General features: G+C 51.5%; 3 protein-coding genes across 19 annotated transcripts in view; 2 read left to right on the top strand and 1 right to left on the bottom strand.

Moving 5' to 3' along the window:
• Positions 1 to 23,964: 23,964 nt before the first annotated feature.
• On the top strand, positions 23,965 to 104,567 carry EPN2 (epsin 2). 3 transcript variants are annotated; one of them, XM_081162328.1, is made up of 10 exons: positions 23,977 to 24,124; positions 62,430 to 63,189; positions 65,070 to 65,240; positions 81,977 to 82,089; positions 83,375 to 83,467; positions 84,406 to 84,583; positions 97,045 to 97,218; positions 97,826 to 97,912; positions 99,699 to 99,914; positions 102,066 to 104,567. In XM_081162328.1, exons 2-10 carry the CDS (start codon positions 62,595 to 62,597, stop codon positions 102,362 to 102,364), a joined length of 1,926 nt encoding a protein of 641 aa, XP_081018454.1. In that variant the 5' UTR covers positions 23,977 to 24,124; positions 62,430 to 62,594; the 3' UTR covers positions 102,365 to 104,567. The 3 variants fall into 3 exon arrangements, with proteins under 3 accessions (XP_081018455.1, XP_081018454.1, XP_081018456.1); XM_081162329.1 differs by lacking the exon at positions 65,070 to 65,240 and having other exon boundaries at positions 23,965 to 24,124; XM_081162330.1 differs by lacking the exons at positions 62,430 to 63,189; positions 65,070 to 65,240.
• A 2,673-nt stretch (positions 104,568 to 107,240) lies between these two features.
• B9D1 (B9 domain containing 1) lies at positions 107,241 to 125,115 on the bottom strand. Of its 11 annotated transcripts, none has more exons than XM_081162343.1 (7): positions 124,891 to 125,097; positions 123,183 to 123,251; positions 120,555 to 120,666; positions 115,976 to 116,072; positions 114,671 to 114,733; positions 111,048 to 111,115; positions 107,241 to 107,697 (listed from the first exon to the last, which is right to left on the bottom strand). In XM_081162343.1, exons 1-7 carry the CDS (start codon positions 124,951 to 124,953, stop codon positions 107,666 to 107,668), a joined length of 504 nt encoding a protein of 167 aa, XP_081018469.1. In that variant the 5' UTR covers positions 124,954 to 125,097; the 3' UTR covers positions 107,241 to 107,665. The 11 variants fall into 11 exon arrangements, with proteins under 11 accessions (XP_081018469.1, XP_081018459.1, XP_081018461.1 ...); XM_081162335.1 differs by lacking the exon at positions 111,048 to 111,115 and adding an exon at positions 123,621 to 123,721 and having other exon boundaries at positions 107,351 to 107,697; positions 124,891 to 124,962; XM_081162338.1 differs by lacking the exon at positions 107,241 to 107,697 and adding an exon at positions 110,412 to 110,685 and having other exon boundaries at positions 124,891 to 125,115.
• Positions 125,116 to 139,140: 14,025 nt separating this feature from the next.
• MAPK7 (mitogen-activated protein kinase 7) overlaps positions 139,141 to 140,650 on the top strand; it is a 5,741-nt gene continuing 4,231 nt past the window's right edge. The window contains exons 1-2 of one of the 5 annotated variants that reach the window (XM_081162907.1): positions 139,141 to 139,782; positions 140,348 to 140,584. In XM_081162907.1, coding sequence (XP_081019033.1) covers positions 139,755 to 139,782; positions 140,348 to 140,584 — 265 coding nt within the window. In that variant the 5' untranslated portion in view covers positions 139,141 to 139,754. Of the gene's footprint in view, positions 139,783 to 139,810; positions 140,046 to 140,250; positions 140,585 to 140,650 lie in introns of those variants that run through there. The other 4 variants (XM_081162908.1, XM_081162909.1, XM_081162911.1 and 1 more) reach the window with 4 other exon arrangements.

Here is a 140,650-nt window from a genome sequence, read left to right as displayed (position 1 = left end):
ATAAATTTAAATTTTAAAAAATTAAATTTTAATTTAAAAAAAAGAAACTTGAAACACTAATCAGAAGGAATATATGCACCCCTATGTTTATAGCAGCACAGTTTACAATAGCTAAGATCTGGAAACAGCCCAAGTGCCCGTCAGTAGATGAGTGGACACAAAAGCTATGGGACATTTACGCCATGGAATACTATGCAGCTGTAAGAAAGAAGGACCTCCTACCCTTTGGGGCAGCATGCTGGGACCTGGAGAGTATTATGCTAAGCGAAATAAGCCAGGCAGAGAAAGACAAGTATCACATGATCTCAGTCATACATGGAATATAATGAACAAAATAAACTGATGAACAAAATAGATCCAGAGACACAGAAGCATGGAACAGACTGAGGAATCTCCGAGGGAAGGCGGGGGTGGGGGAAGGTTGAAAGAGATTAATCAAAGAACTTATATGTGTATAAGTGTGACCCATGGACACAGACAATAATGTGGTGAAGGCCTGGGGTGGGGTGAAGCTTGGAGGGGTCAATGGGGAAAAAAAAGAGAACATCTGTAATCCTTTCAACAATAAAGATAATTTTTTTTTTTAAATGTCACTTGTTGCCAGGGATTTGGAGGCAAGGAGGGGTGAATGGATGGAACGCAGGAGGTTTTTAGGGCAGTGACTCTGTTCTGTATGGCAATAATGGTGGTTACATGTTATACATTTGTCAAAATCCACAGAATGTACAACACAGAGTGAAACCTAATGTAAACTGTGAACTTTATTTAGTGATTACACATTATTGTGGACTCAGTTGTAACAAATGTCCCATGCTGCAAAGCAAAATTTTAATAGGAAACCACGAGTGTGTGTGTATATGAGGATTCTCTGTACTTTTTGCTAAATTTTTCTGTAAACAAAACTCCACACAAAAAGTTATTAATTTAAACACACACACAAGCAAGCCATTAAGTGTACACAGAAAAAAAAATAGCCTGGCTCGGGCCGGTTTGCTGGGTGGTTAGAGCCTCAGACTGCGCCGCAGGGCCGGGCTGGATTCCCGCCGGGCGGGCGGCCGGGGGGCAGGCTCGCCCCCAGGGCGCGCGCGAGGCCGCGGGCCGGGGCCGCTCACGCCGGTGCTCCCTCGCCCCCTCCCGCGCTCTCCAGAAAGCAACGGGCAAACATCGCCCGGGAGGATTTGGAAAAAAAGCCCTGGCTCAGTGCTTGGCCCACAACCCGCGCGCGCGGCCCGCGGCCCCGTCCGCGAAGGCGGGGGGAGCCCGCGCGGCCGAGCGGGCCAGGAGCGGGGCTGGCTCGCGCGTCCCGGGGCGGGGCGGGGGCGCTAGGAGGCGGGGCAAGGCGGGGGGAGCCCGCGCGGCCGAGGCTCCTTCGCGCCCCCGCGGCGCGCGCTCCCGGCTGCCCAGCGGACGCCCCCTCCCCGCGGCCCCCTCGGAACTGCCGGCCGCCGTCCCGCCGACACCCCGCTGCCCGGCGGGAGGGGGGACTCGGCCCCCGCAGCCGCCCCGGGAGACCCGCCCGCCCTGCGTCCCGCGGACGCGGAGCCGCGCGGGGGCTGCGGGGGGCCGCCTGTCGCCGCTTCGCTCCCCTGCCGCTCTCGGACTGTGACTACTTAACAAAACTTAGAATTGTCCTGCAGACGGGTGACACTTTTAGGGACGTCTCTTAAATGTCAGTAAATGTATTTACATGGGGACTTGCGTAAGTGGATAACGTGTGTCGCTTCCTGCGCGACCGCGGGACTCCGATGGAAACAAGACCATGCTGAGAGCGGTGGGGCGCCGCCCCCCCCCCCCCCCCCCCCCCCCCCCCGCCGCCTGCGCTCTGCGGGGGTCAGCGGCTGGGCAGCCCAGGCTTCTCCAAGCACACTTACCTTCTTATGCAGGGAACACAGAGAGGGGCGAGACAAGTTTTTCACAAAATAATACTCTCATTTTTCTAACATTTTCTATCCCATTTTATTCAATCTATTTTATTTTATTTTGTAAAATTGAACCAAAGGCAGGCAGATGTCAAGTATAAAAACTGTGGGAGCTGAAGCTGGGTGGTGGAACATGGGGACTGACACACTACTTTTATTTTTCTGCATGTTCCGAAATTGCAAATTAAAGAGAAAATTTTTAACTACTGATTTGGATTCAATACATTGATTTTATAACTCACTAAGGGGTCCCCACTCACAGCTAGAGAAACTTTGAACAGATTTATAATCGCCCTAATACCATGCAGAGATTTCTGCTGGGCAGTGAACAGGCTGAAGGACGATGAAGGAAATGCCCTCCCACTGCAGTTACTTCTCTCTCAAGCTGGCCGCCACCACCCTGTACACATCAAGGGGCGAGGCCCATGCCCCAGCCCACACAAGTCATGTTCTGGGGCTTCTGAATCAAGAGAACTGGAAGCTTCTGGCTCCTACTGTGGTAGACAGATAGACAGACGTGAGCAGAGCAAGGATGGTAGGCCAGGCACAGGTCACCAGGGTAGAAACTCCTGGGTGCCTAGCAAAGGGCAATTGTCCGGTGGGACCTCGCCCCCAGTTGTCATTAGGTTTAGACCCCACCACATTTCCTCCCTAGAGATAACATCTAGGCCTCAGTTGTCTTTCAGCTCCAGGCCCCAAAAAGCAGCAAAACTAAACAAGTAACCCCATGGCTGCCTCAGGACCAGTGGCATTGGGTAATGACCCCCGTCCTGGTGCAGACCAGTCAATCAGTGGAGACCTAGACCCTGCAAGGACACACCTGGAAAGCTGTTAAATATTCTACTGAGATCTTCCCCAGGAACTTCCCTAAAATCTCCACCCTTAAAACCCTTAGGACAGAGGAACCAGTGAGTCTTCCTCCCAGGAGCATGCCCACACCTTTCCCTTCCCCCTTTCTCTCTCCCTCCCCCTAGGTCAGTCACCTTGACCTCCCTCACTTCTAAGCTCCGAGGGCCCTTCCTTTGCCTCTATAACTTGTTTCCTCAGCCCATTTCTTCGAGGAATTCCTTCTCCTACCTCTGTGATTTTATAAATAAATGTTCTCTTATAGTTTGAGTCTTGGCTCTGAATTCTTTCCTAGTCAGAGCTCAAGTACTGAGGTTGCTGAACCCAGGTCTGGTCTGACCCACTGGTCTGACACCTGGTGCTGTCCCTGTTACCCACAACACTACCTCTTAAATGCTCCTTCTTGGAATGAATTGCCATGTTGTGAGGAAGCAACATGGAAAGGTCCATGTGGAGGAAAACCGAGGCAACCAGCTGCCAGCCTTGTATTTCCCGTACACACTCATGGCTTCCCATCTCAAAAGGTTGCCGGATAAACCACAGGACAGCCAGATCCATTTGGTTTTCAGATAAGCAATGAATCACTTTCAGATATTGCATGGGACATACTTACACAAAAAATTATTCATCATTAACCAAATTTAACTGGGAGGCCTGTATTTTTATTTTCTGTACTCAGCAACCCTATACTTGAAGCACTTGAGTGCTTTCTCTGGCTGCAGGGGAATGCTCAGCCCAGGTGAAAGGTAAGGGAGCAAACTTCAACCCGTGAGGACTAATGCCTCCTTCCCAGCCCTGGATGGAACAACTCTGAGGCGTGCTCTACTGGCCTCCTGGGACCCCCAGTGGCCCTGAGAAGCAGCTGCCTACAGCAGGGACCTGACCTTTCCTTGCTCTCCTCCTCTGCCACCTCACTCCCCAACACCCAGAGAGTCACCCCCCAAAGAAACTCCTGCACCCAAACTCTTGTCTCAGGGTCTGTTTAGGAAAACAGTGACAGTCAATGAAGGTTAACTCTAGTAACAGTTACAACTGTTTCCCACAATGGAGGAAAGTGAACCCAAATGTAACCATCACAGCAAATATTTCTTGAACGCTTGCTGGATACATTCTCCAGATGTATTTCCTCACCAACACCCCTCCGAGGTGTCGTTAAGTCAACTTACAGATGGGGAAACTGAGGCATGAGATCATCAAGTCATTTACTCAACATCTCACTGCTGGGAAGCAGCGGGAGCAGAATTCCCACCCTGGAAGTCAGGTTCAGTGCCCACTAGGCTTCAATGTCTCTCCAAGCCCCAGGAAGAAATCCAAGCCCTGTGGCCTAGTCCTAAGGTCTTTCCTGACCTGGTCCCTGCCTGGCCACATCCCTGTCACTCGTACTCTCTTCTGAAGACACCTTGAACAACCTCAGTGCCCTGTGCATTTGCACTGCTGTTCCCTCTACTGGAATATCCTTCCTCCTTGTAGTTGTCACTTTTTAAGTCTCAGGTCCATGTGCACTGCTACCTCCAGAAAGCCTCTGCTGTACCCACTCGAGGCTTGGTCAGGTTCCTCTGGGCTCCATGGCTCCCAGGTAGCCCCCCCTTGATCATGTGGGATGTTTCTGTCTCAGAGGGTTGGGATTCCCCCCGGGTACAGGCATGAGGATGGGCATGCAACAGGGACACAGCAAACATTTGGACACATTGGTGGAGGAGTGGATGGCTGAATGAGAGGCTCCATCTTGGCCAGGCTTCAGACATCTATAAACCAGCATTCAGTGGGCACCTACTGTTTGCGCAGCTCTGTTTGGATGACAGATTCCCTTCACTCACAGGGGTACATTTGTCAGGGGCAGAAATATTAGTTATAGTCTGTTAACCATGATTTTTAGCTATAGTTACAAGAAATATTAATCATGCTCTGTTGTTCTGTTCTGATTTGAGAAAGCACATTCTAACCTGGCTGAGAGTTGTAGGCCCCAGAGCATGCGAGTTAACTTTGGAATGTGGTCTCTCATCCTGGGAAGATTAACAGCCTTGTTCCCGAAGCAACAGAGTCCCAGAAACACCTGCCCTTTGGACCCCCAGCCCACATTGCTTGTAAGCTGTTGGCATTATACCTTGCCTACTTCCCCATGCCTGTAATTCCTACTTTCCCATGTGATCTTTGTCCTTCTACCCAATATAAGCAGCTGGCTCATGGGGGCAGTAAAGCAGAATTTTCAGAATGATCTAACTGCTCTCCCATACTGCCAGCATTATTGGAATAAACACTCATTTATGATTCAACCCTGTCTCTGCTTAATTGGCTCAAGTGGTGAGAGGCAGCCCGGACCTATTGTTATCTGGTTTCGCCTTCTCACAGGGCGGACAGACAACACAGTAAGTCAGATGTAGAGCTTTGCAGGTGACAGTAAGTGCCAGGGAGAAATGTAAAGCAGAGAGAGGTGATGAGGGGAAGGGAAAGGTCTAATCTTAAAAAGGGTGGTGAAAGAAGCCTCACCACAGAGGTGCCATTTGAGCAGAAACCTGAAGGAGGAAGAGCTGGGGAAGAGGGTTCTGGGCAAAGAGAACAGCAGGTGCAATAGCTCTGAGATAGGCGTGTACCTGGGGGTTTGAGGAGCAGCAGGCCGCCAGTGTGGCTGGAGCAGAGTGAGAGGAAGAGGGTGGGAGATGAAGGCAGGAGGTGGCAGGGCTGGGGGACGGGGCATATTCACTGAGAAGCATATAAAGCTGAAGCCACAGCCCCTCACCTGTGCCCAGGGCATGTGTTTTTGTAAAATGTGCAAAGGTAAGTTAAATGCCTTTTCTGAAACTCCATGTGGTTTATATGAAACCAGTAGAAAGCCAGCTTAAACATCTGTGAGAAATGTAGGTCATTTGTTGAGATGTGATGTGTTTCGTTTCTTTTGATAATATTTTGTTAATTTACTACGTTGACTCATTTTATCCCCTTAGAAGCTTTTCTAGTGAACATAATATGCGCACAAAAAGGGCACACACCATAAACGGGCAGGTGAATGAATTTTCACAGAGGGACCAGGACCAGACCAAGAAACAGAGTCTGACCCGCTCTCTGACACCCCACTGCTGCCTCCCCGGCCCCTCGCAGGGTAACCACTGGCCCTGACTGCCCACTACACCGGTTTTGGGTCTGGCGTTGGACTTCATGCCAGTGGAATCATCCTGTCCACTCATCTACTTGCTGGACGCCCCTCGTTCTTGGTGCTGTGTCGTCTGTGGCATGAAGAGGCCACCGCTCACCTGTGCTCTGCTGATGGGCAATTCAGCTGATTCCAGCGTGGGGCTGTGATGACTAGCCCTGTGAACACCCTGGAGCTTGCTCCCTGGTGCAGGCCTGCACATCCTTGCGGCCCTGGCGCCTGGAGCTGCTGGCTCCGAGGGTGGCCTGTGCTCTACTTCACTGGCCACTGCCAAGCTGTTTCCCAAAGTGGTCGGCCAGACAAGCACTCACGCTGTGCAGTAGGACTAACATTGTACTTGGTATTTATTTGTTTATTGCCTGACCCCTCTGTGTATGTTTCCTGGGGCAGTGACTTTGCTCAGCCTGGTGACTGCTGTAGTCCCAGAGCTCTGATCAGTACCCAACACACAGTAGGTACTCAGGAAATAGTTGCGGAATACATTTTGCAGAAGTGGAAAGTGAGCCTCAGAGAGGGAAGGTGACTTGGGATTATGCGGAGTAGAGAAAGCAGGATAGAAACTTGGGCAAGAACAGTGGTCCCAAGGCCGAGGCCCCTCTGATGCTCTTCCCGGGCTCAGTCCTCTAGTCTGAGCCCTCGGACCCCTGGCGGGTGGAGCCCCAGGTGGGGCTGGGTGTCAGGCAGCAGGAGACTGCTCAGAGACCTAGGAGTCTACAGAAGAGGGTGCTGGCTGCCTGCAGGGCCCCCCCCCCAGCAGGGAGGGGCGGGGCAGGCTGAACCCTGGAAGGGGGAGGAGCAGAGGTTCCCATGGGGTGGGGTGGGACCGGGATAGGGAGACTCAGGCCAGAGGGAGGACCTTTAACAGCCTCAGCCTAGGGAGGGAAGCAAAATGAGGCTTCCCAGATGATATTTGAACTGTATCCTGAAAACTCAGTGGGGGATGGAGTTTGAGAAGGGCAGAGAGTCGGGTGGGGGGTACAGCAAAGGCCCAGCAGGTCTCCAGGGCTGGTTAAGTACAACTTGGACAGAGGGCAGCAATCTGGTCAAAACGGCACCCGTGCTCCCCACCCCAAGCTGAGCAGCACCAGTCCTTGCTGGGGCTTCAGGTCGAGGAGGAGACAGAGGGTAAGGGCTGGGCAGCTCCCACAGCCCTGCCCACTCCCCACAGCACTTCCTGGGAGTGTCAGCATCTAGCCTCTCCCGAGTGCTGAGGGGGACACTGGTGCCCCCACAGGGAGCCTGCCTGCCACCCCCCACAGCACCACCACCATGTCCTAGCTCCTCCCACCCTGCTCTGAGGCCATCTGAACAGAGGGCTGGACCATGGGATCCATCCTGTGTCCCATGGAGGGACTGGTTCAGAAGCTGGAGTCCCTGCGGGTTGGAGATTAAGGCTGGCAGGGGACTGCCTGCACGTCTGGGAAGTCTGAGGCCACGGCAGTGCCAGAGAGGTGAGGGCAGCTTGTCCTGAGAGTGGAGAGATAGGGGTGGAGGGTGGCAGGGGGCCAGGCACCCTGAACTTGCCCTGGACTCAGGGTTTGCCCCTCCCCAAGCCTCAGTCTCATCACCTGTAGAATGGGTTCCAGGTCTTGGTCCAAGGTCAACAGGAAGGATTGGCTCCTAGGGTCCTCTTCCCAGCAAATTGTCCCTCCTCCTTACTACTGCAAGGTATTCCAGGGACAACGTCGTCAATGATAATAATAATAATAATAAAGAATAAGAATAGTAGTAGCAGTAATGGCTCTTTTTCTTCTTTAGTGTTTCCATATTCCAGGAACTTTCCTGAGTGATGTATAGATCAGTTAACCTCCCAACAGTACCATGAGTGATAGCAACTACTGATCCCCTTTTATAGGTGAAGAAACTGAGACCCAGAGAGGGAGGTGACTGGCCCAAAGCCAAACAGCGGGGAATGAGCAGTCCGGCTCCAGAGCCTCTGGTCTCTAAGGTCAGTTGAGTGCCCCAACCTCATACCAGAAATAAAGAAACCTCAGCCCTACTCTGAGCACAGAGATGTATGTGGCTCCAGATGTCTCCCCCACGCAGAGTGACCTGGAGGGCCCATAGGGGGCCCCCTTCAGCCTGGGGACTGCTAAGCCCTGGAGCTCAGCTGGATGTGGGCAGTCAGCCTTGGGTCAGGGGATGGTGCCCAGCTGCCTGGGCACTGGTACCAGAGTGGCAGCTATGGGTTAAAATCTCAGCTGTACCACTCTCTGCTGTGAGTCCAGGCAAGTCACCTAGCTACTCTGTACCTTGGTTTCCCCTTCAGTAGAATGGGTTAATAACAGCACCTCCCTTAGGAAATTGTGAGGATAGAATAAAACAGTGCAGGAAAAGCACTTGACTGCTGTTGTTCCATGGGCTCTCCTTGGGTACCCCAACTCTCCTAGTTCTAGAAATGCTCTCCTCATGTTGAGCAGAGTGGGCAATAAACCCGGTCTCCACAGCTGGGCGACATCATGAACTGAAGCTTCTGAAGTCTCCCACTGGTCCTCCAGGGTTGGAATTATAAATCCCACTCTGGAGGGAATGGAGGCTCCGCAGCCAGAAAAAAGAATGAAGAAGGCATCTGGACTGATAGGAAGTGATCTCCAAGTTAGACTGCTAGAAACTGTAAATGGGAGGGAAAAGGCCACGTGCAGGACAATGTGTAGTATATACTCGCATTTGAGTTGAAAAGGGGGTGGGAACATAGAAAATATAGGTAGATTTGCTTACATGTGCATAAACTATCTCTAAAGTTTTAAACAAGTGATTGATTACATTATTTACCCCTAGAGAGAGGTTCTGGATGCCTGGGGTCTATGGCTGAAAGGAAATTTTTGCTGCACATCTATGAAATACTTAAAAGGGATATTTTTGTGTGCTAGCTCTCTGAAGTAAGGGCACGAAGGAGAAAATAAATACATTAACTCAGTGGTTCGAATTCCATCACCAACAAGGGCCAAGCAAAAAATGTGAATGAGTGAAATAATCAACTGTGAGACATTAGGGAGTGGTGGAGACTGAGGTAAACAGTTTCCTACCTAAACAGGCAGCCCTACTCTGTACCAACAGAGTGTTGCCCTGTGAAGTGCAGGACCAGAACTGTGAGAGCTTCCAATTTCCAAAGAGAAATGAAAAAGGGGTGGCTATGGAGAGCATGGCCTAGGGAGTGGGGTGGCTGGCAGAGGTGGAGGGGGAAGATGTGGCAGACACCACTGGCTGGCTGACCTATCTGCCATTCCAATCCCTCTCTCCCCTGCTGCCTTCCACTTTAGAGCCTGGAAAAGAGAAATGACTCACTTTTCCCGTTTCCCTTGCAGACAGCAGTGGTCCTGTAACACAGTTCTAGCCAATTAGATCTAAGGAGCCTGGGGGTGAGGGTGGTTCTGGGAAATTATTTCTCTTATGATAAAAGGGGCAAATGCTTTCAGTTAACCCTAAACTTAACCATTCCACTTTCTTCCTGTCTTAAATGTAATGCAGATGCAATGCCAGGAGCAGTACAGCCACTTTGCAAACCACAGGAAAAGCCAAGAGAACTGCAGAGACGCCGTCCCCAACATCACTGGCCTGGTAAAACAATGGCAGCCAGAGCCGCTCTCCAAGCTCACTGTGATGGGGAGAAATAAACTCCTATTTGTCTAAGCCATTGTGATGTTTTCTATTTTTGTAACCAAACACGTTCTTAGCTTTACAGAGATGGATATTTGATGGAATTCAGAAGACGAGGGAAAAGGAGAAGCTGAGCAGAGTCAGTGGAGTGTAGAGGTCAAGGGAAGAGACATTTCTGTTTGAAGGTGGGGGAGGTCTGAGCATGCTTCTATTGTAAACCCAACATTTATTGAGCACACACACACTATGTGCCTGGGCACAGTAATTTACACAGACAAACTTATTTCTTACTGCAGTCCTCTAAGCCAGGTGCGGCGCTATCTCCATCCTACAGAGAAGGGAATTTTGGCCAGAGAAGCAAAGTAACTTGTCCAAAGGTCTTACAGCTACTGAAACCGGACACAATGAGTCCAGGCTGCATGTCGTTACTTCAGCCAATTAAGCAGAGACAAGGTTGAATCATAATTGAGCTTTTTATTTCATTATTGCTGGCAAAATGGGAGAGCAGAGGGATCCGTCCACATAAAATCTGCTCTAACCCACCCCCAATAAGCAAGTTCCTTATATTGGGTAGAAGGACAAAGGTTACATGGGAAAGTGGGCAAGAGGAATAAGAATGGGTATAATGGTTTACAGGTCACAGGAAATGCAAATGTGGGCTGGGGTTTGCAAAAGGGTGGTGCGCCTCCGGGTGGAGGGGATGTGGGCTGGGGGCTTGCAAATCAGTGGGGAGCCTCCGGGACCCCTTTGGTTCTGCAACAAGGTTGTTCATCTTTCCCTGTGACAGGCAGTTAAGGAGAATGGACCACTGGACCGCATTCCAAGGTCAACTCCCATGTCCCAGAACGTACAACTTCTAGCCAGGTTAGAAGGTGCTTTTTCACAGTCACTAGAACATGATTAATATTTCTTATAACTATAGTTAACAATCACGGGCAACAGAGCATTACTAATATTTCTGCCTCCCACACTACTAGGCAATGCAGGCAGGATTTGAACTTGGGAAGATTGAGTCCAGCCAAAGATGGGTCTGACTCCTCAATCAATGGAATGGGTAAATATGTATGTAAATAAATGAGTGCCCCTGTCCCTCTTGGGGCCTCAGTCTCCCAAGTGTGAAATGGGGCTTATGGTCTTGTTGGGGGCAGAAATATTAGTCATGTTCTGTTGACCATAAGTGTTAACTATAGTTATAAAAAATATTAATCATGTTTTGTTAACTGATTGTTCTGTTCTAATTTAAAAAAGCACTTTCTAACCTGGCTAGGAGCTGTATGCCCCAGGACATGGGAGTTGACCTTGGATGCGGTCCAGCGGTCCATTCTCCTTAACTGCCTATCACAGGGAAAGATGAACAACCTTGGTGCAGAACCAAAGGGGTCCCGGAGGCTCCCCACTGATTTGCAAGCCCCCAGCCCACATCCCCTCCACCTGGAGGCGCCCCACCCTTTTGCAAACCCCAGCCCACATTTGCATTTCCTGTGACCTGTAAACCATTATACCCATTCTTATTCCTCTTGCCCACTTTCCCATGTAACCTTTGTCCTTCTACCCAATATAAGGAACTTGCTTATTGGGGGTGGGTTAGAGCAGATTTTATGTGGACGGATCCCTCTGCTCTCCCATTTTGCCAGCAATAATGAAACAAAACGCTGAAATATGATTCAACCTTGTCTCTGCTTAATTGGCTGAAGTAGCGACAGGCAGCCTGGACCTGCTCTGCCCGATTTGTTTCACTATGTCACCAGACACAGGGAGCCTGCCTCTCTGTGGCCCCACCCTTGTGAGGGTTGAGGCCAGAGGGGATAGAATTGCAGGTGGGCCCGTGGCTGAGTTGTGCAGCAGGATGGGTTGGCATCTGCTGGCCCAGAGGCCATGGGTGGTAAGCTTCGCTCTCTGTTGCTGGGGGTCAGCCAGGTGACTGCCTCCCCTTTGGGCTCCATTTCCACATCCTTCCACCCTGCCAGGAGCATCGGCCACCCACTGGGATGGGAGGGGTTTGTGGGTGACACAGCCCTGATCAGTGACAGGGACCTGGAGGGAGCAGCCCGGCCCTGGCAGAGTACCTGCAACGCTGGAGGCAACGTGACTCCACTGGCCCGCTCAGTGTCTCAGTTTCTTCCTCCCTAAAATAGGGATTGAGAGGGTTCACACGGAGGACGATTACAAAGCCCCATCGTAGTGCGGGGGAAGCTCAGGGAGCCTGGAGACCCAGCGCCCCTGTAAACGGCTTGCTCCCTCCCAGCCCAACCCACTTCCCTATCTGCAGGAGTGCAGACCCCAAGCATATCTGGGCGGACCTTAGGGAATACTCGGTCCTCAGTCCTCTGGTTCCAGCTACTGGCCAGCATCTCCTCCACTACCACAGGCCTTTTCTCATATCTCTACCGGTGGAGAGTGCCAGTTCTCTCGGGTGATGCCTTCAAGACTTCCCCTGCCACCACCGAATCTTCCAGATGGTCTGTGCCACCTCTTTCCTTTTCTCCAACTCTATTCCCTTCCTGGAAGAGACCGATGGAGGGGACAGGGCTGGGGCCTGGGTAATTGGGCTCCTGCACTCAGGAGGGAAGGCTGTTGTGAAGCGGGAAAAGATTAGGAAGAGTCTGGAAACCCAGAATAGGAATAGGGGAAGCAATCTGGGAAGGCTGCCTGGTTAAGGTGACGTTTAAGTGTGACGTTTAAGGTGACGTTTAACTCCCTGGAAGATCAGGGAGTTAACTAAGGACAAGTGTTCCAGATAAGAATTCATTTATTCAACAAACATTTGTTGAGGACCTACTTTGCACTAGCCCCTCTGCGAGGCCATGGGGTTTGGGCAAGAGGCAACATTAAGTTTGTGCTCTGGTGCATTTTGCCATGGGGCAGGCAGGGGAGAAAGCAAAGGAATAAATATCTCACCAACTGGACTCGGCTACTGAGGGTGTATTGTAAAGGGAGATGAAAGGGGCCTAAGCTGGCTAGTCTGAGGAGGTGGTCAGCAAGGGTTTCCTTCCCTGTGAGAGGGCGTGGGGAGGACTGCTGGAGCAGACGCTGAGGCTACTTAAGCGGAGAGGAGGGAATGGAAAGGAGCTCCAGGTGGAGGGACAGCAAGTGCAAAGCCTGGAAGCTGGGAGGCTACAGGAAGGCCCTGCTGCTGCAGCTGAGACCGTCAGGGATGGGGGTGGGGGTGGAGCGACGGTGGACTAGTAGCTCCATTTGATTGATGAGCCACTGAGAATCGGGGCAGTGAAGTGATTTGCCCAAGGCCACAAGCAGTGGAGGTCCCCCTGCTGCGCGTTCCTCGGGAACAGCTGCCAGCCTGCCCTGCAGCAGCAATGCCAGGCCGCTGGACCTCCAGGGGCAGGTGCTGACAGAGGCGACAGCCAAGTATGGGCAGGGAATGCTGCCTGGGGGAGGGTGAGTGGAAATCTCTGTGGGATGGTAAAGGCTGTAGTGGCCCCGATGCGGTGTCTCCAGGGCCCCTGTGGTCACAGCCTAGGCACTGTGCCAGCTTCCTGCGACTTCTTCAGCCACAGAGCCCTAGTGGGCATGTTCTTGTTCCCAGAGCTTGGACTGGGCTGGGAGCCCAGATGGGGCTCTTCTCAGTCCCTGGAGCCCTCCGGCCACACTGACAGGAGGGCTGCAGCAAGCCCCCCGCCCTGCCCGGCAGCTATCGCCCCCTCGCCTTCCCTCTCACTTCCCCCCTTCCCCAAAGGTGACTCCTGGGGTCGCACCCAAACACACAACTTGCACCTGAGTCCTTGTTCTCAGTGGGCCTTTGGGGGCACCAAACGAAGACATTCAGTCAGTCAGCCTCCAAAGGTGACTGCGCTGCCACCCTGAGACCTGCCCGGGTGCGCAGGGCGCTCTGAGAACCTCCTGTATGCCCCCACCTAAGAGAGCTTCTTACTGGAGGCAGTGGGCCAGAGGGCAGGCTCTGGGTCAGATCCCCATCCTAACACCTACCCAGCCCGCGAGCCGTGTGTCACTTCACCTTCCCGTGCCTCAGTTTCCTCACTAGTGAAATGGGATCACGGCAGTGCCTTCCTCGCTGGGTTGGTGTGAAGGTAAAATAAGATAACAGGGAAGCACTCAGGTGAGGGGCTGCCCTGGTGGTCTCTGCGTGGGTGTCGCTGTTGTTACTGGGCACCTCCTACACGCCAGGATCCTGCACAGAAGAGTCATCCTGCGAGGCCTGACCTTGGAGCGCCTGCCAAGGCAGGTGCTTGCACAGCTCTGCTTCACATGCCAGGCAGCTTCAGAGGTTCGGCAGGGCTTGGGGGTTGCCCGGAGTCTCACAGCTGGTGAGGGGGAGTGTCAGGACTGGAACCTGACTCAGGCATCCCTGGGGGCTCCCTGCCGACAGGACAGCTTGACTCAAGTTTGCAGGAAGATGAGGAGGAGGTTGGGGTAAGCAGGCACCAAGGGGAGCCCACGGCCTCTGCTTTCTCAAATGGGAGTGTGCTTGGCAGCCAGTGACAGGGCCTGGGAGTCACTCAACACAGCCAGCTTGACAAGACTGTGGGGAAATGCGTGCCTCTGTAGCATCGGCTGGACTTCAGTCTGGACCTTGATGCCTCAGCCTGGCCACAGCTGCAACCTGGCTCAGTCCTTGGCAGTGTGGGGGATGCCCAGGCTGGCACAGGGTCCCGAGTCCTCAGGTAATGGAGGAGAGGCAAGTGGCTGGAACGAGTGAGTCCCCCAACCCACCCTGCTGGGGGTCTGTGAGCACTTCTCTGGACCATTCACCTATCCATTGTTTCCCCAAATCTTTGCTGAGCACCCCCTGGGTGCTGGGCCCTGATCTAGGTGCTGGGGCCAGACAGACCGAAAGCCCTGCCCTCTCAAAGAGGAGGGAGACAAAGAGCAGAGAAATCAATGTATAACACAACGTCAGGTGGTGATCAGTGCTGCCGTGTTCACGCAAAGCAGGAAGGGGGCAGAGAGGACGTGGGGGAGGGGACGGCAGCCCCATCTCAGGGGTCAAGAGATGGGCTGGAGGGATGGAGGGGCATCTGGATGCCCGGGGAAGGGAATCCTGGGCAGAGGGAACAGCGAGGGCCGTGAGGGGAAGGCTCAGTGTGGGAAAGGGGAGAGCCAGGGACGGTGGAGGGTTGACAGGGCCGTCTAGTCATAGGAGGGGCTGTGGATTTGATGCTAAATGTACTGCAAAGTCCTTGGAGGGTTTGGTCTTATTTGGTCTTTCCAGCGACCTCTGCCAATAAGGGACAGTGACCTAAATCACAGTGAGGAAGCCGAGGCTCTGAGAACCTCTGCCCACACTTGGGGCTTCCCATTACCGGTGTAGAACTGCAACTTGAACCTGGCTTCCACCTGAATCTGCTGTTTGTATGAGGTCCCAGTGCAGCTGCGAGCGCCTCCCTGCCTGGGGCTGACCACGTGGCTTCCACGAGGGATGCCTTGTCTTCCATTCTTTACTCAACAGGCATGCTCAGACATTACATTACACTCTGTGGCCAGAACCTTGCAGGGGTAGAGACACAGGTAAGGGCCAGCCCCCGCCCTCCCTCAAGAAGCTGCCGGATCACAGGTGACAACCTAAACTGTCTGTCACCAGCCAGGGGGCAGGTGCTAGGATGGTGAGCGGCCAGAGCAGGCCCTGAACGTGGCCCATGGCCATCAGGGAGGTTTCCAAGAGCAGGTTGCGTGCTGAGTTCTGCAAGCCTGTTAGCATTCAGCCAGGCCCACCGCGGGGAGGGGCCCGAAGGGTGGAGAGGGAGCTGCAGCAACAGGAACGGCACACAGGGAAGCTCAGGGGAGAGCATGCGCAGGCCGCCCAAGCCCCCAGGTGATTGGTGGGGGAGCAGTGCCAACAGCTGAGCCTGGAGGGGGCAGGGCCTTGCCCCCTCCGGAGCTCAGCTCCTAACCTATGCAATGAGTGATCACAAGGCAGCCGAGAGACCAGGGGCAGGAAGGGCCCAGGGAGGGCCGTGGGCCGGTCGGGCTGGTTCTGTCGCTGACTCGTGCCCCCTCCGCCTCTGTCTGAGTGTGTGGGAGGCTGGACTCCAGCAGCAGATGAAAGCAGTGGAGGTGCAATTTTGCTCTCATCGCTCTTCTCGGTGCCTCTCAGATGAGTGCATTTACACAACTAATGACAGTATTTGTTTCATGTTCTCAACTTGTATTTCCTGTGGGTTAAAGAAGGAAAGAAGTTCGAGATGGAGGGAGGCAGGAAAGGAGGGGAAGGAGGCGCATACCTAGGCTACAGGTTTGATCCCCTGTTGCAGCGTGTACAGGAAGCAACCGATTGATGTTTCTCTTTCACATCCATGTTTCTCTCCCTCTCTGAAAATAAAAAAAAAATTAAAACATCCTCGGGGGAAGATTAAAATACATAAGTAAATAAAAAGAAACATACACGACAGGTTGGAAAACTTAGGTCCTCAAAAAGGTGAAATTGCTTCATGAGTGGAGAAGCTGGGGCTTGAACTCTGGCTTTCCCACTCCCAATTTTATGCCCTTGGCATTGGAGGGGACACAAACCTAGAGAGTTGACTGTCATCTCAGTCTTGATTGGGACTTTTTGCCCAAGATGACAGCTGATGCTGACAGAAGAGTGTGACGCAGGCCGGGAGTAATCAGGGGTAGAGCATGGTCCCCATCATGGCGACAAGTCTGTTTCTGCCTCCTGGTATCAAAGACAGCAGCATTTCTGGAATACAAGGAGAAAGTGGTTTATTATTACACGTGTAATATAATCGGGAGAGCACTGGGTGAGTAAAACTAAGATTTAAGAATGACTTCAACAAATATTTATTCAGAGCTGAATCAATATCAAGAAGTAATAGAGAAACACTCAGAATGGGGAGAGGATCCCCACAGCTAAGAGTCTTGTTCTATTCCTTTATTAATGGAGGCACAGGGCAGGGACAGATGTTTATTAATCACTGCATGATTTAAAACAGGGGATGGAGAAGGTACCAGGTAGGGTTCTTTGGTTGAGAGCAACAGAAATGGATTCTGGTTAACTAAAAAAAAAACGGAAGGAAATTTAAATTTAATGCAAAGAAATGGAGTAGCTCAGAGAATCAAAGACAGGGCATGAAAAGGCCACCACCATGCAAGGCACCTCCAGGATCTCAGAAGCAAGAATTGATGGGCAAGCTTTGGAGGACAACCCTGCTGTGGGGTGGTCCACAAACGGAGACAGATGCTGAGCAGTTAATCCAACCAACAACCCCTCCAGGTGGATGGGATGTTGGCTGATAGCATCCAAATCCTCAGAGATCTCACCTGCAGCCAGCAGGTGGGACCGTACTGAACAATGAAATAATTTTGCTGAAGTAAACTTCAAATCCTATTTTTGAGTCTGAGAACCCAATATAGGTTGGGAATACCTGGCCTTGCAGTAACTTATAGACAAAAACTCTGCAGTTGCTCTTTGAGAGCCTCTATAAGGAACCTGGAGATAAATTTGCACATGTGTGCAAAGACATATGGTCAAGGACACACGTTGTATGTAGGAGAATGTAGGCCATAATGTCCACCATTCACTGGGGACTGGATAAGTACACCAACCCATTACAAATGAGGCAGTTTTCATGTGGTGGTGGAAGAATCTCCAAAAATACCCTGTTAAGTGAAAAGGAGGAGTGAGCATTTGTGTAGAACAAGCTGGAGGGATAGGTATATATCAGTCTGCAAGTACACAGAGAACCCCTGTTACACTGTAACAGGTTGTCTCTCTGGAGGGGGCTGCAGGTCTGGGGAACAGTAGGAGGGACACTTGTTTTTCACTGTATGTCCTGATATATTGTTTGAATTTTTTCTGTGCATGATTTTTTCTATTTCTATTTTTTTTACACATTCTTCCCCGTTGCTTTTCAGAGGCTAGGAGAGAGAGAGAGAGAGAAACATCAATGTGAGAGAGATGCATCGATTAGTTGCCTCCTGCTTGTGCCCTGACCAGGGCTGGGGATCGAGCTTGCAACCCAGGTACGTGCCCTTGGCTGGAATTGAATCCAGGACCTTTCAGTCCGTGGGCCAACATTCTAACCATTGAGCCAAACTGGCTAGGGCTGTGCATGTATTTTTAAAAATAACTTACATTGGAGTGATTTCAGATTTATACAAAAGTTTCAAATATAGCACAGAGAGTTCTCCTCTGCTCCACCCCTATATCGTAATTACCATACATTACCATTGTCCCTTTGTCAAAACTCAGAAATTAACATTGGTACAATACTATTAACTAAGCCACAGAATTATTCAGATTTCACCAGTTTTCCTACCAATCTCCCTTTTTGGTAATAAGATCCCACCCAGGATACCATGTTGTATTGAATTGTCTTAGTCTCCTCTAGCTGGTGGCAGTTTCTTAATCTTTCTCGTGTTTCATGACCTTGGCAGTTTGGAGCAGTACTGGTCAGGTATTTGTAAAATGTGTGCATGAATTTTTTAGAATTATTTTAAAAGACATTTACTAAATAAAAAAAATAAAGGAGAGAAGCAAAGAGAAAAAAGATATAGAAAGAAAGAAGAGTGAAAGAGGGAAGGAATATGAATAAATGAAAGAAGAGAAAAAGGAAATAAAGACTTTGAGGTTTCTCTCAAAAGAGAACTTTGCTTGAGGCAACAGTGTGTGTCCTTCCAAAACGCCAGGAGGAGGCCAGCCTACCCAGCAGCTCTGGTCGCCTTTTCTCTGGGCTGATCTGAACTGGAGTGTTAAGAATCATCTCTGCGGAGTGACAAAGACAGCTCCCGGCAGCTCTAGGCTTCCATGGTCCTTGGCACCTACGATCTCAGAAACGGAGAAGGCCTCTTTCCTGCTGGTTTTATGTAAAATCCTGAGGAAAGCTCTTGTTGGCTTGGCTTGAGCCACTTGCCCATCCCTCAACCAATCACTATCGCCATGGAGATATGCATTCTCCTTGGCCAGCCAGGGATCTGCCCACCCCTGGACTGCTAAGGAGGAGGGCTGATCTCCACAGCTGCAGAGCAAGCATAAAGAGAGGTGTCCATGCACCTTCTGGCTATTTTCCCCTAACTCACCCCCTGCTTTCTCGTCCATGCATCCTGCAGTCCAGCGAAACTGCACCACTGACCTGTGATTTCCCACCTTTTGGTCGTTGCTCAGCCTGTCCCCCTCACTGGGTGGCTGTCCCCCACTTCCTGCAAAGCTAATAATTAGACATCCTTAAAGACTCAGCGCTCATGCTGCTCTTCCGGGCGGACTTCTTTGTGTCCTTGGTTTGAGTGCTTCTCTTTCAACTCCCGACCTAAGCTGAAAGCTTTAAAAGGTGAAGTGTGTCCAACTTGTCTGTAAGCTTTTGAAGGAGCAAGCATGGTACCTTCCTGAGGCTGGAAGGTGCATCTCCTGGCCAAGCAGCAAGTCTCGAGAGAAGAACAGTGCACACATTCCCGAGGCAGGATGCTGGAGGGAGGGCACAGTGGAGTGCCCCGAGGAGATACCAGTCCCTGCCGCCCAGGGGCAGGAGTGGAAAGCTCGGCGCCTCCTCTCATCAGCTGGGCCGCCAGCTACTGCGCTCTCTGTGCCTCACTTCTCTCGTCTGTAAAATGGTGCTAACAAATGCACCTGTCTTACAGGGTGCTGCGGCCTCTTTCCTGAAGTAATGCGTGTGGGATGTTTAGTCCATGTAGGTTCAAGAAAACATTTTTAAAAATGGTCTTTCTTGCTTGGAACCTTCACTGCTGTAGGGGGAGAAGCCTGAAGATTAATGGTCGATAAGGAACAGAAATGTTGTGGTGTAAGAGTATAAACTATTTATTAAGTGGATGCTATATTTTTATGGTTACACATAATGTCCTAGGGAGGAAAGCTGATGCCGGTCATTGGAACTTGTTTTTGAGGTGTGATGAGAGCTTGGGGTGAAAGGCATTATGTAAATCCCAAGCACAATTAACAGTTTATTGATTGATTTAGTAAATATAAAGACTGGAGCTGTAAGTATGTATAAATGTAAGTATAAAGACTGGAGCTGTCAAAAAATTAAATGAAAACTCTTTGGAAATGGGGCTGGTGATCGTTTCTATCAGGAATCTGGGTACCGAGTGATGAAAACCTGTCATCTGGCTGAGGGAGAACAGGGAGTTCATTTGAGTGGTGGGCATTGCTGCACACCTCCCAGCATTTGTTTCCCTCCTGTACGTCTGCCCCCCAACTCCAGGCTGAGCCCTGATTGGCCTAAGCCAATCACCCTTCTCCTCACATCAGACATCCACAGTTGGCTCAGGGACGATCAGGAGGTCTAAGGTCTCCAGTCAGAGCAAACCTCAGGTGTTAGTTTGCTGGTTGGGAGAAAGAGACACTATCTGCTTCTGGGTGGTATGGCTACAGATGTGAAGCCTGGATCTGCTGCAGCCAATTGACAACCGGCAAAGACACCAGCCAAGGAAAATGACGGCATGCCTAGGAAGCGCATGTCAAAGACATGCAGCCTCGATCATACTGCCCTTGAATTCCCAGCTCTGGAGATTTTAGTTAAATGAGCCAATTGATTCCAATGATCATTTAAGCCAGTTTGAGTTGGGTTTTCTATCAAAGTAGTTTCAACTGATGTATGCTAAAAGGCCCAGGGTGAAAGCTTCAGGCACGGCTGGTTCAAATGGCAGCAGAAATCTGTCTTTTCTCTCATCTCCGCCCCTCTCTGTGTTGGCTCTATTCTCAGCCTGGCTCTCCCAGTGTGGAGATGCTCCAGGTTTAACTCATACTAGCTCAGCAACCTGACCGGAAGAGAAGTGTCCTGTTGTCAATGGCTTCTACAGAAGTCCTTGTTTTGAGGTTCACCGGCCTATCTTGAGTCAGGTGTCCACTCCTGAAGCAATCGCTTTGACCAGGGAGAGATGCTCTAATTGGCTCAGCCTTGGTTACACATTGACCCCTGGGCTGGAGGGGAGGGGGAATCTCTTCCCTCAGCCTATTCAAATTCTTCTAGAGTTTGGCTTTGAAATTATACAGGCCTGGGTTTTCCAGCATTGCCAGTGTTTAGCTTTGTGATCATGGGTGAATAGTTGAATCTCTCTGAACCTCATTTGAAAGTCAGACAGTGATGGTCTCAAACTCAGGGTGGTGATAAAGAGGAAATGAGATGACCTACGCAAAGCATTTACACAGTGCTCACTACTTTGTTGTAATTGTTAGTATTATTGCTATTTCCTATCTCTAGTCCTCTGCTTCCAGAAAGTCTGCCCTGATCACTCCTTCCCACAAACTAGAAGGAAACTTTCTTCTTGAGCTCTCACAGCCCTTTCTCTTACCATTTTCTATGTAAGTTCAGAGTTTCAGTTTCTGCTCCTGTTCATGACTCTTCTGCCCCTTTAGACTCCCAGCACCTACAGGGGCCAGAACAGCTGCATCTCTATCTTTTTTGTTTGTTTGTTATCATCATCTGAGAATATTTTTTCATTGCTTTTCAGAGAGAGTGGAAGGGAGGGAGGGAGTGGGAGAGAGAGAAAGAGAAGCACCGATGTGAGAGAAATCCTTTAACTGGATGCCTCCTGCAGGCGCCTAGAAGGGGCAGGGATGGGGGGGAGCAAACCCGAGACCCTTTGGTGCAAGGGGCCGATGCTCCAACTACTGAGCCTCACCGGCCAGGGATGCATCTCTGTATCTTAATAAGAATCACTGCTAGCGCCTATCTAGGGCTTCACAGTTTCCAAAGCATTGCCGCCTCTGCTTTTTCATTCTGAACTAGGTGGGCGGGATTATTATTCCTACTTCCAAGATGGAGAAACTGAGGTCTGGAAGGAGTAGTGATATGGCCAAGGTCAAGCAATGTATCAGTGAGCTAGACATTAGGCGTTTTTGGATTTCCAGTGCAGGGCTCTTTTGGCGCGATATGATTTTGACCCTAGGGTTCACCCCAGGACCTCCTTCTGCACCTTTACTCTGTGATTCTTTTTGCTTAGCACACCCTCTCTCCCTGCCAACAATTCTTCCCCCCTTGAAGTCCTCCTTCCCCGACTCCAGAGCTATCCCTGGCCTGCACAGCCATCTTTTCTGCTTCTGAAGCACAGCACTGAAGCCAGCCCCAGGCACTCTGCCTCATTGTGCATCTGGAACCAAGCTCCCAATCCTAGGAAGGGCGATGAGTGTCTGCTCTCGCCCTGTGCCCTGGGACTGCTCTGAATTTGGACAGTGTCTGCTTTATCCTGTACCCTCCTCTGCAAGACTGCTTACCTGCTGTGGACCGAGCAGAACCCGGGTTTGAATCCCAGCACTGCAGTGTGCTGCCTCTGATTTTTCATTGGTAAAATGAGAATAGAGCTGCTGACCTCAGGGGCTCCTCATGAGGATGCACTGAGAGGGGGAAGTGAGAGGGGGCGACCCGCTTCAAAGTGAGTGCAGGAAGGAGAAATTATTTCAAGGAATGAAGAAATGTTCTCTCTGATCTTACACATGGGTGGTAGTCGTCCCGTCTCTGGAGACACTCCCTCACCCCCCAGCCTGGCTCAGTCTCATGCCCTCCCACTCACTTCCTGGGCTGTAGTTAGCTCAGCATCTCTTTATCTGCATCCAGTTCTCTTTCCCAAAACTTGCATCTTATCTCTGTGACTCCACAGACTTGCTAGCTGGGTAGGGAAAGGAATAGGCTCTGTCTGCAGCAAAACCAGCCTGGTGACCAAGACCTGGCATCCTCCCAAGCCTCAATTTCTTGGTCTATAACATGTGGGCAATAAGTATGCCCACCCTGTGGTCTGTGTGAGGTTCTAGGACAGCACTGTTCACTGTGGCAGCATCTAGCCACATGTGGCTATTTAAATATATCAGGTAAAGTTAAATAAGGTCTTAAAAATTCAGATTCTTGGTCACACTTGCCAGGTTTCAGTGCTTACACAGGGACAGCATGGCTAGAGAACATTTCCATCAATGCAGGAAGATTAATCAGGCAGTGCTGATTTAGACAATCTATGTAAAGCACTCGAGCCTGCACCGGGCACCCAGTATGTGTTGGAATAGTTCACCTGAAGTTCCAAACTTTTTGAGGCTAGGGGCCATGATTTCACGTGAAGTTCTGCTCTCCCTGGAGGCCCACGAAGGCCCATCAAAGAGCTGCGGTTTACAAGGAGTACTGGACTGGTTGAAGGCCTTCTCTGCGACAGGGAGCTTGGGTTTCTGCCACAAGGCGGGCAACATCGGGCATAATCCACTGTCATAGTGGAGAAGGGACACTGAGCAGTGGGAGGGACACGGAGTACTGGGAGGGCAGCAAACTGTTGGGAGGAGTTTCTAGCATCTAGAACCAGTGTGGGACTTTTCAAAGGAAAAATGGCCATGTGGGTTTGCAAATGTGTTGGCTTCTCTCTCTCTCTTCTCCCTCCCCTCTCCTTTCTCTCCTCTCTCCTCCCTCTTATATTTCTGCCAGAGGAGGGAAGTCCTGCCCAGACCCCAGCTTGTGAGAACATAAGGGGTGCCCTGGTCCAGGGGCTCAGTCCAGAGAGGAGCTCGGAGAAGCGCAGCGACTTGCCTAAGGTCCCTTAGTGAGTGAGGGCAGAGAAAAAGTTCTGGACACAGCGTCCCTGAAACCAGAGCTTGGCTAGTGTTGCCACCCGGGCAACAGGGATGCTGCCGCCTGCCAACCTGGCCCTGCTGGGAGGCCCTGCGGCGCCCACCCCGACCGAGCCCAGAACCTCTCCCGGGTCAGCCCCTTCGCGGGCTCTGTCTTTCCTTCCGCGCTGAGCACCACGCCGGGCGAGCTGTTGCTTCTTTGGGAGTGAGGCTTGGGGGGGGGAGGCTGCGCGGGGTGCCTAGTGACCCCTCGGTCAGCGCGGTGGGGAGCCAAGGGGCCCACCACCCTCTGGCAGTCTAAGGAAGCCGAGGCTGCAGCCCCTCTCAGAACAGTTGAGCGTGTTTTATTGGAGTATAACACACCCTCGAAGTGCACACGTCTAACGTGTACATCAGTGAATTTAGCAAGTGTGCGCTTCTGCCCCCGCACCAGCCGGCGGGCGGGGCCCCGCGGAGCGGGCGCGGGTGCAGGAGACGGCGGCGCGCGGGAGGCGGCCGGTCGCGCCGGCTCCCACCAGCGAGGCCCCTTCCCTCCGAGATCGGCAAAGGTGCATCTAAACGGCGAGAAGAGCCGGGCGGGCCCGCGGCCCGGGCGCCGCCTCCCCCGCGCCGCCACCCCGTGGGCGCTGGTCGCAGGAGGCGCGAGCGGCGCCCGGCGGGGTGCGGCCGTGCGGCGGGCTGCGCGCCGCACCCGGGGCGTCTGCGCGGGTCTGAGCGCGGCGCGCACGGCCCGGGGTGTGAATTTGCCAGGGTGTGTGCGGCGGCTGGGAGAGTGGGGACGCGAGTGGGCGTTGGGGGCGTTGCTTACGTTCTGGGGGGCTGCGGGGCAGCCGGGCGGTCTGCGAGGGGCCGTGGGAAGGTGCGGGCGGAGGCTGCAGGGCCGGGGCGGGGCTACAGGGCGGGGGCGGGGCCTGGCGGCGGGCGCGGCCGGAGGGGCGGGGCCTGGCGGCGGGGGCGGGGCCGGCGGGCTCGCGCACGCAGCCGGCGCGCCCCCTCCGGGCCGCCATGTTGGCTGGTGTGTGGGTGTCAAACGGAGCTGGACGCGGTGGCGGCGCCGGCGGCGGCTCTGCGGGCTCCGGGCGCTCCCGCCTCCCCAGCGCTATTGGCGGCCGTAGCTGTGCACCCGGCCGGCCCGGAGGAGCGGAGGTGAGCCGGGTTCGGGGCCCCAGAGCGCGGGCCGTCCTCCTCCCCCAGGGGGCGGACGCCCCCAGGTCACAGGCTCCCCCGGAGTCAGCCCCCAACCGTGCACCCCCGCTGCCCCAGCTGGGGGTCCCCCTTCTTTCCCACCAGACCCCGCCCCACAGGCTCGGGCGCGGCCCCTCTTTCCGCTGCAGGGACCCCCTCGCCGCGCGCCCCTTTCCCACCTGGGAGCGCTTCCTCTCACGGCCCCGGAGCCTGCCGCTCCCCGCGCTCCCCCTGGGGCCGGGAGCCCCTCTTGGCCTCGCCCTCTACCTCTCCGCTTGAAACGACCCCAGAGCGCTTTCCGCCCCCCGGGCCAGGCGCCCCTTCTCTCCGGAGCCGAGCCTGATCTTCCTGCCGCCCGGGTGCAGAGCCCAGACCCCATCCCTCCCGGAGCCGGGGGCGGGCTTCTCCGCGTCCAGGTCCCGCCGGGGGCGGGCTTCTCCCATCCAGGATCCCGGCCGGGGGCGGGCTTCTCCCATCCAGGTCCCGGCCCGACCCCGCTCTCCTTCGCGCGGCAGCGGCGCCCCCCTTCCGCTCCCGAGGGACCAGGTTCTCCCTCCCCGCCCCCCCCGCCCCCCACAGCCCAGCGGGGACGGGGGCGGCAGGGCCGGGCTCCAGCTGCCTTTTGTTCCGCGTGGGGCGGCAGAGACCCCTCCCGGCGGTCCTGGCCCCTCGGGCGGGCGGGTGGGTGCGTGGGGCCCGACGCCTCGGGCGGTTGCGTGGAAGGAGACCCTTCCTCTCGCTCGCAGTTGGGCGGCTCCCCGGCAGCCGAGCGTGTCGGGAGAAGCTGGTCCTTCTAGCGGAGTCCTTGCCAACAGGTTTTTGTCTGAGCCCTGGAGTTGGCCAAGTGGCTTTGCGGAAGGGGCAGTTTGCTCTCCCAGAAGCCCCAGCCGGGCCTGTGGAAGGCCGTTCCTCCGCCCGGAGCTCCGAGGGGGCCCTTTCACAGTTTTGCTGCCCTGGGGATGCATCTGAAGTCAGTGCTTAAAGAGAGGATGGGGCTTAACCATCTTTGGGATCAGATGGGGAAACTGAAGCCCAGAGATGCAAAGATTTGCTCGCCACACAGTGGTTCTGTGTCAGTGCTAGAACTAGAAGCTCCCTCTCCATGACATTTTAGAATATTTTTTTAAGATTTTAGATTTGATTTTTAGAGAGGAAGAGAGAGAAACATCCATACGTCAATCAGCTGCCTCCTGCACGCCCCGTGTCAGGGATCGAGCCCGCAATCCGGGCATGTGCCCTGACCGGGTATCGGGTATCGAACCACGATCTCCTGAATCATAAAGATCGATGCTCACCGGCTGAGCCAAGCCGGTCGGGACTCCCTTCTTTTATTTGTAACATTAACACCAGAAAATGGTCAGGAAAAGATGAGAAGTATGATTTCTTTATTTCCACGTCCAGAATATGTCTTGTAAAGAAAGGATTGGAATACGGGATTAAAATTATTTTTAAAAGTGAATTTTAATATCCATGCCCTCCTCTCCCTTTGCAACTCCCCCCCTCAGTTTACAAGTGCATCTTGTAGCTCTAGATACCAGATAACAGGTGCTTCCAAAATCATATACTGAGTCCTGCACAGCACTGATAATTAAGTTTTCACTTGTATTTAAACATCAAAAAGGACTACAGTTTATTTCTGAATAGTATTTGTTCCAGTGTTTGTGTTTGAAACAAGTGATTGTGTTTCAAAAGGCTTCTCATCTTTTACTTACCTGTATTTTTATTTTTACATTTTATAAGGTTTTATTTTTGGGTTTTTAAAAAATATATCTTTTATTGATTTCAGAGAGAGGAAGGGAGAGGGAGAGTGAGAGTTGAAACATCAATGATGAGAGAGTCATTGATTGGCTGCCTCCTGCATGCCCCTGACTGGGCGTTGTGCCCTGACTGGGAATCGAACTGTGATCTCCTGGATCCCAGGTCGATGCTCAACTGCTGAGCCACCTCCCGCTGGGCTATTTTTACATTTTAAAAGCTTATTTGTTTCTTTAGTTTTAATATTAGGCTAGTTGTCCTTACCAGTCTCACTGGGCTATTCTTTTGTAAGCATTGAATAAGATACTGGCTATTAAAGAGTTTGGTAAAGTGCAAATTACTGTAAGGCATGATTCAGGACTGCATTCCACAAGCCCTTGGGCCAGGAGCAAGTTTGGATTGTCCTGTGGGATGTACTCATCTCTTCTGGTTTACACAAACTTTTTGCCTTCCTGGACCCGGAGCTTGGCAGATAGGGAGTTCTGCGGAGAACTCTCTCTCAGCAAGGTGTATTGTGTCAAAGACCTATGTGAAGTGTGACGAAATGTCAAAATTTAAAGTAGTGATACCTACCTAGCACCCTGTATGCAGTCTTGAAAAATGACCCATCCTTTGTAGACATTCTCTATAGAAATACAGTTGTCTCTTTATGTCTTCCATAATATGGTGTGGATTTCCTGAGAGTTGGGATTCAGATGAGTCCTGCAACAGCATTTGAAAAGTTTTTGGGACTCTGATTTGTTTGAATGGCTTGGCTTTTCTTGAACTTAGAGGGTAGATGGCTGCAGCTTCCTCCACTTCTGCGCCTCCTCCTCTCTTCCTCCTCTTCCCTCCTTCCTTCTGCATTTCATCAGGAGGAGTGGCAACTTTCAGTTCTTTGTGGACTAAAGTGCTAAGAGATTTTCATGTGTGGAATTGTCAGTTACACTCTTGGGAAGCACATGAAAGTTTTCAAACGTTTTTGGCAGTTGTTCTCATTGTTCCCCAGAGCCTTCCTATTGGATTGGTGGGGTGTGGATGGCCATGGCAGTTGTCATTTTATGGCATGAGTGCCTGGTGACTCTGAGCCTTAGAGAAATAGAAGGGCTTGGATTTGGGAAATTTGAGGTTAGGGAGGATACAAGGAATTTTTTAGTTCTGCTCCCTGTTTTCTGCTGGACTTCCGACTCATGTCTTCAGTTTAAACAAACTTCTGTCAAGCCTTTGCCAGCCAACTCCATCAGTGTTTGGGCCCCTCTAACTCTTCTCTCTAACCCTCACCACCCCAGTCTGTTGGAGCACTTACACACTGTGTATCTGGGGCTCTTGTGACACTGTGACATCTTTGAGACCAGGGATTGTCCTTTCTTTACTTCTCCAGCACACACAGCTCAGTCTCTGACACATACATGATAGGTGCTCAGTAAAGGTTCTGGGGGCAGGGGAACAACCTTTTATTGATCTTACTGCAGGCTCCACTGTTCTGTCTTGTTCTTACAAAAACCACTGCTGTTTGCCCAGCAGTCATATGTCAGTTGGGTGGCTGTTATCCCCCTTCTGCAGATGAGGAAGCTGAGACCCAGGGGTTAAGTCATGTGCTCAAGGTCACACACCCAGTAAGTGATTGAGCTGGGATTTGAACAGGTCTGCTGGATTTCAAAATATTATTATACCTGTTACCTCATTTGAAAACCCCAATCTCACAGGAATGAAGAGACTTGCTTAAAGCCCTACTGCAAATTGACAATAGACTGAGTACGGTTAGGTGATGTAATTAAGATTGGTAAGGGTGGGAGAAAGCACATTTTATTTTTGCAGAATACCTTTTTGAAATGACTGTTTACTTCCATCTGTTCCAGTTTTTGAAAAGTTGACAAGCTTTCTGATAAGTTCATCGGTGGAATGTTCTTTGGTCTCAATTAGCTTGTTTCGGGTGTCTAAAAATAGAAACTTAGAAGACAAAAACAGTGAAATAAGTGCGTGTAGTTTAGTGTATTCAGTGACGTCCATTTATGGACTTGTTTGACCACACCTATTTTTCATTCAGGCTGTTAAGTTTTTGATGTCTTAAAGTGCAAAGCTGCCTGGCTGGGCGTGGCTCAGTGGTTGAGCATCAACCTAGGATCCAGGAGATCAAGGTTCAATTCCCAGTCAGGTCACATGCCTGGGTTGTGGGCTCCATCCCCAGTCTGGGGCCTGCAGGAGGCAGCCGATCAATGACGACTCTCTCATCATTGATGTTTCAACTCTCTCTCCCTCTCTCCCTTCCTCTCTCTGAAATCAATAAAGATATTTTTTTAAAAAAAAGAAAAAGAAAAGCTGTTATAACAGCCTTCGTGGTTTTTCTTCACATAAATTTTATTTTGTCTTCACATTGACACACTGATTCATGAGTGGAAAACTTGAGGTCCAGAGGAGAGGTTAGGTAACTTTTTTCCCCACCATCATCAATATTGAGCATTTATGGTGTACTAGGCACAATAGAACATACAAGAAAACATTGTCCCTGCTCTAGAGGAGCTTACATTCTAAAAGAAAAAATACACCTCTTTTAAAATGGTATTTTTTTTTTGGTGTTTTTGCAAGGTACTGAGGAAACAGCCTGTAGGGTGAGCTTAGGGTATAATTTAGCTTCATTATTTAAAGAAGAGAGGAAGTCCTAGCCGATGTGGCTTGGTTGGTTGAGCTTTGTCCCATGCAACAAAAGGCTGCTGGTTCAATTCCAGGTCAGGGCACATGCCAAGTTTGGGCTCCATCCCCAGTGGGGGGCATGTGCGGGGGAGATAGCCGATGGATGTTTCTCTTTCACATTGACGTCTCTCTCTTTCCCTCTCCCTTCTCTCTAAAAATCAATAAAAACAATTAAATATTTTAAAAATAAATAAAGAGAAAGGGGAAGGATTTTCAAGGCAGACAGTGACATTCAGGATAGGTAGAGTTCACAGGGAGGTAACACAATCTCATCACTAAGGAGAGATGTGCTGCAGTAAGTAGGACAAGGGAGAGAGTTTGTGGGATGCAAGCCAAGGAAGCAGGGTATCCGTAGACATTGAGTGGAGCTAGGAAGATCCTGTGGCCTTTTTCCAAGTACAAGGCCACCAAGTAGGATGGTTGGTGACAGGACAGAGGGCTGAAAAAGGTAATCCCGTGCACCTGACAAGTAGGAAGAATAAAGGACCAAAGTTGAAGGCAGGCTCTAAGAGTATCAAGAAATTTTTAAAAGTAAAAATGATTTGGAAGCACAAAACTTAACAGTTAATGCTACCCAGTGTCATGATGGGCCAAGGACATTGTGGCTTCTGAAGTTAGAAAATGCCATATACTACATTTCTAAATGGAACACATTACTTTTTTCCAGTCAGTCCCCCCACCTCTGAAAAAAAACCAAAACCCGCCAACCTTTTTTTTTCAGGGGATTCAGGGGGAGTCCTGTAGGACATGGTTGGAAACAGTAGTAGTTATGTTAGTAGCATTTTGTTGTTATGATAAACTTTGTGTTTATTTATTCATTTAATTTATTGGGGTGACATTGGTTAATAGCATCATGTAGGATTCAGGTGGATAAACTTTGTATTTAAACTTGGTAAAAACCCACTAGCTGCCAAAGGGGAATAAGGAATACATTTCCAAAAATGTAGTTTCCTTTAGAGACGTTTCAGAACCACAGGACTAATTTACATGAAAAGCTGTAGAGAAGCAGTTGGAAAGTCCATTCATAATCTTTTACTCCCCTTACGTGAGCTTAATACACATGTTCTGAACCAGTATGCTGAGATCGCTCATGAAACTTGCATCAGACGTTAAAGCTAGCCGTCGGCTCAAGTTATTTCCCTGGTGTAACTACTTTTAGAGCACATGCATGTTAGGCAAGTATAAAAAAATAATTACTAAAGCAAAAAAATTTAAAAAGCTAAAAAAAGTTAAATACATGAGTTTTTGGTTTTTGGTTTTTGTTTTACTACTGTGCTTGACATGCATGAAGTAATGGATGTCAAGCAGTTCCTTTTACTGTATCTTCATGTGTACATTTGCTCTTAGGTTGCCTAAAACATTTAAATACAAATAAAATGAGTGTAGCAAAAATAATGAAAGCAAACAGCAGGTAACTTTACAAATAATGGGATGTGAACCGTTTCTGCCCATATCCAGGGTAGGCTGGGGCAGAACTAAAGGACCCTCTGCAGCTGTAGTCACAGGTGTGCTCATGGAGATGAGTGTTTCACAGACACCCATGTGGTTCAGTGTGCATTGTCCATGGGAAATCCACTCCTTCCACAGCCTCTGACTGCTCCAAGAGTTTAGGGAACTTTTGAGGAACTGGCACAGCCAGGAGACAAACCCAGGCCTGTGTGATTCCCAAACCTGGGTTCCTCCTATTCCACCAGCTCCTTTAGAAAGCCCTACAGTATAATGTGCTCATTTAAATTCTAGGATAAACTTGTGATCTGAAAATCACCACCAACTTTATTTAGAAGGCTGGGAGTTGTGAATGAAGAAATTTCTGTCTTTCTCCTGGTATTATATCTGTGAAAACACTGAATGCCAAGAATTTAGGGGACAGTTGAACTGATAGATGCTAGATTTATGGTTTGATTAAAAAATAAAGCAAAAAGACTTGCCTCCTTGAACCAGATCTGCAAAATTATTAAAATGCTTCCTGTCTGTGCTGTTGGATTTTTTTTTGGTGACTCGGTTCTCAGCACCCCCAGGTACTGGACCCTGCTTTGTGCCTGGGCACAGAGAAACGTCCTGTTGGTCTTGTTCCAGGCAGTGTCTAGGCTGTGCTTTCAAGCCCTCTGGAGACAGAATGGGTAATTTATTCTCCTTCTATACAAAGCAGTACTAGGAATTGGGTGCACACAGGGCTGTAAATGAAGGGACTCCCCATTTTCTTTTCAGGGCAACCCGACTGATAAATGGAGCAGGGAAAAGCACACTGATCCATCATGTGGATTTAAAAGCATTTATAATTAATCACTTCTAAGTATAGGATTTATCCTTCCTCACACTCCCACCCCTCTTAAAGTAATGTCATCATTCCACCCTGGTGGCTCAGTAGCTGAGAGCACCAAATGGTACAGACAATTTGGCTACAAAGGCCATGCGACAGATGGCTTTGGAATCTGATTGGGTACATATTGGCCTCCTGGCTGTGGGGCTTTGAACATTGTAATCACTGAGCTGCGGTTTCCTCATCTCTAAAGTGAGGCTAATAATAACCACTTGGCAGCAGAGTGGTGGTGGTGCTCAGAGAGCCCGTTAGACACATTGCTGGGCTCTGCCACCAGAGTTTCTGAGTCTGTAGGTGTGGAGTAAGCCTGAGAGTGTGCATTTTTCAACCAGTTTCCTGGTGGTACTGATGCTGCTGTCTGGGGACCAGATTTGAAAACCCTAGCCCAGAGGACTGAAGAGAAGGTGTGTAAGGGCTCAGCACCAGCAGTTCCTTTGTGCCCCAGACATGCTTCTGAGTTGCTCAGAAGATGGTAGCATGGCACTTGGCAATATGGTTTTTCAGAGATGTTTCCACCTTATTCTTACGTGGTTATAATTTGGACTGTGGTTACAGGCATTATCACTCTGTGGGCTAGTCTGGATGTTTTCCTTAATGAAAGGATTGTAAGACGTCAGTGCCCTTCTGAAGAAGCAGTAAATCTAGGATTGTTTGAAAATCCAGTTCACTCCCACACACAGAAGTTCACTGTCAAGGCTTTTTAGATAAGCAGCTGGGAAAGGGCCCCGTGTGGTGTTGGGCAGTGAGGGAACTCCCACAAGGTAATTAGGAATGGCCGCTGGCATTAATGGAAGCCACTCCTTCCCCCTCCAACAATTCAGATTCATTTAATATTCTTTGGTCTTTACAGTTTTGAGAAAATTTTTTTCCCCTCCAGTAGTGATGTTAGCTCATCCATGAAAAAAACATGGGGTGGGGGGTGAGACTCATGGTTTTAGGATGTCTCCTGTGTGTTAGTCCCTATGCTACTTTGTTTATGCACAGTATTTAACTTTCATCATGATCCTTCAAGGCCTGTCACCATTTCTCTTTTTGATATGCGAAAACTAAGGCTCAGAGGGGTTCTGCAGCCCAAGGCTACACCGTCCAGAAGTGCCCCCCTACCCCCCACTGGTATTTGCTGCCACCTGGGTGAGATTCAAAGCCACATTATTTCTTCCACCTCACTCTCTGGCCATTTCAGTGCCACTAGGGCCTCCCTGTTCCCTCTCTACAGCCCTGAGAAGAAGGCATCTCACTGATGAGCAAGCTGAGGCTCGGGTCAAGTTTGCTCATATGCAGCCATCCTGAATTCAGTCCCACACATGGCAGATTTTGGAGCCTCCTGAAGCTTTTTCTATGACAACATCTCACCTTCCTATCCAGGGCTACAGAAGTAAATTCTAAGACCTAAAGCTGCCTAGATGAGCACAACAGGGACCTGGGAGGACCCCAGTTGGGTTGGCTGGGAGGAAGTCTTTGTGGGCTTGTAAGGTTTTTTTGTTTGTAAAACTGTGTTAAAATAATTGCCCAAATTGCTCTTTGGAGAAATGGGCCATTTCTTTTTAGTCTGTAATCCTGAAGCTCTGCACATTGGTTCTGTAAACATGACACGTGGACATTAAGGACTAAAAATCCTTTGGTAATGCTATTGTTTAAATGTGATCAAATTCATACAGAAGAACTTGATAGTCGTAAACAGTTACATGTAAATAAAAATATAAAGCAGCCCCTTCCTCAGTAAGCGGTTAACGCGTGCCTTCTGATAAATGGGTCGCTTTCTGATCTTACAGTGTATGAGATGGCTGAGGTGTGATCACTTTCCCAGGGTTTGGAAATTGCCTGCAGTTCCCAAGCCAGGGTATGGTAAACAGCTATGTGTCTGTACCTGCCCTGCACTCTTGGAGGCCCTGGAGGTTTGGACTTGAATGTGTTGTTTCGTAAACTCTTTTAAGACTGCAATGAATAAATCATGAGAGCTGAGGTTACTCTTCAGTCTTCCCCCTTCTCCTCTCACCCCAATAGTCATAGCAGTACAGGAACACCCACAGGGCTGGAGAGTCATAGCAGGTCCTCCCTGAATGCCTGCTCGATACCCAGAGCTGCCCTGGGTATAATAACTATAATCTGGATCCGAAAACTTGGTAAACATGAGCAGAGAAATAATTGTTATGCTCCTTTGTGAAAAGCAGTCTGGTTGATGTAGAATTATGAGCATCACATCAGAAGGCAATGCCATGCAGTAGGACAGCATATTTAAGATCTGTCAGTTATGAAAATACGCAACACATGGCCTGTAGAGTCAAAACGATGGGTGTGAGATGTTGTGTTTCTTGGAACCAAGAACTTAGTCTATTTGAGAAGACAAAGGTAACAGGGAGAAGATAGAATTGGAGCTGGACAGGAAATAGTTTCAGAAGTAGAAAGCAGATGGGAAGGCATTTCAGATTGAGGGAACAGTGCGAGGCAGAGCTTGGGGTGGACTTGGGCTGGTGCCTGCGTGCATGTGGGCTGTGTACTCGGTGCAGGCTCCAGAAGCAGCTCTGTCTGGTGGGTGTCTGCTGGGAGCAGTGAGGACCCAGGTGGCAGAGGCCTTGGGACTTGGGGATGCTGGCAGTAGGGAGCTCAGGTGTTTGGAGAGGGGCCCTCTGGAAGGGGCCTTGCAAAGTGGCATAATTTCTGTGGGTAAGGCCCTGGCCAAGCTGGCTTCCTGAGTCTGGAGAGGTTGCAGTTCTGGAGACAGCACAGGAATGTGTGTCAGAGTGAAGGGAGGCCAGAGTCCGGGTCTGTTTGGGGAGAGGTGAGGGCTTCAGGGCCTCAGTGCTCCCTGGGAAGTGTGGATGCGACACCTTGTGAGCCTGCAGCTCTTATCTTTGGGTCTAGTTGTAAACCCCATGGCCCGGAAAGCTTTCTAAAAATGCCTGTGATGGGTCCCCACTCCGGACCATGGAGGTGTGAACCAGGAGTATTTTCTGAAGTACTCCAGATGATTCTGATGGCTTGTGTGGGCTGAGAAGCTGAACTGTGTGCTCAGAGCAGCCTCTGGGAGTGTCATGGGTTAAAAGGTAGGAAAAAATTGGAGCCAGAGAGACCAAGAAGCCTTTGCAATAATGAGGTATGTATGGCTGCTGGGGCCCTGAGGACTGTAGAGTAACTGGGTGGCTCCAGAAAAGAGGGAGGGGGTGGCAGGAGAGGTGAAATCAGATGGCTACCTGGGCTGAAGTCTGCCTTAGCAAACAAAGAGTATAAACTGTGACCCGCCTGTTTGGAAATCCTCCTTCAGCTTGATTTTGTGGAGCAGGGCACAACAGGTTCTTGTCTGTACATTTAGGCCTGCAGCCAGGTTCCTTCCTGTGCTCCTAATTGTAACCACTGCGGCAGACACTACTTGTAAAATTTAAAACTACATTTCTTTAAAGTAATTATTTTAAGATAGTTGTAATTTAGAGTTGCTAATTTAAATAGACTCACTTGATTAAAGATCAGAAGTGAGGTTTTACCTAGCGCATTTAATAAATATCACAGTATCATAATTTATAATAGTTACAGAAAAAGTTAGTTTATAGACCAATCCATCTGTCTTTATCTAATGTTTACTGAGCCCGTATACATTATGTGTTATAGTCTCGGAATATATGGTGATAAATTCCTGCCCTCAAGTAGCTTATGGTCTGCGGAGAGTGGCTCCTGATGTAGGGACAAATAATGTCAGCTCCTGGAGAGAGAAGTTTAGAAGGTGGTATCAGACACTGAGAATGAACCTGGTGTCAGAGAAGGCTTCAGAGGAAATGATCTGTAAGTAGAGTCTTGAAGGAAAAGTGAGAGTTCTGGGGGACAGAGCTGGGAAGACTGCAGGTGGAGGGGACAGAGCTGTGTCAAGGCCTGAGGGAGAGGTGCCAGGCTTGGGCTGAGCAAGGAGGAAGGGCTGGACCTGGGGCGGGGGCCCAGCCACAGGCGGACCAGGCAGGACAGGTGGAGAGCTTAGTGAGATTTGAGTTGGGCTGTGGTTTTCACACAATCTTTCGGGGGCAAGTGAGCAAGGACCTGGGTCCTTCGCTCTGCTTCTAATTAGAGCAGTTCTGCTCTGATCTGAACGTGGGGAACTAACGTGAGCTTGTTTGTAAAGTGTTCCTCTGCTGTTGGAAAGAAATCAAGGTGATCTCATTGCATTGGGTGCTGGGGATCACTGGGCAGGAGGGTGCCCTGTGGGAGGGACTGGAGGCTTCCCAGGGACCTGAAGAAGCTCCCACTTCTTACTGCTTGCATGAGATGGTGTAGCTGAAAAGGATTGTGTTCCATCATCCACTCTGGGTCAATTTCAGGTCCCAGGGTAGTGTCTAGGCAGTGTGCTGATGCTGTAGCCACTTGGGGACAGGACTTACAGGCAAGCGTTTTTTGTTTTCCAGAAACCCCTGGAGAATTTTATAACCCGTCTGTAAAGGTAAGGAACCGAGGCGTTAACTTGGAAGGCATGTCATAGAGAGTGTGACAGGCTCTGGGCTGGGTACCCAGGAGAGGACCCAGCCCTCGGATCTCCTCAGTGTGGGCTAGACAGAAGTTGCCCATGCCTCATCCAACCCACAGATGCATTTTGTTTGGGCTGTACTGTGCCTCTTTTTAAAAATTAAAATTGGTTGCTAGATTAGTTTCCTGTGGTTGCTGTCACACATTACCACAAACACATGGCTTAAAACAATGCAGTTCTATAGGTTAGAAGTTCGGCGCTGGTCTCACTGGGCTAAAATCCTGGTGTAGCCAGGGTTGCAGTCCTTGTGGGGGCTCTAGGGGAGGATCCGTTCCCTTGCCTTTTCCAGCTTCTAGAGGTCATCCATGTGTCTTGATTTGTGGCCCCTTCTCTCTTCAAGGGCAGCAGTAGCCAATCCTATCTTCCTGCCGCATCACTTTGATGCTGACTTTTCTGCCTTCACGTCCGTGTTTAAGGACCGTTGTGATTACCTCGAGCCCACTGAATGATCCAGGGTCCTTTCCCTCTTTTTTTCTTTGCTAATCCTCACCTGAGGATATTTTTTCCATTGATTTTTAGGGAGAATGGCAGGGGTTGGGGGGAGAAACATTGATGTGAAAGAAACATCGATTGGTTGCCTCCTGCACACATCTCAACTGGGGCTGGAGATCAAACCTGCAACCCAGGTATGTACCCTTGACCAGATTGAACCTGCAACCCTTCATTGTGCAGGCTGATGCTCTAATCACTGAACCATACCAGCCAGGATCTCTCCCTCTTTTAAGGCCAGCTGATTAGAATCCTTAATTCCATCAGCTACCTTAATTCCTCTTTGCCATATAACCAGGGATATGATGTGGACATCTTTGGGAGGCCGTTGTTCTGTTTACCACAGTTGCCAACATGAAAATTAGGAGATCTTACATAGCAATTCAGACGTGCAGCTTCATTGACAAATCAGAACATTTGGCAGCTGGGGGCCTGCACTGTTGCTTGGCAACACTGGGTCAGCTCCAATGTTGGCTGCTGTCTCTGGATAGGGTTGTGTTTACCAGTTCTCCAGAGCCCCCGCCCCTCCCATGGTGCCCACCCATTTTCCTTTATGGCCTGGGCCCTGCTCTGGGGACCCAGAGCCTTATACAGAGACCAGTCATGCCAGTGTCCAGCATTCAGAGTGGTTGAGCTTGCTTACCACCCTGTTCAGTTCCCTCCTCCTTGCCCTTGTGCCCCATCCCTGCCCCCAGATCCGTTTCCCACACCCTCCTCTACCTGGCATACACCTGTCCCTCTCCATGCCCTTCTTCCTGACCCAGGGCCCTACATTCTAAGCATCTCTGATACTACCTTAGGTGGTATTGTTGGTATCACTCCTTGTTTCCTGTCCCTTCCTTTGCTGGCATCCAACGCTTATGCATTCTGTTATCTTCCATGTTTTGTGTTGGCATTGTAAAAAGCAAGTCTTTATAATGTACCTTTGGCGCATGCATAGTATCCATCAAGAGTCAGGATTGCACAACAAGCGTTGAGTCGAGTGTGTACTATGTGCCATACACTTTCCTAGACAATAGGAAATTATTTAAAGATACCTGCCGCCACCCCCCCCCCCCCCCCCCCCGCAAATCTAATTCTAGAAGAGGGAGGAGGGGAAACAACAGGCAATTGCAGTATTAACCTCCTGCATCTAGGGGGAGGGGCTGGCAGCATGCTGCTTCCTGGGACCCTGGTCTGAGGGTGAGCTGGGTCTGCAGTGGTCAGGGGTTCTGGGGGCTCTGTTAAAGGCATTTTGGTGAAAGATTCCCTTGTTTCCAGACATTGGTCTAGGTCTATCGCCTAGACCCCAGGTGATAGCTGAATTTGGGGCAGGCATCTCAGAGGCCCAGATAGCAGATTGGTTTGCTGTGTGGACTAAGCTAGACACCTCAGTGTGCTGCTGTCTGGCAGTCTGAACTGGCACCTGGTGACTTACCAAGGCCCCTTTGGAGTGGCCTCTTGTGGATATGCCTGCCCTGGGTGACCCTGCACACTGAGGCTCAGGTGAAGGGCACCAGGTCGAGTCACTAGAGTTGGATAGTTTAAGTTTTTATCTAGCATGTTAAAGATCTTTGGAAGCTTGCTTGAAAACAAAGCAAAACTTTTCATTATGGAGGATTTCTAACATAAAAATAGAATAGTTCGGTGAACCCCATCACTCAGCTTCAAAAGTTTTAATCTAGGTTCCCCCTTCTCCCATTGGATTTTCAAAGCAAATCCCAGACGTCAGAGATGAATTCTTCACTGTGTATCTCTAACAGATATGGACTCTTTGGAAACTTTTTTAAAGTCGAGACTGAGCCCGAGCTGGGTTGGCTCAGTGGTTAGAGCGTCGGCCTGTAGACTGAAGGGTCCCGGGTTCAATTTTGGCCAAGAGCACATACTTCGGTTGCAGACTCCATCCCCAGCCCAGGTCAGGGTGCATGCGTGAGGCGACCAATTAAAATGTCTCAAAAAATACCCGCGGGTGAGGATTAAAAATAAATCAGTAAATAAAGTTAGCTCTGACTGCCAGCAGTCCTCCTTCTGATGGTAACATGTTCTGGGCTGAAAGCTGATTTTTTTTCAGTTATGGATTAATCCTTATAAAAAATCTTGATTTAGGTTGAATTTTATTAGCATTTATGTTAGGGCAGAACAATGAACATTGTGCTATTTTAATTTTTTTACTATAATATAAAATTTGCCATGGTAAATATTTTAAAGTGTAAAAATCTAGTGGCATTAGTACAGTTACAATGTTGTGCAATCATCACCACTGTCTAGTTCCAGAGCTTTTCATCACCCCACAAGGAAACCTGTACCCACTTAACAGTCACTCCCTACACCCCTCATCCCTCAGCCCCTGGTGAACACTAATCCACTTCTGTCCCTATGGATTTGCCTATGTTGGACATTTCATCACATGTCTGATGTCTTTCACTTAGCATAGTGTTTTCCAGGTTCATCCATGTAGTACTGGGTCAGTACTTCATTCATTTTTTTTTTTTTTTTTAAATCCTCACCTGAGGATATTTTTTCCATTCCTTTTCAGGGAGAGTGAGGGGAGAGTGAAGGAGGGAGGAGGGGATCGATGTGAGAGAGACACATCGATTGGTTGCCTCCTGCCCTTGTCCCTACCAGGTCCGGGGTCGAGCCTGCAACCGAGGTACGCATGCCCTTGGCCAGAATCTAACCTGGGACCTTCCGTCCGCAGGCCAATGCTCTAACCACTGAGCCAAACCCCCTAGGACGGTAGTCGCTACTTTAACTCATCAGTGCTTACTTTGAAATGTGGTGATGTGCATGGATCAAAAAGAAAATGTCACATGTGCGGGAGCAGGAGGGTGATATACTCTTGATTTCAACACACACATTTAAAAAGAACTTACTACAGAAATGTAGTGTGCATAACAAAAGTACGGAGTATATGCTGTCAGTATGTAAGTGGCTCAGAGGTCTCTTCTAGTTTTGTTTTTCATGGCCATTAGGCCTGCCTAATAGGCTGACTTCTCGGGGACCAACCCTGTTCTTAGACCTGAGAGACGGCAGCTGCGTGTCTGAGGGTGGTCAGTGGCCTTTTTGAGCACTGGCATCGAGGGAAATGCTTGGCAGTCTCTGGGACTTTGCTCCCTTCTGAGTTATGGGGACAGATTTGGTGTTCTTAGTGTTTTCCTGACAGTTATGACAAAAGAGCTTGTTTTCTGGAATACCGAGTCAGTGTCATTATTTACATAGTCAGTAAAATAGTCTGTGCCCTTGTGTTTTCATGACAGCTTGCAAGGGTTCAGAATGGCAGGTTAGGTACATTGTTATCAGTGCGGAAAATGAAGTACATTTGGTAACATGTTTTATTAGAAGTTTATTTCCAGCAAGGAGTTTGCAGACAGCCCTACATAGCTCACTGCAGACTTGTGGGCACCCTTCCCAAGGCTGCTATGTGGAGTGAGAAGTGGCTGTGTGCCACTTCTTAGGTGGTTATAGTCACGGTGTTGGAAAGCATACTCTCCACTGCATCATACCGTGTGTCCCCTCTTGGAGGGCGTGAGGGAGGCATTCATCTCGGGTCCCAGGACAAGGAGAATCTTCTGCTGTGACTCTGTTTATTGGTCTTGTACATCAGCAATTTTCAACCAGTGTGCTGCAAGCATTTTTATTTATTTAAATATGTTTTTATTGATTTCAGAGAGAGGAGGGGAGAGAGAGAGAGAAACATCAATGATGAGTCATTGATCGACTTCCTCCTGCATGCCCCCAGCTGGGGATCAAGCCCACAACCCTGGCATGTGCCCTGACCAGGAATCGAACCCCGATTTCCTGGATCCTAGGTTGATGCTCAACTGCTGAGCCATGCTGGCTGGGCCTTCAAGCATTTTTAAAATATCCAGTACCTAACTATTTAGTCAGGGCACTGACCTCTTTTCCCTTAGATTGTCAAATAAAAAAAACGACAGTCAACACAACAGTCACCATCCAGTGTTAATGAATCAAAATTATACCTTTTTTTTTGTCAGGTCAGCAAAAAACAATGTATTTTTTGGTGTGCCGCAGAATTTTAATAATTAGTTCATGTGTGCCACAAGGTGAAAAAGGTTGAAAATCACTGTTGTAGACAGTGACTCCTCTTTGCTTTGGCCACCAGGAAGCTCAGCTCTGAACCAATAGTTTGTCCTAGCTCTAGTGTGGCCTGCACTTTGGATTCTAACCTTGTTTTCTGGCTTTGCTTTTTTACCCCCTTATATTTCTCATTGCCTGTGTTTTTTCATTTACTTGCCTTTCATTATGTAGCGATCCAGTGGATTTCTGTAAACCAGTGATTCTCAACTTGTCTACTTTAATCAGAATTACCTAGGGAGATTCTTTTATAAAGTGCCAATGCTTGGTTCCCACCACCTTATGTTTTAATTGTTCTGGGATGGGGCTGAGCATAAGTATGTTTCCAAAGGTTCCCAGAGATTCAAACACATGCCTAGGGCTAAGAACCGATGTTTTAGGCCATTTCACATCTTTTTAGCAACAAGGAAGTTATAAATAGATGAAAAAAGGGAGCCTGGTAGGATAGCTGACCTAAAGCACAGCAGTCTGAGTTGAGAGAAACTGAGTAAAGAGGATCATGTAGCTTCCAGTGGTTTTCTGGATAGTGGAACCAGTGGGAAAGCTCTGAGGGGCTCCTCTGCTTGGCCAGAACCACTGAAGCCTCAATTCCTAGACTGGGGTGGGGAAGAGCAACTAGAAATTTTGCTCCGAAGGCCTCTGGCCTGCTTAGTGGTAGTACAGCTTTGTAACAAGGTCTTCTGAGCTATATAAGTCCCCTACTTAAGCGTAACACCATTTGCTATAAACTATAGAGAAGATCCAGTGTATAAAAGAAAATTTAAAACATGGTCTTTGCAACCAATCTGATACCTCCTGCACTTTACAAAAGCACTCTCCCTGCTCTAAAGAGAAAACAGGAAATTATGAAAGAAAACACATTCTTTCTTGATTTAAAAGCATATATTTTATTGGCAGAAGAAAATGGCAAGAAGCATAAGAAATCACTATGTAACTTGACTGGAAGTTGTTGGTCAGATTTTAACATTTGAAGAAAGTAACAAATGTTTCTTTAAAGAAACAAAACCAAACCCATTATTTCCCACCCCGTCCCTTACAAAAACAAACCAGATTGTTTTCATTTAGTTCTTTTGCCTTTGAACAAAAATCTTCTTTTTTCTTCGCCATCTGATTATCAGTAGTTTCCAAAGACTATTGTTAAAGGCAGATCTACCAAAATAGATTATGTGCAATGTAGTATTTCCAGGGTGATTTTCTTTTTTTGTACTGTCTCATGGAGAATGTTCAGGATGCCTGTTTTAATGGTCATCAGAGGAACTTTAGAAAGTTCTTTCTCTAAGTTGTTTGTTTAGTATCTGGGGTTTTCATGGCCCGTGTGGCCATCCTGGATGGCTCAGAGCTTTCCCTTGAATGGCTGTGCTGGGAAGAGGTTGGCTGCCACCTTTGATTTGTCCCCTTCCCTCTTGCTGTAGGTGGTGGGGGTCTGCAGTCCAGGAGGGAACTCCTCTAGGAGAGAGGCTTTGCTGGATTGATAGGGTCTATTAACAAGTTGGAAGTGAGGGAGGGAGGAGGAGACCCTGACCCTGGGAAGGCTGTTGGTGCTGGTGCTGAAACAGGAGTGTGGAGACGAAATGGTCTGGTGGGAGGATGATTCGGAACTGGATGATGGAGCACTGCATGGACGTCAGAGACTTTCAGAGTGGGGTGGACTGGCTCCTTGGGCCCAGTCACCTAATGCTCTCTGGGCTTCAGTTTCCCCATCTAAGATAAATGAGAGAGTAGGACTATGTGATATCCAAGTCCTTCCCTGTGCCAAAATGCATTGGTTCTTTCTTCAAACCCTTCCATTTTTAGGTAAGAGCAGCATTCGAACTGGCAGGTGTTGAGTTGTTTCTGAATGTATCTTTCCCTCTGGTGAAGTTGGGTTGGGTTGGGTTGATTGTAAGTTGATAACAGATAGTTATTGCCTCTCCTTTCAGGAGTCTTTAGAAGAGAAAACGGGCCAATTCCTCAGGAAATATGCTTGCCTGAGACTCACTAGCTCACTCTGATTCAACCCAGAGAGCTAGTCCAGGCTGTAGTTCAACCTGGTCATTTTAGGGTGACTCATGTCAACTGATGGTCATTGCCGCCAATTCAGCGCCAGCAGGAATCCCCCATTTGGGGTGCAGTGAAGAAGGAAACTTTATTCAGTGCAAAATAGCTCAACTGTGATACATCAGGGCTGTGAAAATAGTACGGCTGTGAGGCAGCCCTGGGGCCAGGCCCCTCTTTGGCTAGGCAGCTCTGCTCTGCTGTGCTCAGTTCTGTGCCAGCTGCTCTGGTGAGACAGCTTCAGAATTTTAGCTCAGCAGAGGAGACAGTCTCCAGTCTTTGGTGGGAAGAGAACTGCTCTCTCAGAGCCAGAGGGGAGCTGGCTTATATAGGTAGATGTCCCCACCCCCGGTCCCTGATTGGTCTGTCCTCATACAAATGGGGACTCCAAATCCTTGCAGTTTGATTGGTTTGAAAGGCACTTGCCTGATTGGTCGGAATGGAGATGGTCTGACTAGGTGGTGAAAATGTTGATGGGGGATATAGCTGCACAGCTCCAAATGGATGGGGAGAGTCTCAGGCCTACTGGTTGAAGTAGGATTCCAGGAACTGTTTATAAGGACTGGCTCAGGTGGCAGGAACACAGTGCAGGGGGGCAGTTTGGCGCAGGCTTCTCCCTGAAGTGCACTTTGTGTGAGAGGCCTCTGTGTAGGAATGACTGCTAGACTGTTTTTTAAAATTGGAGCCCAGTTAGCCACCAGGAACCCTTAGTAGGTTTCTTTTTTTCTCAGGGTCTATACCCATGACATGTCAATTTCTAGTAATTTCCTTCTGGGTTCCTTGGCAGTGGTCCTGCTGTTTTCAGTGTTAAGTGCAGGGCCTGGTAGTGGTGGCCTTTGAGTGAAGTACATCAAATGAGGTCATATCTATGTGCCTTGATACACTACCAACTGGTGGATATTTAAAAAATCCTTTCAATAGAAATTCAAAGGGCACTATGAGGGATTTTTTTTTTCCATTTGGAAGAAAAAATTGATTTAAAACTTGAAAAGGGAAAACAAATGTCTTCTTTAAAAGAAAAACTCATTCTTTAATACATTAGTTTCTGAATCAACCTCTCAGAAATAAGAGATTTTTTAAAAACAAAGTGCCTTGTGAGGCTTATGGAAGTGTAATTTAGAATTGGTCAGCCTAATTCTCTCCTTTCAGTAGGTGATATGGAAATACGGTCTTGCTGTTCTTGTTAAATGTAAGTGCAGTGCCTTGTTGATTGCCATCTTCTGAGCACTGAGTCACTGCAGAGAGAAATTTCCAGACAAATGAACATCACCCCGTTGAGGACCAAAGCCTTTCCTTTCCACTTGTAGCTTTTGTTTTTTCCTCTCTACACTCTCCCCGTTTCCTGACTTCTCACGAGGCTGGGCGGTCTGGACTGGCTTCCAGGAGAAGGGCCAAGGCGGCCTGCGGTGAGACGATGCGACTGCTTCTGTAGGTGGGCTTTCGACCTCGCCTCCCCTCGCCCTTGAATGCTTGGAGGAAGAGCCCAAGTTCTCTGTTACCGGCATCCAGGGCCCCTCCCTGTTTGACCTGTTCTCTTCTCTTCTAGCTTTGCTCTCACTGCTTTCTCTCTTTACTTGTCAAGCCGGGTACTGGAACACGTTTTGCCTGCTGTTTACCTGCCTTGGCTGTCCCTTTGTGTGCTCCTGGCCTGTATGTACCCTTTAGGCTTCCATCTTAGGGTGTCATCCACCTGGATTTTTCTGTTCCCCATGGGCTGTGTCACAGGAGCTCTTTGCAGCCAGGGTTGGATCTGATTGATATGCATCCCCCAGCACTGTGCCACTGCCCAGCAGGTAGCAGTGCTTAGGACATGCTTGCTGCACAAGTGACTGCTCAGAGCTGCTTGTTCCCCTCCTGGACCCTGCCCCTGATGATGGATTGGAGAGACAGACCTACTCAGGGCGGCACTGGTTTGGAGAGGCAGGTAGGGGAGTTGTGCCCCTACCTGTGGGCAGTGCAGGGAGGAAAGAGGTGCCAGGAGAAAGACAAGTCAAACCAGCCAGATAGCGGGTTGGATGGGCGTGTGGACAGCTGGGGCACTCCATTTACAGCCTCCCAGGTGTGAAGTCTAAGGGGCCTGGAAGGGACAGACACAGGACTGTCTGGTGGTTTTGGGCCTCTAACCCTTGAATGCTCTGACACAGATTGACAGGAGGAAGGAAAGGGAGAGCTGGGCCCTGGCTGGGTAGCTCAGTTGGTTAGAATGTCGTCCAGATACACTAAGGTTGTGGGTTGGATCCCCCATCAGGGCACATACAAGAATCAACCAATGAATGCATAAATAAGTGGAACAACAAACTGATATGCTCTCTCTCCCTCTCCCCCTCTCCCCCTTCCCTTCCTCTCTCTTTCAAAATCAATAAATAAAAAATTAAGAAAAGAAAAGAGAGAGTTAGGCTCACAGCTATGCCTGTGCTGCTCACAGCACTGTTGTCTGAGACCCATTTGCCAGAGGCTTTTATGTGGCTTTGGTATATATATTTTTTAATGAACATGGGACTGTGTTTTTAAATAATGCTCTTTTGAATATGCAATGCATTCACATAGTTCTAAAATGAGAAGGTATTCAATTATACTTTGTGAAATCTTACTCATGACCCTTAGTCTCATCTGCCCATCCCCCCTTCTCCCTGATAGATAACCCTTTTTAGTAGTTTGAGTAGCTTTCCGGTGTTTCTTTGTGCAAATAAAGCAAACATGAATTTATATTCCTGTTTCTTCCATTTTGTAAAATTAAAGACAGCACACTGTACCTGTACACACTGTTAACACCTTACTCTTTTACTACCAGCGTAGTCTGGAAATTTCCCATGTCGGTATGTGGAGAAGCATTAACACTCTCTCTTTCAGCTATTAGTATTGTGAAGTTGTTCCTTTTGTTTTGTTTTAAATCCCATCCCCTTTACAAATGCATTTGGGCATGTTTCCAATATGCTGTTTCCTAACATACCTGCAAGGAGTCTTCTTGCCTCGGCACTGTCTCCCACATGTGTAGGTAGATCTGTAGGGAGCAACCCCCAGGGACATTGGTGGGCCAGAGGGGAAACACATTTGTAATTTTGATAGATTTTGCCAAATTGCACTCCATGGGATGATTCCATTTTCACTCCCACCAGCAAGTATGAGTGCCTATTTCCAGTCTCACCAGCAGGTGTAGTCAAAAGTTTGGATTTTTGCCAACCTGACAGGTGTCAAGATTACATATATATGTGTGTGTGTGTGTGTGTGTATATGTGTGTGTGTGTATATACACACACACACATATTTATTTATTTTTCTTCAGTGAGGGCTCTAGGGCTTTATTACAAATAGAATTGACTTCTAAGGAGCCACCTCTCCGATCTTTTTATTTATTTATTTTTGTTAATTCTCACCAAGGATATTTTTTTCATTGATTTTTAGAAAGAGAGAGCGCAACACATCTATTGGTTGCCTCCCACATGTGCCCCAACAGGGGCTGGGGGTGGAACCTGCAACCCAGGTAGGTATGTGCCCTTGACCAGGAATTACACCCGCGACCCTTTGGTGCTCAGGCTGATGCTGTAACCACTGAGCCACATATGCCAGGGCTCAGTAAAGTTTTAATTTGCATTTTTCTGAAGTGTGAGCTGATCATGTTGTCATATGTTTAAGGACCATTTATACTTTTCTGTAGACTTGTTTTTCTCTTGGGTTATTGGTTGCTTATTTCTCAAGTTTTAAAAACTATGTTTTTTTACTGATTTTAAAGAGAGAGGAAGGGGGAGGGATAGAGAGAGAAACATCGATGAGAAAGAGATATCACATCGATTGGCTGCCTCCTGCACAGCCCCTACTGGGGACTGAGCCCACAACCTGGGCATGTGCCCTGACTAGGAATCAAACCAGGGACCTCTTGGTTCATGGGTTGACACTCAACCACTGAGCCATGCCAGCTGAGCGATTTCTCAATTTTGTGAGCTACTCATATTTTTGGAAGGTTAGTTTATTGTGTTATGAGTTGTAAATATTTTTTCAGGCTAGGAATTATTCTCTAGTCAGATTTTAATTTTTATTTTTAATATATATCTTTATTGATTTCAGAGAGCGGAAAGGAGAGGGAGAGAGAGAGATAGAAACATCAATGATGACAGAGTCATTGATCGAGCCCACAACCCAGGCATATGCCCTGACCAGCAATCGAACCCCGATCGCCTGGATCCTAGGTCGATGCTCAACCGCTGAGCCACGCCCGGCCACGCTAGTCAGATTTTAAGATTACTTTCCCCTCAGTTTCCCATGTCTGAAGATTCAGACTGTGGGCTTGGGACAGAGTCCAGTCCCCGTTGGGACAGAACGACAACCGTGGCTTTTCTCCAGGATTTTAAGTTAATTGGCCATAGACATGTTTTCAACATGAACGTACCACAGTGTGGATGTGTTTGAGTTTGTATTGGGCTGGGTTACATGATGCTGTGAAAACAGCCAGCCCCTCATATTAACATGGCTCAATACAGCAAAGGCTTATTTCTTGGTCATGCTATGTGTCCAGTGTGTGGTCATCATAGTCATTCATGGACCCAGAGGCACCGTCTTTTTTGTTGTTGTTAGAGCTTTATTGATACATAGGTTATGTACCATGAAGTTAATTTCACTCTTTTGAAATATATAGTTCAGTATTGAACAAAATTGTTCACCCATCAACCTAATTTTATTTTAGAACATTTCATCACCCCAAAAGAAATCTTATACCCATTAAGCAGTCATTCCCCCTCATCTTCTTCCCCCAGCCTCTGGTAACTATCAGTTTACTTCTTATCCCTGTGGATTTGCCTGTTCTGGACATTTCGTTTAAATGAAGTCATCTAATATGTGGCCTTTTTTGTGTTTGGCTTCTCTCAGCATAATGTTTGCAAGGTTCATTCATGTGGTAGCATATATCCATTCTTCATTCCTTTTTAAGGCTGAATGACACTCCATTGTATGGATGTACCACATATTATTTACCCATTCATCTGTTGGCTGATGAGTAATGCTGTAGTGAACACTGGTGCACAAGTTTGTCTATAAACCTGTTTTCCTTTCTCTTGGGTTGATTGAGGCTTTCATCTTCACTACCACATTGGGAAGGAAATGTGGAGAATTGCACATTGGCTTTAAAAATGTTCAACAAAAAGTGACGCACACACTTCTATCACATTTTACTGGCCAGTGCCATGACTGACTTCAGAGGGATGAGAAAATGCAATTTTGTCACAGGCCCAAAAAGGAGGTGAATTGGAAATATTTGTGGTTAGAAGTAATTACTACAAAGGAGAAGAGAAATTGACATTCCTGGGACCCAAGAGAGTGATTCTGTATGGACAGGTCACTCTGAAAGGGCTCATTAGTTCATTAGTAAGGCGGGAACTCCAGGGTAGAAATTACCTAGAACTAATGGTTTGACCTTGAAAGCTGGTTGGTGGAAAGACCTTGAATCTTTCAAGGAGCAGCTTAGAAGTATGTGATGATGTTGGAGAGCAAAGGGGCAGCCCCCTGGAAGTATCGTTAAATTGGTTTAAGACTGGGCTCCTCTGTTTTCACAGGAGGCACTGTTCAAGAGAGGGAGCAGAGGACTTACCCCAGCTCTGTGACTCTTTCTGTTACCCATTCTCTCTCATTTCACCTGTAAAGTGCCTCCCTTGTGGAATTGTAACACATAGTAGGCACTGAGTAAATTGTAGCTGTCACACGTTGGTGAATTGACTAGCAGCAGCCTAGCCTGTGGTCACTGAGTAAACAGGCCTGGCCTTCCCAGGGCCATTTGCTCTTGTTTCCCATATGAAGCATAGTGTGCTGAAGGACTGCCCGGTTCCCACGGCCTGGTTCTCCCAAGGGTGGCTGAGGAGGAGGTGGGTGGCATTGACGTGGCCAGTGAATGTGCTGAGGCAAATGGACAGTCTTCCTCAACCTCTGGCACAGAGGCTCCAAACCAGACTGTTTTCTGGGCACCAGAGACACTGAGCAGACCTATAGACACCCTTGGTCGGTGGTGCTGGACACGTGCTGGCACGTATCCCTGTGTTACTATTGTTCAAGACAGACCAGGACGGTGGTGATGTAAACATTATTTGGACAAAAGCATGTGGCTGTTGGAGATAAAACCAAAAGGAAAATTACAGCTTCAGTTTCTTTGGGGTTTTGTGTTTTGATATTCAGCAGCATTCTAACCTTTTAAGGATAAAAATCATCTGGGTTGCAAACTGCTGTTTGTTTCTGCTTATTAAGTTTAGTGTGACCAGTAGGCCTGAAGAGGGCCAGTGGGAAGCATGTGGGCAGACGCAGAACCCCGTAGCAGAAGTAAAAGGTTCCACCCCAGCGCACCCGTTTCCTTCATGCCTGTTACCCGGGTGCCTCCTGGGCCGCCCTCCCCTTCCCAGAGGAGGAAACAGACTCACCCAGGACCAAAGGGGTGGGGAGAGCAGCCATCTTCCCATCCGGCCCAGCTATTTTTAAACTGCAACATCTTTAGGCCATGTTTTATATCCTGTAAGAGCATTTGTGGGTACTTGATTTGGAAGTTTGGTGAGGGAATGTTGAGGAGCAGAGAGATTGAGGAGGGGGGTGCTTCTAGCAGGTGGGGTGGACGTGGTGCCCTGTGAGTCATTCATTCCTGTGGCAGATGTGTACTAGGCACTGTGCCAGGTCTTTTAAGGCAGGCAGCAGCTCAAAGACAGTTAGAGCCTCTGTCCTCTGAGAGCCTGTAAGTCCAGAGATTGTGAGAGAAAGGAGGGAGAGGTGGAGAGAGCCGGAAGCCCAGGGGGCAGCAGGTGGTGGCTCCTCTAGCAGAGGATCCCTGGAGGAAAGGGGGAGGGGTGCAGGTGGGAATTGGGGGTGGCTAGTTCAATTTTGTCCTGAGACTGGAGGCAGAGTTGGTGTGCCACAGACGTGTGGGCCTTGATGCCACAGTCTATGTGGCCTCTCCTACGGGCATCTGTGCCATTTGATCACTGGCATTAGAAGGCATGGTTCTCCCAGCCAACCTTGCTGTGCACAGCTCCCAGAGCATGCTTCTCGCCATATCATCTGGCCTCTTCTCTGGCCTGTGATTATTGTCTCTTCCTGAAACCTCTTCACTCTCCCTCCCGTGCCCTGGATGGTTCTCCTGTGTCTCCACCACTTCATGCCCCACCCTCCGCCACCCAGCCCTTCTTGGACTTAATGGACACTCACCTCCTTCTGACTTGTACCCTCGCCCATTCTCCACTGCTGTCCACAGTCTTCTTACCTTCTCTCCGAGGGACATGCTGGCCCCAGCACCCCTCTCCTCCCTACGTGCCAGCTGCATTCTCCATGCCTGTCACCAGTCACAGCTGTCTAAAATAAAGCTGCTTCTCCTGCCTCTTTCTTTCTCCTGAGATCTGCACACCCTCCCACCTTCAGTTTCTGTTAAGGGTGCCTGTGTCTTCCTGGTTACTCCCACCCCCTCTTGCCCCATCCCACACTGACCTTTTTGGTCAGGGGTTGATGCTCTTGCTGTGTGTGTATGTCTGTCTCCTGCCTTTCTCATTCCCCTGCTGCACTTGGATTCAGGCCCTGGTCTCTCCTCATTACCCCTGATGGGCTTACGTGGTCCTCCTGTCTTCATCATCCTCCCTGTCCCACAGCCCTCTCCCTGCTGCTGCTTGGCCAGGACTTCAGAAATACCGGCCTGACAGCGTCATTCCCCTGCTCCTGAACAAAACAAACCAGCCTCAGTAGCTTTGCCTTTAGCAGTATTTCCTAAAATAACTTTAAGTTGTACACAGTTGAATGTTACTCATTTTAATAGTTCTTTATCTTAAAAATGCCATAGTACTGCCTTAACTGGTTTGGCTCAGTGGTTAGAGCATCGGCCTGTGGACTGAAGGGTCCTGGGTTCAATTCTAGTCAAGGGCACGTGCAGCAGTTGCAGGCTCGTTCCCCAGCCCTCGTTGGAGAGCGTGTGGAAGGCAACTTGCCGGTATATCTCACATCAATCTCTCTCTCTCTCTCTCCCTTCCACTCTCTCTGAAAAGCAATGGGAAAAATATCCTCGGGTGAGGGTTAAAAAACAGCCATAGATCATCAAAAAGCTAAACGTAGACTTATCATATGACCCAACAATTCCACTGCTCAGTCTATACCCAGAAGAGCTGAAAGCATATGTCTACACAAAATCTTATACACAAATGCTCACAGCAGCATTCATGATAGCCACAAAATGGAAACAACCCAGATATTCTCTACCTGATAAATGGAGAAATAAAATGTGGTATATCCATACAAAAGAAAATTATTCAGCCGTGAAAAGGAATGAAGTACTGCTTTATAGTGCAACATGGATGGACCTTTAAAATATGGTATGTGAAATGGCCAGACACAAGAGGCCATGTGGTGTATGATTTCACATATATAAATGTTCTGAGTAGACAAATACATAGAGCCAGAAAGATTCGTGCTACCAGGAGCTGAGGGAAAGGGGCATGGGTAGTGACTGCTGACGGATTCAGGGTTTCTTTTGGGGGTAATGAAAATGTTCTGGAGTTAGATAGTGGTGATGGTTGTACAACATTGTGAATATACTAAATTGTAAGTGTGAATTGTACACTTTAAATGGTGAATTTTATGCTATGTGAATTATATCTTGGTAAAAATAAAAGACCCCCCCCCAAATGTCACAGCAAACAATTGTGCCACTTTTAGTAAGAATTTAATGAGATAATTCCTAAGACTGTGCCTGGCACATAGCAACCCCCGTAGGTGTTAGCCGTTATTATTCGGAGGCTATGGCACAAATCTTGAAGGTGAATAACCAGAGTTGCCAAATCCAGATTTCTTAGTGTGTTGAGGGAGGTCCCTACAGCAGCCTCAGCCAGGCTGGTCCTGCTCCTGAAGACCCTGTGCCTGGCTCCATATACCGTGTGCTCTGCCCACGTGGCCGCCTTCCCCTATGTACTGCGCGTCCCTCTCATTCTCTAGCGGCATTGCCTCGGATGCACCTGACCTCCTGATATTCTCCTGCCTGGAACACCAGAACAGAATCTACTTTTGATGTCCTGTGTGAGGTTGTTGTCCCCCAGTCCAGACTGAAAGCCCCATTGTGTGCTTTCCTAAATCCCTGTACCTGTAGGTATTGTTCTTTACACACCGAGTGTCACATTAAGTAGCAACTAAACCATTGACATGTTCTTGCACTGTAATGATAAAATGGTGTCATAAGACAGGACAGAAAAAAACATTTTTAAAATGCAGGTCAGAGACCATTTATATACCCTACAAGTGAGCAGTTCTCCTAGGAATGTACTCGAGAAAAACATGGTGCGCCTGTCCCAGGAGACACACATGTACATAGCAGCACTATTTGTGACAGCAAAAACCTGGAAATAGTCCAGATGTGCATCAGCAGGAGCAGGAGGGGAAAGCTGTTAAATGCGAACATGGTCAAGTGCTACACAGAAGTGGAGGTGAGTGAGCCACGGCTGGCTGCACATAGTAACGTGGCCAAATCTCAGACAAATAATTTGAGTAATAATGCAGATTGTAGAAGACCATATATTGCTTAGTTTTATAATACTTATAAAAGTATTATTATTTATTTATTTGAATCAAGGGACCAAAGAACCTTGAACCTGAGCCATTTTCCAGGGGCAGAGGAGTGGGGAAGGGAAGGACCTCGTGTGTGCGTTTTAGTCATGCTCTAGGCCTTGAGGGGCTGTGGGTCACAGTTACTCATTTTGTTTGTACCTCACATGTAGTTTGCACTTATTCTTTTATATGTACCCATTAGTACTTAACAAAAATTTAGAAAACAGAAGAGCAGCAAGAAGACATTAGGGCTGGCTCACACTTTTTCTGGGGCAGATTCTGACATTTAAGAGTTAGAAGGAACATTTCCTTCTTATGTAGCCAGTGTTGCAGAGTAAATAAAACACTGGGACTGTCTCCAGCAGGGGAGGAAGGAGGGAAATAATATTTTTATCCTGTACCAAAAAAGGAAGTTTACCTTTCAGCACTGAGACTCGTTTTTTCTGGGTGGTATTCAGATGACAGCTATTTCAAAGGAATGCAGGCTTCTTGGGTTGTTAAAGTTGATGTGACTGATTTAGTAGAAGACACAGTTATAGCCAGAGAGATACCATTTCTTAAGGACACACTTTAAAAATAGTTTGGAATGTCTGTGGTATCTCAGACTCCATCCTGTGGCTGGTTTCATTGTATTTTCGTCTGTAGAATCTCACACATTTCCAGGTGAAGCTTTCTTTGAAGAGCATTATAGCCTCTTTCCATTTGTCGGCTGCACAGGAAGGAACCAGGCTCTGGTCCTAGCACTAACCTCTTAGGCCTTGGAGTCTGCGCATGGGCAAGTCCTGAGGCCCTTTGAGCTCCTGCATCTTTGGCCCTGCCCGCTTGACTTGGTGACCTGGCTGGGGAAAGGATCTCCTGTGGCCAGCTGAACAAGGCGGGGTTAGGAGAACATTTGCTTCTCTGCTGCCTCCTGGGCTCTCAAACGTCTAGACAAGTAGACGTTTAAGGCCTGCAGATTGAGCAAGGAAAAGTTCATTGTTCTTAAAACTTTGAGCACTGGATTTTTCTAAAGCCAGATGGAATAAGAAGTGAAATTAAGAGGATGGGACGAGAGGCCAGCTGTCTGGGATCAAGTCCTGGTGCTACCACTTGTTGGCAATAGAGCTTGGGCCATTTACTTAACTTCTCTGGGCCTCAGCTTCCTCTCTGTGGAGTGAAGGTAATAATAACTCCTGTAGGACTGTTATGAAGATTCAGTGAGTAGACTTGTGTGAAGTTCTTAGAATGTGCCCAGCATATCATCAGGGCTGAGCTGGCTAGCTTCTAGTTAGAGGGCCTCTTCTATTTTATATTACTCTTCCAAGTCAATCCTGTTATGATTACTAGTGTCTGAAAGCTTGGAAATTGCAGCTGCAAAGAAGAGCTGGAAAGGGTGGCCGTTTTTAATAGGTTGTGTGTGGGGCAAATTGGGAGGTGGTTTCCTCCCTGCATGCTTTTCCTGCAATGCTGTCATCTCCCGCCTCGGAAGTTCTCTTTGAGTTGTCCTAGGGACGTGCTGAGAAACATTCTTCTAGACAAACCTTGGCCGGGCTGGGGAGAGGAAGCAGATAATTTGGACACCTGTTACTTACTGGTCCCTTTCCAGACACCTCCTCACAGCAACTCTGAGCAGCAGCTGGCATTACCTCCATTTGACAGGCGTAGGAATAGAGGCTCGGAAAAGCTCACCAACTTGCCTCAGGTCACCCAGCTGGAAATTCAGGATGGAGACCTAGGTGGTCAGAATAGGAAATACCCATTTCAGCTCGTGTGTCTGCCCAAGGTTGGTTGGCTTTTCTCCTGAGCCAGGCTGTCAAGGTGTCCCGTGGTCTCTGCTCTGTGGCACGTGTGCTGCCCTGAGGGGCCCAGGCTTTGGTGGCTCTTCACTCCTGTGGTGAGCGTTTATGAAGCACCAGGTATGGACAACCCCTTTCCTAAGGCAGCTGTAGTTGGGCAGACAGTAAGTGGAGGATAGCAGCTGTTTTTAACACCAGTGCTTGAGACCAGAAGGGTAACAGGAACTGGAAGAGTAGCCCTCACGGTGTTAACCCTAGTGGTCTCTAAGTAGACAGGATTAAGGATAATTTTTTCATTGTCTTTTTTTGCCTCTATGTTCATTCACTCAGCAAATGTTTGTTGAGTGCTCACTGCGCCAGGCTCTGATCTGGGCACTGAGGAGCTAGTGGTGAAGACAGGCAGGGCTCAGCTCTTAGGGCATGTGGGGCACAGGAGATAAACAAGTGAACTGAGCTTACACAAGAAAATGTCCAGTAGAGAGAAGGGCTCTGCTGAAAAGTAAAACTGGTGATTTAATAGAGTGACTGATGGTTCTGAGGAGGTGATGTGTAAACTGAGATCTAAATGACAAGAAAGAGCCCATCTGGTGACAGTGCTGGGGAAGGATAGCAGCAGCGGAAACAAGCGGTTAGAGTGAGGCCGAGTCAGCTTGGTGTGCGATCTCCCTGCAGTGACAGTGAGCGGGAAGGAGAGTGCAGCACAGTGGTGGCACATGAAGAGTTAACCTTCAGCATCCACATTTAGGATAATTAGGTTTATCCTTTGACCTTTGCTGAGGTAAGCCTTTCCTCTGGTCTCTGGGGCTCTGGTTCACCATCTCGTGCTTCTCAGTGTGGGGTGGGACCAGGGCCACCCTGTGAGGATTGTGGATGTCAGCCATCACTACCTGAAGTCTATGGAAGTAACTCTCTCAGCTACCCACAGAAACCTGCCTCGTTCCTCCACAGCTTTGGTTTTATCCTGTATACTTTATACAGTGTAGAAATACTGATCCTTACCTGCAACGTTTCTTTTGGCAAGTGCTTTGAGCTCCTTTTGAGAAAAGTGTTAGGTCACTGCTGTGCCTGAAACCAAGTCTGAGGTCCTGGCAGATGGGATTGCAACTCTCCTCCCTGTGCTTATGTCCTCTCAGTGGTTCTTCAGGAGACCAGCCGGGTCTGAATAAAACAGAAATCATGGGAAGTCTAAATTTTCCCATGCAGCTCTGCATCTTTTTCAAATGTCTCAAGCTGGAAAATTGTACTGATCAAATTGTAATCCATTGCTGGGCCTGCCCCGTGGAGTGGGTGTATGAAGCCATCAAATGCCCCATTCTGTGGTTCTAGTCCTGGGCGGCATTGCCACCTATCATTTATGGGTATTTCTAGTAGCTGAGTCACAGAGTGTTAGAAATGGAGACTCTGGCCCAGGGCCACACAGAAGCTGCCCTTGGAGGAAGAAAGGGTTCTGAGGACTGCTCTTCATACTTCCAAAGGCCTAAGGGAAGCCCTACCTTTGGGCTCACGACAGAGCCCCACAGGCCAAGAGAAACATCCACCACTAGGCTTGGGCTAGAATTCTACCTGTGCCAGGGGCTGGTGGGAAGCTTGGGCTCTCCATGGCACCTTGGAGATGGCAGAGAATTGAGCCATTTGTCAGAAGGGGGTCTTGGGAATTAAGGGTTTGGGGAGACCATATGGTTTACCCCATAATTTTAGAAGTAAGGAGCCTGGTCACTGGCTGCCTGGTGCTGCAGAGTGGTCACAGTGCTGGGCGTAGATCCCTACTATCTTGTGTCCTGATTCTGTGTGCTCTGCCACACCCATTGTTTGCTTTTGGGCATGGTTTTTAAGAATGCTGTCCATGATTTCTCATTTACAGAACTACTTTGAGGAGAAGAGAGGTGGGGGCATGAAAGAACTCTCTCCCTTGTGACACGATTTTGCTCCCCAGTCTTCAGGGTGTCTGATTCTTGACCCAGTGAGGGAGGCAGAGCTCACACAGTCCTGTCTCCTAGACTGGGGATGAGGCTGAGTGACTAGTCAGGTGGCAAAGTGGAGCTGAAATGGCCAGAACGAGGTCTCCTGACCCTGGTGCTTCTTTATAGTCTTTAAAAAGAACTGCATTTCAACACCTGTGTAGTCTGCCCTCCCAGGCAGCTCTTCCAGAAACTAAATGGTCAGGGCACATTGGTAAAGAAAATTGGAATGCCTTATGTGTGTTTTCAGTGGTTGATTTCTGCTTTTAGAAAAATTAAGAACAGGTAAAGTCATAGGAGGCTGTTTGAAGTCTAGTTTGAGCTGTCCTGTGCTTATTCCAGTGACTGTTGGATCCTGGGAGAAGCTGCTCAGGTGGCTCTTTGTAGGAAGATCTCCTGCCTTGTGTGAAGGGTGGCATTGTCTAGCATAGGGGCAGGTGCTTCCTACCTGGTCAGCCCTTCATAGTCCTTCCTTCACATCTCCACCTGACCATAGGCTAACTGACACCCCCTGGGGCTCTTCCACCCTAGAAGGGAGAGAGAGAGGAGAGTGCATGGACAGATTACCTGCTTTATTATCTATAAGCCAAATCTAAAATGTTTGTTTTTCCTTGAAATTCTTTGAGCATGTGCATGCAGTTTTTTAAAGCCCACTTTTTGGATGGTGATATACAAAATTGTCTACCCAATAAGTCATTGAAATTTGGTTGCCCCCATTCAGTTAGTGAGGAGGACATTTCTTTCTTTTTTTGGCTGAGTCTGTTTATCTTGTGTGTGTAAAGTAGAGGATTTTCCCCTCTTCATTCTCTCCACTCCATGAGCATAGCTCTAAGCTCTAAGTTATTACTAGTTTTGTTGATGTAGTCATAATAGTCCTTTCTCTGGAGGCTGAAATGACCACTGGGGAAGAATGTGGCAACTGTCCATATGGTCCTGACTGGACTGTTGTCTTTGGACAGTCAGCTCAGGCTGGTCATATGAGCTGGGGTCTCAGCCACCCCCCAACTGAGCCTCCTTGTGATGGTTGTGTTACCCTTTGCCCCAGTAGGAAGATGGGGATGTTTCCTCACTCGTGGACTTGCAAAGCATTCACAGACGTAATGTTGATGTATGTCATAGAGTGACACGTGGCCTTGCCTCAGTGTGCCTACAGATCATGGGAGCTTGGTAAGAGTGTTGCATCCCCTAAGTGCCACCTCCCAATTACTGTGTGTCTGAAGTTTTGAATAGTGTCCCCAGAGATTCTGGTATGTACAATCAGTGGGCCACACTGAAGCAGTGCTGCAGGAAGGGTGGCTGCCTCCTCTACCCGCAGCTCTCCCTGCCATCTGCCTTGAGACAGAGGAAGTAATGAGAAATCATGGGAGGCTGCCAGACATAGATGGTTTGAACTGCTGTCTGGGCTGAAGAGCTTCAGTTCAGTTCACTGTGTAATATTTATTGATTACGACTGCATTTTCATGGTCAATATTGATTGACCTGTGACTGTTGGGTTTTGAGGGGAGGGAAAGATGATTATTGCTGTTTCCTCATTGCTGGTCTTGATCCTTGATCCCTGAAAAGCCACTGCCAAAATCTCTTGTCCGGTACGGTGCACATTTTCACAGCACATGACCAGCCGTGTGCCCTGGCATCCCAGAAGCACAGTGGCTGAGACATGTAGGCTCTGACCAGGGGCCTCCGTGCTGCTCTGAGCCAGGAAATCCTCTTCTTTCTCCTGTATGGATGCTCTGGATTTGGAAGGAATTTCCCCAGCCAGTTCTGGAAGCCCTTGGAACACATTTTTTATGGAATTTTTCTTGTCTCCAGAGGCCTCACTTTAGTCTTGGAATTTTTTGTTTGTTTGTTTACTTTTCTTCTGTTTGCTGGGTTTTTTAGGTTTTTTTAGTTTGTTTGTTTTAGTCTGTTTTCAGGCTACACTGTCCTTTGAATTATCCTATTTTCAAATATGCCAGAATTTTTTCCCCCTGCTTGACCCTGCAAATGTGGTGATTCACCTGTTAGTTGGTGGTCACCATTATAAGCCACTCTCAGAAAGAGCCATGATCCCAGGCTCTGACTGGAGGTACCTGTGCTCCTGGGAGGGACATGCTCCTCCTGCAGCTGTGACCATGGTTAGGTGTGTCAAGGAGAGCCTGGCTGCTCCCTGCACTTGTATCAGAGGCCCTCTGGAGGCTCTGGGAGGCAGGCAGTGCTCTGTGTGTTTGTTGCTTGGTTGTTGCCGGCTTTCCTTCACCCTGGGTACTTGTTGCACAGAACTCGCTGTTGCAGATGATAGAAACACACATTGCTGCTGGTTACAAGTGACTGCGTTGCTCATGCAGCTAAGTCCAAGGAGAGGTTCAAAGGATGGTCTGTCTTGCTCCTTCTCTGTGTCCTGGCTGCTTGCTTGCTTCTGTGCTGGCTTCAGACTTAGGTAAAGCCTGGCCCAGTGGTGGCATCAGCGGCTTCACAACCTTGTTGGCTTCCTAGTAGTTTCAGGGCCCATCCAGAGAGGTCTCCAGGTGGTCCAGTATGGATTGTCACCTGGCCCCTGGTCTAGCCAGTATGGCTGGCAGCTTGTGGTGCTCTGAGTGACTGGGCCTGAGCCGGGCCTGCTCCTGGTCACTTCCCCCTGGAGGGCCAACGCTCTTTCCAAGACAAGGAATATGGATATTACACAGGCAGAAACAACAGATTCCATTTCTAGTAAAGATTCTTTGGCATAAAGAACCTTCCCTAGTAGAACTGTAGAAGAGTGAGTGTCCCCTTCCATATTGAGTAGTCTGTGGCTTTTAAAAAAATTATTTATTTTTATTAAATATATCTTTATTGATTTTAGAGAGAGGAAGGGAGAGGGAGAGATAGAAACAGCAATCAATGATGAGAGAGTCATTGATTGGCTGCCTCCTGCGCACCCCCTACCGGGGATCAAGCCCACAACCCAGGCATGTGCCCTGACTGGGAATTGAACCACAGTCTCCTGGATCCTAGGTCGATGCTCAACCACTGAGCCACGCCAGCTATAGCCTGTGGCTTTTGAGGTGGAGACTTCAGAGCTTCCGTGGGCCTTTTGGAAGGCCTGGCAGAAATGCGCATTGCCTGCTGGAGAGGAGACTTCCCCAGACCAGCTGATATGTTCAGTTTTTTGCTGTTGGTTGGATTTTATCAGCTCATTGTGGTTACTATTGGTTATCTTATGTGTATTAGAAACCCTGATTCTTAATAAAATGAATTATTAATTAGTACTGTTTTAAAACAGTCTTTTCAGGGCAGGAGTGGGGTGGGGTGGTAGGGGTTGTGCTGGCTGGGATCCCCTAGTTGTCTTGTCCAGGGAAGTCAGTGGACGTCTTCTGGTTCCTGTTCCAGCTCTCTTGGTAGGTGCAAAAGGATTTATTTGCCTTGAATAATAAATCCAACTTGAAGTCATTTTGCTGCCTCCACTCAAAAATATTTAAAGTTGTAACAGAATTTTAAAACTTACCTGCTTCATTCACCACTTATGATAAAACAGTTCTAAGTAATACCTGATGATAGAAATATATTTCTAAAGGCATTTCTAGTTATTGATGTTCTAATGGCATTTGTCCCTTCAGTTATGATAGTATAATTTTTGAAAATGAGTCCTCCCACTTTTTTCTTTTAGTCTATACTCTAACAAAGTTTATTTTTCCTTCTTGTTTTGACAATGTCCCCACCCTGTCCTCTCCATTTCTGTCCTGGAGGTCCTTAATAAATGATTGGATGTTTGTGGAATGATCATATTTTCCCAGGCTTGAGTGAAGTGCCCAGAAGGTAACAAGTTACCCTGTTTTAGTTACCTTTGCATGTACATTAATTCAGGCTCAGCCAGTTGGAGAAAAGAAAACTGGGAAATTGAGAAGGAAAATTTGGAAAGTGGAGCCGGCAAACTACTCAAACGAGAGTGAGAACAAAACAAAATTCAGATTTTGGAAATAACACAGTATGTGTACTTGAGGATGGTGTGTGCTCAGGGCTGGGTTTTGGGAGGGAATACCTGGCAGGTGTTTTGGGGAGGGAGATGTTTATTTACTGCCCAATCTGAGGTTGAGGGGGAGATGTTTTAGAATGGGAAGACTGAGGTGTGAGGTATGGACAAGTGTGGTGCAGAGCCACAGGGTCCCACGTCTTCAATTGGAGGAGCAGAGGAGAGCTGTGTGCCCAGCTGGCGCTGCTGTGGCCGCACAGCCTGCTCACATGTCACCAGGTTCCCACAGATGGAATTAGAAGTTTTTTTTGTTTTTTGTTTTTAAATCCTCCCTGAGAATATGGTATTTTTGTTGTTTTTTTATTGATTTTTGGTGTATGGAACGATGCTGTCATCAACTGAGCCACCCGGCCAGAGCGGAATTGGAAGTTTTGATCTGCAAAGTCTTGGGTGAGGCGTGTGACTCATTTGGCCTTGAAAATCGTTTCTCAAAGGTTCCTTGGTGTGTTTTCTCCTATCAGGAATTTCTTATCTCCAGATTTCACCCTTCCCACCATTGGTTGGTCCGGAAAGTGGCTCTTGTCTATAGCTTTAAGAAAATGGCAGGCAGCCATTCATATTATATAGACTTTATGTGTGTGTGTGTGTGTGTGTGTGTTTTGAATATAACAGTTATCTTATTAGCCTTTTTCTTCTTCTCGAAGCCTATTTCAGAGAGTCTGCTAACAGATGCCTCTACAAGCTGATCCTGTTAAAGGGTACCTTGCCTTGGTCTGCAGCCCATTTCTGAATTTTCTGGCATTCTTTCCCCAGCCTGCATTTGTGTCGGCAGGAGCACCCTGACCCTTGCTCACAGGAACTGCTGCCTTCCCTTTGCAACCAAAGGCCCAGGAGGCTCGGCGGGTGCCCTGGCTGCGCCTCATGGCGTCTCCCTGGTCTTTTCTGGGAGAACACCAGGTCCAGCTGTTCTGGTCCCCCCCCCCCCCCAAGGTGGTAGGACTAGAGAAGGGTCAGCAGAGCCCAGCGCATCATTTCTCCCTCAGGAAATTATGTGTTTTTTCCATTATATTTTCAACCATTTGGGGCCTTTTTACCAGGACTCTTTGCTCTCATGCTTAATTGAAGCTGCTTTCTTACCTGGAGGAAGGTGGCCCAGGGTCTCTTCAGGGGTGGATCCTAGCTCCACCTGCTTCTCCTTGAGAAGTGGGAAAGTCTTACCTGCTGTGCACCAGCTGAATAACACCTGGAAATGCCCAGTGGTCCTGGCACCTCGCACAGCCCCTGGACATTAAGTACACCCGAATGTTACTGCTGATTTTGATGAGTGTTTGCGCTTTAATCTGGGAGATGCTTATTAAAAATCAAAGTCTTCTTTTTTCGTTTTTGAGGCCCACCCAATCTCTGCCAGCAGTGACTTGCTATGAATGAAAATCTAATTAAAGCCAGGGGTGCAGGTCACTATGCGTTTCCATTCCTGGGCCTCCAACAGGCGTTAGGATTTAGGGGAGCCGACGGGTGGTGGGAGGTGGAATGCACCGGCCTTCAGCTGATGCCAGTCTGTGGAGGCAGGATCCTTGTCATTCCGGCATGTGGAGAGGCTCCTTGCCAGAGCAGATGCACCAACAGTCGCCAGGATGAATTTTATGAGCTGTCTCTCTTATTCGTGGGCCACCTGTGAGGAGTGGTCACTGCATTTCCTAGGCTCCCCTTCTGGATGCCTTTCACTGACTTATTCTTTCCATGTGACCACTGCGGTCTGAGGCTCGTGACAAAGGTGGGCGCCACTCACTTACTGTTTCTCCAGCAGAAACCACACCACACCGCAGCTTCATGGAGAGTAAGGGCTGCTGCAATAGGAGGGAGGAGGGAGGAGGGGCCTAGCCTGGTGGTGACCTTAGTTGGCTCCAGGCCTCAGGTTACTTATCTGCACAGGGGAAGAAGAATCTCTCCCAGAAGGTCTTCAGGAGCACTAGGTGAGACAGCCTGGCCTGAGGAACGCAGCAGGTGGCGGGAGCGGGGGGGGGGGGGGGGGGGCACCCAGGCCCTGGTTGTACTGCTCTGTCTTTGGCAGTCCCTGGAGTCTCCTGGGCCTTTTTCCTCACTTTGTAAATGAGGAGTAATCTACATCACTACGTCCCATCCATCCCCTCAGGTCTCCTCAGTTCTGAAGGCCATACTGAGGGTTGTTTCTGCAAAAGCCCTTCCCTGCCTGCCTTTGCAGCCCCACCAGCCAGTTGGTTCTGGCTTTGCACCTTCGGGTCCCATGTGCTCTGTTCCCTGTCAGACTGTGGCCTTCCTGAGGAAAGGGACATTGTTTTCAGTGGTTTCATAAATTTATTCAGCAGGATTTATATCATATCAGGCACAGTGCTAGGTGCTGGGTGCTCATCAGTGAACAAGACTAATGGGGGTCACCAAACTTGTGGACCAGAGCCCATTGTCGGAGACATGGATCTCACGTCAGCTCAGTAAATGTTTCTCTTCTGGAGAGGGACTAGATGTATTTGTGGCATAGGATTGGGTGAGCCAGGTAATGCATAACCCTGAGCCTCAGTTTTCTCCTCTGGAAGTGAGGGGTTGGGCTAGCACCAGATTATTTCTAGGCTATATTATACAGGTTGGGCCAGGTGCTGGAGACTTTTGAAAGCCCAGCTCTAGAAGAGTAGTTGGGAACCTTTATAAAAAGTCAGGAGGAAAGTGGTGGTCACAGGGAATTATCTGGGAAGTTACAAGCATGGTGGACCAACGCCAAATGTTAAACAATTTTAAAGGTATAGATAGGCATTTTGGGGTTAAGATATACCTGAGATGAGAGGCCTTCTTATTCCCAAAGATAATTTAAAATATGTCAGGACCAACCTCCCCCAATGTTGATTCTTTTGTAGTTTGCTTTTGCCGTGCAGTAAAAATACAACCCATAGAAGAGCCATTTCAATGGAAGCATTTTGAAAATAGAACAAAAATAGAAAATAATAATCGTGTATTTCTTCCAAAGGCTTAAACTTGAATTTAAATTTTATTCATTATTAACTTGTAATATTGATATTCATCTTGAAAGAAAGGTGGAATCTCTTTTATCCTAGGGGGGCTGGAGTATGTCCAATTTTGCCCCCCTTGCATATGCCAGTACCCACTGTTTTCAGAAGTGTCTGCGCCAGAGCCTCCTCCTGTGTCAGGAGCTCATGGCACAGTGAGTGTTTTTCTTTATTTCTCTAGGTCATGGCTTCCAGCTTCTCAGAGCTGAGTCTCCAGCGAAGGAAATGACTGTCAGGGATCTTGCTCCAGATCTGTTACAGAGACAGAACCTTTGCAGGGTGCAGCCTTGCCCAGGACAGGAACGTTTCTCTCTTTGAAGGGCTTTACATTTGTAGGATAATAAAGATGACGACTTCTTCTATCAGACGACAGATGAAAAACATTGTGAACAATTATTCAGAAGCCGAGATAAAAGTACGGGAAGCCACCTCCAATGACCCATGGGGCCCATCCAGCTCTCTGATGACCGAGATCGCAGACCTGACCTACAATGTAGTGGCCTTCTCGGAGATCATGAGCATGGTGTGGAAGCGGCTCAATGACCATGGCAAGAACTGGCGGCATGTGTACAAGGCCCTGACACTCCTGGACTACCTCATCAAGACGGGCTCTGAGCGGGTGGCCCAGCAGTGCCGAGAGAACATCTTCGCCATCCAGACCCTGAAGGACTTCCAGTACATGGACCGCGACGGCAAGGATCAGGGCATCAATGTGCGTGAGAAGTCAAAGCAGCTGGTGGCCCTCCTCAGGGATGAGGAGCGCCTGAAGGCCGAGAGGGCCCAGGCCCTCAAAACCAAAGAGCGCATGGCCCAGGTTGCCACCGGCATGGGCAGCAACCAGATCACCTTCGGTCGTGGTTCCAGCCAGCCCAACCTCTCTACCACCTACTCGGAGCAGGAGTATGGCAAGGCCGGGGGATCACCAGCCTCCTATCATGGCTGTGAGTAGTGGAAATGCGCCTCACCCTCTGCTAGAGCCCACTGGCTGCAGACATGGTAGCACTGGGCAACAGGTGGGTGGGTGCCCTTGGGCTGAGCAAGATGGTACATCTGACCTTTGTCTCAGCTTGTGGCCGCCCAGACAATACCCTTGGTCTGCTTCGAGTTACTGTTACAAAGGAGCTTTCCGCCCCATGACTGCTTTGGCTCGGTGTCTCAGGACCCTCTGCTTCTCTGAGTCTGATTCTGTACAGCTAGGCAGGAGGGCCTGCAGAGAAGGCGGGCAGAGAGGCAGGCCTCCTCTTTCCTCCTGGGGAAGGGCTGCAGAGCAGGACTGGCCCGCCGCACATGCACTGGGGAGGTGACTGTATTTGGTAGCTAGGAGGAAACAAATGCTTTTTCTGGATAATCTTGTTTCTTTAATCTCACATCAATGTTTTTTTAATGACTGGGCTACAAGTCTCCTGACTGGCTCAGTGTATTTTCTACTTTAGCGTCACAGGGCATGAGGTGGTATTTCTCTGTCTCCCTTAACCAGAGAGAGAAGGCAAGACCTCTGCAGGTGTGCACGTGGGCACGGCCCCCTTTTCCCACCTGCGGACGAGAATTCTTGGTGAATTGTTTGTGTGGTGGGGTCTGTGCTGGGTGGGCTGCTCTGTTTTCTCATTTTGCATATCAGATTGCTCTAGGCCCAAGGTTCAGAAGAGGTTTCAGGGAACAGAAGTGGAGTTCAGGGCGTGATGACAGCTGATCTCAGTGAGCAGTGTTGACATCCTGGTTGCTTGTTGAAAGTAGCCCTAGGAATGGGGCTCTTCACAGTGAGCTGTTGAGACAGGTGGCCCCAGTGCCCTTGGGGTGGGCTGCAGTGGGGGATGCAAAACTTGTGTCTTTTCTCTGTTAAAATAAAAGTGTAGGTCTCCATACCCTTTCTTTCTGGAATCAGTAACTCTATGTCAGCTAACAGAAAACTTTTTTTTAAAGGAAGTTGTTTGTAGTTTGATGAACCCGGCAACCCTTGCTCAGTCAGTAGTCTGCTGATATTTCCTGCTTTTGCAGGTTTCAATTTGACATTGTATAGGCACCAGTAGCATTTTAAGAAATGTATCAAGTAGAAGATTTGCATAGTAAAGTCAGACTTCCTGCCTCTAGGAATTGTAAATTATTATCAAGCTGGGAGAGGTTAGCCCTTTCTCATCCCATCTTTTCCTCACTTAGTTTGAACTCTGCTTAAGCAAAGGCTGTGACCTTCATGAAGGCCCTTGAAAAAAATATAACCTACATCTGCGGAGGTCTCCTTCCAGGCTGGGGCACACTAGAAAATAAAGATTGCTCTTTGGGAAGTAAAGGTGTTTGTTTCCCTCAAGTTACCTCTCTCCATCCCCTAGAAAGGTCCCTGTGGGTCGAGTTGGTCTCGTCTCCTTGGCTTCCTCTTTGGGAGGTGGCTGGAGTTGTGCTGTGTGGCCATCGGAGCTGTTCCTCTCTCTACCTGCCTTTTGCAGTCTTTGTTCTCAAGAAGCTGGAGGATACAAATCGAGGAGCTTAAGTAGTGTTTTCTTTCATCAGTAGTTTGTGGAATGTTCCAGGTGCAGGGGAGAGGTCGTTGAGGGTACAGGTGGGAACCTGGATGGGGCCTCTCATCACAGGTCCTGCCTGGCTTTACACCGAGCTGACTGCTGCTGCCATAGTCAGCTCTGGTGGTTTCTGGTTCCCTCAGACCTTGAGATTGAGCAGCATATTCAAGGTCAGAATGTGGTGGATCAGCAGGCTGTTCACTGCCTCTGAGAACGTCGGTCAGGAATCAGCCTCTGCTCGAACCTCGGCCACTTCCTCTCCCTCTAATGGCATGTCTTTTTCTGTGTGTGTGTGTGTCCCTGCCCAACAGCACCCGAGGCCTCGCTGTGCCCCCAGCATCGCACAGGGGCCCCGCTGGGTCAGAGTGAGGAGCTGCAGCCGCTGAGCCAGCATCACCCCTTCCTGTCGCACCTGGGGCTGGCCTCCCACCCAAATGGTGACTGGTCCCAGTCCTGCCTCACTTGTGACCGCGCAGCCCGAGGTGGGACGGCGGTTTGCTTTTCTCCTTCCTAGAAATGCTGGGCAGCTTGCTGGGGTGGGGTGGGTGGGGGGTGGTGCTTGTCATGTCAGTACAGCCAACTCTCTCCCTGTCTCCTCTGGACCTCATGGTCCAGCCTCCAGAAGACCCAGGGCCCTTTCTTCTTCTCCCCCTAGGAGCTTAAATCCTGGTCATGCTCCCTTCACACTGTGCCATGTCACTTGCTAGAAGTTCTGCCAAAGGCTTAATAGGGGAGCGGCTGTTTGGTTCAGGCATGGGATGGCTGTCCATGCTCTCCTGTGTCCCTGTGCCCTGAAAAAATTGGAGAGGACTCTGCTGGCTGCCAGACCCAGGTGCAATGGAGGACCAGACCACTTGGCTTGCTGAGCCAGAAAGGTGTGGTTTAAATCTCGCAGTGCCGGGCACACCCGGGAGGCCTCGGTGGATGGTTGCTGGAACCCATCGTCCTTGGTGCAGTGATAGTGCTGCTGAGGACAAAACGGGATTGTTTTTGCTTCTCAATTAACTGCTGTTCTTCCTGAAACCCCCATTACCATGGTAAACAGAGAGTTAGCTGTACTGTCTATTCTAGGTCACAGTGTTTGAAGACACCTAATTCAATGGGTAATTAAAAATGGGGCTTCTCTTTTGACTAATAATGTATCATGGTCAGAGACTACATACAACTGTTACAGGTTAAACTGGAAACAGATTTCACTGTTGTTGACAAGAAAATGCTCTCAATCTAATCTACCTTGGTCCCCAGTGGGCCCTGCTACAGAGGAGAAAGCTGTTATTGGAAGGGATACCGACAAAGAGCCTTTGTGACTCCCAGTAAGGTGTGGCCAGCCTGTGTTCAGCCCTGGGAACAGTGACTGTTTATTCCCGCCTCATTAATACTGCAGTTTGTTGGACGTGGGCATTTGTGTGATCACTGTATTTAGCTCTCGGGTATTTTCCTTTGTACCCCCGAACAGTTCATAGGGGACTTTGTAAGGAGGGCCAGCTTTACACTGTGTTCCCAAGGAGCCCCAAGTGTGTGCTGAGCTGCAGGCCTGCCTCTCCCATCAGATCTCTGGGACTGTTCCCAGCGGGACCCTGGGGTCCCTAGAACTCCAGGAGCTCCCTTTTCGTGTTTCCCAGGTTCTACCCATGTAGTAACTGGCAAGGTCTGTTGTGAGCTCAGTGGTTAGCTGCATTCACCTGGCCCTCCAGCTCTTCTGGTGGCAGGCTGGCTCTCCTGGGACATTGGCATATTAAAATCAGGCTGACATGCCCCTTCCACTTCCTCCCTCTATGCTAGGACCAGACACCCTGCTCCACCAGGCCAGTCTCCCTCTCTGCATCTTTGCCCTGCAGTTCTTTCACTTGGGGCCTCCCGGCACCTCTGGCACATTGCTCAAGGTATATGGCCCATGTGGATTTTTCTTCTCCTTCAGCTCTGGTAGAAATTAAGGATAAAAATGAGTTTGTTTGATAATTTCTCCTGCCCTAGATGGGTTTTAGGCAAACAAGTGTTACTGGTGTCTGTTTCACCCTTCACCGTTTTGTGTGTGCACTCCCCTCCACACTTCACACTCTCCGTGCACATGTACATTCCCCTCCACACTTCACACTCTCTTCATGATGGGGCTGCATCGCGGGGCTTCTGTTCTTAGCATCTAGCAAAGTGCCGAGTGTAAGGTAAATGCTAACATATGCACATTGGTGGACTTGCTTTGAACATACTTGCTTGTAATCCAGCAGTGGAGAAGTTAGACTGATGCCAGCCATCCAGGAATGGTCTGGTGAAATGCAGGCTGGGATTCAGGGGTGACATTTGTGAGAGGCACACTTAGGACCCCAGACCCCTCAGGGGAGGCCTGGTGGACACAGGTGCAGACTCAGGGCAGGGCAAGGGAGGCCAGTTGCCAAGAGGATCCCTTCGTGGGAGAGCCAGCATCATGGGGAGGCTCTGACGCTTTGGCTGCTATTCTTACCCACAGCAGTGGTGGTTGAGGAGAGCTGCCTGCTCCGTACCGTACCCATTTACCCTCCCTGTCTCCTCCCTCTCACCTTCCACAGACATCTAGAGGTCTGATCTTGGAAACCTCTCCAGTGCTCTCCTGCATCTCTGGTTCCATGGCCTCAATTCACTACCAGCTTTCTGATTGGTTTCCTTGCTGTTAGCCTCCCCATTCTTATTCACCCTCCAACTTGATAAATCATGTCTGATCCTAGGTCTCAGAAAGCTCCTCTGGATCCCAGGGGTCCCCAGAGGGCCCAGCCCAGCGCTTTTGGCATGGCAGACAAGTCCCTTTCCTAGTGGTCCTTGGTTGCCCTCTGCCAGCTTGGGTCTGCTGAGGTCTGCCTTGGGGCACCACTCGCAGTGAAGTGTGCCCTATCTGCACTCTGGCTCCCGCGTTTCCTTGTTCATTCAGCAAGGATGTATTCATTCCCCACTGTGTGCCAGGCACTGTGCTAAGCGCAAAACGGAGCTCCCGCCATTACTAATGGGAAGAGAGACAATAAACATAAGACATACAGCACATTACGCGATGAGTGCTTTATGAAAAAGCAAACAAAACCCAAAGCAGCCTGGCCGAGCGTGAGGAGTAGGGAAGGTGGTCTGCAGTATTAAGGGGGGTGTCAACAGCCTCTTTGAGAAAGGCATGCTAGAGCAAGGATTGGAGGGGGAGGAATGAGCTGTTGAACATCTGGAAAAGCATTTCAGGCAGAGGGCTGGAGCAGCAGTGCAAAGGCCCTGGGGTGGGGGTCTGCTCAGGGTGTTGGCAGAGCAGGAAGGGGAACAGGAAGGCAGCCAGTATGGCAGGAACTGCTTGAGGGAGAGTGGTTGGTGAGGTCAGGGTAGGCATATAGCAGAGGGCAGGCCTGGGGAAGGGTAGGCCTGCTTCTCAAACTGACTCATTTCTAATCCATCTCAGACTGATACTTTTGTATCAGTGTTTAGGTTTTATAGCAATGTCAGCTTGCTATAAAAGTTTGTGAATGCTTTTCCTCACTTTATTTACCTTGTTGGGTACCATATGCTAACTAGACCGGTATAGGGCCTTTGGGTCATTGTGCAAACCCTTTGGCTTTTACTCAGTGAGCTAGGGAGGCAGGGGTGGGTTTAGAACCGAGGGGGGACTTGATCCGATTTAGGGATGAGAAGGCGTAGGAGGACTCTGGCTATGTTTGGGGCAAGGTGGGCCCAGGAAGACCAGTCAGGAGACCACTGCCCTTATCCAGGTGGGAGATGAAGTGTCTAGATCGGATGGGGCTGTGGAGGTCTGGTATATTGTAAAGGAGAGCAATGAGACTTGCTAGAGGGCTGACCCTGGTGAGAGGAGTTTGGGACAGCTCTGATGACTACTGACTCAGCAGCTGGGGGAAGGAGCTGCCGTCCCTTGACGGGAGGGTGCTGTGAGTAGAGCAGTTTGAGCAGAGGTGGGATCACGTTCTAGACACATTGAAGTGTCTGGAAGGCTTGCAAGTGGAGGTGTGGAGAAGGGCTGAGAAGTCTAGGGCTTAGAAAAAATTCTGGGCTGAAGATGCCTTCAGCACTCTGGCTCACCTGTCACTCATGCTCACATAGTGGCGTCCATGTTCCTGGTGAACTGGCTGCCCTCCCTATCGAGGCTGGCTCCTGGGCTCCCCTGCACTGCCTGCCTCACTTGATCTTGTATGAGTAGTCAGGACTGCTGTGTGCAGGTGAAGCTGTGGGGCCTGAGAAGGTCTCTCGGGCTGCGAGGGGTTGGGGTTTGCCCAAGACCACACAGACAGGGAGCCAGCTTGGATGGAGCAAACAGCCCACCTGTCCCCCTACCACAGGCTCTGTCCACCCTCCCACATTCTGCAGAGCCAGTCATGGCACTCAGCAGGCTGTGGATAATTGTAGATGTTCTTGGGGCGGCAGGAACCCACATCAAAGGCTCCACATGGGGGTTGGGAGAATTGCCCTGTGAGTCAAGGTGGAAGCCTGGAATATAAAGATTGCTGCTGTCCTCTGACATGGATGCTCCAGGGTCCGGAGCTAGACCTCCCTTCCCGGCATCTCTGCTCCTGGGTTTGCCTACATGGAGGAAGGGGCTAATGACAGAAGGAGAGAAGCCCAGCTCGTCCTCTCAGCCCCCTTGTGCAGCTCCCTGGGTGGTGTCCAGAACCCAGCCACACTTGCCTTGCTGTAGCATGACGGTGTCCGTGGGCTGGTGCCTTGGGCTTCTGGCGAGGAGATCCACTGCCAGCATTCCCATTCTTAGAAAAAGAAGAGAAAACGGAAGGAAGATGGAGAATTGGAAATCCTCGTTGCCCTCGGATTCCCTCGAGTAAATCAGAACCAACCTGAAGCCCCAGAACCGAAGGGCAGTGGCTGCTTTGCATAGTCTCTCAGGCTATCCTGATGGATCCCCTGCCTGGTGGCACCTTCAGCACTCTGGCTGATGCCAAGAAGCCATCTGTGGGTGGTTCAGGTCTGCTTCCGGGGGACATCAGTGCTTCCTTCAGGCCAGCCTTTCATTCCGGCCAGGAGCTGGCCTGCAAGGCAGCCCTCATGCACCGTCCGCAATGACCTGTTAATTAGAGGGTGCGCCCATTTCACCCATTTGCCCTGCTTCTCTAGGAAGGACTGCAGCTGGCAGTGCCAGAGGGTTAAATAGGTACCAGAAAGAGGTGAGGCAAACAGAAATACGCAGGGCAAGGGTCCCATGTAACTGCTGGAGATGAATCCAAATTTGGCTTTGAACTTCTCAGCCACCAGCACCAAAGAGGACAGCTTCTCTTTAGTTGCTGAACAAGAGCCCAGTGAATGCAGCCCACACAGGCCTTTGCTGTGGGCGCTCTGTCCTGGCTGACCCCACGGTCTACAGCACAGTGTCTCACCTAAAGTGCAGTGATGGATGGCTCTCCCACTCCCTCCATGGAGATCAGCCATTCTTAAACTCGTAAAGAGATTTGGAACACTTCTGCGTGCATCGTTTCTTTCCCACATGTGCTTGAGAAGGCCCCGAAACAGCCTGCCCTCTGGGCCCTTGAGGGAAGCGGATTCTCCACAGCATGGGCCCCTTGGGTGAGTAAGAGTCGCTGTGGCACCACCTCTGCCAGCCAAGCTGTGGGAGTACAGCTGGAGCATGGACTGCCACGGAGAGAACGTTTCCGTAAGAATCAGGCCTCTGAGAAAGGGAGTCTTATATAGGTCTGTTTTGAAAATTTGAGGATGTGGGGAAATATATTAATTGCTTTAAAAAAACAAACCTAGCCAGCATGTGGCTCAGAAGCCCTCCTGGGCCCTGGCTGGTGTTCTCAGTGGTTAGAGCACTGGCCCCACACACCAAAGGGTCTCTGGTTAAGGGCACATACCTCTGTTGCAGGCTTAATCCCCAGCCCGGTTGGTGCACATGCGGGAGGCAGCCAATCAATGTGTCTCTCTCACATCGATGTTTTTTTTCTCTCTCTCCCCTCCCTCCTTCCCTTCTACTTTCTCTAAAAATCACTGGAAAAAATATTGTTGTGTGAGGATTAACAACAACAACAAAAAATTGCCCGGCCGGGCATGGCTCAGTGGTTGAGCATTGACCTAGGATCCCGGCGATCCGGGTTCGATTCCCTGTCAGGGTACATGCCCGGGTTGTGGGCTCGATCAATGACTCTCTCATCATTGATATTTCTATCTCTCTCTCTCCCTCTCCTTTTCTCTCTCTGAAATCAATAAAGATATATTTAAAAACAACAACAACAAAAAAACCCAAAAAATTTAAAAGAAAGAAGAAGCCCTCCAGGGTGTGGTCTTGGAAGGAGCCTGGGTCAGTTGAGGCCTCTGCGGAGCATGAGAGGTGGAAGGGAGTAAAGCTCTGAGGTGCAGGGATGAGGTACACTGCCCAGGAAAGGGGTCACGGGACATGCTCAGGGCTGAAAGGTGGTTGGTGGCTGCTGGTCAGGTGATTCCCTGGTATCGGGAAAGCCTAGGGACAGCAGCCCTCAGGTGCCCTCCACTTGGCTTTGGGCTGCATCGTGGCATTGTTTTCTGAGGGGTATAGACTAGAAGCTGGGAGTGAGATGGGATTCTTTTGATAGCCCGTTTTGCTGGAGCAGATAATTCTTTGGCAGGCAGTGAGTCCCAGGGCAGAGCAGGTGCTGGGCTGTCACCCTGAGCCTGCTCTGGAGAGAGTTAAATCTCTTCAAGTGGAAAATAGGATCAGAGAGGGAATAGGTCAGTGATGCCAATAGACACTAGAAGGTGGCAGTTTCATTGACACATCTGTCCGAGGGTTAAACATTAAAAATGCTCATTCTTGCCCAAGGGCTTGAGCCTTCAGTGGGATCTGACTGTGCCAGGGTGAGGCTGCTGGATGGCTGAGCTGCTCCAGTCAGCAGTTGCCCAAGACGGCCAGAGGCGTAAAGATGGTCCCTCTGCTTCTCATGCTGTCCTGAGGAGGTGGGCAGGACAGGTGTTGCTGATCAGGACACTGAGATGGACTCATTACCCAAACCCACTCAGGCATAGTGGTGAACCCAGGCTTTCTACAACTCTGGTTCTCCCACTTTTCTATTTAAAAAAAGGATTTTTTAAATTGTTGTTCAAAATGTTTGAATATATAGTGTGCAGGCCAACGCTGTAACCACTGAACCACACAGGCCAGGGCTGAGCTGTTTTTTTTTCTCAAAGCATTTCTTTTTCAGGGTTGCAGTTACATTGTAGATGCAACTTTACATCCCTTCTTTCTATCTCACAACGTTATAACAGAAGCATTTTCTCACATCTCTGCAATCCTGTAAACTTTTTATTTTTCTTTCATTTTGTAAATCCTCACCTGAGGGTATTTTTCCCATTGCTTTTCAAAGAGTGGAAGGGGGAGAGGAGAGAAACAGAGATATCAATATGAGAGAGACACATTGATTGGTTGCCTCCCACACGCGGGGATCGAGCCTGCAACTGAGGTATGTGCCCCTAGAACCCGGAACCCTTCAGTCTGCGGACTGACACTAACCACTGAGCCAAACCGGCCAGGGGCAATCCTATAAACTTTTTAACAGCTATACTCAGCATCCCACTGGGTGAAGGTTCCTAAGTCATCCTCACCTGATATTGGACGGTCACAGCAGACAGCCCAGCCGTTTCAGTGCCAGGGTCCTGCTGCCAGGATAGAGCCCCAGCTGTGAGGTTTTGTCGTGACCATTGACTGTGGGTAAAGCAAGCAGTCTCTTAACCTGGAGAGGAATTAAGACCCAATCAAGACCCACATTCCCCAAAGGCAACTGTACTAACCAGTCTGATCACAGGTCTGACTAGTGTTCCATGAAAACAGAACGAATGTAATGTTTTATATTATGCAGGTAATAAAACAACAGTATTGTACAGGTGTCATCCATAGCCACGTGACATTTTCAAAGCACAGTTTTCAAAATGTTAGTTTGTTCATTTCCTCATTTTGGTCCCTGTGTGCCAGAGCTGCCACTTGCAGTGAAGGGGCTCACAGCTGGCCAACTGAGGCCTTGCCGGAGGTGGACTCTGGCCCAGCAGAGGAAGACACATTGACACCATGCCAGGTGTAGTGCTGGGAAGGGCCGGGCAGGCGGGGCAGGGCACCTGCAGTGTCCACTGTGGCCTCAGAGGCTGCCTTTCAGTGCGGTCCTCACCACTGGGTTCCCATGAGAAGCAATTACGGTTATGCAGTCTGGTTTTTCTACCTTTCTGTGTGCATTTTCCAGGCTGCTTCTTTCACAGTTACACTTATTTCAAAAGATCAAACCTTAGGTAGGTCACTGACTTCAACAACTTTAAGTCTTTTAATCTGTGAAATGGGGTTAAGGATAGCACTGCCTCCTGGGTAATGGTGAAAATTACGGATACTATTATGTGCAGTACACATCTGCCCTGCGCAGAGCGCAGGCTCCATAAGCAGTCATCACGGGCAGGTCAGAGCTGTGTTTAGGTTCGCATTGCTGTAAACAGCACTGTGGTGAATGTCTTTGTTTAGAAAGCTTGCTTTTCTAAGGATTCTTCAGACTACGTCTTCAAGGTAGGAAGGGAGTTGAGATTAATGGGAAAAGTGTATGAACACCATTCTGTCTCCCATAACGTGGCAAACACTCCCCAACCCCTTGTGCCCATTTGTAGGCCTCCAGCCCTGGACTTGCTCAGGCAATAGTCCCTGAGCCCAAAATGGGTACTGTAATTCTTTTTAAGGTCATTTTTAATTTAATGGAAATTGCTGTCAGAACACTTATTTTAAAAGTGAGTTTCTTGTTTATAAGTATTACTCTAAGACAGCGATTTTTAACCTTTCTTATCTTGTGGCACACAAACTAATTACTAAAATTCTGCGTCACATCAGAAAAATATTTTTGCCGATCTGACAAAAAAAGTAGGTATAATTTTTTGTTGTTAATCCTCACCCAAGGATACTTTTCCATTTATTGTATTTTATTAATTTATTTATTTTTAAATTAATTACTTTTTTAAAAATATGTTTTTATTGGTTTTTAGAGCGAGAGGGAGGGAGCAAGAGACATAGACTCATCAATGAGAGAGAAACATCGATCGGCTGCCCCCTGCACAACTGGGGACCGAGCCCACAGCTGGGGCACAAACTGGCAACCTGTTGGTGTGTGGGCAATGCTCCACCACTGAGCCACCCCGGCCCAGCTCTGTTGACTTTAGATAGAGTGGGAGAGAGGGAGGAAGGGGCGGGTGAGGGGGAGAGAGAGAGAAGCATGGATGTGAGAGACACATCAACTGGCTGCTTCCTGCACGTGCCCTGACCAGGGCCAGGGATCCAACCTGCAACCCAGGTATGTGCCCTTGACCGGGAATCAAACCTGAGACCCTGTGGTGCTCAGGCTGACACTCTAACCACTGAGCATCACTAGACAGGGCTTAGTAGGTATGATTTTGATTCATTCACACTGGAGGGCTGTTGGTTGGTTATTGTAATTTTTTAATTTGACAATCTAAGGGAAAAGAGGTCAGGTATTGCATGTTTTAAAAATTCTTGCCCAAGTACTTCTGCCTGGAGCCTGCTCCTGTCCCTCCTGCCTGAGGTGGTGTGGAGCAGAGGGAAGAGCTTGCTCCAGTCCAGGAGCTCAAATCATCTTTCAACAGATTTCTCTCCCACTGGACCTGGGTCAACTGAAATGTTGGGGGTGAAGAGAAACAATCGCTATTTTTTCTTTTTTATCTGGTAAATAATTAAAAGAAACCCTCCCCCCCAAAAAAAAACTTCTTGCCCAGCTGGCATGAACCAGGAGGTCACGGTTTGATTCCTGGTCAGGGCACATGCCTGGGTTGCGGGTTTGATCCCCAGTAGGGGGCGTGCAGGAGGCAGCTGATCAATGACTCTCACCATTGATGTTTCTCTCCCTGTCCCTTTCTCTCTTTGAAATCAATAAAAACATATTTTTTAAAAAAAATACTTGCTGCATATCTGTTGAAAATCGCTGCCCTAAGAAACTGCTATAGGCATTTAACTTCTTTAAGTTTTGATTGAATTAAAAATAGGTAAATTATGTCCTTGTTGAAATCCTTGCCCCCCTTCTGGCATCTGGCATTGCTCTGGCTCTGCCTCCTTGCTCCCTGGGTTTCCGCTTCTGTGTTTATAAATGGAAGTGGCAGCACCAGTATGGTAAGGAGTCTGTGAGGTTTGCCCTTGGAAATCACAACCTTTGTTCTCACTGGGAACTGAACTTGAAAATAAACTGACAAGTGTTTGAACTCCGCTCTGTGCCTAGAACGAGGCCGGTGTGGCTTCAGCCATGTTGGGGAGAGGGCCAGACTACAAACGGCAACTGTGAGGATACATAGGTGGGGCTGCAAGGAGCACAGATGCCCGCTGTGTGCTCGAGGAGTGCCTGGCCTGCTCTTGGTGCCTGGGTGGGGTGGAGTGGGGTGGGGTGGGGGTGTCCATGGCAAATGAAGCCAGTAAGAACCCCTGCCCTGTGATGTGGAGTATTCTAGTGACACCATTGGGGACGTCTTGCTAGAGAAGACAGCACTGGAAGTGACACAGATGAGGGCATTTCTCTTTCCTGAGGAGCAGAGGGAAAATGGACAGTCCAGGCTGGAAGGAGCTGAAGGACTCTAGGGACTGAGTGTAGGCTGTTGAGACAAGTGCCCAGGGGCAGGATGGGCTAGTAAGCAGGGCTGGGCCAGGTGATCGCCACTAGGAAATGAAGAGTCAAGAGCCCAGGGGGGAGACGTCCATTCCCTGCTTGATGAGGATGCCCATTTCAGTGTGCACGGGGGGGGGGGGGGCACTGAATTGTGCTCTGGGATAGTCTTTGACCTGGTAGCTTCCCAAGGATACTGCAATGAAGTGGAAACTTGGGGGCTTAGAGCAATGGGTTAGGCCACCCTTCTGGAGGCCAGAGTCCAACACCGGTGTGTGCAGGCCCATGCTCCTTCTGAAACCTGTCCAGGAGAACCCATTGACTTTTCCTAGCATTTGGTGGTGGCTGGCAACCCTTGGTGTCCTTGGCTTGCAGCTGCAGAGCTCCAGTCCCTGCCCCCATCATTACATGCGTTCTTCTCTTGTATGTCTGCACCTGTGTCTCTTCTCTTGGAAGGACACCAGCCATATTGGATTAGGGGCCCACCCTACTTCAGTGTGACCTCATCTTAACTAATTACACCTGTAATAGTCCTGTTTCCAAATATGGCCCCATTCTGAGGTGCTGGGGCCAGACTTTCTCTCACTAGCTAGGTGACCTTGGGCAAATCACCTCACTTTAATCCCTCAGCCATGGTCTGTAAGTTAGGGGCCAGTACTCCTCCTAGACCAAGGGTTCATTGAGATGCTAGTAATGGTATAGGTGTCATGGGCCGGGCGCTGGACTAAGTGCTTTTCAAATATTAACTCATTTAATCCTCTTAGCCACCCTAGGAGGCAGGTGCTCTGTCTCCATTCTGCAGATGAGAAAACTGAGGCACAGAGAATTTTCTACCTAGTCCAAGATCACGTGTTGAGAAGTGTCAGCGCCCAGATCTGAGCCCAGGTGTTCGGACTTGCTCTCCATGCTGGGCTGCCTGTCTTATGCTGAAAACACTCCACCTAGGTTGACCAAGGCAAGACACACACACACACACACACACACACACACACACACACACACACACACACACACACACACACACAGAGAGGAATGGGCATGGTTCCCTGAGGGTACAAGCCAGAAAGGCACACGCACACACCCACACATGGAGCATGCATTAAAAAGCTCTTCTGGGTGGAATCACAAGAAAATGTCAACAGCTGTTTCCTCTGGGGAGAGCAATGGGGAGAGGAGTGGCTCTCACTTCCTTTCATGCTGAAGTGTTTAAAGAGGTTCTACCTGTCAGCACGTGAGCCTGCCCCTCCTGAAGAGTGAGGGCCACCTTGGCCACACCTGACCAGGTCAGTCCCACATCATCTAATACCTAGTACACAATTTTGCCTGTTGTCCTGAGAGTGTCTTCGAGCTGATCTGTCTAAACTGAGACCACCCAGGACCACCTGTCCCTTTAGTCGCACTGCTGTGAATTCTCATGACCCTAATGCACAAGAGACTGGGCAGTTGTCCTGCAGTGTCCCTTGGCCAGGCTGGTTCATGCGCTGCCGTGCGCAGTGTTTGGCTTATTCCTCACCCTGCACTTCCGTGAACTGGGGAACAGACCCAGGGTCTGGATTGGAATCAAGTTAGAGGTGTTGCCAGGACCGTCGTGGGTGGTGGGATGGTGTCGTGTGACAGGCAGGGGTTGGCAGTGGCATCGGGTAGCCCCCCTTGCCGCCTGAGAGTAATCTGGGTGATGGTACTTTGTTACACTTCCCATCTTGTGCCTTCCTTGCTTTTCCACCATGTATTTATATCTCTTTTCTCTTTTATTTCACCCAGGCCAATCTGAGCTTATTTTCTCATAATTTCCCTCATTAAACTAAAAGCAGTCTTTCCTGCTCCCCTGTGAAGTGGTAAAGTGAGGCCTGGAGCTTCTCCCATGGGGAACAGAGTGAGAGACCTCAGCGCAGGCCCAGCTGTGGGCAGGAGGAGACTCAGCAGCTGAGGGCACTGACACAGGAAATGGCCTGTACAACCACAGGAAGATGTTGCCATGCTGAGGAAGACCCAGCAGGCACTTCACTGCAGTTTAGTAATGAGGAAGGAACGTCAGTGGGCTGGGGACCTGGTCACTGGGGGCAGAAGCTGGCCTTGGGCTCGTTGTAGCCTCCCAGCCCCTCCCTCAAAGGACCACAGCAGCAGAAAGAGGAGGGTGGAGACCAAAGCCTGGTTGAAGCCACAGTCCTGTCCCCATGAAGGCCTGGGCCACCACAAGCTACCCATTTATGGTTTCTACTATGTGAGATAGAAAGTAGGAGTGCTCCAAAGAGCTCTGGTGCCCAGGTGGCCTGGTGGTCATGGGATGGAGCAGAGAGCAGTGCCAGGAGGCCAGGCACAGCCTCTGGGGAGAGCCAGCCATGTCTTCGTCACTCCCAACACGTCCAGAAGTGCCACTGGTCTCCATTCCACAGACGAAGGAGGGGTCCAGAGAAGTGGGACATCTGCATGTGGTCTCACTGCCGGTGGATGGTGGTGACAGATCCCAATCTGGTGTCCCTGTCAGCTGACGGGCAAAGGGCTGTAAGTGGGGGCAGCAGTGCTTGACCCCAGTTCAGTCTCGGGCCCTGAAGCCTGGCGACCTTACATTCTCACTGAGATGCTGGCTGGGGACACATGGACGTGAGGACCTCGGCCTGCGTGAGGCCCACATACCTGAGAACTTTACCAGATGTGATGCTGTCACCTGAAAGAGCCATCTGACAGTTTCCATTAATCAGCATGTGGGATTGTAGAAGCTGCTTAAGTACTTTCTAGGAAAATTGCGAAACCTGGCCGATGAGAAGCAGCAATTTCCTGTTTTCCTGTTACCTTGACTGCTTTGCTTGTTTCTTTCAAACTTACCCCAACTTGACCAGCTGAAGCGTCTTCGTTAGGAAATCTTTCAGTCTGTCTGGGAGCGTGTTTGGATCAGAGGACTCCCTGTAGCACAGGGCCAGCGTGCAGGCTCGGCCCAGGCAGGCCGTGGAGCAGGAGGCGTGCGGCGCGGGCCAAGGTCCTTCTGCGCTGGGAGGTCCCCGCTTCCCCTTCTCTTTAGGGAAGTAGTGGGCTTTTACAGGCTTTCTGTTCAGCCTCTCCCCTCAGGCTTTCTCAGGCAAGGTGGCCGACAGAAAGGCTGAAAACGAGGCCTTTGTTTCTAATTCTCAGCCAGAGCAGGGGTAGGCTTCACGCTCTCCCAGGTGGGGTCTTGGCGGCCGGAGAAGGGCACGGTGCACTTGCGCCTGCAGTGGTGAGCGTACATGAACAATTTCTGTTCTCCCCCCGAGGGGCTGGGCGAGGAAGCACCCGGCTGACCCAAGAGCAGCCAGGTAGTCTCTCAGGCACTGGCTTTTTCCACAGGTCCCTGTGAGTTGTGGACCCTCACATCCTCGGAGTAGGGCCAGGGCCACACTCAGGTGGTCAGAGGGTCCATTCAGGCCCATCTCACAACCGCGTCTGTGTTCCCTGCCATGTGCATGGGCACAAGAGGCCCTTTGTGGGGCCGAGATGCTGTCTCTGTTGGATCCTCCTCACAGCTGAGACCTCTGTGCAGCTCAGCTGGTACTCAGGGCTGGTGGCTGTGAATTCTGCCATCTGCGGGACTGAGAGTTGGTGCCTCCGTTCATAAAGACCACAGCATTTAGGGGAATGCCCCTTGTCTTTAATTCCCACATTGATGTGGGAAGCTATTTCCGTATGTGGGGACTGTGCAGTGCTCTGACCGCATCACTCATGGTGGATAAGATGTGTATTTGCCTCTGAAGCCAGTTTGACCTTGCAGATGTGTGGAAAGGCTCAGAGGACAGGGGCCTCGTTTCTCCAGAAGGCGCTGTTCGAGCCCTGACCCATTCATCCCTGGGCGCCTGAGTCGGGCCTGTGGCAGTGCTGCCAAGCGCTGCTTTCCCTGCCAAGATGAGGCTCAGTGTTCAGAGCACTTTGGGGGATATGGGGTAGGATATGAGGTGGTCTTTTTTCACTCATCATTTCCTTTGGTAGTAAATGAGGGGTGTCAGATGTGCTGTGTTTGTTACAAACGGAGTGTTTGTGAAGCAAGCCTCAGAGATTCTTTACCAGGAAAGAGGCTGGGAACGGGCAGTCCGGGTGGTTGTGATCAGTTGAGGAGAGTCCCCCAGAACTGTCCCCCACCAGCATCCCGGGAAGCATCTGGCTTCCTTTGTTTCCACCAATTGAATGGAGACGTCTTTGCTTCTAGAGCACAAGGAAGCCCAAACCTAGGTCCTGTGATGGGCGTGAGTGATGTTTGAGAACAAAACCAGCAAAATATGTACTTTTGTTTTGAAATAAAATTATTAAGATGGATTTGAGGACATTTTGGTACTATCTAGCTTTATTTCTAAAGAAATGCTTTGTAAAATATTGTGGTTATGCACTGCTGGGATTCAACTTGATTTTATATAGAATAATATATATTTTTTATAATGGCAGCTTTTTTTTTTCTCAATTTCATGTAACTTAGAGCAGACATGAGGCAATTAGTTGCTGGATTTTTTTTTTTTTTAATCTTTGGTTGATAATAAATCATAGCAAACACACTGTGCTTCACACCACTGAACTGTTCTAAGTGAAATCTTGCTGCTGTATGTTTATGTTTTTCTTAATTGTGTGACAGAGCAATGCCATTTATATTTATAGTCTCCTAGCCTGCACTGCCCAGCCCTCTGCCCGAGCAGCCCCTGCAGCCTCACCTGGTTCTTCTGTGGGCTACCTCCTCAACCTTGACTGTAGGTAGCCCTCTTCTCCTGTCTTATTCACTGCAGCCAGAACCCAGCCATCTAGAAACCTCACCTGTCAGGAATCACACCTTTTACTTTCTCCCAGAGGCAGATCCTAAGAAGGGAGTTAAGATTGGAGATTTAGGCAGAAGCAGGATTTGGGCGAGTCCTGGTGATTGGGTTTGTTAGAATGGACGTAATGAAAGAAGGAAGCAAACTAATACACAAGTAAAGCATTTTAACAGTTACCCATCAGCCATGACATTGAACCCTCCACCTTCTGTCCATCCATTCATCCACTGTGCATGCAGAGACATCTATTCATCCACTCAGTGGCTGTCTATTTGCCAGCTGCTCTGTGGACCTTGGTGAGTGGATGGGATAGTGAGAAGACAGGCCTGGGCCTTCCCCAAGTAGTGTCCCTTCTTCCATGACCTGCTGAGTGCAGAATAGGGGCGAGTGCTGTGAGCGAGGCGGGTGCTGACCCTGCCCCAGCTGGGAGGGCCGCCCTCAGGACCTGATGGGGAAGCGGAGTGCTGAGACCTGAGGGAACATCATGCTGAGGCCCAGAGAGAGGAGAGTGCGGAACCATCAATGGCAGTGGTTCCAAACCTCTTTTACATGGCAGACCTCCCTTTGAGAATTCCAGAGAAGCTGGGGGCCGTCTCCTGGGGGGAGGGCAGAGATGGGCATGCACTGAGGCACACACTCCCAACGCTTTATATCTAATTTCTGGAGGCACCTAGACTCCCTGATGCACAAGCACCCTGGTAGCCTGTAAGCCCCAGCATTTTCTGCACGGGAGGCCCAGCCTCACTGACAGTGTGATTGTGTGATCACTCCTGTCCTTAGGGTTTGCTATGTCAGCTAGGAATTCATATCTCATCCCTTCAGTGAAAGCTGTCTCTCCAGGAGCTGCTTACAAGACTTCAAATGAGCATTTGTTTGTTTTTTCAAGTCAGTGTACAGTTTTACTTAAAAAAAAAGTTTTCGCCCGGCCAGGCGTGGCTCAGAGGTTGAGCGTCAGCCTAGGATCCAGGTGATCGGAGTTCGATTCTCGGTTAGGGCACATGCCCGGGTTGCAGATTCGATCCCCAGTCAGGGGCGTGCAGGAGGCAGCCGATCAATGACTCTCTCGTCATTGATGTTTCTATCTCTCTCTCTCCCTCTCCTTTCCTCTCTCTGAAATCAATAAAGATATATTAAAAAAAAAAAAAAAAAAGTTTTCAGGGTTACTGCAGAAATGTTTGGCTTTCATTTTCCATGATCCTTACAGCCATGAGATAAAAAGTAAGATTCTTTTGCTGGGGAAGTCTCAAGTTGCATTCTTGGTCCATAGGTGCCTTGCACTTGCTTGACTGATGTTTTTTTAAATCCTCACCTGAGGATATTTTTTCCATTGCTTTTCAGAGAGAGTGGAAGGGAGAGGGAGGAAAGAAAGAGAGAGAGAAACATCTATGTGAGAGACACACATCAACTGGTTGCCTCTTGCATGCTCCCCGGTGGGGCAGGGAGTGAACCTGCAACCCAGGTACGTGCCCTTGACCTTGACCAGGAATCGAACCTGAGACCCTTTGGTGCATGGACCACGCTCTGACCACTGAGCAGCACCGGCCAGGGCTGACTGATATTCTTTGATCCAGCTTTTCAAGAGCTATACTCTCAATCTTTTGAAAAATGAGTTCTTTCTTTGAAGCAGTGCTGCTCTGCACTGAAAGCTGAGGTTCGAGTCCTCGGGGGGGCCTGACTGCTGGGTGTGTGCCTGAGGCATCTTTTCTCGGTTGGCACCATGTGGCAGCTGTGAAACCACGTTTGACATTACTTGATTTAAATCACGAAATACTTGCAAACCTTTCGATCCCCATATTGTTGGGCTATTGCCAGACCTTGTGGATGTGAGATGCGAGGCTGTGGTTTGACTGGGTAACTACTGAGCTTGAACCTGTCCTTTGCCTTTCCCCACAGCCACTTCCCCTCGGGTGTCCTCTGAGCTGGAGCAGGCCCGGCCCCAGACCAGCGGAGAAGAGGAACTGCAGCTGCAGCTGGCGCTTGCCATGAGCAGAGAAGTAGCTGAGCAGGTTGTGCCCAGGCCCATGGTGTGACCACCCTGTGCTGGGGGGGCGTGGGTCGCAGGGAGAACAAATGCCTGCCCTGTCCTCACGCTTTGGATGTGCTTTTTAAGACATGACTCATGTTGCCACCAGTGTGTTTTGTCACCTACTGCCTCCAGTCAGGGAAGGCGTCCTACGCCAAGTTACATTTAGGAAAGGTTTTCAGGGAAGTCATGGCCAAGGGACAAACCACTCAAAAGTGCTTCCCAGAAACACTTTGCAGACGTGGCCATGCCTCGGGGGCTCGTTCTGAACAAGCTGCATGTCCATGGCCTCCTTGACTGCTGGCGTATGGGCTCACTATCAGGCTTAGCCCTGAGATGCTTGGTAAGACGAATCAACAGCCTCTGAACACCGGAAAAAGGGGAGCTAGAGGAAGTGCTCCAGGAGTAAGAGGGCTTACATCTGGGTGATGGAAGTTCGTGTAGTTTAATTTTCCAGTTCCCATCTTTAATAAATGAGCACGTCTTTAAAATGGAGGAGGAGGGAAAGGATGACTAGCATGGCCTCTTAAGGCTGCCAGCGCTTCAGGTGCAGTCACCAGGTCTGTCCGCACTGACTTCGGTTAGAAGGACACGTGGGGTCAGGTGTTGCGAGCAGTGGGGTGCAGGTGGGGGATCTTCTCAGAAGTGGTGTTTAGAGACAGGTCAAATACTACAGACCCACAGGTGGAAATACAGGTGGGTCTCCTGGTCCGTTTTAGTGAATACCATGTCTATGATTTATTATATTTATATAATGAATTTACTTATATTTAATCATCATTTAAAAGCTAGGATGACCCAGTCTTTTGCAACGGAGGCTGTAATGAATCATTTTTGTTAGGAAGCTTAGGAAGCATACAGTCATTTCTGGAAGTGTGCACAGTGGGAGGGGTGATTTATGATTTTCTCCTCTTTTCCTTTCTGGGTTGTCAGGGTTTTTAGTTTTATAAGGAGACATATTGCTTCTATAATTGGAATTATAGAGCCATTTTCATTTTGAGAAAAAACATTTTAGAATAAGTATTCCTTTTCCCTGATTTGTGTTGCCTGTACCCCAGTCTCCCTGAGACCCCTACACGGGTGGAACCCACATGCGGTATGTGGGGGCTGAACTCACAGAAGAGTCACTGTGTCCTGCACGTTGCTTCCGAATCCTCTTTGGAAATAACCTGTGATGCAGGCCTGCATTTCCTGGCTCGGGCTGGGCTGCTTTGCTCTGAGTGATGCCGCTGCAGTCCCACCAGCTTCACTGCCATTGTTTTCCACAGGAAGAGCGCCTCAGGCGGGGCGATGACCTCCGACTACAGATGGCCCTGGAGGAGAGCCGGAGAGACACCGTTCAAGTTCCAAAAAAGAAAGAGGTGAGTGCTTCGTTGGGAGGTGGGAGTATAGAGGCCTCCCCGCAGTTGTTGCTGTAGGCCCACACCCACCCACAGTGTACGTGTGCCACATGTGCCACGTGTGCCCTTCCACATGCCGGTGTCTCTGCATTCCGCAAACAATCCTGAGGCCTGTGGTAAGCAAGAGGGAGGTGAGGATGGAATTGAAAATACGTCCACCCAGGACATGACTGCCTCCTGAGACCACCTGGGACAGATGGACCTGGGCATCCCCTATCCCCTGCTGACCTCAGTCTCCCTGTGAAGTAGCAGAAGGTAGAGCCACCTCACACAGTTATGGTGGCTGCTAGTTACATAAGCTAAGTGCCAGGTGCTCTGGAATAGTATTCTGCACAGGGTCAGCCCTCACTAGTGCTAGTGGTCCCCGCTGTCATCATTTCTGTGCCAGGCTTCTAGCTGCGGACCTCAAGGTGACCAAGACATGGCTCAGCTCCCAACAAGCTCATCATCCAGTCAGGATTCAGCCCCTCCTACCACAGGGCTCAGGGGCTCCAGTGGCCTCCCATGTTACAGTCCCCAAGGTGTCCCTGACTGCAGCCTTTGGAGCAGGAGAGTGGGGCAGCCCCCAGGAATGAGGGCCCTGGATAGTGGCTGGCAGGTGGGGACAAGGCGAGTGTGCGTTCTAGAAGGAGGAGTAGGCCTGGGGAAAGTTGGCGTCATTCAGGAAAGCCCTAGGACTGTTTGAAAGAGGGCAAGTCATTTGGCACATAGTAAATAGCTCTGTGTGGCTATGGTGATATTGGGGGGCAAAGGGGCATAGAGACAGGCTGCTCAATTTCTGAGATCTTCTGGCCCCTCCCAGGGGGCCTCTATTCTAGTAAGAAGCACAGGCAATACTTATGGCTGACATGTGTATATTTCCTGGCATAAAACCTGTCCCCTTCTCTTTGTCTCAAAAGCCCGGCTCCTACCCACAGCAAACCACTCTGTTGGATTTAATGGACGCCCTCCCTGGCTCAGGTCCTGCTGCCCAGAAAGCAGAGCCCTGGGGCCTGTCCGCCTCAGCTAACCAGAGCAACCCTTGGGGGGGGCCGGCAGCCCCAGCCAGCACTTCGAACCCCTGGCCATCATCAATTGGTAAAGATCCCTCATCTTTCTCTTGTGTGTGCTCGTTGAGTGGGTGAGGGACAGCAGGGGAGAGCTGCTTGCTTTCTCACCTGGCAGAGGCAGGAGTGTGTCTGGTCGATGGTGGTGGGGGTCCAGTCCAGGCTTCTTCAGTCCCTGGCTGTAGCATCTACCAGGCTGCTACTCTCCTGAAGACGAGGCACAGCACACTCTTTCACTCCATTTTGAATGGTTTCCTGCTTTTTTAGAGAAAGGCTGCCTTCCTCTCTACTGCCCACGTGCATCAGAAATGGCTTATCCCACCTCTGGGATAGTCAGCTCTCTCAGCCTCAGAACTGTACCCAGCACCCAGGTTAACAAACTATAATGCACAGCATGAAACATGTAAATCAAGTTGCTATAATTAGCTGGCAATATGACGTACTTAACATGACTGCTAATGAAAAAGGGATACATTTGCTGTCACTCTTTTTACTCATTATTTAATGCAATCGTGAATCAGTTTACTAGGCTAAAGGAACATTTTAAAGTTCTGTTTAATGCCAAATATAAGGGAATTTGTCAAGAGAGACTGAAACATGAGTGTAGCGTGATTGGGTGAAGATCTTGGGGACTTGGGTTTCCGGATTGCTGGGCGCCGGCTGACCTGCAGACTTCGTGGTGGCTTCGCACCCAGCCTGCACTCAGGAAGTGCAGCACCACCTCCTTCTCAGGGCACTGAGCCCTGCATCTGTGGGTGAGCGGTGAGTTTTCTGTCTAGGAACTTTGAATTGTATATTTTGTGACAACTTGCCTATATCTGTTAGTGTCTCTGTTTCCCCAACTAGAACCATCTTTTGTAGTCAGTTGGGTTCCCTGGATGTTTGCCATAGTGTACCAAATGCCAGACTATCCTGTCATGTAGGGACCCAGACACAAACAGGTGGTAGTCCTGCCCTCAAGGTTCTGGGCAGGTGTGGGCAAGATGGGAACAGCAGCATAGTAGCAATGTGTGTGCACTGGGCCTTGGTGGCAGTTGAGAGTATCCTGGGGCAGGCTTAGCTCAGGAGGTGGGGCTTAGCTCAGGAGGTGGGGCTTAACTGGAGTTGGGAGTGGGGGGTGTGACAGGCATTTTGGAGGAATCTTCCAGGGAGAGCAGGAGCAGCCAGGCCAGGAAGAGGCAAGAAGGCTCGGCCGTGAGAGGAATGAGGGCATGCAGTGGTGCAGTTGGTACAGGTATGGGGGCCTTCCTGGTGTAAATTGGGCAGCAGGGGGTGGGGGTTGGGGTGGGGAGGATGGCGCTGGAAAGTGGGGATTGGTGGCTTCCTGGTTACTCAGGACCCGGCAGCCTTGCCAAGTGCTTGGATGTGTCCAGGGGCCAGTGTTGGCCCCAGGTGTCCTTGGGTGGTGGTGTTGGCTTCAGGGACCTAGACAGACAGAGCCCCACCTTCCTTTGGCAGGGTCCCGCTCACTGGTTCACAGTGCCCACTTACTGGAGGCAGCACCAAGGCTGCCAGGAGCTTGTTTGCGTGGTCCATGGCCTGTCTGCTGTGTCCCCAGGGAGCCTGTGGTGGGAAGTCTTCCTGAGCTTGTGTGGGGCAATGACGGCAGGTCTGCTGGAGATGTCCACTGGGCGCTGCCTGCCGGTGCAGCAGGCCCTTCTGGACAGTGGCTTTGATTTTATTTTTAAGTGTGGAAAACAGTTTGTCTGTAAAGGGCTGGCCACCTCAAGTTATGGATAAAGATGTTCTTCAGGAAGGACCGTCAGCCCCTTTCAAAGTTGTAGCCCATCATCAAACTGATCGGCGGTCTTCTTGGGGAGCCGGGTGAGAGTGAGACGACTGAATCATGCTGAGTCCGCGACGGATTCTGGGGAGGTGCTTTGGTGGTGGGAGGGGCATAGACTTTTCCCTTCTGTTCTGTTTACTGTTTCTGTTACCTGCTTGGAAGAGGTAAAATAAACATTTCATAAATAAGTTTGCCCAGCCCTTCCTTTGGCTGGTGGACAGGGCTGTGCCCTAGAACTGAGTGTAGTGATTGAGCCAGGGACATGACCCTCCCAGGGAGCTGTTGGTGGGACAGGACCACCTCCAGCAGCTGGGGTTCTCACACACCTGCAGACAGCATACACCAGGCTCTGGCCAGAGGCAGGTGCTGCTGGGGAAAGGCAGCTGGTGCCCAGAGGCAGATGAGCATCACGTGGGATGCCACCCATGTGAGTTTGCTCTTCTAATTTATTTATTTATAAAAATATATCTTTATTGATTTCAGAGGGAAAGAGATAGAAAATCAATGATGAGTCATTGATCGGTTGCCTCCTGCCCCCTACTGGGGATCGAGCCCACAACCTGGGCATATGCTCTGACCTGGAATTGAACCGTGATCTCCTGGATCAGAGGTCGATGCTCAACTGCTGAGCCATGCCAGCCAGGCCCAATTTATTTTTAATCAACATCAAATTCATATAACATAAAAGTCACTATTTTAACCATTTATAAGTGGACAGTTCAGTGGTTCTTGCCATTCACAATGCTGTGCGGTCATCAGCACTGGTTCCAGGCACTTCTGTTACCCTGTGCCCATTAAGCAGCCCTTCTCCACTTCCCCTCCCCTGCCCCTGGCAGCCACCATATACTTTCTGTCTTTGGATTTGCCTGGTCTGGACATTTCATATATGTAATGGAATCACACAACACTGGTCCTTTGTGACTGGTTTCTTTCACTTAGCATGTTTTCAGAGTTCATCCATACACTTGCATGTGTCCCTACTGCTTTCCTTTTTATGGCTGAGTAGCATTCCATTTTATAGATAACACTACATTTTGTTTAACCACTTAGCAGTTGATGGATATATGTGGGTTACTTACACTTTGGGGCCATTATGAATCCATTATTTTTAGAAAAGATCGTAACCTGCATTTTTGAAATCTATTTTTAAATGTTGACAATGAATTTTAAAAATTAAGAACATGTTTGGGACTAATGAAAATATATCTGCAGGTAACCACAGGTGGTTCATGGACTGCTGTTTCTTTTGCCGCTTCCCAACCCGGCGCCCTCTCCTTGGTTCTGATGCATTTGGTGTTTTTACGAGTGACTTGGGGAGAAAATAGGCCACTAAAGCCTAGAGAGGTTGTTCGTGTTCTGGGGTCACTCAGCAAGTTAGAGGCCGACGCAGTGCTTGGGACCCTCAAGCTGGAATTACGGCACTAACCCAGACTGCTCTGAAGGCCACCTGTGAGTGTGCACACCCTGGAAAAGTAATCTCATGCCAGCACTGAGAGGCAACTAGTGTTAAATGTTAGCTGATCTGCTTCCTGTTTTTTCTGGGCACTTAATGTTTTTATGTGGTTGAGGTCATATTGTATATACAATTGTGTGTGTGTGTGTACATCTACAGAGAAATTTCCGTTTGTACTGCATGATGAACATTTCTAGGCATATTAGACACTAAACAGCGTGGCTCCAGGGCGCAGTCCAGGGCTAGACCACCTTACCCAGCGGCCATTGTTGTACATGAGGTGGCTCTGCACTTTTGGTACTCTGTTCTCAGCAACGCTACAAGAGATGGCCTGACACCAGCGCCGGAGCTCCCCAGAGCAAGGGTACAGCCCCCTTGCTTTCATCTTCCAAGACACAGCTCCAGAGCAAGGAGTAGTGTCAAGTTTACCGATTAGTCTCTAGTAAAATCTGCTACTGTGTGTGTTCAGGGCCACCCCACTGTCCTGAACACGTTCATAAATTGGAAAGATTAGAGGGTCTCATTTCAAACATTGTTAATTGCACCCTCTGGATGGAAGGAACAGTGTTTTGAAAGCTGCCGTTTGTAGCTAGCCCTGCCGTTGCCATTTCTTTCCTAGCAGCTTGGCCAAATGGCCTTGAGAGGAAGTGCTAGGGGCCGAAGGGAGGGAAATTGGAGCCCGCCAGGTCAGTGGGGCACTTCCTCCACTGTTCAGACACACAGAGCAGCCCACCTGGTATGAGGAGGGCTCACAGCCAGGCGATGCAGAAGCCTGGGCTGGCTCGGCCCTCCCGCTGCCTGGGCCAGGCCAGAGGCTGTCTCCCGCTCTGGCGGCAGCAGGTGGTGCTGCTGGTTTCTTGGTTACTCCTGAGATGGCTTAGCTCTGTGACTTCCTCCTCGTGCACATGAATATCAATGTGCCAGGCCGGGATGAGCCAGGCTGGCCAGTGAGAACCGATGGCTGCGTGCTCCCTGTGCATGGGCCCTCAGAGAGGAAGGCCGGCAGCCCTGATCCCCGCTCCGTTTCATCCCCCTCGCATTCACTGGGGCAGTCAGCAAGCATTTATTTATTGGCGTGTGGCATGGTCCAGGCACTCCCGAGGACATGGAGGGCAGAGCACAGAGGAGCCTCGCAGTGAACCCACTGTCACTCATGGGGCACAGAGCTGTCAGTGGGCATTCAGGTGGACTGTGCCTGCCCCCTGCTGCCTGCTTTCCCACAGGCTAGTTTATGCATCCGTGGGAGGGTGGAGGAAACATTATCTGTCCTGGTTAGGCTTGAGGAAAGTGCGGTGCTGCAGTGTGTGGCCTCCCGGGTCTCCCGTAAGCACCTTTTGGAGCGGAGAGTTGGCGTCGTGTCCCGGACACATGTAGGTACCCTGATAACACTTGCCAAGGCTCAGTGGCTTATCCATGGTCATCTGACTGACGTGGGGTTGGCAGGGTTTGAACTGAACTTGTCTTTCATTTCACATCCAAAGCTCTGAGCTGTAATCAAATTTGTCCCTGTGCATGGCAGTCCAGGAGCAGCGGCTTCCTTTCAGGCCAGAGCTTGTGGGTGCAACATTGCACATCATAGAGGAGGCTGATTTTTAAAGTTCTTGGCCATGCTGTTGTTTTTGTTGTTTCAGCAGATTCTAAAGGGGAAGTGAGGCCCATGGAAAATAACTGGAGGAGTCAGAAGAGGCTCCTGACGTTTCCAGGGTGGCACCACAGGGCAGCGGGTGCTCAAGGAGCCTTGCATGTGAGCCCAGGAGGACGGGGCTCAGTGTGATGCCAGCTCATGAGAAAGCATTTTACACAGCTTCACAAGCCAGAGTGTTCATACAGAAAGAGCCCTTCCAGAAATGTTGCAGTACTTTAACTCTTAAAAAAAGAAAAGTTTTTATTGATTTCAGAGAGAGGAAGGGGGAAAGAGAGAGATAGAAACATCAGTGATGAGTGAGTCATTGATCAGCTGCCTCCTGTATGCCCCCTACTGGGGATCAAGCCTGCAACCTGGGCATGTGCCCTGACTGGGAATCGACCTGTCATCTCCAGATTCATGGGTTGATGCTCAACCACTGAGCAATACTGGCCAGACTGTTTTAACTGTTAGTAACTAGTGTTTTTAGATCCTCTTGGCCCAAGAGTGAGTCCAGATGGTAAAGCAAGTGTCTATTTTTTTTGCACATGCACACACATGCACAAACACACATACAGACACATACAGACATACACATACATGGACACATGCAAACACATGCAACATATACACATATATACATACGCTCACACACTTGCACACATACACACTTGCACGTGCACACATATGCGCACACATGCACAGACATATACATGTGCATGCATACACACAGAGACACAAACAGATGTGCACAGAGTGTGCTGGGGATATAGTCTGGTCAGGATGCTATGTTGTGAACAGCTTCAGTAGAGAGAGGTGGCTCTGCCTTCAGTCCAGCTGGGTCCAGGGCTCAGAGATTGTCACCAGACTCTATCCTCTGCACTGTCTCACCCAGTGGGTCTCCTCTCCCCTCCAGTCTTAGAAACTTGAGGTCCTGCCACCTTGGTGCCCACCTCACACTCCCAGTTCTTAGCCCAGGGGATGAGGAGTATTTCTCTGTAGCTCCTGTACTATTCTAGGACTTGGGGGTGAGGGGTTGGGACTGGGGCACTTTGCAGATTGACTTTAGTTGGTGAAAACCCTCCCCTGCTGCCAGGGCAGGGTCAGTCCCACTCTGACTGGGACGAGCAGTGGGCGAAAGTCAGCGCTTCCTGAGAAAGTCAGCGTATCCTTCAGGAAGAGGAGGGATGGGTGTGGAAAGAACTGGAGAGTGTCTCCTGATAAAGGCAAGGAGGAGGAGGGGCAGTAGCTCTCTGTCTGCAGGGTGAAGGTGCCGATTTGGTCAGGGCTGCAGGGGAAAGAGCATGCGGCTCTCAGTCCCTGTCCTCCCAGCACAGGCGGGCCTGGGGGACATGGACCGTGTAACAGGGTCCTTCCACCGTGAGCTTGTTCAGTTCTCATGGCTGTGGGTGAGCAGGAGGAGACTGAGGAACATGTGCTCATCCCTGTGGTTCCATGGGGAGTCAGAGGCAGCCGGCCCCAGACCCCAGGCCTTCCTGTGACTGAGTGCTGTGTCCTCCAGGCCTTCGTGGGGAGCCCTGAGACACTTCCCAGCTCTGTGATTTGCACTCCAGCTCTCCCTGATGTAGCTGCCACCACTACATCACTTCCTTGCATTGAGATGGAGAGCTGAGGCCCTGTGAGGTGCTGTGTTGGGGGCAGATCAGGGGCCCGTCCCTGCTGTGTGGCTCCAGCTGGGACTAGGTTCAGTGCCCAGGTATGTCCTTTGAACATCAGCAGAGTGGGCTGGGGATTGCTATTCAGTCAGAGGGGAGCTTGTTCTGCGCGAGATGCTGGGAAGACCAGGAGTGAAAGGTGGGAGGGGCTTCTGGAGGCCTCTGGAGGGCTATAGGTTTCTGGCTGCAGCAGGAGAAGCCCTGAGTTCACACAGAAGTTGATAGGCCAGGAGCAAGTGACAGGGGTGCGTTTCCGGCGATGGTGGAATGAAGCCTGCAGGTAGAAGTCTGCCCAGTGTATTTGTAGCTCACAGGCAGTTGCCGTGGCAACCTGGGAAGTAGCGGGCACCTCCCCTCCCCCCCCCCCCCAGCAGCTCCAGCTCACCCTACCCAAGTGAACAGGAGTGGCTAGTACAGGCCTGAAAGGCCCCCTCTAAATCCAGCCAGCGGTCCAGAGATTAGGAGTGATGCCGTCAGCATGGGAGAGCAATTACAGAGGGTCTGTCTTTCAGAAAGCTGCAGAACCTTCTACCTACACCTCCGTCCCTGTGCACTGCCCCTGGACCTGCTAAGGGGCCTGGGTGGGACTGGGGCCCAGGAAATGAGTCCCTGGAGGCTTAAGGGAGCATTCCCTGGTCTTCTCTAAGACTGCCTGGTGCAGGGGGAGGATAGCTTTCGCCCCAGAGGAGTTTGCAGTCTAGAGGAAGCTCTGAGGCAAGTAAGTAGTTGTGGTGTTGTGTGTAAGAGCCAACAGAACGCGGTGGAGGAACGGGGAAGGCAGGGGAAGACGGGGAAGATGGACTGGGGGGCCAGGGGCCGCAGGTGGCGGATGTGCCCTTGGTGTGTTTGGGGGCCAGTAGGGAGGTCACTGTGGCTGGGGAAGCATGGAGGCAGATTGAAGATATCTAATACACATCTGTTTGGAGTTCCAGAAAAGTTAATATTTGAAAAGATAAATGACTAAAGCTTTTTAAGAATTGTGTCAAGGTGCTAATTCTCAGATTCAGGAGGCCTAGTAAATCATAAGCAGAATAGTAAAAGAAATCTCACCTACACACGTCATCAGAAAACCAGAGAGAGAGAGGACATCTTTAAAAAAGCCACAGGGAACAGATGGTCCTTTACAAGGAATGGCTTCCCAGCCGCGATGCCAGGTGCTAGAGGACAGTGGGGAGGTGTCCCTGGTGCCTGACAGGGAAGCCCTGTCATCACAGAATTCAGCTCTAGCAAAGTCATCTCCCTCTAAGAAGGATGGTCAGGTAAAGACAGTTGAAGTTTTATAATGAAAACAAAGCTGTCACCCTCCGGAGCTCTCTATTCAGTGGAGGTATTCCTCAACAGTGACGGTGGAAAATAGCATTTCCAGGTAATAGGAAACAAGAGAATCTGTTGCCAGCCCATCTGCCCCCCACAGAAACGCTAAGGGATGTTCTACAGGCTGACAAGAAAAACAACCAGGTGGAAACTCCGTCTCAGGAAAACATCAGAAATGGGAAATAATGTGGGAGAACATTTTTTTTGTTTGTTTTTTTACTCCTCCCCCAAGGGCATGCTTAGAGAGGGAGAGAGAAACATCGGTCCTGCACGCCCCTACTGGGGATCGAGCTCACAACCCGGGCATGTGCCCTGACTGGGAACTGAACCGGCCACCTTTCAGTGCACAGGACGACGCTCAGCCACCTGAGCCAGTCCAGCCGGGCATGGGAGAATATTTTTAAAGTAGTAAGAACATAAGAAAACATGAGCATCATGATTCCTGAGCCTGTGGACTTGTTCACAACACTTGGAGAATACACATTATTTTCAGTTACATACAGAATACTAACAAAAATTGATTATGTGCTGGGCAAAGATACTAGCCTCCACAAATTTCAGAAAATTGGGGTCACATAGGATATATCTTATGACCACAGTACATTCAAGTTAAAAGTCAGTAACAAAAAGATAACTAGAGAAACTCCATACACTTGACATTTTAAAAACACTTCTAAATTCTTGAGTCAAGAAAATATCATGAAAGAAATATTTAGAACCAAATAATAATGTAAATATTTTCATATCAGAATTTGTGGGACAACTGAAGCAATAATATGAGGGAAATTTACAGCATAAGGTGTTTACATTCGTCAAGAAGAAGGGCCCAAGATTAATGAGGTCACATTTGGGGTAGACTAGCATCACACCCAAATAAGGAAAGGAAGAGAAGTGAATTAGAACACACACTAGTAATACCCACAGAGATGGAAGTTGGTCATTGAAAAGAGTAATAAACTAGACAAGTCTTTGGCAAGATTAATTTAAAAAAACAGGAAAGTCACAGTGTTGGAATGAAACAAAGACCGTAACTGCCAAGATTCAAAATAGAGCAGAGGTTATTTGATCAACTCTGTTTTCAATCTGAAAATGTAGACGAAATGGGTATTAAAAAGACAAATGAGCACAGCTGATTAAAGAAGGCCTATGAATAGGGGTAGTTCTATAGTCATTAAAGAAATAGAGTCAGTTACTTAAAAATTTCCTTCACCCCTCAAGTCTACCCAGAGGGCTTTACTAGCAAGTTCTAACATCATTCAAGAAACAGTTCCACTCTTACACACACTCCTTCAGAGGACAGGAAGAGAGGGATGGAGCATCCTACGCATTTGAGGAGGCTACAGAACCTTAACACCACAACCATTCAAAAGATATGTGAGACTAGACATGCCAGGCCAGTCCTACTTATGAATATAGATCAAAAATCCTAAGCAGAGAAACGGTAGCAAAACCAACATGAGGAAAATATAAAAATGATACAGTACATCATGAAAACTTGGTTTTCAAGCACCAGGTTATTAGAAAATGTATTGATGCACCATTTTAACAGACCCAAAGAGAAAGATCATGTGATCTTGACAGAGTCAAAAACAGGTTGATAAAATTCATCGGCTATCCCTGGCCAGTGTGGCTCTGTTGGTTGTCATCCTGTGCACCGAAAGGTCACTGGTTCGATTCCCAATCCCTGGTCAAGGTGTGTATGGGAGGCAACCAATCGATATTTACCTCTCTCCCCTCTCCCTTTCCTCTCTCTCTAAAATCAATTTAAAAAATAAAAATTAGTTTTAAAAAATTCATCACGTATTCATTGTGAAATTTTAGCATATTTGGAATAATAGGGAACTTGCATAACCTGATAAAGGACTTCTAAAAGGAAAAAAACCCACATTATTGCAGTTGGTAACTTTTAAAAAATTATTGATTTTAGAGAGAGGAAGGAGGAGAGAGAGAAATGGATATGAGAGAAATATTGATCAGTTGCCCCCATACTCGCCCTGATGGGGGGGTTCAGACCGGCAACGTTTTGGTGTATGAAACGGTGCTCCAACCAGCTGAGCCACCTGGCCAGGGCCAGATGGTACCGTTTAGTAGTAAAATGTTGAAAGTTGACCCTGGGAGAGCAAGACAAGGACACTTCTGCCTTCCAGCTTTATGTTGGGACTCGTGGTCACACCAATGCAGTGAGACAGGAAAATGAAAGAGTATAAGGACTAGAAAGACTAAACTGTTGTTATTTGTAAGTCATAGTTTGTGTACATAAAATATTAAAATTTTTCTACAGATGAGCTTATTAGAATTAAGAGTTATTAGAATTATAAGAATAAATAATTAGGATGAATTTCTATGTTGGAATTAAGAGTAGCAAGATTTCTGGAGAAAAATTAGCATACAAAAGTAAATTGTCTTATGCATAACAATAAATAAATAGAAAATGAACTTTTAAAAATATATGAGTCCCTGGGAATAAATTTTACAAACGCCGTATAAATCCCTTATGGAAATAAAGGGTAAAGTTTTAAAAGGTTAAATTTCACTGAACGACATTAAAGAAGACTTAAGTAAGTGGGGAGATAGTCTGTGGTTTTGGTTTAGGAAGAGTTGCTATAAAGAGAACAATTTTCTTCAAATTGACGAGATTCAGTGCAATTCCAAGGCTTTGATTTTTTTTTTTAACCCGACGAGATTATTTACAAATGAATGTGGAAGCGTAAAGGGCCAGGAGTAGCCAGGATGCTCCTGATGAACAAGGCCGGGTTGGGACTCGCTGTGCCGGGTGCCAAGGCGTGTTACCGTGGTGGCATCTGGGGGGGTAGCCAGGAGCGCGGCCTGGGGACCGAGGGGCCGCGGGACAGCAGAGCCCGAACGAGCCGCGGCTCCTCCGCCTGGCGGGCGGCGCTGGGCGAGGGGGAGCCGCGAGGTGGTCCTTGCCTTACACCACCTACAAAAGCCAGCCGCTGGTGAATCAAGCATGAAGACATGGAAGGCAAACTAAATCTTTCAAATGTTAGGCCTCAATGTAGGGAAGGATTTTCAAAATGTCAGGAAAAGCAGATTTCAAACAAAAATACTGATAGGTCTACTCCATTAAAGTTAAGAACTCACCTGTTCACTGAACGGTACCTTCAGGAGAGGGAAGGTGAAGATATTTGCAACACGAGGAAGAGAATCAGTTTTTAGAACATGGGAAGAATCTACCAAATCGGTGAGAAGAACCCAGAGGGAGGGGTGATGGCTGGGACAGTCTTTCTAGGAGACAGGTGGAGTTCATAGGAGAAGAGTCACAAAGGGACAAGGTGCACAGCTTCGTGGAACAAGGAGAGGCCAGTCTGACCCAGGAAACCTCGAGAATAACATCTCCCACCCACCCAGATGGGCACCCTTGAGAAAGGGAGATGGCACTAGGTGTTCCTGAGGTTACAGTGCGACTCCGGGAGCCCCGGACGTCATCCACGGCCACTGGGAGCGTCAGCTGGCCCGACCACGTGGGGACCCTTCTGACATGACTCGGGGAAGAAGAAAACGCCCCCGGGACGGAGTGGACAAAGCAGCACAGGAGGGACCGGATGGACCAGACCCGTGCCTTCCAGACCACTCGACGGGCCTCGTACAGAATGACACACAGCGAACCTCAGCACAGGCGGCTCTTCCAAATAAAACGTGGAGCGAGCGCAGCCTGTCGCAGGAGAATGTCTGCAGTATGTTTCCATGTATAGAAAGTTCAGAAAACCGGCACAGCCAGCCACTGTACTATTTAATGAGGAGGGAAATCAAGAGAGGGGCTAACAATCCACGATGATGGGGGCGAGGGCGCCATTGGGGGAGGCACTTTCTGGTCCCTAAGGAGCGGCTGGTTTTTACACATTTCCTGTGCTGTTCCACTGGAGGAAAGGAGATGCACGATGTGTGTGTTGTGTACATGCCCACACATAAACGTGTCCACACAGACTCAGATGTGTGTGTGCACATGTCCTCGTAAACGTGTCCACATGTGCCCAGATGTTTGTGTGTACACACATACATGTGTATCTACACGAACCTAAAATGGAGACACACAACAGGATTGACACCTTTCGTAAGTTCGCTCAAGTGTTTTCTATTCTGTCCTTTAAAAAAACCCAGTGGTGGATGACCCACTAAATTGATTTGTCACTCACAATTTGAACATGTTTAATTGCTTGAGCTGGCGGTCAGTTGTTATTGTTCCTCTCTATGCTGCGCTCACCTGCTTCAGTTGGCCTCCTTTCAAAAGCAGAAACCACTCAAAGCAGGTGGGGCGGGGACCCTGCCGGGGCAGAGCTCTGGTCCAGGGAAGCCTGTGGGCTCAGGAGGTGGGCTTGAATTTAGCCCAGGGAGCCCTTTGCAAGACTGGGTGTCAGCTGTTTCCTGTCTGGTCCCTTCCCAGGGCAGGGGTCCAGCGGGCCTTGCCCAGCGCTCTCCCAGGAGTAACCCCCCAGAACTGTCAGCCCTGGGCTTCAGCTCTGGCTGGTGTGGGATAGCACCCTCTGGGTGTCTGCCTGTCCTGATATGGGCACAGATCCTAGTGGCTTATATGGCCTGGCCCACAGTGCCCTTGGTCTTTTTACTCCAGCTGCCGAGAACTTCTGAGGGCATCTCTGAGTCCTACCCTGCCTTCCTACAGGTGCCAAGCCAGCTTCCTCTGTTGTCCCGTGGGGAGATCCCCCTGGAGCCAGCACACACTCCGTCTCCAAGAGCTCAGATTCCTGGGCAGCCCCACAGCAGCCTGCCCCGAGCACCGAGAAAACCGCCGATGCCTGGGCAGCAGCCTCTGCCGACAAGCCCGTGTCCACCTCTGGTGAGACCTCATTCCTCCTGGGCTAAGAGCCCCTTTTAGCCCCAAGAGCCCTTTTGGGCCCTGCCGCTGCCCCCCCAGTGGCTCTTTGACATAGGGCCTATCAGTTTGCCTTCACTTGCTACCCTCCTCCCGCAGCCTTTGTCCCCAGTCCCCGGGCTAAGCCCAGTCTGTGGAATGAGCTCACAGGCCTCTGGGCACCGAACCTCCTCCAGAGGGTGCCACCCCAGGGCCCCTGGGCAGACTGCCCCGGACACCCCGCCAGTCACTTCCTATAGGCCCTACCCCAGCTCCTAGACCCAACTCAGGTGTGTCTCCACCACCATTAGCTCCTTCAGTTTCAGGGGGGATGATGGGAGCATTGGCAGGCGAGCACCCCACTTTGCACCAGGAGGCCAAGCTCTCAGGCCTGGCCCTGTCCCCTCCAGTTCCAGACCACCAGGTAACCTTGAGCCCGGGCTGCCCCCTTGCTCTCAGCATTCTTTCCTAGAAGGTGGAATAAGCATCTACCCTCCCCTGTCCGGTGCCTGCCCGCTGCAGACCGTAACTGGGAAGTGGGACACAGAGAAGCCATGATGCCCATGATCACTGGCCTCTTGTGTTCACCCAGGGGCCTTCGATCTCTTCAGTAATTTGAATGGGACAATTAAAGATGACTTTTCTGAATTTGACAACCTCCGAACTTCAAAAAACACAGGTATGTAAAGGTGGTAATGGTTTCCATAGAGTGCGCATTTGACCAGCCCAGTTACTGTGGAAAGAACAGTCAGCTTTCAAAACCTCTGGACCTCATGCACCCACTCTGCCTTTTGCTCTTGGGAGCCGTAGTGGAATCGCCTGAGCTCGCACATCTGCAGTGAACAGTCCAGTCCTACTGTTGAGTTTTCCTCTCACCCGCTTGGGTGTCTCCTTTCTGGGTCACCTTTTTCTTGGCCTCATGCCCCCTGAGGCTCATGACTGCCCTGCCCCCAGCACAGAGTGGGGCCCCCCACCTGCAGGCCTGAGCCATGGTTTCCATTCACCCTCATCCTCCCAACTCCCCGCTCCCAAAGGCGCCAGCTTTTCTAGTCTGTGCCTCAGTTCATACCTGGGGTTGCAGCTCCTGCTCGGCCGGAGCCCCGTCCAGGAGACCCATGGTTTCATCTCCAGGCCCAGCTCCTCCCTGTGTGCCCTGGACTGGGAGGGCTAGGGTGGGGTGCAGAGTCGGCCTGAAGGGAGCAGGAGGAGCATGCCCAGGTGCTTTCTCCATCCACCTCTGAGGAGCTGGGCGCCTCAGGGCCGCGCTGTTTGTCCTGCAGAGAACTTCTCTTTCCTCTCCTCCCTCAGCTCCTCCCTGTGCACACCTTCCTCCCACTTTCTCTGCCTCTTCCCGGCTACAGCCATAGGCTTGGCTGGCCTTGGTCTAAGGTACGAGCAGCCTGGCCCCTCCGCTCGGGGCCACAGGCAACTTAGAATGTGCTGCTTCTTGGGGTCTTTGTTTCGCTGCCTTCAAAGCAACAGGGTGCCATGGTCTCTGCAGCCAGAGTGCACCCTCTCTGTCCTTCCTGCGCACCCTCCAACTTGCAGTGATTCCCCCGCTCTAGGACTGTTCCCATGGTGGTGAATTTGGAAGTTGATGGGAGAAAATGGAAATCGTTTCTGATTCTTCCTCCTTCCCTCAGTCACTGTTTCCTCTTAAACACAGTTCTGCTCATCCTGTCAGGGTTTAATCCTGCCCCACCTGTATAGACTAACAGATTAAGAAGGTTTTCTCATACCATTAAAAATTCTGCAGAAAGTATTTCACATCTGTGTAGTATCTGTATTGCTCAGCACAGTTCATTTAATCTTTATTCTGGGAGGACACTTGAGGTTGGTTTCAGGTTTGCTGATGTCAATAACACGGCAGCAAGTGTCACCGGGCCTGAGTCCGTGGCCACATCTGCATTATTTCCCGAAGCTGGATTCCTAGAAATGGGCTCACAGAGTGGAGCATGACCATTTTTAAGAACCTCTGTGCCACGTTCCCACCGGCCTGTCTCAGCACACCCTCTATTGGCTGGATTTTTAAAAATAATTCGCTTTCTTCTAACTATCAAGAAATTCATGTTCATTGTAGAAAATGAAAACATTACAAACATAAATTACCGTGCCTAGCCGCCAGCCCAAGGCACCGTCTTACACTGGAGGATGTGCTGTGCTCACTGTTCAGTCCCCGCTTTCTCATTTCAAATGCTGATAAGCTCGCTCTCCTCCTTGTCTGGGCTCCTCTGTCCCTGCACTCGGCCCGGTTATCTGTACAGTGGGTTGTGTAGCCTGCCCTGTGGCTAACTCTGTCACCAGCTGGTGGCTATTGGAAACAACACTGCAATGAACACCCCCATTCTCTTCACAGCCCCATGGGGAATTGCGGGTGCTCTGGGGTTGGCTGGCAGCCTTGGATGCAAGAGCCTTGGGACCTGCCCTCCACGTTAACCGTGTCTGTGTATGTCCTTGTCTTGTAGCTGAGGCCATGGCCTCTCTGCCATCTCAAAAAAATGGAACTACAAGCCCCGACCCCTTTGAGTCTCAGCCCCAGACCATGGCCTCGAGCAAGCCCAACAGCGCCCGGAAAACCCCAGAGTCCTTCCTGGGTCCCAACGCAGCCCTGGTGAACCTGGACTCGCTGGTGACCAGGCCAGCCCCGCCGGCCCAGACCCTCAACCCTTTCCTGGCTCCAGGTATGCTCCTCCGGGCGCCGCCTCTGCGGCCTGCCCTTCCTGAAGCGTTGTGGTGGGCCGCCCCCACCCCATGAGCGCCATCTCAGGCCCAAACCTCCCTGGGTCTAGGAAATCGTGGAGCCAGCAGGACACCTGAACAGCATTTTGGCTCTCCTGGGCCTTAATGGGGGGCCTGTGAAAGCGGCTATTAGCTTGAGGGGAGTGAGAAACAGCGCCTCCTTTCAGTTGAGACCACTGAGCAGAAGCTGCCCTGACTTGGAGCCCCAGCCAGGGAGACTGTCGAGTGAGCGCCAGTTCTCGGGGTGCTGGGGTGAGGGAGAGTGCACTTTGCTGCCCTTCATTCCCCGTCAGGTGGAATGTCACTGGGCCCTTAGCTGGGCTATCCTGCAGGGACCCGAGGACCATCACTTCACCCCTGCTGCTGGATTCTGTCTTTCCTGGGGCCGGGCACTCCACCCTCCCACCCCCCTAAATTCATTCTCCTGCTGGTGGGTTCTGTCTAAAGACCTGCTCTCCACCCTCAGATTCCATATGGACTGCAGGGCAAGCCTCTGGCCCTTGCATTAGTGTCCAAGTGTTGTGGCCTCGCCCTGCTGTCCCCTCCCTGAGTGCTCGGACCCTCAGCTGTGCCGAGCTCCTGACATTTGTCATGCAGACACATTCTGTTTCCTCTACCTGCAGTGACCTCCCTCTCCCCCAGTAGGAAGTCACATCATCATATCTGTCCTTTAGTGCCCATCCCAGACGGCTCTCTTCCTCTAGGGAAACCTTCCATCCCCACAGATTTCCCAGCAGGGCCTTGGGCTCCCCAAAGGCAAGAACTTGTCACATTCAAGGGGTTCAGCCCCAGACCTGCCCCCTGATGAAGGGACCTGAAGGTCTGGACCACTGCCCCTGATGGGACCCTGCAGAGAAGGACCCCAGGACTTAGAGGGTGGACTTTGGGGACCCTAGGGCAGAAGTGGATGTGTGCAGTGCCTTGTCCTGCCCCACCCTGCAGCCCCGAAACCGGTGAGGTGGTTACCCACAGGGGCAGTGGCACCATGGCTCCTGCTCCCTGGATGGAGCTATCGAACAGAACCAGTTCCCTAAGCCAGCATGAACCCCTGCCCCTCCCGCAGGAGTCCTGCTGGCAGGTTGTGTCCATCGTGTCTCCTCCAGGCTTTTGGGGAGGGGGGATTGTCAGGGTCTAGGGGCAGCTGTGGTCTCTGGGACTGAAGCCAAGATGGAGGATGTTTGGGCAGCCCTGCTGGATCTCCAGGGCTGTTTCCAGGTCACACAGGTGGCTCTAGTCTGTTGTCATTGGTGGGGTCCTGGCTCTAACCCTTCTAAGCTGGGGGCCTCAAGCATGTCACTGTCCTGCTCTGCAGTCTGTTTGGTCATCTCTAGCTGGGGTGGTCTGAGGGCTGCATCCTAGGTTACTTAAGGAGGGGCTGATGCAAGAGTGTCAGGAATCCCCTCCGCAGGCCTGCCTCTCGCGCGAGCGGGCAGTGCAGCTGGGGTGACTTGCTGGGGTGCCCTTGCCGGGCAGCCTTGTGAGCAGGAGCTGGGCTGCTTGGGAGACTCAGTGCCAGCAGCTTCGGCGTTTTTTGGCAGAGTGTCAATAGATGTTTTTGCTAAAAGGGGGAAAAGGCTTTCTGATGTGAGATTAATTCTGGAAATACTGGGTAAGACAGAGCTGCATCTGCGTCTTGACTGTAGGACTTCTCAGAGCCATTGGGGTTCCAGGGTACAGCGTGGGGACTGCCACTGTCAGGCCACATGCTGTGGTTTCCCCTCCCCCTTTGCCCCTCTCTCTCCTGGGCACCTGTTGACATGGAGCAAATGGGACAGGGGAGCAATGCCAGCTGTTGGCTGCTGAGGGAGCCCTGGAGTGCAGCCCTGAGGGAGCTGGAGCCCTCCGAGCCGGGCATATTCCTGGCACTGCCTTGTTTAGGCTTTGTGACCTTGGACAAGTCACTTGGCTTCTCCAAGTCACAGCCTTAGTCCCCTCATCCAAACAGCAGATTCCTTCAGGGAGCAGACATGTCTCCGTGTGTCAGCTGGTGCTGCTGCAGGCTCTGTGGACAGTGGGGACCAGGATGCACCCAACCCTGGTCTTGGGGATGGGAACGATTCTGACGATCCACTGGCCTCCTGCTCTCTCCCCAGGCGCAGCTGTGGCTTCGGGCCCTGTCAACCCATTCCAGGTGAACCAGCCCCAGCCGCCGACACTGAACCAGCTGCGGGGCAGCCCAGTATTGGGGACCAGCACGTCCTTCGGGCCTGGCCCAAATGTGGAGCCCATGGCTATGGCCTCTGTGGCCTCCACAGCATCACACCCAGCTCTAGGGGCCAGCAGTTCCTCCCTGACGCCACTGGGCCCTGCCACAATGAACATGGTGGGCAGCATAGGCATCCCCCCTTCGGCAGCTCAGGCTACTGGCACAACCAACCCTTTCCTTCTCTAGTTCCCAGGCCTGGGACCTGCCACACAGCACATGCCATGAGCACCTGTGCCGAGGACGCCGAGCAGGGACTCTCACTGTGGAATGGTGCCCAAGGTTGGGGTGGGTTAGGGCTTTCCAGTCTATTCCTGGTAGAAGGGTTGTCTGTACAAATAGCCCCGTCCCCAGGCTAGAGCCGGGCGGGCATGCTGAGCTGGCAGATCCAGCACGGGCTCTGCACACCTGGCGCCTGCTCTTCGGTCCCCGGCCTGCAGCTTGAGGCCCAAGAAAGCCCTGACCCACCCAGCCACCCTCACCTCCTCCTCCCAGGTGCAGGCAGGGTCCTGGATCCCATGGGGGTCACCAGCTCTCCAGGGCCTTGGTCAAGGAGGCAGGAGTCCTCAGGGTGGCCTTTGCCTTTAGCCTCAGCCTGAGGGTCTCGGGGACACCATCTCGCCCAGGACTTGGGGTGGCCGCCTTGTCTTTGCCCTTCCCCCCCAGCCCTGCCGACACCCCAGGCAGTCCCAGGCGTGGTTGGAATGAAGTGCTGGCTCCACTAGACACTGACCTTTAGGGGAAGTGGTTGTGCATAGTTTTCTTTGACTCATGTATGAGTTCAAAGTAAACACCACCACCGGGAACAACTCGCGTCAAATCCACTAGAGCAAGCTTTAAACTAACCTGAGCATAACCCCGCCACGCGGCTCTGTGCTTGTACACGTTTGCACATATTTTGTTTAGTACAGTTTCATATTTGAGTTTGCAGAGTTATCTAATAGTCTTTTTTTGGCTAATATTTTTATAATGTGGTTCTTATTTAACTGTCTAGTTTTGATAGAATTTACCAGGTCTGGCCGAATTAAGATATTGGCACATGTCATGTTAGTAGTTTAAATTCTCTTATTTATGGTTTTAACTCTGTAAGAAATTTTAAATAGGAAGAGAAAAAATGCCTTATGGGAAAACTAAAGCAGATTCTTTATAGGGAAAAATACGAGAATTTGATTACACTTAAAAGATGATGTTTATTTAAAAAAAACAGAAACAACTACAACAGTAACAAAAAACACTGTAGCCTCCAGTTGCCTTTTCCTTTAATTCCCTTTTTTGGTGAATTACCAAACTGATTGACTTTCAGCCTTTTAGGCTAGATGCTAAGAAAGAAGCTATTTTTCTTACTGATATACCAGCATCAAGAAAGTTAAAGAAAAAATCCAGTGTATGAATGTGACTCACCAGTCTTACCACTAATTCCGTTGTGTAACCGAAGGCCCATGTGGCTGACGGGCTCCGTTTCCCATGGGGATGAGACAGGAGAGGCGTCTTGGACCCGTGTCCGCCATCTCCTGTCTTACCCCTCCCTTGGGGTAGAGATGGGGAGCGTGTGGAGAGGCAGTTGTCTGGGGGCAATGGCACTTCCTTGCCCCTGGCTCCCTGGGGTCTCATGGCTGAGATGGGTGAGGCACGAGGGCTGGCCCTGACCCACCCACCTTCTAACGCCAGACACACATCACGGACCTAGAACCGTAACCCCTGACGTTGGCGACGAGGAAGCGTGGCCCTCACACAGGACAGGCGCTGCCCACGGCCCTAAAGCCTCCCTCCCTCCACCGCCCCTACGTGTTAGGTCGGAACTAAAGACAGAAAAGGCGCTGCTCCCCAGGGCGGGGCCGTGCCCCCAGCTTGCCTCACCTTCCACCGTGGGTTCCTCCCTGTCACCCCAAGGGCAGCTGACCACTGGCCAGCCTCCGTCTGGGCGGGTCTGCCCCTTAGCGCTGGCACAGGGAGGCGTGAGGCAAGCAGGCTGCAGCTGGTTCAGAGCCGCCCCCAGGCCCGCTCCCGTTTCCTGTTCCCTACTCACCAGTGTTGCTCCCTGAGGTCCCCTGGGGCTGGGTTGGGGGGGGCAGTGGACTCAGGCAGGGTGCTTCCCCAGGGGCTGTGGCCTGGCCACCTCCCAGGTGAGACTGCACTCACTGCTTGGGTCAGAGACACTTTCTAACAGCTCTCAGGCCACCCAGGCTGTCCCTGGGCACCTGTCCCTGTTGCCCACTGCACTGATCATGAAGCCGCCAGCCACTGCCACACGGCGGCCGTGCTCCCTCCTGAAGGGCACCTGGTAGGGGCCTCCCAGCCATTTTCTCAGTCCCAGGGGCCGGTAGCTGGTTTTGAACTTGGGTTCACTCTTGATACTTTACTGTATAAATATAATTTATCATTTGTATCATGATGCGGTCTCTGGCTGTGTCCTTCCCCCACCCCCATCTTTATCAGTCCTGTGATAGGAGAGGGGTGGGCAGGCTGGGGAGCCGGGTCCTGCCTGGAATCCAGTTTGACCTGTGGTTGGCAAGGCCATTGACAGCCCCGATGGCTGAGCGAGCCTCTGGATGTCCGGAAGGAGAGGGGCTGGGAGCAGCCTTCAGGACACTGCGCCCAGGGGTCTGCAGGCATGGAGGTGGGGGTGCTGACCCTGGTCCTGCCCCCACGCTGTGGTGGGGGGTACACTTCCCCGCCTGTGTACTGGCCAGGCTGTGTCCACGCCACCGGAGAGCTGCTCCTTCAGACCTGCCTGGCCAGCCTGCACATTCTCGAGGGGTGATCATCACAGCCACAGGCTCTTACAAATTTACTGTGGCAATAGTGGACTGGTGCAGGGGCCCTGTTCCCCTCAGAGCCTATGACCAGAGGAGGGAGAGGTGTCCAACTGTACAGGGAAGGCAGCCATGGGCAGAAGGAAACAAGGTGGTGGTGCTGAGGGAGGCTTGAGGCGGCCCTTTCTAGCCACCTCTGTGCTGAAGCCCTGGCTTCCTTGTGCCCACTCAGGAAGCAGGACTTGACATGGGCCCTGGGAGGGTTTGCCAGAGCCTGCAGCAGCTGGGAGTCCACTCAGGACAGGTGAGGGTGCCCTAGGGTGCTTCTGGTTGGGCAGCTGTCCAAGTAGTGACTGGGGACTCCAGCTGCTCTCATCTGTGACCCTGCCACCTTCCACACAGTCTTGAAGGCTGCCATGCAAGGGACTGAGTAAGCAGAGCCGGAGGTGGGGAGATTTCTCAGGGGCCAGGCCTGCAAGCACGTGACTTCCACCCTGTCCCTGCACCAGAACTGCTCTCGGCTCCACCTAGTGCAGGGTTCAGGAAATGCAGGGGCGGGAAATGGTCTTGGTTAGCTCACGGCCGTCTGTCACGTGGCCCTCTAGTCGCCAAGTCCTTCATTCACTCTTTTTCTCACACATAGGTCATATACCCCCTCCCAAGGGAGACATCCATGGGACCCATCAGTCAGTCACCTGTAGAATCAGGAGAGATGATAAATGGTGGTTAAGCTACAAAGCTCAGGCAGTTTGTTAAGACAGCGATATACACGTGGGTGGACGCGTGCGCACGCCCTGCCCAGCGGGAAGCTGCTCGCTCTCCCTGCTGCCTTACCCGTGCTTCTCCCACTCAGTGGTAGCTGCTGGGAGGTCGTTTGGAATAATGGTGCTAGTGCCGTCTCGTTAGCCTGGTATTTGCCAAAAGGCAGTTACCTGTCAAAGTAAGTCACTGGGCCTCTATGGCTCAAAGCATTGTCCAGTCTTAGCCTTTCCTGTATGAGTTCTAGGAAGTTCCCTTTCCCAATCTTTTGATATTAAACATTTTTGGATTCTCTTTATTTCTTGTCTTTTCCGCTTGCAAACCGGCCAGTTCTATCCTGAGTGCACCTCTGCTGTGGTAGCTTTTCACAGGAGCCAGCACTCCCCGTGCCTCCCAGCAACTACCCCTTGCACCGGAGCCAGCGGCTCACCGGGCACAGCCTGCCCGGGCTAGCAGGAGGCGCCCCTGAAGTTCTCTGCCCTCCTAATAGGGTTGTCCTGCTGCCCAGTGTTTTGTCCGAATTCTTCCTGCCTCCACCCACCGCCAGGCCAATACGCATCGGTTTGTTTTGTTTGGGTTACAGCAGAAACCCACTCCTGATACCATTTTCCATCTCAGACTAGAATAGGTCCCACAGGAACAAATACACCCCAACTACGGCTGAGTGCAGTTTTCTCACCAAATGCCCAGTGGCGATGTTCCCGGCAGCGCCCTCGTGATGGGCCACCTTTCACACCTGGCCCGGCTCTGGGAGGTTGTCCATGGGTCACATCTCTGTGTGGGGAACATCCTCTCAGCTCACACTCTCAGCCAGCCGGTCACGTGCGCCCACTTAGCTACAGGGGCCTGGGCACGGTCTCCCCACAAGCCCAGGAGAAAAAGGTGTCCTGGTGACAGCTTTATCATGGGAGGGTGGGAGGAACAGCAAGGGGTAGGCTTGGGGGCCACAAGCCTGGGCTGCTCTCAGATGGTCGCAGATCCCACCCCACTGCCCCTTCAGAGGCGGGAACAGGGCGCTCAGCCCCGAGGCTGCTCCCTGAGCCATTCTGTCCCTCGGCTGGGAAGAAGCGGCGGGAGTGCTCCCAGGTGGTGGTAACACTCCGCTTGAAGGCCTGGGCATCATTTGCCAAAACTCGGCGCGGAGCACACTGAAGAGCTGAAAGAGCATTCGGCTGAGCCACCCAGAGGCCAGCGTTCGCTAGCCAGTGAGGCGCTTGCTGGCCTACGCAGGCGCTCTGCTGCTGTCAGCCGCGGATTTTGAAATGCACCAAGAGCAGGATGGCTCGGAGAGGAGCTGGGCGGCAGTGAAAACTCGGACAGCCCGGCCAGGCGTGGCTCAGCGGGTGAGCATCGGCCTAGGATCCGGAAGATCGGGGTTCGAGTCCAGGTCAGGGCACATGCCCGGGTTGCGGGCTCGATCCCCAGTCGGGGGTGTGCAGGAGGCGGCTGGTCAGTGACTCTCTCATCATGGATGTTTCTCTCTCTACCTCTCCCTTCCTCTCTCTGAAATCAATAAAGACATATTTTTTAAAAAACACACAAAAAACACTAGGAAAAGTAATGGGAGACTCCGGGTGGTTGGCATGTGGGTGCTCCCTGTAGAAGTATTTCAACTTTTTAATAATAAAATGTTGAAAAATAGAAATTTAAACATAATAAGAGGGTTAACCGCCGTGTTAAAGGGACTCGAGAGGTTCCTGGCATGGGAGCAGGTGAGGACAGGGACCGAGAGAACCCAGACCCTCGGAAGCTGCAGCAGGAGGCAGGGAGTGGAGCAGCACGTGGCCCGTGCGTCCCCGACGAGCAGATGCGGAGGCTGGTGGCAGATCCTGCGGAGTGCGGCCTGAGGGGGGCTGTGGGGTGGCCCCGCGAGAAGGCGAAGGGCGTGGGCCTCGCCCTGGGGCGGCATCTCTGGAGCAGATGCTGGCTGGTGCCGGATGTGGCGCGAAGGTGAGGGAGCTCTGGCCTTCCCGTCTCCTCAGGAGCTCTTCAGGTGAGGGGCAAAGGGGACTGAGGGTGTGAGGGGAGAAAAGGTGACAGTGAGTTTTCTCAGATGCACGAGGGGACCAAGGAAATGGAGGGGCAGCTTGCCAGCATTTGGAGGGACGCCTGGCTGTGGACATAGCGGGGGCAGTCCGCAGGCTGGATGTCCTGACTAGGCCCTGGCCCTCAGCAGGTGGCCCTAGGTTCCCCCAGGACTGAGGTCGGCCAGGCAAGGAGAAAGCGAGGGACGGCGTGGGCCGAGGGTGGGGAGGGAGGCGCACACTGACGTGACCTGAGTGTCCATGCCGACCCCAAACCCTCCTGCACCTGCCGGTTTGACTTTGAATGTCCTTCCCTAAGGGTGGACCCAACCTGGCAGAGCGGCCATCTCCCGCCACCTGCTGCATTTGTAAAGCAGGCAGCACCTGACCCAAGTGAGGCGCTGACCTCGGTTCCCTTAGACGGTCAAATGAAAAATGACAACAGCTCACACAGTAGCCATCGGGGTGAATGAATCACAATTATACCTAATTTTTGGTCGGATCAGCAAAAGATACATTTCTCGGTGTTCCGCAGTTTTAGTCATTGGTTTACGTGCTGGGATATGAAAGGGCCGTCACTGTTAGAGAACAGGGCCGCTAGACCCTCCTCTCAGTGGACGTACAGCCCACCACGACTAGCACATCAAAGAGCAGAGCGCCCATCGTCCCGTCGCCCGAGGACCTCCCTTGACGCTGGCAGTACAGCTGACCCACCCCGTGGCTCGGTCGAGCTGAATCCGACTCCTGTGCTTTCCTTCGATCTTGAGGATCAGAATGAAATCTTGTCCTGAGATGCCGACAGGACACCCCGCTGTAAAGCTCCCCCTGCTGTTCCTTAATGAACGCGCCCTGAAGTTGGCTTCTCCCTTCACAAAGGACGTGGCCGCGCGGCGGGCACACCGAGCGGGAGGCTGTCCCTCGGGGGACTGCACCTGCCGGCGTGTTACACCGTCATCGCCAGCGAGTTGCTGCTGACACAGCAGTACAACGATCCGCACGGGCGCCCCGAGGACATGTTACTCAAGAGATGGCCCTACTCAGGAATCGAAGCTCCGGGAAGAGCCTGGGTCCCTGGGAGGCTTCCAGCGTCTGAAACCAGCCCGGGCCATGGCCGTGTGGCTGTGGCTTGGAGTGTCCCGTGCACGGGAGGTGGTGGCTTTGATTCCTGGTCGACACATAGTTAGGCTGCGGGTTCAGTCCCTGATTGGGGCGCGTACAGGAGCCAGCCGCTCGATGTATCTCACATCGATGTTTTTTCTTCTCTCCCTTTCCCTTCCTCCCTCTCTAAAAATAACAAAATCAGCTTGCAGAACACACAATGGAAGGCACTTCCTAGGAGCATAGAGAAAAGTTGACTTTAAATTAAATCTCTTGTCATCTTTACAATAAATCTGCAGCTGTTTGAAAAAAGAGGCGCACGAATGACTGTGAATTCTAAACTGGGCAGGGAGGGCTAAGGGGTTGGTTGGTGGCTCAGGGGACCTGGGCGGAAGGGACTGTTGGTGTGGGGACCACAGGAAAGGCTCTGCACAGGGTAGGAATGGTCGGGGGCAGGACGCTTGGATGCGCCCTTTAGAGACGCAGTCATTGGTCACAAGAAGCAGGCTCTGGCCATGGAGGGTACTGAAGGGCACGGGTCAAGCTCACGCAAGGGAGAGGCTGAGAAGACAAGCTGTGGGAAGGATCGCCACGTGGTCAGTGACACTGCTGTGAACAGCCAGCTGGAGGGAAAGAAGGCAGTGGCGTCTCTGGTGGACAGAAGTGTGGCCCCATGGCCGGGCATCGGGCACTGTGACGGGGAAGGAGGAAGTGCTCACGGGGCGCCAGGGCACAGGCCCCATTTCTAAGTTCATGGTACATGACGTGGGGACCTAAGGGCCAGAGGTGGAGGGAGCTTCTCAATCAGCAAAGGTTGGAATCACAGGAATTTTGCTGATGACTGAGTTCCAGGGGCACAGTGAGTTGGGGGCAGGAGATGGACAGGTCCCTGAGCAGTTAAACTTCTGGTGCTGAGAGAACTGTCAAGGGCAGAGCAGGGCCTCTCCTGCGGTCTCCTAGAGCACGTTCAGATTACAGCAGGGCAATGTGGTGCTGGGGCTGCGGGTCCTCGGGCTGCAGGGCAGGGGCTGAGGAGCCTGGGGCAGGCGCTGTGCGGCTCCCCTAAGCCCTGGTGGTGCGCAGGCTGGGAGGAGCCTGGGCAAGCTCTGCGCCCCGTCCCCAGAGGGTGCACTTGCAGCTGTGGGCAGTGGGGGACACCGTCTCTGCCAGGCCCAGGGCGTGTGCAGGGAGAAGGTAAGAAGGCCCAGCCTTGGGCTGTGGGCAGGTGAGGCAGTGCAGTGGGGCCTGTGTGCTGAGAACCCTGCTCAGTCCGGGGTCCTGGTGACCGGGAGCGCCTTCCTCTCCTGCCGTGAGACTTGCCTGCGGGTGGGTGTTCAGCCCCGTCCTTGGAGCCGAGGCGGGGGCGGGCAGAGGGCTGGTTGGGGACCTCTCCATCCACCCCCTGCCAACAGGACATTCCCCTTGATACCGAGGAAGGTTGGGGGTCGTGGAGCTTGACTGGTGCGACACACGGGTATGACTGGGAGACAGCAGTGCGAGACACAGGCAGGCCCTGGCCGGCTCGGGGAAAGGCTACAGGCCAGAGGGGCCTGCTGCCGTGGGGAGGGGCTAAAGGGGAGATGATGCAGCCCCAGGCCTGGGTTCCATAACAAAGCAACAATTTATTTTATAAAAATACCCCCCCAACTGCACTGGAGTCAGGCAGATGGATGGAGGTCGACGCCTGGCACGGTGGGAGCCACTCGGCCTGGCTGCTGCTCGGCCCAAGACGGTCACTGGGGGAGGCCCTGGGGCAGGCTGAGCCCCGAGACACCTTGCATATCCGGAGGCCCAGTGTCGTAGCCCAGCTTCCTCATGTCCTTGGTCACCACATTGAAGAGAAGAGTGACAAAGCCCTGGGAGCGGACGCGGGTCACTGGGGACAGAAGGGAGCATCAGCAGGCTGGGGCAGAGGCAGAGCCAGGCTACTCTGGACTCTCAGTCTGTGACCTGCCTGTGGAATGACGACAGTCCCTGGCTTGGACGCAGCACTGGGAAGTGAAGGGGCTGTATGGAGACAGACAGACAGGGCAACCCCTTGGTGCTCCAGCCAGGCCTGTGTCCGGGAGATGCTCTGAGAAAGTCCCTGGGTCCTGTTCCTGCAGAGCCAGCATCTGCAGGCCTGGCAGGTCCCTGGCTCCCCCCCGACCCCATCTGTCTCCAGGGGGTTCACCTAGTCCCTCTCCAGCTCCAACCTGTCTATGGGGTGAGGGGTGGGACTGGGGGACCAAGCTTTACCTTCCCGGCCTTCACCCTGAGCCACCACCTTGGGGTCTGTGTACTCAGGCCGCCGTCCCATGAACCAGCTGAAAAGACAGAACACCAGGTGAGCCAAGCCAAGGCCCAGGGACCCCCACAGATGCTAAAGTGGGCTCTCTCCTTGCTTCAGAAACCAGCAGCCCTCCCCCCTGCAACAAGGGTCAGGCCCTTAGAGGAAGCTTCAAACACCCTCCCACCCCACCCCCACCTGGGCCTGTCTGGAGGCGAGGCCAGGCCTGCAGCTCCACCAGCCGCCCATCCTGAAACTGTGGAAATACCAGCGGTGATAGTGGCAGAGGTTGGAGAGGGTGGGAGACCTGGGGCTAGTGTGACCCCCAGCCTCCCCGGAAGCGCCCCATCCCAGAGTCCACATCTGGGATCCCACTGTGGGATCCAGGACAAGCTCCTTCCCACCTCTGAGCCCCAACACCTTCAACAGTGGTGAGATAATACTGGTGCCACCTCTGGGGTTGAGGGGAAGGCACTGGCCCACGGCCACAGCAAACACGAACCTGCCATCCCGTCTATGCCTCCTGCTCTGGGACACCAAGGACGCGCCTGCTGTGCTGACGAGCACCATCTAACTGCAGCCACCTGGTAAGGGGCGCAGCACTGGGCAAAGGTACCCTGACACCCCGCTGCCACTTGCCCCTCCAGCAGCTAAGAGAGGTCCAGAGACTTGCCCGAGGCCGCCACAGGAGTGCTGGAGCTGGGCCTGACTGGGGCCTCTGTGCCATCCCCGCCCTCCTGGCTCCAGACCTGGCTCAGACCCAGGAGCTAGGCAGCTCCTTCCAGAGCAGCAGCCTCACCTCTGACACAGCCACTGAGCCGGAAACAGCTGGGTGCGCTGCTCCCCGCTGGTGTGTCAGGCAGCTGCCCTGTCCCGGAGCCTCTGGCTTTGGGGATTTCACAGGCAGTGCAGTATGGGGCACCTGGGCAACTTGCGGCCTCCCGTGTGGAAGGACTGAGGCACCATGAGCCGCAGAGTTTCCTGTGCCCTGGAGAGGCCTGCCCTCAGCCCTCCTGGGACAGCAGCTGGCCTGCAGGAGGTGGGGTGGGTCTCCCCCAGCCCAGCCCACCCTGACATTCGGCTGGGCTCGAGGAGGACACCAGTACCCACCAGGCTGCCAGCTCCCACTGCTGGACAATGGAGGAGCTGCCTAGTTTATTCACAGGCTGTGTGGAGAAGTAGTGCAGGGCTCACTGACTCCCAGCCCCAAGGAAGGGGACAGGGAGGAAGACAGGGAACCCAGGATCCAGCCAGGGCTGGATGGGTGAGTCACTGCCTCTCTGTGCCTCAGTTTCTCCATCCAAGGAGTAGGGCTCTAACAGCACCCACCTCAGAGGTTGCTGTGAGCACCAAGGCAGGGAAGCAGCCCCCACCAGCCTGGCACAACCCAAGTGCGAATATGGAGTGACCACAGCCACTGCACCTCTCCTGAGGTTGACAAGGGCTGTTTGCTCATGGACATGGGTGGGAGCAGAGGCACAGTGTTCAGGGCACACAGCAGGGAAGGGCCCCGCAGGCTGGAGGACCTGAGCAGGGAGAGGTGAGTGGGGAGAGGTCTCGAGGTCAGCAGGGCCAAAGAGCATGTGGCCTGGAGGCCTTCTAGTTGAAGTTAATCCTAAACACACAGATGTGCCTAAGTAGTTTCTAAAGTTGTGTTTCAGGAAAACGTTTTTCATTGCTATGTGAAGACTAGGCTGGAGGTACTGTCAAGGGCTGGATAACAGCCCCAAAGATATCAGGTCCTAGTCCCTAGGACTGTGAGTGTGACCTTATTTGGAGAAAGGTGATTACAGTGAGAATCTTAGCACGGGCACAACGTCCTGGCCTATCCAGGTGGGTCCTAGATGCCACCAGCAATGACCTCCTGAGAGGCAGAGGGAGATTTGATACACCCAGGCCATGTGACCGGAGGCAGAGACTGGAGCCAGGGAAGGAGCTGGAAGAGGGGAGGACTCTCCCGAGCCTGGGAAAGTGCATGTGCAGCCCAGCGCAGCAATACCGACTCTGCACTGCAGCTTCTAGGGATATAAGAAATCAGTTTGCTGTTAAGCCACCAAGTTCGTGGTAATTTGTTACAGCGGCCACAGGAGACGAGCACTGGGCAGAGCAGAGTGTGCGCGGGCAGGCCAGGTAGGCTGAGGAGGAAGCAGCGGGGAGGCAGTGGGAGAGAAAGGGGCCCTGGAGAATGTCTGGGACCTGGGACAGAGGAGGTGGGGAGGGAGGGGCTGGGCCAACAGGGGTCTCCATGGACCCCTTGTCTGGGAAGATTTTGTCACCAAACTGTCTTCACTAATCAGACCTCTCCCAGTTTTTGTGACCAGCACATTCTGCCTTGACCAGCTGAGAGGTCCGGCAAAGGACAGGAGAGGCCGCCTGCCCCAAGGTGGGAGATGTCAGCAGAAACCCCGGCTGTTTTGCAAGCAACAGGTCTACCTTCTTCAGCACCAGACCCTCTCCTCAAGTGGAGGCCGAGACGCCCCTTGGAGCTGTGGGATGTGCGGCAGCGCAAACCCCAGCCAGGGTGGCCATGTGGACTCTCATAGCCCTCGCCCTCCCTGCACCTGAGGATGGGCACTGCCCCTGCTTCCCCAGCAGCCCCACCCATGGTGGTGGCCTCCCTGAGGGGCTTCTAGGGGCAGTACCCAAATTCTACCCTCCCCAGGCCTTGGAACTCAGTGAGGCCTCAGTTCAGGCCCAACGCTGTCCCTCTGCCCAGGTCTCCCTGATCTGGCCAGGCCTGCAGGAGCTGTTTGTCAGCTGCCGCCCAGAGCCCAGGGGGTCCCCCATTTCCCCTTGTCCTGCTTGTGAACAGGGGTCCAGGGCCCATTTCTGGCTGACCTGCTGGGGAGCAGCAAAGGCTTGTAGCTGAGCTGAACCGACGGAGGCTTCTGTCCCCCACCTCTGGCCAGTCAGCCAGGGCCTAATGATCCTCCCATTCCTACTGGATGTGGTAAGCAGCACAAGGCCTGGGGCTCAGCCTCCCATGACATCTGGCCACAGGCTCTCCCTACAGGCCCTGTGTCCTGCTCCTGCTGCCGCCTCTGCCCCCAACCACCTCCACCATCCCCTGGCTCACCACCTATGGGCCACACGCACCTCCTGGCTGCTCCTCACAGGCTAAGTCCACCATCTCTGAAGGGCCTTGCACAGGCTTGTCCCTGAGCCTGGAACATTCTTCCAGATCCCTACGTGGGCCCCTCACCTCAGCTCCAGCCTCTGCTCAGGTGCCACCTCCTCACATGAGGGCTTTTAGCAGCTGACTGGCATAGTGGCCTATTGTGATGGCCACTATTGTACATGGTTCGGCTCTCACTGCTGTAGCCTCCATCCTGCCATTTTAATGTCACATTATGTCACGAGCACTTTCCCAGCTGACAAGTTTTCCTCTGCTTTGATGCAAAGACTTTTAACAGGGTCCAGAGTAAAACTGCATGGCCTTATTCTGCTGGGACTTTTCCATTTGTCCCAAAGCAGGAGCAGCTGGAAGACTGGGCAAGGTTACCTGGCGCAAGGGAGGGGCGAGTGTGACATCCCTCCTCTACTACACTCCCAAGGTCAGAAAGAAGGGTTGGGTGGCATGTAGGAAACTCACCTTGTGAACTTTTGCAGCTTAGATGTAGACTCCGGGACAAACATGGGGATGGTCCTCTTATGCCTGAAACAAATGTTTTCACAGACAGTTGTGCTGAGCAGCAAAGTGATGAAACTGAACCTTCTGCGAGCAGCAAGCAGGGGGTAGGGGCACTCACAGACCAGAGGGACTGCACCACACTGACTGCACCTGTGGGCCTGGGCTTGGCACTAAGCGTTGGGAGGCCCAATGGACATGGTGGACTGGGCTCAACCTTGTAGAACTCAGTCTCATGAGAGTTTTGTTTCTTTTGAGGGGTCAGAAGAATGCTAAGGGTTACAGACCTCACACCTGAGGTCTGGGCTCCCACTGAGCCCCTGAGAGAGCCCTTGCCTTCTCCAGATGTCCAAATACTCTGCTGTCTTCCAGGCTCTGTGGATGCCCTTCCCCCAGGAAGCCCCTGACAAATCCCTGGACCTTGGCCCTGCTGTGGTCACCCGCCCTAGTTGTCTAGCCTCAGAGCCTGCGGGCCTATCCCTGCCCTCCTGGGCCCTCCCTCCTCTCTACCTGCCTCCCCTGGCATCTTGTACTTTCTGTTTTAACAATGTCCAGAGCATTCAGTACACCGCTGTCATCCTCCTCTCTGCCTTCTCTAGATGGATGCCCATCCTTCAAGGCCAGCTGACCTTGGCTGCCCTCTGTGCCCCAGAATCCTGTCTATACCCTCTCAACTGTGCTTAACACATTGTTTGCGGGTAGTTTTTATCGCACGCTGTACTACCAGTCAACATAAAACGTATAAATACGTTTCCCGCATACAATGTGTTAAAAGAGCTGCGTCTCTCCATCTATGTCAACTGCTCTGGGGGCTTCTGAGGACAGAGCTCACGTGGCCACACATGTGTCTGACACATCTGTGTCCTCTGACGCCAGCAGAGCCGGGCGCGGAAGGTGCATTGATGAGGGCTTGCAGGGCACTGAGGGAAGAGATGAAGGAATGAGTGAACTCCACACCCTAACTGCCCGGGACCCTCTGTAGTGGATCCAGCAACCTAAGGACACCCCAGCGTTCCCTGTACGGTCTTCCTGCACTCCCCACCCCTCATGGTCTTTGGGTGGCAGCGTGAACCTCACCCACTTGGGTCTCCTTCTAGATATGGGCTGTGTCCCCCTGCACCCAAACTGAGCTGCACTCAGCATATTCCTGGCCTAGAGGTAAAGTCTGTCCCAGGAAAAGCCCTGCTGGGGACGCCCAGGTTCCTAAGGCAGAATGGCTCAGTGAGGGACGGGCTGTGGCCCAGGGAGCAGGTCGTAGAGAGTACCTACCTGCCAGGTGAGAAGGGCACGTGCACTGCCCCATAGCCCCGGACCACGTCATTCCCGAACACATCTGGTCCATAGACGCTGAGCACAATCTGTGGCCCTGGGGAAGGACAAGGCGTCAGCATGATGGAAACTTGGGAAAAGGGCTGGGTATGGGAGGGAGGAGGGTGCTCAGAGCCCCAGGGGCAGGGGCTTACAGAGCAGGTGTAGACATGGGACCCCTTCCGCACCAGGGAGGCGAGGGTGGTAGTGAGGGGAACCAGAACCTGGTGGCCAGGCCCCTTGCTTGGCTGGAAGCCGAGTGTCCCAGAGCCAGGGAGCTGCCCCAATTCTGTCATTAGACAAACACAGAAGGGTCTCCAGAGGCCCATTCAAGGTGGGCGCCAAGGGCTTCTCTCAGGAGCATCTTTTCTGATGGAAGCAATAAGACTCCAGCATGTGACATGACTCACAGGCCAGAGGGGCCGGTTCTGGGTGTCTGAGGGAAAGGTCAGAGAGAAAGCAAAGGCCTTCCACGCGCCTTCCTTTAAATGCGGTGGTACCTGAGCTCCGAATGGGATCTGTTCCAGGAGACCGTTCGAGCTCTGAAACCTTCGAAAACTGAGGGTCCACAGCCGACAGCTGGGCCTCAGGACTTCGCCCTCAGCGGGAGCCGCCGGGCATGTTCGACTTCGAGGCGGGTTCCAAAACCGGAGCACTGCCTCCTGGGTTCATGGCCTTTGTAACCCGAAATGTTCCTCAGGGGAGACGCTCGAAAACCGAGGCACCACTGTATTAACAATTACGCCCTGGCTGCTGTGGCTGTGGCTGTGCGTCATCCCGTGCACCGAAAGGCTGCTGGTTACTCGGTCAGGACACAAGCCTGGGCTGCAGGCTTGAACCCCGGTAGGGGGTGTGCAGGAGGCAGCCGACCGATGTTTCTCTCATGGATGTTTGTATCTCTCCCTCTCCCTTCCTCTCTCTCTAAAAATCAATAAAAATATATTAACGCTTACAACTGTTCCCCGTTTACATCTACATTTCAGATCCTTTCATCTCCATCTGTGTTTTTGTCCCCTGGATGCAGAGGACAGATCACTGCTCCAGGAGACAGGTGAGGCAGTGAGGCTCTGATCCTGCAGCCACTAGCACTAGCCTCGGGCAACGACCTCACCTAAGATGCCTGGAGTAGGGCCTGATGCAGAGGAAGTGCTCAGTGTTAGGGAAAGGTTGGGACCCTTCCTGTCACTGCCCTCCAAAGGTAACCACTATTCTGAATTTTATGAAACCACTTCTTTTCTCTAAGGTTTCACTGCCGATGAAAGCATCCCAAACAAGCGAGTACTTTGGTTCTATCCACTTTTTTGAACTTATATAAAACCATACAGTACCTATATTTTTGTGTCCAGCTTCTTTAATTCAGCATGTCTGTGAGACTCCTTCAAGTTGTTTCTCACAGACTCCACTTGCTCTCAGGGCTGGACCACATCCAGCCTGCGGACAATCACAGGGCTCAGGTCCCCCAGGGCTGACGGACACGTGGTGAGGCCAGGGACTCTGCTCTTCCAGGACGAGCTCCCGTCACACACGTGCACACATTTCTATTGGGCATGTATCCAAGGGACTCACCCAGGGTTCACCCTCATTCAGTCTTCAAAGATAATGCCGAGCCATTTTCCAAAGGGGTCGCATCCCCCACACGAGTTATCTGAGCCCTTTCCTCCACGTCTTTACCAAAGTTTGTTCTCAATATAATAGGAGCTATGCTGGGGAGCAATTGGGGCAGCCGGCTCTGCTCCCATTTGCCTTTTCCTTGACTGTATCTGTTCTTACTGAAGAGAGCTTGACACTTTGTGCTGGTTTTGGCTACTGAAGTGCCTGCTCAAGTCTCTTGCCCCTTTTTCTACAACATGGTTTCTTTCTCGTGGATTTGTAATGTGTGCATTTTGTCACTTGTCTTTCCACACTATCTTCTGATGACTAGAAGCCCTGAACTTGCAGTCAAATCTATGAATGTCCTTTAAAGTCTCCTTCCCAGCGCCATGGCTCCAGGGCTCCACGCTGTCTTCCTGAAGCTCAGTTTGCTTTCACATTAACATTTATAGACCACTTGGAATTAACGTTTGTGTACGTGTAACATGAAGTAGGGATCTTGTTCCATTTTCTACCCTGTGCACATCCAATTGTCCCAGCACCATTTACCAAATATTCTCAAACACACACGACAAGAAAGACGCTCCCTGCTGCCCGGCAGTACCCCTGGCCCGAGCCCGCTGTCTCATGGCACAGGGCTGGGCTCTCTGTGCACATCTGTCTTATGTCAAACGACACTGCCCTGGTTACCACACTTTACCTGGGGAAACTTTTTTCTGTCAAGAGCCATTTGGATATTTATAACATTTTGGGGGCCATACAAAATTATCAACTTAAAAATTAGCTATGGAAAAAACTAGATTTATTGAATTTTGAGTCCCACCTGCAGTTGCCTTGGCAGGGCCAGGCCAAATGATTTTGGTCCACAGGCCGGACATTCCCCACCCCTGAATTAAAGCTTCAGATCCGGGAGCTATATCTTGATATTATAAATAACTCATTTTGAAGTATCATTTTTTGCCCAGCTGATGTGGCTCAGTGGTTGAGCACTGAACTATGACCCAGATCTCGGTTCAATTCCGGGTCAGGGCACATGCCTGGGTTGCAGGCTTCATCCCCAGCAGGGGGCGTGCAGGAGGCAGCCTGATCAATGACTCTCTCATCATTGATGTTTCTCTCTCTCTCTCTCCCTTCCTCTCTCTGAAATCAATAAAAATATACTTCTTTTTAAAAACAGTAACATTTTCTATTTACTTTTTATACAGAATCGAATATTTATATATTCTTATTCTTATACAAAAAGTAACTGATTCTTGTATATTAATCTTATAAATGGAATGCATGCCAATGTATCAATTCTAATTATTTGTAGATTACTTTGGAAATTCTAACCAGGTCACCTGTGCATAATGAGTTTTGCTCTTCTTTTCTAATCCTTACACCTTTTATTTGTACAGTGTTAGTGATAACAAGCATCCTGATCTCAGAGGGAAATCTTTCGACAGTTCACTAAAAAAAGTGATGTTTCCTCCAAGTTTTTTGTAGATAGCCTTTACTGGATTAAGGAACCTTCCCCCTATTCCTATTCTGCTAAGTCTTTATCAAGAATGGATACTGAATTTTATCACATTTTCTTTTCAACATGGTAAATCACATTGGTTTACTTTAGATGCTACCCAAGCTTTGTATTTCTAAAATAAACACTACTTGCAAAATAAACACTACTTGCTCATGTGTTATCATCTTTTGTACCCTACTAGATTCAATTTGCAAATATTTTGTTTGGGAGTTTTGCAACCATGGTCAGGGTCTGGGATGGCCAGGAGCTGGGCTACAATCTCAGGGGCTGGTAAACCTCCACTCCTTCCTCATTCCAGGGCACAGCTCCTGAGGCCAGGGCCCAGGTTGGCAGGATTTACCTGAGGCCCACCCAACCCCTTCCAGAGCTCTGCATGCCCATCCCTGTGCCCTGGACCCAGGGAGGCTGCCAGAAGTCTCGGTCCCCCTCTCAGGCCCCTTGGGACCGGTTTGCTCCCAGATCCTGGCCTGGCAACTCACTACTTTACTAGCTGTCTGATGCCTTCAAGGGGTTTTTTTTTTTGGTTTTTCCTTTTAATATTTTATTTGCCTATCCTTGCTGTCCTCAGCAAGAGGAAGATGGTCATTATCTAGTGCCCGGTTCCAGGAAGCCATGGAAGCTTCTTGCTCATGGAGGATGACAACAGGATGGTCACCCCTGCCCAGGACCACCAGGCAACCCTGCTCCAGACCCTCTGCACCTGGTGAACCTGGGCCTGGCCAAGTGCAGCAGGAAGGCCTACACTAGGAAATCAAGTGATCCTGGAACTAAATCCATGCTCTGCTCCTCGGTGTAAAGCTGAAGGCAAGTAACATCTTTTTTTAGTCTGTTTCCTACTATGGGGAAATAAATGGAGAGCGATCTACCCACAGACAGGACAAGCCCACACGGGGAGAGTACTCACAGCCCCATAGAGCTAACCCAGGCTTAGCACAGCAGGTAGGAAGTAAATATTGGGGAGCCTTTTGGAAGAAGGTCAGAGGTAGGGTGTAGGAAAGGTGTCCTGGGCAGGGCAATGGCACGAACCACAGCTCAGGGACTTGCACAGCAGGAGCGGGTGGCTCAGGCTCTGCTGGAGCATGTGACAGAAAGCTGAGGGCATGACAGCTCCCAGCTCCCTGCAGCCCTGGACGCCAGCGCTGCCTTCGCAGCACAGAGCTACCCAAGGCTTCAGGCTGGGGCCCCACCTGATTCACTCTGAACTTCCAAAATGTCAACTGCACAGTGTGGAGATGAACTGGGGTGGGAGGGGGAAGAAATGGAGGAAAATGGCCAGAGGGCGGAGAACACATTATAAAGCTTGTGCAAGGGCCCAGGTAATGGGTAATAAAGATCTGAGTGTCGACGGTGGTGGGCAGGGTGAGCCTGAGACTGCCCTGCAGTGCCCCTGCCATGCACCCCCCCATTCCCGAAGGGCCCCTGCCAACTCACAGCCAAATGGGTTGGTGCTTTTAAAGGTGACGTCGATGGGGAAGTTCCACACCAGCATCTGCCGTACATCTTGGCTCTTAGACGTGATCTGTGAGATCCCTTCCTCCAGACCCTGTGAGGACAATGACACCGACAGCTAGTGTCCAAGCCCCAGGCAGTCATACTTTTCCGTTATATGGGTAGGCAAGTGGGAGGGCTGTTTTTTCCCCTACCTTCTGTCAAAACACTAACTTCCAAACAGAGGGAACTAAGAGATACTGGAGCAGTTCCTCTCTTTTAAGGCTGCATTTCATTAGAGATTGGCACCTTCAAAAGCCAACCTCCACCTGTGTACAAGATCGCATCCCCTCTTGCCTCACTGAGGGGAATGCTCCAGCGGTTGTTTCTCTCCTAGAGAACCCGTTTTACCCAGCTCCTTCTCACTGGCATGCACATGTGTTCTTTTCCCTATCACAAAACAATATCCACCTGACTTTACTTCCTCCTGCACCCATCAAGCCATGCCTGCTCCCCTTAAGAGCAACCTTGACAGAGCTGTCGACACTCACCGGTACAATTCCATCCTTGCTTTTCTTCTGTGAACCCACTGAAATCTGACTGCTGGTCCCACTCTCCCAAACGGTTTTTGTAAATACTGCCAGTGACCTCGGCACCTACGGCCACTTCTCTGTCCTCATTTTATTTGGCCCGCTACTGGCATCTGATACAGCTAATCACTTCCTGGCACCCCTCCTTCCACCTGGTTTCTGGGGCACCTCATATCCTGGGCCTTTCCTCCTCCCAGTGGCTCCCACACATTCTTCCTGCGGAAGCATCCCGAAGCACAGTCTTTGGGAACTTCTTTATCTGAACTTGGGATGTCATCAGTCTCCAGGTTTTCGACATGGTCTGTGTGGCTATAACTCCTAAACTCATTATCTCCAACCTGGTCCTGGCCGCTGAACTCCAGGTCAGCACTGTCCCGTCTCCACTGCTGATTGCACGTCTCCAGCTGGATAGCTAGTGGGAACCTTAACACACACCAGGCCGAGCTCTAGAGAGCTCTCCCGACTCTGTTCCATCCACAGCAACTCTACTTCCAAGTGCTCAGGCTAAAAATCTTGGTGTTGCCCGGCTGAGCGTGGCTCAGTGGTTGAGCGTCGACCTAGGATCCAGGCAATCGGGGTTCGATTCCCGGTCAGGGCACATGCCCGGGTTGAGGGCTAAGCAGCCGATCAATGACTCTCCCATCATTGATGTTTCTATCTCTCTCTCTCCCTCTCCTTTCCTCTCTCTGAAATCAATAAAGATATATTTAAAAAATTAATTAATTAATTAAATAAAATAAAAATCTTGGTGTTATTCTTAACTGCTTTCTCTCATGCCCCACATCTGTCCGAAGGAAAACATGTTGGTCCCATCTTCAAAATACACTTGAAATTCAACTGCCTCTCGCCCTCTCTGCTGCTTCTCCTTGCCCACACTGCCATCTTCCCCACCTATTTACAGGTGATGGTCTCCCTGCTTTGGCCCTTCTCCCCCCAGTCTACTCTGAACAAAGCCAAAGGATCTTTTAAAAACATGTCAGATGACCTTTTCTCTCTGTTCAAAACTCTCTGAGGGAGTCCCACCCCGTGTGAAGGTCATGGTCCCTATTCTGACCTACCACAGCCTCTAAGATCTCCCTGGGCCTCCCTGCTTCATCCCAACCATGCCCCTTGCTCACTCTGTCCACCGCCACCCTGGCCTCCTCACTGTTCCCGAACATGCCAGGCACACTCCTGCCTCAGAGCCCTCACACTCTGCACCTTCTTACCTGGCACGTTCTTGCCACAAATGTCGACATGGATTGTCCCCTCACTTCCTTCAGATCTTTACTCGAAAGTTACCTTCTCAGTGAGGCCTTTCCTGACCACTGTATTTGAATTCCAGTCTCCCCTTCCTCACTACTTTCTCCTCAGCACTTAGGACTAGGTAACATAGTAGAATGTTCACTACTTACTGTCTGTCTCTCAACAAGAATGTGCACTCCAGGAAGACAGGGATTTCTGTCTGGCTTTGTTCACAATAGCCCCAGCACACAGAAGACTCTTAATAGTTATTCAGTCAGTGGGCACATAGAAAATGAGCATTGTCATCTCAGATCTACAGATGAGGAAACACACTCCACTGCCAGGAGGATTAATAAGAGCTCTGCAAACAGTAAAATGTGGTATAGGCTGAAGTGGCCACCACAGTCCGTCTCCTGGTGGAGACAGACTGTGCCCTGGGAAGTCTTGAAGGGAGAGCTCCGGAGTCCTCCCCACAGGCTGAGGGGGTCAAACAATGCATGGGCTGGCCCAGGAGGCCTACAGCTCAGGTTGGCACTCCGGGGCCTCGCTGAACTGCCCCTACATTTCTGTTTGCTGTCACGTGCAAGCTCCTAGGATAGGGCATATAAGCGAGCACAGCCTTGGGGGATGGAGCAGTGAGCCCAATGGTGTTTGCATTCTCCACTCCAACTTGACCAGAACAAACTCATTTTGGGTCCCCTCTGAACTTGGTGTCTATCTTTCAAATGGTTCTGAACTGGGAAAGGAAGGGGTGTGTTTGAAACCTTCGGAAACTCCAAGTCATGAAGGCTGTGAGGTAGGCTCGAGTCCAGCTTACCGCTGTGGGGGCCCAGTCATGGCCATACACAAAGCAGTACTTGCAGTAGAGATCGTCGTACTCAGGAAACTGTGGAAACAAGCACACAGGTTCGGTTTATGGGAACTCATGCCGAGGCCCATGCGTTGGCTAGGCAGGTAGAGCCAACAGTAATTCTGAACTTGAGACACCTGGGCTAGGACCTGAGTGCCAGCCATGGAGGTGAACATGGAGTTCAGCACTGCGGCTCGAGGTGTGGGAGTTCATAGGAGAGTCCCAAGCTGCTACTGCCCCTGGGCCTTTGCTCAGGCTCTACCTTCTGTCTGACATGCCTTTCCCAGTCCTTCATCTGGCAAACTCCTGCTCATCCTTCAAACCTTACCCTTCAGGAAGGCTGTCCTAACTTCCATGGCTTGGCTCTTTCGGCCCCTGGTGCTTCCCTCCATCACAGCATTTCACCTTGTTTATTCCTGTGAGCCCCATTACACTGTGAGCAAGGAACAGGTTTGATGTCTTTCTGTGTTCCCAGCGCCTGACTCGGGGGTGGTGGCAGAGGAGATCTAAGGAAATGGTGCAGAATTGAAAGGTCTGAGAACCCAGGGTGCTATCAGGACACAGAGAACATGCATGGCTGGAGCTGAAGATCTGAAGGGTGGAAGGGGCCCAGAGCAGAGGGGGAGGCAGAGGGAATGGGTGCTGAGAGTATAGACACACAATCCAGCCCAGCTGAGGGCCCCTAATGGAGCCTGAAAGGGCAGCTTAGCAAAGCTGTGCCCTTGCAAAGACCCGGTTCAAATCCTAGTTTGCCACTATTGGGGAAGTTTTCCCATCTGTAAAATGGAGATGTTAGGAATATCTACTACACAGGGTTGTAATGAGGAGTGACTGAGCAGTGCAGCACGCCAAGCTCGGCCCATAGCAAACACCTGGTGTGTGTGTGTGTGTGTGTGTGTGTGTGTGTGTAGTATATATAAACAGTACGTAATATATAAAGTATAAGCCTGTAGGCGGATGGAGAGTAGTGAGTGTGTGTGTGTGTGTGTGTAGTATATATAAACAGTACGTAATATATAGTGCAAGCGCGCAGGCGGGTGGGGGGGAGTGTGTGAGTGTGTGTGTGTGTGTGTGTGTGTGTGTGTGTAGTATATATAAACAGTACATAATATATAGTGTAAGCGCCCAGGAGGGTGGAGGGGGTGTGTGTGGGGGGGGTATATATAAACAGTACATAATATGTAGTGTAAGCGCGCAGGCGGGTGGAGAGTAGCGCCCCCTTGCGCCTGACAGACACATCCTCCCTGGACCACTCCAGGGCACTACCACCGTTGGGTCAGATGAGCCAAATCCTCTCCATCTAACGCCAGCTCCCGGGCCTGAGAGCTCGGCGCGCGGCGCAGGCGCAGGACCCTTCGCTAGAGGACAGGCCAAGTGCGGGCCGCCCAGGCTCCGCCGGTTAAGCCCGCGATGGGCTCCTAACAACGCGCGCACGACCCGAGCCCGGGCCTCAGCCTGGCCGAGCGTGACCTCGGCGCCAGGTCAATCTGTCGGTGTTGAACCCGCACACGGGGTGGAGGGTGACCAGCAGCCTCGCGCCGAGCTTCTCCACGGCCGGTGTCCCTCCCCCGCCTACCGAGGATGACGAGCCTCTTCAGGGCCGCACGGCCCTAAGGCTGCGGGGCGGCCTCGGGGGAGCTTGGGGGCGGGCCCCGCAGGGTCCGCGGCCGCTCACCTGGGCGCTCTCCACCTGCCCGCTCACCATAAGCAGGAAGACGCTGGGGCCCGCGGCCGCCATGGCGGGGGCGCCGGGAACCACCCAGGTGGCGCGCGCGACGCTAAGAGGCGCCCTAGTTGCCCTGGAAACAGACGGCGCGGCACGCGGGACACGTTTCCTGAAAGCGGCACCTTCGGCGCAGCCAGCGGCTTTCCTCTCCGCGGGAATGCCGGGAGGTCTGCGCGGGGCGGGGCCGGGCGGGCGTGGGGGCCGGGTGCAGGCGTCGACCCTTACTGCGCAGGCGCGTCCGCTCGCCCGCCCGCCTGCCCCGCTCCCCGCGGGGCGCGCCGTTCCCGCGGGCGCTGCGGAAGCCAAGTGTCCCGGCGGCCCTGGGCCGCGAGACGTCGCTGTGGCGCTGCGGCGCCGGCGGCCGCGGGAGGAGCCTGCTGGGCGTGGCCGCGGCCCGGGCCCGCGGCGCCGAAGCGGGAGTGCTGCGGGCTCGGGCGAGGCGGGGCCGCCGGGCGCTGAGGAGGCCGGCTGGGGCCGCGCTGCGCCCGCGTCCAGGGCGTGCTCGCCTTGTGGCTTTTGAGACCCTCGCCTTTAAGAAGCTTGTTAAACTGGCAGGAGCATCAAGAATCCTAAAATCCAAGCCGCCGCTCCTCGGTGTGAAGCTGAGAGCCTGAGGCGCTCGGCGGGCGGCGCCTGGCAGCCCAGCCCCGGCGCTCAAGGGCAGAGGGCCCGGCGGGGGGCGCGCCCGGGTGGTGAGGGCGCCACAGCCCCGGGTTCGGCCCGGCGCCCGCTCACCCCCGGTCGGAGTGGGGCGCGCCCGGGTGGTGAGGGCGCCACAGCCCCGGGTTCGGCCCGGCGCCCCCTCACCCCCGGTCGGCCGCCGCTTCCGCCAGCGCAGGGCTGCGGTTCCGCTCCCACTCAGTGGTTTGTGGTCGCACTCGGTTGTTAATCCTCCCTGGAGGCTCCTTTTTCCATTGCTTTCCGGAGAGAGTGGCAGGGAGGGAGCCGGCGGCTGGTTGCCTCCCGCACAGGTGCCCGTGCGCCCCGGGCCGGGGGCTGGAACCCGTGACCGGAGCCCCCGGCGCTCTGAGCTCTGCCCACCCCGGGCAGGGCTGTTCCTCACGTTTAACGTTCACTGTGACTTGGCGGCCTCGCCCCCCGCCGCTCGGGGCGCCCCGCCTTAAACGGGTGATGTGCCCACACCGAAGGGGTTTGCGGGGCAGCCGCGGTGAGTCGCCGCGAGGAGAGGAGCGCGACTCGCGCGGGGCCGCGCCTGCAGGGGGAGGCCCAGCGCCGCCCGCGCTCCTGCGGGTTCCGCCGCGCGCCCCGGGCCCGCTCCCCGCTGGGGCGCCGCACGGCGCTGCGCCTGAGCCCAGCCGGAGCGGCGCGGTGAGAGGCCCACCGTGAGCCCTCGCCCCGTCTCACACCCCCCCGGGGGTCCCAGCCCCCCCTCGAGGGCGCGGCGTCCGGGGCCGCTTCTGTAACTGCTCCCTGCGGACTTGGCCGGAGCGGCCCGGGTCCGAGGTCAGAGTCCTCGCCGCCTGGGCTCTGGCGCCCGAGACGCGAGCGTGAAGAGAGCGCCTCCCCCGCAGGAGACAAGCCCGCAAGAGGGGAGGCAGAGCGGGGCGCGGCCGAGGAGACCGAGACCGCCACTCACAAGCTCCTCTGCGGGGTCTAACGAGCAAGGCGGCCGGAGCGACAGCCTCCCTGGGGACAAAGGTGCCGACAAGCGCGAGACGGGGAAGGTGCTGTCACGTTTGAACCTCTCCGCGTATGATCTGGACACGGAGCATGGTTTTCACTCAGGAACCGCACGTCGGGCTGCTGGTCTGTCCAGGGCTTAGGAGGACAGGTAGGTCTGGGCAGGGAGTGACCGTGCAGACGGGAGCCCAGTGAGCGGGACACAGCAGCCAGGGCGGGGTACCAGCTGTGGACAGTTCTACACAGCATCCAGCCGGGTCCCCCGTTCCTCAAGCACATGATGCCTGCCATGTGGCCCAGTGAAGAGCGCACCTCCTATGGCACCTTGGCCTGGGAGGGAGGACAGCAGGCGAGACAGGCCCCACTCGGCCCTTTGCATCTGCTCTCGGGACAGCGCGCCCCAGAAAAGCCCCTGTGATGGCAGGAGGCACTCCCGGGCATACAAGCTGTGTGTGTGTGTTGTAGGCGCTGAGAAAGAAGGTGCCTACTAGGAAGGGCTCCTGGCGGCTAACTGGACTCAAGTAAAAACGGGGAGCGGCTAGCAATCATGTCTACACAAGAGCTTCTCTTGCAAACTGCACTTCAGAGAGAGGCCTGCACTGAGCTGCCTGCCTGCACTGTGTTCCTGGCACCTGAGCCAGCCCTTACAAAGGAGCCCTGGAATCCTCTTTCAGCCAACAGGGCTGAGGCTCTCCCCATCCAACGGGAGCTGTGCAGCTCCAACCAAGCAGAGAGGCTTCTGTGTGGTTAGTAAGCGCTGAAACCGGAGGAAGCAAAGAAACTGCACTGAGAAAACAGCGCCTCCAAACCCTCAGTGGATTCCCAGCCTGGAGCAGGGCCGCCTGGGCAGGACAGGCAGCTTCCTACCATCGGCCCGTTTGTTATAGTCCTTAACTTATATAAGCACCTAAGGTCTTTAAGTAAACAGAACTCTTTTTACCCAGTTCTGAAGAATGCACCCCAGGGGGCTGCATTCAGGGATCGAATTTGAGTTTCTCGTAGCTGGCACCATTTACATATAAGACCGACAAGGCAAACACAAACGTCCACCCAAAGAACAAATCCAACTCCTGCAGGACAGACACCAGGCCAGAGATGGTCACTGAGGACGTCCTGGATTGCTCGCAGGCGTTCCTCATCCTTCCCGGCTCAGACCTAGGTCGGACCCCAAGTCCTGCCTCCCAGAGACAGTCCCTGCCCCACCAACCAGAAACCAAGTGCACACCAGAATCAAAACCACCTCTCCCACAACCATCTACCCAAAACGGGAGCAGAAACACTAATTCCAGGGACCACAGGGACGGACCTACCTGCCTCCCTCCTGAAGTGCTGAACGAAACAGGGTCAGGCGCCTCACTGTCGAGGCAGCCAGCCAGCCATTCTAGTGTCAGCACGGAGCACACACACCATCCCTCCAGGGGACGCGGGCGAGCTGCCCTGGGCGAGCTGCCACTGCCCACTGCTTCGCCGAGCATCCACAGTGGGCCGAGAGGGAGCTTTTCATTAATTAGTTAATTTTTAAATCCTCACTGGAGGATATTTTTTCCATTGCTTTTCAGAGTGGAAGGGAGAGACAGAGAGAGAAACATCAATGTGAGAGAGACACATCGATGGGTTGCCTCCCGCACGCACCCCAACCGGGGCTGAGGGTGGAGCCTGCAACTGAAGTATTGCCCTTGGCTGGAATCGAACCTGGGACCCTTCAGTCTGCGGGGTGATGCTCTAACCACTGAGCAAAACTGGCTAGGGCGAGAGGGAGCTTTTTAAGAATCCTATCTGGTGCCACCAAATTTGTTACCAAACTCAAGGGGTTCACAACTTGGGGTGCTGTATTCAAAAATGAGACATGGTTGTCACAAGATAGTTTTATTTACTTGCAGCAAGTAAAGGAGACAGGGTTCACATCCAAAGCTCTGCCTGCGGGAAGGGAGGCGTAGCCATTGCTTATACACACTATTTGGTCAACACCACGTTGATTTTACTTCTCTACACTTATTGGGTTGGGTTCCTGTCAAACTCATCTTGTTTACAGCTGGTCTGGAAAATACTGTGCTACATTTTAACATTCAGCAAGAACAGCACTTAGTAAGAATGGCCCAGACCTTGTGACTCTTGTCCTATCTAACAAAGGGGTGAATCATACAAAGATCTGGGGTGAGCACTTCCAGGCAAAGAGCACAGTACGTGCAAAGGTCCTGAGGTAGAATATACTTGAGGAAGAGAGGCAGACTGGAGCCTGCTTACACTGGCTTGCACTGAGTATAACTCTGCCTTCAGTGATGTCTTGTTGGTGGCTTGAAGTCAACCATGGAGGGAATATTTACACCACGAACATCAGCAAATGCTAAACTCAGGGCCGTGTGTGTGTGTGTGTGTGTGTGTGTGTATGTTTTGTTTTTTTCTGAGATCCACTTTACCAGCAGACCAGTGGGAGTAGGAGGTGGGTTTAGATAGCTCACCAGGCCCAGGTGACCCAGGGCCTCAGAATGGCTGGAGGGTTTTGAAGCAAAGCACTGAGGAGGGATGTGAAACAATTGGGTTTTAACAGGGCCTCTTTGGCCACCATGTGGGGCCAGGAGATAATTGGGAGGCCAGTGAGGGGGCGATGTGGTCATCCTGGTAGGATTGTCAGCTACAGCAAATGAGAACACAGGATGCATGCAATATTGGGACATACACAACTTAAGAAATTATGTTTAGGTGAAATTCAAATTGAAATGGGAGTCCTGTACTTTATCTGACAGCCCTACCTGTAGGAGCCATGCAAAGAGAGGTGAGGGCCACACTGCTTCTGGGAGGCTTCGTGCTTGATTATGCTTCCTCCCCACCCAGTCCTTGGGAAGGAGCCTCCTTCATGGCCATTCCCTCCTCCTGGGATGTTCAGAGCAGGATCCATACCAACCCCACCCCCACCCCACAGCCCACACCTCAACTGACCCTGGATCTGCACACACCCCTCAGTCACTTCCTCTGTGCTTTCCAACAGATTCGAGAGAGGAAACCAGGCAGGGTGCAGATCACAGATGGATGAAAGGGCTGATCTCACAGGAAACAAAACAAGCTGGAATTTCTACCACACTCTTGACTCAGCCTCAGAGAAGCTGGTCCCTTCGCTGACTGCCTTGGCATCTCTCTGTTACTGGACAGCCCCCTGAGTAGGAGGGAGAGGGCTGTCCCCTCCTTAGCTCTTGTCAATCTTGTAAGAAAGATTTCAGACAAGTGACAGCAGCGTTGAAGCAAAGCAAGCAAATTTATTAAGAATACACTTGGCCCTGCCAGTGTGGCTCAGTGGTTGAGCATTGACCCATGAACCTGGAGGTCACGGTTCAATTCCCAGTCAGGGGACATGCCTGGGTTGTGGACTCAATCCTCAGTAGGGAGCATGCAGGAGGCAGCCAATTGATGATTCTATCTCATCATTGATGTTTCTATCTCTCCCTCTCCCTTCCTCTCTCTGAAATCAATAAAAACATATTTTTAAAAAAAAGAAAAGAATACACTTGGCATAAAGCACAGGCAGGCAACTCAGCTAGTCTGAGTGTGCACCCAGTGGGGATTCAAGGGGTTTTATACCCTCTCCCTATAGGTTTCAAAACTCCCCTGCTGTATATCTTGGGTAGCAGACTAACTTTCAAAGTCTCCTTCTACATTGTTGTGGTTTATCTTGGAATGTTTGTACACACACCCGGTCATCTTATTTGGCAAATCTTAAGACGACAAACTTCTTTGTTCAGTGAGATAAAACTTCCCCTTCTTTCCCCCTCCCCCTCCTCCTTCCTTAGCAGTTGTCTTTCCTGCCTAACATCCCCTAAGTGATATTTGTCCTTGGGTTTAGCTGGCACAAATGGCATTAATTGAACCTTTGTTCTCTATTTTCCCAGGCCAGGGTGATTTACTGTATGTCTTCTCTGCTTAGGGAGGAGAGGTATTGACCATTTGCTCCCAAGTGTCCTTGGTTGGGGAAGATAAGGTCTTGCGATTCACAAGCTGGCTGCAAGCTGCCCAAACTGTTTGGCCTTGTCTCATTTTCTTGTCTCAGTTTCCCCATTCCACTTGCCCAGGGATTTTCCGAGCTTCTTGCTATCTTGCCACATCTCTTCTGTTCTTCATGAGCAAGACCTTGCAGGCCTGAGTGATGGACTTTATTCCATGAGGTGGGGATGCTATTGTAGGGACGTGATCTGATCTGTGTTTTTTGAAAGATCACTCTGGCTGTTGAGCAGAGAATAGATTATAGGAGCAAGAGAAGAAATCAAGAGGATGGTAGAAGGTGACTGCAGTAGTCCTGGTGAGAAGTTACGGTGGCTGGGACTACGAAGTTAGCAGTAAAAATGGTGCTTCTCCTACCCGGTCTTCCCCACTCATTCTGCTCTAGCCACAGTTTCCTTGCTATTTCTCAAACACACAAGGCACACTCCCCCCTCAGGGCCTTAGCACTTCTGTTCCCACTCCCCAGAATGCTATTCCTTCAAATCTCTCCATGGGGCTCATTCCCTTTCTTCCATCAAGCTTTGCTCCAATGTCACCACTTCTGTTGTCCTTCCCTGACCATTCTATTTAAAATGGCAACCACTCCCCCATCGGCACTTCCCACTGCCTTCCCTGCTCTAGTTTGCTGCACGGTGCTCAGCACCTTCTAAGACACTGTCTAATTGAGTGATTTCTCTTGTTGCTTTCTCCCAACCAAAATCTCAGTTTCTCCAGGGCAGAGAGTTGTGTCTGCCTTGTTCCCTTCCGAATCCCCAGCACCTGGAACAGTGCCTGGTACATAGTAGGTGCTCAGTATTGTTGGACTTGGAGTTGTAAGTTGGAGAGGTAGATAAGGTGAGGGTGATTCCACGTGCCTGGCTTGGATGGAGGTGCCATTTACTGAGATGGGGCCTGGGATGGGGGAGTTGGTGAGCATGGTATTAGCCACAGGAATTGGAGGGCCTGTGGGGTATCCACAGGGAGATGTCTGAGGAGCACTTGTTATTGGGTCTGGAACCCAGAGGAGAGGGCTGGGCAGAAGCAGACTTGACAGTGGTCAGTGCAGACTTGGGGAGAAGGAGCAGAGTGAGGAGAGGGCCCCCAGTGAAGCCTCAAGATATTTCAGAGAAGGGCAGAAGACCCGAGGAGGGGGAAATCAGGAAAGGCGTGTGGCCAAATTGGCGTCCATGATGACATTCATCTAGTGTCAGTCTCCCTTGCAGACCTGGGATCTTTCTGAGGACAGACATTAGATGCAAGTCTCCATCCCAGGACCCCTGGCAAGCACAGGTAGGCCTCTGGAATGTTCTGGGAAGGGCAATGTCCCCTCAGCGTGTTTGCTCAGCTACTGGGACTACAAAGAACTGAATTGCCAATGGTGGGAGTCCAGGCACTGTGACAGACATCACAACCTCCGCACTCAGCTCTGCGGTTGGCCTGGGTGTGCTGGATCATGGAAGCAGCGGTGAGGGGGGCTTACTAACAACCTCTGATGGCCCCAAGCTGGAGCCATCTGGCCAGGAGCTCAGCCCACCCACCCAGGCCTCCGGAAGCGAGGGACAGCCGCTTTCCAGCAGGTTTCTTGCTGCCCCTCCATCAAAACCACACTCAGCTCACAGGCTGGCCACGGGGTAGTCCTTTCCTATGGGGACATTGGCGTGCAAATGCTGCTGACTGGGCATCGCCCACCATGGTCTCCTGCATGTAAGGCACTTTCACATTCCTTCCTCTTTTCCTCAGGACTGTGGGATGGAGTTTGTTCTGGTCACTGTGCTGAGGCAAAAACAGACCAAGGAGAAGCAATGGAGAGGGGAGGAAAGGGTGTGTGGGGGTGGGGTGAGGGTGTTTGTGTTCCAGGGTGTATGTCCTAACAGTTCGTGTATCTGTATGTGTCCCTGTGTATTGCTTCTGTGTGCACGCATGTGCCCGTGTACACACCTATGCAAACCTCTGTGCATGTGTGTGCAAGTCTGCGTGTGCATGTGTTGTTTGTGTGTCTCTGAACCCCTTGCACATGTACGTGCACCCTTGTGTGGGTGTAAGTATGCCCTTATTTCTATGGACCTACAAGGACTGGGAGCACGTGAGCACTGTGGTGTGACTGTGCCTGTGTGCACCGTGGCACGGCGTGACTGTGTGGCCTGTTGGGTGGAGCACGGAGAGTCAGGCTGAAGCTGCCAGCCAGTACCTGCTCGCTCACACCCACCCCTGGCCATACTGCTGGTCGCTGGGAGACACGAGGCTCTGGACCAAGGGAAGCCTTGCACCCGCCACCTTTTGGAAAGAGCATGGGAGCCCCAGGGCTGGGAGAGATGAGGAGGGTGGTTGCACTGGGGACACAGACCCTGGGTTTGGGGATCTACGGTGCCTCCACCCCCACTGGTTGCCAGCCTTCGGGGTCCCCCAGAGGGGACCACCTGTCTATCTTGGTCTTGGCACTAGGGCACCTCCCACCTGCCGTCTGGACAGCAGCTCTGGCTTTGCCTTACTGTGAGCTACCTATTCAGTATCTGTTCTCCACGGATTCCTTCCTGGCAAACCTTGATTTGGGGACAGGGTGCCTACCTAAGCACCGTATTTCTGGACCCCCTTGCAGCTCGTGGTGGCCATGTGACATAGTTCTAAGGAGATGTAGAGCATGTCTGCTGGGGGCCACCAGGAAGGTGTTGGCTCTTGTGATGATAGAGGACAGATAGAGCACCATGGCCTTCTCCCTCCTTTATCTTGTCTGGAGCATGAATTTGATGGCTGGAGTGCAGCAGCCATCTTGCAGCCCTGAATTAAAAGGCCAAATGTTGCCCTGGCCAGTGTAGCTCAGTGGTTAGAGTGCGGCCTGTGGGTCCCAGGTTTGATTCCCAGTCAAGGGCACGATTCCCGTTCAAGGGCACATATCTGGGCTGAAGGTTGATCCCCACCCGCTGGTCGGGGCGCGTGTGGGAGACAACCAGTCAATGTGTCTCTCTCACATCGATGTTTCTATTTTCCTCCCCCTCCCCCCCACGTTCTCTAAAAATCAATGGGAAAAATATTCTCACTCCTCAGGTGAGGGTTAAAAAAAGAGAGAGAGGTCAAATGCCATTAGGATACTGTCATTGCAGAAAGATAGAGACTTAGTCCCTGACCCTGACAAGCATTACTGAGAAGCTAAACCAAGGTCAACAAAGCCCTTTGGATTTCTTATGATGAGAGAGAAATAGATCTGCATGTGTGTTTAACTACGACGGTTGGTAGGTTTCTGTTACTTGCAGCCTGATGCAGTCTTAACTGATCATTCCAGGTTGAGGGCAGGGAGAATAGGTCGCCCTGGCTTGCCATGCTCCCCCACCCCACCGCTCCTTCCAGCCTGCTCAGAGTCCTGCCCACTGCCGGCCCCTGCCATTTGCGTGGTTGATAGCAGGATCCATATTCAAACCAGGCCTAGAACCAGTTATAATTTAGACCAACTCCCTATTTTCAGTCTTAGGGAGACCCTCCGCACGACAGGACAGTAGATCACTACCCTCATTAGAGGGGGCTGGGGCTTGCTTATGCTGAGGGCATCACAGCTCAGTCCTCACCTCTATGGTGAGTTCCAAGGGCTCGTAGAGAGAGTTCTTGCTGACAAACTCTCCTAGCCAACCTGTTACATTTGTGCCTAAAATGCCCCCATTGAGAACAGGCAGGGTCCTTTGCAGATTCATCCGTTAAACTGACTCCCTTCTTGGGAGGGAGCATCCTGTCTGCTACGTCCATAGGCCATCCTGCCCAATAATAGGTGGCACCGGGAGCAGGAGCAGGAGGGCCAGCTAAGAAAGCAGGGAAGCCCCATGGCCCCCTGCAGACTAACAATTGCTTGCCCAGCATGAGTGAGCGGGCCCCTAAGCTAGTGAGCAGGTCGAGCAGGAGCAGGTCCTTGGCCTCTGCAGGAGTTTCCCTGCCAGACACCCTGCGCTCGCTCAACCGGGTCACTCCCGCTGCCTGCCTGTCAGTCAGGTGTCTCCATGTGAAGGTGGGAACTGTGTACAGGCAGTGCTGGAGGCAGAGGCAGCCCCCCACACCCATGATTTGTGGCCTTGGGTCCCTTATTCTACCTCCCCCAGTGAACCCATTTTCTCAGCTGTAAACCATGGCAATGACTGCAGGCCTGTGGGGAGTCCACATGAGTACTGACAGCTGGTCTAGCACTTCCGAAGGGCCAGGCCCCTGCCAGGTGCCTTCCTAGCTATCATTTCTCCAATCCATAAAACTACCCAACCTGCGAGATCTGATCACCTCCACTTTGCAGACGAGGACCCTGAGGTCAGGGCTGTCCAGTCCCAGCTCCCTCCAGGACTTCAGGGTCCTGCATGATCCAGCCTCTGCCTACCTCTCCATCCCTTCCCTCCTCCATTCTCCTGGCTCCTGTGCCTGGCTGCCACGTGCATGTCCGTTAGGTCCCAACTTAGATATCCATCCCTGACTTCCCTGGATGGGCAAGAGCCTCTCCTAGCTCCCTAGTGCCTGAACATTTCCCACCTTGACTCCTAGCATAGGACGGCAGCTGCCTGGGTAAGAGCTGGTCTCCGTGAGTGGGCTGGGACTGCATATTCATGGTTATGACCCCAACACATAGCACAGACAATAAAGGAGGCCTTTATTATGTAGCAGAGCAGAATTCAAACCCAGGTGTTCCTGACCACAAACTGCGTCTTCTTCAAACTGAAATGCTGTGAAATTGGAGGGGAGACAGTAACATCACAAGAGCAGCTTCCCCAGATGGAGACCCACCCAGGGGCCCTCAAACGTCACGCCTCCTCTGGTGGCAGAGAGTGCAGGTGGGTAGAGCTCATCTGCTGTTTCTATTGGCCCAGCGTCCACTCCACCTTGCTTAGAGCCCAGGTTTCTGCTGGGAAAATAGTCCTCAGCCATTCAAAGTCTGAGGAGAGTGTTGCTGGCTGGGGTCCCCTCCCCTTCCAGAGGCAGACAGGTGACTCAGGGCCGGCCAATCAGCCTACTCCCTCCCCTGGCTGAGCCTGTCCTACCGGAGGCCAGCCACCTTTGCTGATCCTGTGACAGAGAGGTGGGGCCCACAGCCACAGTCGGGGTCCCCGAGGTTGTTTGGAGGACCCTGACATTGGGAGCTCCCTAAAGCTCCTGAAATGATGAGGGTTAATGAGCTCATCAAGACCAGGGCTTGGGTCGGAGACGGGGCCACCACGTGATAGGACGTGACTATACCAGTCTCAAAGCACCCGCTGCTGAGCTCATCACCCACCGCCCAACCTGGTTCTCTTCCAGGGTCCCCATCTTGGTGACATCTCTTCTGTCCACCCCAAAACTCTGACACCAACGACACCTGCTACACTTACCTCCCTCCACATACCTCTTTCAAGAACCCTTGCTCTGCATTCCTGCTGCCACTGCCCAGTCCAGACCCCCATCAGGGCTGTCACCTGGACTGTCACAATCATCTCCTCCTTGCCTCCAATCTCTCCCCTCAAGTACACTCTCCACATTATTTGCCAAAAATGTTTTTCAGGAAGGAAATTCTGAAGGGTGTTTCCCTACTCAGAAACCTTCAGAGGCTCCCAGGAGCCCCCAGCGGCCGGGCAATATGTTTGCATATAACACGCAGTAGTCTTCCTTTCCACAGAGGTATGCTTGGCCTCTCCCTCCCTCCCTCCCTCTCTCTCTCTCTCCCTCCTTCTCTCTCTGGAGACACGCCTCCTCTTGGCCTCCTTTATTTCCCCAATTTTAATAATATGTAGCAAATAGTGGTGTAAGTACAATGATAAATGGCACCTGACACTTAGGCTGTGCTGGGGGGCCATTAGGAAGGCGTGGAGACCGGTGAGCGGCAGAGCCCTTGCCCCTCCGGTGGCAGGGCTGCCGCTCAGGTCCGTTCCATTACTGTTATGTGGGAATGGAAGTCTGATGTTGGCAGATCTTCCAATTTTCTGAAAGAAACCAGAAATCAGGATTTCTTTAGGTATCTCCCCATTTTTAGCATAGGCAAATAATTCCAAGCTTTTAAAAAGCACTGTGTGAGTCACTGTCCCACATTCCTAGCGGGAGTCTAAACTGGTACTATTTCTAAGGACAGAAATTTCACTTCACTATTAGAATTAGAAGTGCAATATTCTTTAACCTGGCACTCCCACTCCTGGGCATTTATCCTGCAGACACAGCTGCAGCGCGAATAATGATGCACTCAAGATCATTTACTGCAACACTGTGTACAACAGCAAAAAATCTGAACTAATTTAAATGCCTATCTATATGGTGTTGGTTAGGTTACATTAATGAAGGGATACTATGCAGCTGTAAAAAAGAATGGGGTGAGTTCTTAGTTTTGACATCAAAAGCACAAGTGACAATTCATCGCAATTGAAAACTTTGTGCTTCAAATGATACCATCAAGAAAGTGGAAAAACAACCCACAGTAGGAGAATAAATATTTGTAAATCATATATTTGATAAGGCGCATATATCCAGAATATATGAAGGACTCTTACAACTCAACAATAAAAAGGCAAATAATGCAATTAAAAATGAACAAAGGATTTGAATAGACATTTCCCAAAAGAAGATAAATGGCCAACAGACACATGAAAAGATGCTCAACATCATTAGTCATTAGGAAAATGTCAATCAAAACCATGACGACATCCCAGTTCATACCTGCTAGGATGGCTATAACTGGGAGGGGGGGAAAAAGGAAATAACAATTGTTGGTGAGGATGTGGAGAAGCTGTGCTCATCGAATATTGCTGGTCAGGTCGCAAAATGGTGCAGCCGCTGGAAAACAGTTTGGCAGTTACTCAGAAATTAAACAGAGTGTTTACCGTATGATCCAGCACTCCCACTCTCAGGTATATACTCAAGAGAAATAAAAACCTGTCCACACAAAAACGTGTACAGCATAACTTTTCCTAATAGCCAAAATGTAGAAACAACCCAAATGTCAATCATAAGCAAAATGTGGTGTACCCAAACAATGTAATATATTTGGTCTTAAATGGGAACAGGAATGAAGTTCTGGCACACGCTGTAAGGCTGAACTTTAAAACATTATGCTAAGTGAAAGAAGCCAGACCTGTTGTAAGATTCCATTTATACGGAATGCCCAGAGCGGGCAAACCCACGGACGTGAAGTACACCAGTGGTTGCCAGGGGCCGGGTGAGGGGAATAAGGGGTGATTGTGAGCGGGTTTCCGTTTGGGATGATGGAAGTGTTTTAAAACTAGGTAGTGGTGATGGCTGCACAACTCTGTCAGCATACTAAAAACTGAGTTACACACTGTCAAGGCTTTAGAGTATGTGAATTATATCTCAAAACAGCTGTTATAAAAAAAGAATGAGAGACCTGTCTGGTTATTGATACCTAATGATTTTCAGGAAAAGTGTATAATATGCTACCTTGTATATATTGAAGGGGGGTGAATAAGAATGTGTGTTTATATTTGCTTGGGTTGGATTTGCATGGCTTGTTTCTTACTTCCAGTAAGAAATGATAAAAGTGGCCACCGGGGCTGGGACCAAGATTTTTCCTTAAGCCTTTTGAACCTTGCGAAAGTTTTCTTAAAAGAAGTGGTGGGTGGTGTCACATGCAGCAGAGCTCAGTAAGTCAGTGACAGAAGGATGCCCCCTGGATTTGAACAGTTAATTGATGACTTTTCCAGGACACAGTCAGGGCCTGGACGGTGGGGGACAGCGAAGCAGCCATGCTGGGCCGAAAGCAAATGAGAACCAGCTTATTCCAGCGGTACCCAAGAACCCCACTCCCACCAGCAACGCTTTTCTCCGGTAACAGTCACCCCTGGAAAAGAGAAGGGTCTTCCGAAAGGCTGGTAATGTGTGTTTTAAAATCTGAATTCAATACACTGGCACATTAAGTTTGTGAAAATTAGTGGAACTTTCTGCATGTATGCTTCAGTAAAAAGTAAAAAACACACATGCAATAGTGGGGAACATAAACGCACCAAAGCTCACTCTGGCCTGGACCCTCCCGTCCCAGCTCGGGGGAGGGGCCTCGCGGGGCCCGCAGGGGGCGGGCGCGGGCTCGGTGCAGCGCCCGCCTGGCCGCCGCTCCCCCCCGCCCCGGCCCCGCCCCGGCCCCCCCCCGCCGCCCGCTCCCCGCCGCCCCGGCCCCCCCCCCGCCGCCCGCTCCCCGCCGCCCCGGCCCCCCCCCGCCGCCCGCTCCCCGCCGCCCCGGCCCCCCCCCCGCCGCCCGCTCCCCGCCGCCCCGGCCCCCCCCCCGCCGCCCGCTCCCCGCCGCCCCGGCCCCCCCCCCGCCGCCCGCTCCCCGCCGCCCCGGCCCCCCCCCCGCCGCCCGCTCCCCGCCGCCCCGGCCCCCCCCCCGCCGCCCGCTCCCCGCCGCCCCGGCCCCCCCCCCGCCGCCCGCTCCCCCCCGCCCCGGCCCCCCCCCCGCCGCCCGCTCCCCCCCGCCCCGGCCCCCCCCCCGCCGCCCCGCCCCGCCCTCCCGCCGGGTGACAGCAGCCCTCTTCGGAGTCCCAGCCCCACACCTTCCCCGACAGCCCTCCCCGGGGCTCCCGCGCCAGCCTGTCCTCTCGGCCCACACGCCGGCCGCGGGCGCCCGGGCTGCGGCGGGGTTCGGGGCTCGGGGCGCCGGCCGGCTCCGCCCTCTCCGGGCGCCGGTGACCCCGGGGCACCTCGGAGGCCTGCAGGCGCCACGGCCCCGCCCGCGCCCGCTCCGCTCCGCCGCCGCCCACGGAGCCCGCGGCCGCGGGACAGGCCGAGGCCAGGGAGCAGCCGGCGGAGGCCCAGGGCCGCCGGGCACCGTGCGGAGAGGACCAGCCACCGAAGGCAGTGGCGGCTCTGGCCGGACGCCCTGCAATCCCGGGGGACGCGAACCCCGTTTGGACGCGAAGGGTCTCCCTCCATCTGGGAGATGTTTCCCCAGAGCCCGGCTCCGGGGCGATCGGGAAGGTGGCGGGGCACTGTCCCCGCGCGCCGGGGCTGACCGAGGACGGGGACTTCGAGAAGCCGCCGCCAGGGCCAGCCCCAGGCCTCAGCGCCTCGCGGCTCCCGGGACCTGCGGCGGGCAGGCGCCCTAGCGGAACCGGAAGCGCACCGGCCCCGGGGGCGTGGTCTTCCTGCGGGCGGCGCCGGGCTGCTTGCGCGCATGCGTGGGAGGGCGGCGCGGGCCCGGGCTCCCCCTGCCGACCGCCGAGCGCGCAAGGGGCGGCTCCCCCCGCGGAGCTGGACAGCGGCGCGCGGGCGGGATGGGGGGGCGGAGGCGTGGCGTCCACGGTGGGTGAGCCCGGATTGGGCGACGCAAACAAGGGGTGGGAACCTCCGCAGAAACCGCCCAGCGATTGGCCAGAGGCTGGAGGGAGCGTGGTCTGGGGAGGCGGGGCGCAGGGCCCCGCGGTGCCCAGCGCGGCGTTGAGGTGGTGGCGGCGGCCTTGAACGAGAGAGCCAGCGACTCGGGGAGCCCCCTCCGCGGGGACGGGAGGCCGGGGAGCCCCGGGGGCCTCCGAGAGCGGAGGAGGCGTCGGGCGAGGCGCGATCCGGTGAGTGTAGCCGAGGGGCCGAGCGCCCCGCCCCTCCCTTTCTTCCTGGACCGCGCCTGTGGCACCTCCCCCACCTCCGACCCCGCGTTCCACCCGACCTGAGCTCGGGGCTCCGAGTCCCGGGCGCGGCTCCGAGTCCCGGGCGCGGGGCGTCTGCTGCGGGCCAGCCACGCTCTTTTGCCTCTTACCCTCTCCATTGGCGTAGGGAACTTGGAAATTCCCTGGTCCTGCTCCCCAGCCTCACAGAGGGGAAACTGAGGCCCGGGCGGGGCGGGCGCCTCCTCACCAGCGTTTCCACGCAGACGCCATGGCCGAGCCCCTGAAGGAGGAAGACGGCGAGGACGGCTCTGGGGAGCCCCCCGGGCCGGTGAAGGCGGAACCCGCCGGTACCGCCGCCTCTGTAGCGGCCAAGAACCTGGCCCTGCTTAAAGCCCGCTCCTTCGACGTGACCTTTGACGTGGGGGACGAGTACGAGATCATCGAGACCATAGGCAACGGCGCCTACGGGGTGGTGTCCTCCGCACGCCGCCGGCTCACCGGTGAGCTCGCCCCTGGTGCGCGGCACAGCCGTGGAGGCCGGTTCCCGGCGTGAGAAGGCTGCCCCG

This window comes from Miniopterus schreibersii, assembly GCF_964146895.1.
Source record: "Miniopterus schreibersii genome assembly, chromosome: 16".
NCBI lineage: Eukaryota > Metazoa > Chordata > Mammalia > Chiroptera > Miniopteridae > Miniopterus > Miniopterus schreibersii.
This window is presented reverse-complemented; position numbering and strand designations above follow the sequence as displayed.

What these genes read in the sequence shown, in the direction of transcription:
- EPN2 (XM_081162328.1), top strand. Translation starts at nt 62,595, where the DNA reads ATGACGACTTCTTCTATCAGACGACAGATGAAAAACATTGTGAACAAT. An exon ending in GCAGAGAAGTAGCTGAGCAG is followed by an intron (nt 82,090 to 83,374) that starts GTTGTGCCCAGG and finishes TGTTTTCCACAG; the next exon opens with GAAGAGCGCCTCAGGCGGGG. An exon ending in AAGTTCCAAAAAAGAAAGAG is followed by an intron (nt 83,468 to 84,405) that starts GTGAGTGCTTCG and finishes TTGTCTCAAAAG; the next exon opens with CCCGGCTCCTACCCACAGCA.
- B9D1 (XM_081162333.1), bottom strand. Translation starts at nt 124,953, where the DNA reads ATGGCGGCCGCGGGCCCCAGCGTCTTCCTGCTTATGGTGAGCGGGCAG. An exon ending in GGCAGGTGGAGAGCGCCCAG is followed by an intron (nt 123,252 to 124,890) that starts GTGAGCGGCCGC and finishes TTGTTTCCACAG; the next exon opens with TTTCCTGAGTACGACGATCT. An exon ending in ATGACTGGGCCCCCACAGCG is followed by an intron (nt 120,667 to 123,182) that starts GTAAGCTGGACT and finishes TTGTCCTCACAG; the next exon opens with GGTCTGGAGGAAGGGATCTC.